The 144,179-nt window shown below is 40.5% G+C and overlaps 3 protein-coding genes across 9 annotated transcripts; 2 read left to right on the top strand and 1 right to left on the bottom strand.

Moving 5' to 3' along the window:
- Positions 1-11,968: 11,968 nt before the first annotated feature.
- Positions 11,969-15,844, bottom strand: HINT1 (histidine triad nucleotide binding protein 1). Its single transcript, XM_051777448.1, has 3 exons — positions 15,676-15,844; positions 13,066-13,170; positions 11,969-12,311 (listed from the first exon to the last, which is right to left on the bottom strand). Exons 1-3 carry the CDS (start codon positions 15,784-15,786, stop codon positions 12,147-12,149), a joined length of 381 nt encoding a protein of 126 aa, XP_051633408.1. The 5' UTR covers positions 15,787-15,844; the 3' UTR covers positions 11,969-12,146.
- Positions 15,845-18,900: 3,056 nt separating this feature from the next.
- On the top strand, positions 18,901-28,280 carry LYRM7 (LYR motif containing 7). 4 transcript variants are annotated; one of them, XM_051777444.1, is made up of 6 exons: positions 19,026-19,058; positions 20,820-20,873; positions 21,946-22,018; positions 22,642-22,712; positions 25,172-25,253; positions 27,651-28,280. In XM_051777444.1, exons 1-6 carry the CDS (start codon positions 19,041-19,043, stop codon positions 27,725-27,727), a joined length of 375 nt encoding a protein of 124 aa, XP_051633404.1. In that variant the 5' UTR covers positions 19,026-19,040; the 3' UTR covers positions 27,728-28,280. The 4 variants fall into 4 exon arrangements, with proteins under 4 accessions (XP_051633407.1, XP_051633404.1, XP_051633403.1 ...); XM_051777443.1 differs by lacking the exons at positions 19,026-19,058; positions 20,820-20,873 and adding exons at positions 19,065-19,269; positions 21,274-21,368; XM_051777447.1 differs by lacking the exon at positions 20,820-20,873 and having other exon boundaries at positions 18,901-19,058.
- A 33,113-nt stretch (positions 28,281-61,393) lies between these two features.
- On the top strand, positions 61,394-143,371 carry CDC42SE2 (CDC42 small effector 2). 4 transcript variants are annotated; one of them, XM_051777449.1, is made up of 7 exons: positions 61,394-61,856; positions 62,813-62,870; positions 75,887-75,959; positions 109,685-110,009; positions 136,300-136,401; positions 140,867-140,984; positions 141,414-143,371. In XM_051777449.1, exons 4-6 carry the CDS (start codon positions 109,956-109,958, stop codon positions 140,963-140,965), a joined length of 255 nt encoding a protein of 84 aa, XP_051633409.1. In that variant the 5' UTR covers positions 61,394-61,856; positions 62,813-62,870; positions 75,887-75,959; positions 109,685-109,955; the 3' UTR covers positions 140,966-140,984; positions 141,414-143,371. The 4 variants fall into 4 exon arrangements, with proteins under 4 accessions (XP_051633409.1, XP_051633411.1, XP_051633410.1 ...); XM_051777450.1 differs by lacking the exon at positions 61,394-61,856 and adding an exon at positions 62,126-62,233; XM_051777451.1 differs by lacking the exon at positions 75,887-75,959.
- The last annotated feature ends 808 nt before the right edge of the window (positions 143,372-144,179 follow it).

Genomic DNA, 144,179 nt, shown 5'->3' with positions numbered 1-144,179 from the left:
TATGAAGAGAGTTTCTGAGAACAAAAGCTGGTCTGTTTTCCCTCATATCAGCTACTCTAATTCTATACTAAAATCTCCCTACAACTCTTCTCATTTTATTAACTATACTACTTTGTAAAGAGACACAGGCTATTTTTCAAGGAGCTGGTTAAAATTAAAAATATAAGATCTTACTTTGAGGTCCATATATACTTAAGATTTCACCTTTACTTTCAACTGCACCAATCATGTACAAGTAGGAAATACAAGTATTTTCAGATGTAATCTTCACCAGCTGCAACCTGTAATGGTTTACAAGGATTACAAAAGCTAAGTGGAAAATATTTTTCCCAAGTAGTTTTCACTTTCACCTATTTCCTAAGTCTTCCCTGCCTGTCACCTACCATTTGTGACATTCTGAAAGCACCTGCACTACAGAGAATGGGAGATCTTGTTCAGTGAATTAATTAGAGTGTTTAAAGGAAACGTATTTTCTTTCAAACTGTTAAGAGCTTTGTTGAGTGCAGGACACAAATACAAAGCAAACAGCAAGCCCTGCAAAACAGGTATCTGAAAAAACTGAAATGAGTCAATAGGTTCAAACAGTGAGGGAAAGAGAAGTCATCCCTGATTTTATGGAGCCAAACTATACCTATCAGTTTTCACTACTTTTTTTTCCCCTTTTTTTTAATAACAAACCCCTTAAAACATTGTACTACTAGAAAGAAGTATTCCTGAAAGATTTGGAATTGTGTGTTAAAATAATCTACATCTTGAAAGTAGCATTCCCAAGGTATTTTGAATTGGATATTAAGATTCAGAAAATATATCCTTCTCTACTTCATCTTTACCTTTTCAAATCACTGGCAGCCTAAAGCCAGACATGAGATATATATTGTGTTAAAAGTCTCAACTGGTTAATGATTCCATGAATAAGTCCTTGTTGTTGGTTTTGCTGTTTTAACAACAGCAGTGTACAGACACACACACATATGCAGCAAGTACAAAAATAAGAAAATGCACAAAGGAAACTGAGTATGTTTTTCTCATAGGCTGAGAAGAATATTTATAGGTGGTGAAGCAGCGTACCTTGAAATAAAAACCTCTCATTAGTTTTCATTACTTATTGTTACTACTTTCTATTTCAGAATTAGAACACACTTACTGTACTTTCTAATCCAACACAGGTCTGCAGCTAATCTAAAGATAGCACCCCTGTATTTTTTTTCCCCCTAATGTGGAATAATTTATTCAGCACCACATATACTTATCATGCTCTTGCTAACAAACAGGCCCCTCTGACTAGAAGAATACTCAAGGACTTCATCTTGTGACCTGTCCCATGAGCTGCAAATCTCAGTGCAAATATAAAACTGAGGGAGAAGAGCAGACTGACAGTTCCAAAACTTCACTGTCCAGCAACAGGCAGGTAAGTAGCAAGTAATAATCACTTACAGTCACAAAAAAGCTCCTATGCCACTGGGTCAGATAGAACCTGACAGTGTTTAGGCAGATGTTTTTCTCATTCATGGAAGTTAAGGTCCAGGCCACACCCCTCAGAGTTCAGCGAACAATTTATTTTATCGTTTACATCCTAGAAAGTTAGTTAGTTGTAGTGTAAATTTAGAAGCCACAGTCCCTGAAGACAGTGGGACTTCTTAGGGGATAAAACAGTCACTGCCTATTTGAGCATTACTAAACCCTAATAATATGGCAAAATAACAGAAATTCCAGTCAAACCTGGCTCTCATCCCATTTTACATTCATGTTGCTAATCCTGCTTTAGACTACAATATTTTTTTTCACTTTCTCAATCAAAATTAAAACTACTTTCATAAAGCAGCTTTCTAAAGATTGCTTTTTTTCTTTTTCAGCCCTTGAAGCCCAAGATCTTTGCATACAATCATCAATGCTTAGGAGATATCAGAAGTAAAACTATTTTTTTCTCTGGGTCAGTTGCAGTTTGTCCATGAAATACGCAGGATTTGTTCCTGTTTCAGTAAGTTTCTCAGGCACGCATGGCACCACCTGTAGTATAAATCAAAACATACGGAAGGAGCTACTGAATCAGACATAAGAAGCCCACTTACAGAGGAAAAATATTGCAAAAAGAACCCAAAAAACCAACACCAAAATAAAAGAGCCAGTGAGATTCAGAATACCCTTGACAACACGCGGCATTCCGTAGCTCATTTTGTACCTTGATGCTCTTAACTGAAATGCAACTCTCCACCTGAAGAGTGATTTGAAAACACTGGTTTTTTTCAGTCAGTGTTGACTGCCAGCATTATTCAGTGGAGGCTTTTATATCATCGTGCATAAATCCAAAGCATTTTTGAAAGAAAGATCGCACTGTTACATAATTAGAGTTAAGTGGTTGTTAAGCTATTTCTGGCTATTACTCAGAGATTTTTGAGGACCATTTCCCACTAAAGGTTCTGATACAGCTCTAGAAATGTAATGATACACTGCAACAATCCAGTGCTTGTCTGAATAACGAGACATCAAAAGCAGGTCTGCTGTTGGAAAGAGTTATGTAACCACCTACGTCCTGTGCGTCTGCAGCGACAATGTGTCAGATGTGCAGGTAAGTTTTTACACATGCCACCTTCAAAACATGGAAATAAGTGTCATCTTCGTAGCACTTGCACTGATAATTCCCGGAAAGGACCCTCCAGAAGACACCAAGTTCATACAAACGTGAGTGTATGCGACAGATCCTCAAGGGCAATCAATGCATGATGCACGAGAGCACCAGCAAGGCTCTTTTTCCCCCTAAACCAACACACTGCAGCTCTTAAGATTGCATCAAGCTAATTAAAAGCTAAAACTCCGAAAAAAGGCTACCTATCCGCACTAACCACGCTGAACTGATGAATGCTGTTCTGCAAACGAGAAATCCTGCGCATCAGAGAAGAAGCCATTTAAAAACCTGTGTCGCTTATTTTTTTTTTTTTTTTTTTTTTTTTTTTTTTACAACTTTTCATATTAACATTCACACGCCGTCACACCCGAGGCCGCCGCCGAACCACCGGAGGCCGAATTTAACAAGTCTTACGCTGCTCCCGCGTGGCCGTGCCTGGGAAGTACATGTAGGGAAATTCGCCGGGGAATTTTTATCCGCCGTTTTTAAGGGGTGAAAAGACGACACGCCGACTCGCAAGAAAGAGACAAGAACACTTCACTCGGACACCTGGGTGTGGCATTTTTCATTGTACCCGCTTACGAAGTACACACTATTTCGATTACAGAATACACACCAGAATTAGGATGTCTTTAACTGGACAACAATGTTTTTCACTGCCACAATAATAGCATATTTTAGTATTTTAATGTGCCCTGGTGTAGCCAGACAGGACATAAAGAGTTTTTAGAAGAAGCTCCAGGAGGGCTGAATGTGGTTCCCACTGAAACCAGGGTAAATTTCAAAGGCAAAAGTTTGTTAAGAGCATTTGAAAAAGACTGCAGTAGAATATACATAAAAATTATATTTACTGCACTACTTGGTATCTGGAATGGAAGTCATGTTCAGTAAGCCATATTTATTTATTCTCTTATCTCTCAGTATCCCATTATCCTGTTATCTGTCTTGAGATTCACCTTCTTCCTTTCTCTACCACTACATAATTATTAAATTTGTGATTGCCCTAGTGTTTCTTACTTTATTTTGTTATGCATTGTTCCATTTACAGTGTACTGAATTTTTTAAAATGTATTCAGTTTTTTAACCTCGTTTAACCTGACTTTGAAACACATCAGATGTGGAGCATTTCATATGCTTTAACGGTCTAAGATAAATAATCAATAAAATATTTCCTTGTGGAAGACTAATTTAGAGTTATTTTGTTTAAATCTCTCCCAGTGTTTTTCAAATGGGAACTGCAAGAAAGTTCAGACTGACCACAATGAGTCAGAAAAATGTAGTGCTAGCCATCAATAACCTATTTAATAAAAGAGGAAGAATTTTAATGGCTTGCCATAAGTGCCTAGATTAGCCAGGGCACTGCTGCAGGACAGTTCTTTCAGAGCAGTGAAGAAGGTTTTAAACATTTGTGCCCACCAAATACTATCATTTTTTAATTACTTACTACTCCTGAATTATAATTTCAAAAGACAGAAAAATCTAGTTGACAGATATACTGCTTTTTCCTTTTTGATTATATCACACTACCAACTAACTAAATTAACTTCATAAATCTTTGCAGCCTGATTCGCAATATTGGCAAGTATGTCACATGCACACCTTTCTTTTCACTTTTTACAAAACTGGAGGTAGCTTTTCTAAGTATTTTACATGTAAGAAGACACGAGAGGACTATGATGCAACCAGAAGTTTGGTAATTGGAGTTTCAGGCTCCAATACCTATAAAACAGGTTTTTGTTTGGCTGTAACCACTCTCAGACAGCTTACTAATACAACATCAAATTAATCTGCTTTTTTTTTTTTTTACAGTCAAGTTAGGCATTTGCACTGGCACTTATTCATGCATATTTTGTAGAAATTTATTATGAAAGTGTTGTGAAACAAAAGTACATAAGAATCTACCCCTTTAACCATTCACTCATAACTTTTTCCAGCAAAGAATTTATTATTTTGGTTAAGTCATAATATTGAAATCTATGCAGCTATATAAAACAACACAGGTTGAAAAAAAAAAAACCAAAACCCAGAGACAAACAACAACAGCAGGCAAAACACAATAAAACTCAAACACATAAATCTGACCAAAAGCTTTTCTTCCAATATCTGCTTCTCTTGTCAGCCAGAAAATATAACCTGACTTGGTAGCAGAAAGGCTGAGGTTCTCTTCAACATGGGCAATCTGTCAGGCAGTGCAGATCTGAGCTCTTCCTATCCAACCAGCAGCCAGCTGGGATTGCTATGAGGAAGTCAAAAGTCCAGATGCAATCTTATAACGGCAAAGATAAAGTTATATTCTGCTCACCTTTTTATGCCAAGTAACTTGCATAACATACACATACATTTTTAACCAAGCAAGCATCCGAGATGGGCACCAGCTCACACAGCTGTACATGACATGTTGCGCCATTTTGGTCTGGTTTTTTGGGTTTTTTCCAGTCATCATCACTAATTACCTGAGCCCAGCAACATTTCAGTGTCAGCATAGTTTCACATATCGAGGTCTATCAGCTGAGAAAATGAGAGATAATTTCCACATAACAAGGCTGAAAACTGCACTATTCTCTGGGTTCACATGGGAATTAACAGCGGCTGACTCGCATCCCAAGACAGTTGCAATCCATCAGGGAATGCAAAGGGGGTAGGGGACATTATCTACTCTTCTCTTACAATTTTTGTGTCCTGTAAAACAAGAAACAATCACGCATTTTTCAGTATAAAAAAAAATCAGTCTGTTCATAACAGCATAACAGCTCTAATTCTCCTTTGTTTCATGTCTTGGGGTTTTTTTCTTTTTTTTTGTCTTTGATAGAAATGTGTTCTGCATTCTGATAAGTTTCCAGACATTGATTTCTGATTAACTGTGGCTAACAATGAGCAGCTTAATATGGTATTTCTCCCAGTCTCAAGACAGAAGGAGTAAGAAAGACACATCATAAACTGTGTACAAACACATACAGTCTCACAGATGCAAATTTATATTTGCATTTAAATTTAAAAATTACAGCATTTCAGATACATCCCTTCTCCCTCACATGCTTTTTATTTCAATTCTGCAACTTTGACTTTTTGAGGGGTTTGCCTTGTGGCTTTCCTGTTGTTTCACTAGTTTCCTCAGCACCACTGGATGCATCCCACTCAGTCCCATGAACTTCTGTGCAAGTCTAGATTGTTTATGAAGTCTTCACCTTCCTTTACCATGGCCCAAACTTGGCCTTTGGGTACACAGAATTAGGAGACATGACAGTAGACCTTGCCAGTAAAGAAAAAAAAACTGTTGCCTTTTCTATTTCCTGTGTGACTAGACCCACCAGCTCATTTTTTCAGCAGGTCTGCATGTTCTTTAGACCGCTCTTGCTGCTTAGGCAACTATAACAGCCCTTCTTGCTGCCCTTCTCATACACAAATTTCACTTCCATCTGAGTTTGACTCTTCTACTCCATTTGAGAAATGTTTCTTTCTTTCATGTAGCCCATGCCCACTTCCACTGATGCACAAGTGACTCGAGTTCAGTCAGAGCTGCCCATTCAGCCACGTGCACCTCCTGCCACATCTCCTCAGTCCGTGAACTTCAAAACACGCTGTTCCTCTTCCTGCAGGAGGCTATTCTTGATAATCAAAAAGCTGTTTTAGACCTCTATGCAGCTGCCTCCCGTGAGATCTAATCCACAAGTGCACTCAAGAAGTCCATACTTCTGAAGACAAAAGATCATTGTTCTGCTACACTTTCTCTTTTTCCAAGTAATATATGAAATAAACTCGGGAAAGTACTTTCTTAACATACTGATGAAGAAGTGCTACCACTAATCATAAATAAAATCTAAACTAAAAACTATTACAAAGGCAAATGTTAAGGTCTGAAAGAATTTCATAAACATTTTTTATTTCTCTGCAACAGAAAGGACATTCTGCTACTTATGCTGGTTTCTGTAATGCACTTGGCCTCTCATTCAAGCCTGAAGATAATGCTACTAAAAATGACAGAGATGTGTAGCTCACCCATGTTCAAAAACCCCAGAGAAAACACCACCCTTGCCCCACAAGTGTTTAAATGCGCGAGGAACCCATTTGTTTTACCTGGTTATCTTCAGAAATCTCTGTGTTCACCCATTTTTTTTCAAAGAGGGCAAGTGTGGCAAGCCCGATTACAGCACAACGTACACAAACACAGTCGGACATCACACAGTGCTGCCCCAGCAAGATCGGGACACACATCACAAAGCCAGAACTTTTCTTTCTTCTTTTAATTGAGAAGCTGTCTGAAGAAAAATACTAGTTATTGCAAAATGTCTACCCCAGCATCCTATGTGTTGAATCTAAAGGAATCAGCATATTCTATCCCATATGCCTTTACTACGGGACAGAGGACTTTAGTTTAAAATACAGGAGTATAATTCTACCCTTGTGTTGTTCCCAGCTGCCTCTGCAAAACAGTCACATTATTCTGATCTTCACATTAGAGTTCAACACATCTTCTGGGACCAGAGTTACAGTGTTTTCCACATTTCTCTAAGCTAAGCTTCACTGAATGTAAATAAGCATTCTAAGCACTGGACTACAGTCATGATGCATCTTGTTTGGCCGTGAAGCTGACATTCCATTCTGTTTGTGCAGAAATAACGGAGGAAGGCCCTAGGCTAGCTTATGATTTGATGATAACTGGAGTCTCCAGGGAGATCGAGATGAAATCCAGAGAGGTGCCTCAGAGTGGAAAGTGAACTGTACCATGACTCCCACTTATTTCACATCTTCTGATTCAAAACCCAAACGCTTTCATGTCACAGCTGGAAAAGCAAATGCATGTTTGCTCCACTACAAATAAAAATAGAAGCAATTTTGTGGATGCCGCTGTGCTGCTAAATGGTAAAACCCCCACAATATTAAGAATTAAATTAGATTTTTCTAACTGCAAAAAAGGCAGTGACGAGTGATTAATTCCATCAAGCATCATCCCAAGTGTTCTAACTAAACTAAGATCCAAACACAATTTGTGGGACAAAGCCTTTGGACTAAAAATTAAATCAAGTTAAATCCCTTTCCAGAAATTATCATCATGAAGAACTAATATTATTAATAAGCAGCAGTGCAACTTGCAACCTAACCACTGAATGCATTCCAACCAACCGACTACAGAAAGGAAGACCTATGTAAGTTCTGTGATGTTATGTTTGTCACCACAGATCATTGGAACCTCATTTCTGTGCAAGAGCACAGAAATTTTATGGACAGGTAGATAAGCCCTGATGCAAATCAAGGCACTGAACCTCCCTCGGCTCGCAATGGGTTATTTCACAAAGGCAGAGTCCTAACAGAGAGCTGAACTGTAGAGGAGCAACCACTCCTGGGAGCTAAACAACTTCACCTCCAGAGTTCTACACCCAAGCACTCAGAAAAAGACCCAGATAGAACAACACTGGAAATATACAATCGTAAGAAAGCAATTTTACTCACCTCTCCTTTTCCTTTTCCCCATAGACATTTCCTTCCTCAAATTAAGCCTCTGGAATTGTTACTCCACTCATGCCACACGCTGTGGTTTAGATCTTACTATGGTGATAAAACTTCAGTCTCTTACAAGGTCATTTACCATTGCTGAGTGGGAAAACTGGTTTTTATCCCTGTGCAGCACTGCAGAAAAGGACCTGGGGGTGCTGGTAGGTGGCAAGTTGAATCTGAGCCAGCAGTGCCCTGGCAGCCAGGAGGGTCAACCCTGTCCTGGGGGCATCAGGCAAAGCATCACCAGCCAGCTGAGGGAGGGGATTGTCCAGCTCTGCTCTGACCTGGGGCAGCCTCACCTCCAATATTGTGTGCAGTTTGGGGCACTGCAATATAGAAAAGATATTAAGCTGTTAGAAAGTGCCCAAAGGAGGGCAACTAAGAGGATGAAGAGTCTGGAGGGGAAGCTGTGTGAGGAGCAGCTTGTTCAGGCTGGAGGAGACTGAGGGGAGAGCTCATTGCAGTTACAACTTCCTTGGGAGGGGAAGTAGAGGGGCAGGCACTGATCTCTTCACTCTTGTGACCAGTGACAGGACTTGAGGAAACAGAAAGAAGCTGAGTCAGGGGAGGTTTAGGTTTTTCACCCAGAGGATGGTTGGGCACTGAACAGGCTCCCAAGGGCAGTGGTCACAGCACCAAGCCAGACAGAGTTCAAGTGTTTGAACAACACTCTCAAGGACATGGTGTGATTCTTGGAGTATTCTGTGCAGGGCCAGGAGTTGGACTCAATGATCTTGATGGGATCCTTCCAGCTCAGCATATTCTATGATTCTGTGATTACATTCTATGAAAACTTGATTGAAGCACAGCTACCACAACAACAAAATAAAACTACCTGATTGGAGTATAGTTAGTTATTCTCAACTGTGAGTCTTCTCTGCTACTAAAGTCTCAGTTATAAAAGGTTGACTGGTCCTTGACCTTCAGCCAAGCCAACATTACAAATCCTTCCTGAAAAAGGGGTCAGAAACTACAGCTCCAGCCTCAGTTTTTGTCCCTTTACCCTTCACATCCTCAAAGTGCTGTCTCCAGTAAGGCTGTGTTTTGAGCAAGTTTAGCAACACCAAGTTAACCACGCTCACATCTACTCAGTCACATCTCAGAATCATAATCATTAAGGCTGGAAAAGACCTCTAAGACCATTCAGTCCAACTGTCTTTATAGGTATTTCTGGCTTTCCAACATCCTATCAGCTAATACTTACATTTTTTACCATTTGCATGCAGGATTGCTGGTCTTCTTTTACCATGAGTTGAGAAGAGGTCGTATCTTTCTTCTGGAATCTCTAGATGCTGTTTCTCTGAAAACCCTTATGTTTCTCAGAAAATGCTGCTCTCTTGAAGCTCAAGGGGCTGGATCCCCAGACATTTCCCAAGTTTCCCATTGCCAAAGAGTCATGATCCTAACCCAAAGCAGTGGCCCCTCCTTAAATCACCTCTCTCTCTTCAACTTCTACACAAAAGACTCCACATTTTACACTTTTTTTCCCCCATCTGGCAGCATTGTAACTACTCCAGGTATGGTGTGTAGGCACATCATAGTCCAATGAAACCCACATTTCCTTTTCAAATCCTTTATGATAGGCACAGGGCACATACCTAGTGGCCAAAACCAGTAAACAGCTCTCCCCAACAGCATTAGCCTAGGTTTTGACTTTCCACTAGTTCTTTCAAGCTCAACTATGAATTGGTTAGAGTATACTATTACAGTTTGTCAAAAGGAAAGAAATTTGTAACTGGGAATAACAATAAAAAAAAGATTAAATTCTGCCTAGCTCATCACAGACGTTTCCTGTCTGTTAAGGAGTAAAAGGAATTGTTGCAATGGCTGTTTTTCCCCCCAATAACTGGAGAAGAAAAAGGATGAAAACAGAACTTTTTATTTAAATCCACAGCAAATACAGGCATAGTCAGATAAAATATTAACACAGTGATCTTGAGAGAAATCCAGTGTGGTCCACAAAAACGAGTTCTAACACACAAGAAAACACCAAACGAAACGGAGAAAATAAGACAACTGTAGCCTCAGTCAGGATGATTTGTCCAAACCTGCAACAGTTACCATCATGGGATTTTCAAGAATGGTATGGGTACATGTGGTCAGCTTGGCTCAACAAGACTGGGCAGCTCAATAACTAAAGTAATGCAAAATTTCACACCTAGGAAGTGTTCAAACTCAGTATCTGACATTTTAGAAACTGACTTAAATGTCACAGTGCAGTTTAGGTCTCTCTCTCGGACACTCATGTTGTCTCTAATCTGGAGCAATGTAACAGTGGCATTACACTTCAGCAATTCAATTTCAGATTATACATTAGCTTGTATTCAGGTCACGTAAATTGTTTCCACCTTCTGCACATGACGATTAAATAGAGGTGAAGTCCTTGGGTTGCTCACAGGCTTTTGTCATCTAAGTACATTTGATTACCTGCAGAACAGCAGAGATCAAGACATCTTCCACTGGGTGTTTCAGATCCATCAGTAATGCAGAGTCAAAGGATGTGTAGGATAATCCTGCTTTCCCATATCCACCTCCTCAGTGCTTACTATGATGAAGTGTGCTGCCTCCCTGTGATGCAGTTAACGCATCTTCCTTAGTTAAGTGGCCTTAGAAATCACAGGACAGAGCAGCTGTACTGGAGTAGTCACCCAGCCACGGAATCAACACTTGTTCTTGTGATGCACACTCAGCTACTTGCCCAGGGATGTTGTACCTCTGGGGATTGGGTGGTTTTCTTCTTCTCTTCTATGCAGGTTACACAGGAGTTATATCATGAGGCTACCACTACAGAACCACCTTTTTATTCTTAATTCAAGTACAGACCAGCCACCTTCAGAAGCACTACCTGATTTTCCAGTTTAAGTCACATCTTGGGGCAAAAATTCTCAAAGGCCAGGACATCCAGAGGTACTTACAGAATACTTACAAGTTGAATGAATTCAAATGGTTTTGCAGAACTTGCAAGTTAGTTATCTGAGCAGAAAACACAAGTCACACCCCTTACCTGTCCACCCTCTACACTACACTCCCACATTTCTTTAACACCTCTGGTGCTCACAAATAACCCAGTTTTTCTCAAGGCATCTGCCTAGAGGCTTTCAAGTATCTTTTGTCATAAAAACTGGTTACTGGTGACTCAATTTTATCAGAAAGTACAGTTGCTTCATAGTTACACTGGCAGACACAGCTGTAACCCTACCTTCAAGAAAATTTATTGCCTTGGAGATCTGATTACATTGTTGCATGAAACACTAATTGTATGCAGCAACACAGAAAGTACTGTTCACTGAAGGACAAAATCTGTTAAAATCTAGAATTCAAAATTCTAGATTGGCTGCTTACATGCCAAGATAAAATGCCTTGAGCATCTTAGAGGAGTTCAGTATTTTCAATCCCTCGATTTGATCCAAATCACGATGTTAGGTACCCAGGCACTATGGATCTATGACAGCTGCCATTGACTATTGTTTTGTCCCTTCTCATTGGAAAAATGGAGCCTTACAATGCCACTGAGAGCGAGCTCCAACAGGAGCTGTATGTTCCCAACACACGGCACTGTACTGACACAAGCCTTGCACAGGATGTTCATATTTCACTTTTTAAAAAAATTTCAGGGGCATCCTACACTGGCTTTATGAATATTGACATACCACACTCAAAAAGCTTTCAAGTTTTCTTCCCAAAAGACATGAAAGCCTGCTAAGCTGTTCAGCTGCACCTCCAGGTTTCAAATGCCACAGCAAATCACTGTCTACAGAAGGTTTGTTAGCAGATCAAAACCTTAAATGCCAGAGAACATCCTTTCAGCTTGCAGAACTCTTCCCGTAAGTAAGGCACACCAGACAGAGACGATTCCCACATGCTTAAATTTTATTGTGCGAATGTTGCTCAGAGCATTTAACACCCTCTGTAGACACACATTAAAAAAAAAAAAACAATACACTAACAGTGGCTAGACTGATGTATAACACATTAAATCTGCTCGGTGGTAACTTGTATGCATGCAGTTAGCTCTTGTGGTGTAAAAATCTTAGCCAGGAGGCCAGCCCAGCTGACGGCCGCCCAGAACATGGAGGTGCACGTGATAGACAGACTGCCCACCCTCAGGCCCTTCATTCACAACCATCCGGAATCCATTCGTCAGGCCCAGGTTAGCAGCACACTTCTTGCCAACAATCATTAAATGCCCAAGAAGCTGGAAGAGAAAGAAAGAGGAAAAAAAAAAAAAGGGGGAAAAAAAAAAAAACAACAACCAGAAAACACATAAAAAGGGGAAAGGGGCAGGGAGGGAAGGAATAAGAGCAGAGAATCAATAATTCTCAGAAATTCAGCCACTGCTCTTCAAACTGTTGTCTGACTGCAACTGACATTTTCCAAGAAAAACTATAAAGACTTACTATGCAAAATATAGGGGGGAAATAAAGCTACAAATTTTTTTCAAGCCAGGCTGTAACAGACTACAAAAGTGTCACAGAAGCCAAATTATGGCTAAAGCCCCCCTTACTGCTTCAGACAACATATATAATTCTGGTGGAAAAGAAACTTTATCTTACCATGTAAAGCTTTGCAAAATCTTTAAGCTTGATGTTTATAGTTACAAATGAAATATTCAGCACCTCTCAGCTAACTTTCCTTTTCTTCACCTCTGACCTGCTAAAAACCTTAAAGTACTACTGCCTGTAAACCATGAAAACAGACATCAAGAGTATAACATAATAAATACCAATTCAGTTTGCATGGCAAATACACACAGAGAAATATTTTTTCTTTCTATGACTAATTTTACTGGAAAACTTTAACTCCATTATCATTCTAAGTTAGAGAACAAGGATTATTGTATCAGAAAACTACTCTGTTTGATATGTCAAGAGAAAAAGGGGGAGAGCCTACTACATTGTGAAGTAATTAGAGGCACGGCTTGGTGTAGAGAAAGCTTCTAGAGTACTTACAGATTCATCAGAGTCTTCTGCTTCAGACAATCTGACAATTGGCTTCTTAGGAATCACTAGGAAATGTGTTGGAGCTTGAGGTGAAATATCATGGAATGCGAGGCACTGGAGGAACAGCAAACAATTAAAATATGATTTGTCTCAGAGAAAGGTAAGAGTTTCAGTAAACCAATATGCCCTCCTAAATAAACACATATGCAGATTATCAGATAACCCAAACATAAGCAGAGATGTTGATTTTTCTTGAGCGTTTTATTATTCTACATAGTCTAATTTCTAAACACAAAACACTACTTACTAAGACATGCTGGCACAAAAAAAAATTGCTATTCCATTTAAAAGCTACAGTCTTCTCAGCAAGGTTAAATGCAATCAGGTACCTGATTTATTATATCAACATATGCATAACATCTAATAGAGCTATTGGCATGCCTACAGAAAGTACATTTACGCTTATTTCAAATTTTTATTAACACCAAATTTAATAAAATGAATGGCAAACAGTTGTTAATCATCTTCCAGTTATGTCTGAATATTGCCTTGGTCAAAAAATAGCAAGGCAATTCCAAAGAACCTCAAGTTACGTGATTTGAGGCCATATTACACTTCTGTTCTCAACAGCACCAAATATTTCAGAAAAAGATTTCGGAGTAATGCATTAAGAATGGCTCTATTTCAGACATTCCCACACTAAGGGACAGGCATCACTTTCGAAATATGAACAACTATCAGCAGTGAATAGTTGACTCTCAACTAAAGTTATGCAAATACCAAAATTACTACCAATCAGAAACTGAAAGCAGCACCTAACAATATCAAATAAATCTCAAATTAGGAATTTGCCAATAGGTAAGAGAAACAAAAGAGAAAGCAAAGAAAGATAAAAGGAAGCTATGTCTCTGTACAAATGGCCAACCACAGAACTGGGTCTTGCTACTGCAACCAGGACAATCTGCAGAGGCGTGGCATGTGCTCTGCCATCATCTGTCCAATGACACCTCTTACTTACCCTTCACACGTAACATTGGTTATGTCACAATAACCAAAACACAGACTCTTCAAAATATTTATTTCCTGGATACTTTCATTTCTATTTAAGAAGATACTACCCAGTTTTGAATCTCTGAGGAACCGCTCCTGTCTCCCAAACAGAGAAGGACAGGAAGCAAATAGTCGATCAACAAAACTAATTTGCACACAATTAAGCAAATCTTACTTCGAGTTGATCACTCTGTAAGCAGCTTTTCTATTATACGTGGCACATGCACAGGCAGAATGCAAATGGTCAAACTGTGTCAAAGAATTTAAAGAGCAGAAGATCGGTAGTAAACACTTTTCTTTGGGACAAAAAGCAGAAGTAGTATTGAGCAAAAAGCACAATCACAGGAAGTCCAGGAGGTCATGGTAAACCAATCTTCAGTTCAGCAAGTTTAGATTCGACTGGAACAACAGTGATAAAGCATAATTTCACAGAGACTTTGTACTTTTTGGTATGCCCTTTTCTCTGCATGTCAATTAATGATTAAAAGACTTCTTTACCCTTCTCCTTTTAACATTTTCAGCCATTGATGGAGTCAAGACAATTAATTAAAAGATCCCCCATTAGCCAACTGAACTCTAAAAGAAATTCTACATTTCAGTTCAGGTTAAGGTAAAAATCAACCAAGGCGCTGAAGGTAAAATATCTCTTCCAGAAAATATTGTGGACTAATGGCTGTCAAGAGTGGGTTATATGCTCTAAGTTACTCAAAGAGTGCTCTGGTTACTCTGCGGTAGCCACTGCAGCTGAAGAAAAACCTCTTTGACCCAGGTAAAGAAAGAATGCACACCCTCACACAAACACAGAGCAGTAACATAAGCGTGATTTTCAGAAGGCAGTGAAGATTTCCAATATTCTTGAGAGAAGAGGGCAACTGCAACGTTTCTTTATCGACTCTCCCAAGCATATGGATCTGACATCCTTAGCGAGCCTGCATTCCACACTGACAACAACCCTTCACTTCAAAAGCAAAAGCAAAAGACCCCGTTCATGATGCCTCCTGCATTTCAATGTGAAGGGGGAAGAAAGGGGCCAGGGGTGCTTATATTGAATACTAGTTAGCTTACAGCTTGGAGACAGCCGCTGCATTGACAGTTTCATTTAGTCTCTAACACGCTGTGATGCACCAGCATCGCTGAATGCTACCAGTCCCACCTCACCGCTGGAACCGACTTTGCTGCCTGCAGGATGACCAGCGCTATTTAATAACAGCTTGAAAGGCTCCAATTCTCTTTAAATTTTCCCTTTAACAACCCCTCCCGGAGGTTCGCAGCCAAGGCCTGGCGGGCGGAGCTGCACGACTTCTGTGAGGCTACGAGGGACAAGTAAAAGCACCCAGTTACGGCGCACTGCTCGGAGCGCGCACGGAGACTGCCTGCGGGTGGTTCAGGTTTCGCGGCTACTGTGCCACGCCAGCCGTGAGAACCCTGGTCCCCTGGCCTGGAGCCCGAGGAGCTGCAGGGACGGTGCGGGAGCGCCCCGCCCGCCCCGCCGCGCTCCCGAGCGCCTCCAGGGCACCCCCGGGCCCCCGCGAGAAGGGGAGGGGGCCGGGAGGGGTGGCGGCCGCGCACCTGCTCGTCCTCGTAGATGATGTTGGCGGGGATCTCCTTGCGGATGATCTTCCCGAAGATGGTGTCCCCGCCGGGCCGCGCCGCCTGCGCTTTGCTGATCTCGTCCGCCATGGCGGCCGCTCGCGCGCGGCTCCCGCCGGCCCTCACCGCGCCCGCCTCCGCGGCCACGCCCCCGCCGCGCTCATTGGGCCTCCGCAGCGCCGCCAGCCGCGCCCGCCCCGCCGATTGGTCGCTTTGCCTGTCTTTCTTCCCGCCCGTCACCGCCCACCGCGCTGGCGCGCCCTCCCACCCCCGCTGACCCGCGGGGCGCGGAGGGATCCGCGGGTGCGGTTGTCGGCGGCTGCCGCGGAGGGATCAGAGCTGTGAAGGGAGGCACGCCTGCCGAATTAGTGCAGAATTAGTGCGCTGGCAGGAGAAGCTGGTGTAGTGAGAAATACTGCTTGTCAAATCCAACCCGAGTGTCTGTGCGACTTCTTGGGACTTCCCCTTGCGGACTGCCTCGGGCAGGGCTGCCGCTAGGCTTTTCCGTACAAGTTGGCGGGTTTCGGGTGCTGCTGGGATGGCTCCCGCAGAGGAGCAGTTTAATGTGCCAGCTCTTCTGCATATGAGTAATTTCCTAACCATGAAACAGGCTAATCAATATGACTAGTAAGGTACAGAGGACGACATAATGTTGCACAGCTATACATCTAGTCGTAAATGCTTTTTTTATAGACATGACAGTAGTCATGAAACAGGAGAAATGAAAGAGCAGTAGGGAAAAAAAAATAAGAGTAAAAACAAAGTTTCCTTTTCATGTGCTTTAACGAGACCAAGTTCACGGTGCTGCCTTCATGGCCTCAAACTGCAAGATTGCAGGTTTAAATTGGATATTAGGAAGAAATTCTTTACTGTGAGGGTGGTGAGGCATCAGAACAGGTTACCCAGAGAAGCTGTGGTTGTCCCATCCCTGTAAGTGTTCAAGGGCAGGTTGGAGAGGGCTCTGAGCAAACTGGTTTAGTGAAAAGTGTCCCTCCTCATGGCAGGGGGGTTGGAACTAGATGATCTTTAAGATCCCTTCCAATCCAGACCATTCCATGGTTCTGTGATATTCTGAACTTCACAGATAAAATAGATTGATTTCCCTCAAGCTTTGTCTGGGAAGGTTTTAATATAGACATTTACATATAGTTGCCTCTTGACACAAATCTCCCAGGAAAGCATTCTGGAGGGAGGCAGGGGATAAACACTGCTAAGTGGATTAAACATAATATGGTTCCACATTTGATTACCTTAACTTGTTACAAAAAGAGCAGAATTTATTGAATATTTCTGGTAATAACTCTGAAATAGTCTGAGATACCCTAAACAAAGCTCTGGTAAAGCACATTAAACCTTGGATGATACTCTGTTCCTCAGCTGGTAGTTTTGGATTAGGATATTTTGACATGTGTCCATCCTACAGATGGTATTGGAGCTTTATGATAACTAAAACAAGGATGGAATTGGTGCTTCCAGGACAAATTGCTTTGATTTATATTGTTGCCTAACCGTGGTTATTCAGTAAATATATTATTAGTTTTTTTCCTTTATTTTCTCAGGAATTAAAGGTATTCTGTGAAAGAACAGAAGATCTGATAGTACTAGCTAGACAGATTAAAGAGTTTAACATATAAATACTTGTTCAGGATCCATTTGCACATGCTAGTGTACTTTAAGTAGTTCCAAGGGCTGTGGTGGAATCAGTCTAGAAAGCATATTTCTGTGCTATGAGAAAACACAAAGAGACAATTTTAGAAGTTTGAAAAAGCAAAAAGCATTTATTTCATATAGTTGACTTCAACATATATTTTTGTCTCACCATGTAAGTGGCAAATTTTATACTATTTGGAATAAAACAAGGTCTTTTCAAAGAGTTTCATTCATTCATTCACAATAATTATTCCTGAAAATAAATCTATGAACAAACATTCTCCTGCTAACAGAATGAGTTTCTTTATGGGGCACATAGTCCAAGATAAGTATTTTATAAATGCTTATGACTAATAATTCATAAATAACTAATAAATATATGAAAATTATTGAGTAATAGTTTAGTGTTACGCTTTTTCAATTATCTGCCAATGTAATTGCAATTAAACAATTAAATAGACTAGGTATTGAAGCCAGAGATCTAGTGAGCAGTAAAGCTGATTACACACAAAATCTCTATGCTGCCTTTAGCTAATGCTGGGTGATGTGTTATTGAAGTATAAGCTTGTCTGTTTTTCTAAAGAATGGCAATTGAGTTTTATACAAGTACTGGACGTGGCCATGGTATGACTGGGCCAAGCCTGGGTTGGTCCCTGAGACAGGGCAAGGCTGTGGGGAGCTTGATGTGAGCAGCCGAGAAACTGACCTGACTAGAAGGGGAAAACGACTGAACAAAAGAAAATGCCTGTTGGAAAACACCAGCAGAGGAAAAAGCCTGCCAGCTGTGATCCTGGGAACCAAAAGTGTCCTTGGAAAGTGCGGCTGGCCCCTTCTAAGTACAGCTGGGTACCTAGGAACCAGAAACATCCTGAGATACCACTGATAGGCACAGAAAACAAGGAGCTGTAGCCACAATTTTCCTTCTGTAAAAGGTGAAAAAAATAGTCTGGGTAAGGAGAAGGCACCCCACCCCACAAGGATGATTGATTTGATTGATTCCAACCCTTAGCCCTGCACAGGAGCTCCCCCAGAGCCACATAAGGTGGTGTCCCGGGTGCATCAGGAAGGGCACTGCCAGCAGGCCACGGGAGGTGACCCTGCCCTTCTACTCAGCCCCGGTGGGGCCACATCTGGAGTGCTGTGTCCAGTTCTGGGCTCCTCAGGACAAGAGGGACATGGAGCTCCTGGGGCGGGTCCAGTGGAGGGCAACGAGGGAGGCTGGGGGGACTGGAGCATCCCTCTTACGAGGAAAGGCTGAGGGAGTTGGGCCTGCTCAGCCTTGAGAATAGACAACTGAGAGGGGACCTCATCAATGTGCATAAACACCTAAAGCGGGGGTGCCAAGAGGATGGAGCCAGGCTCTTCTTGGTGGTGCCACGGAAGAGGACAAGTGGCAACGGGCAGAAACTGATGCGCGGCGAGCTCGACCTGAGGATGAGGAAGAACATCTTCACTGCGCGTGTGACCGAGCACTGGAACAGACGGCCCACAGAGCGGTGCGGAGCCTCCCTCACCGGAGAGAGCCAACAACCGCACGGCCGGCAGCACCGGCAGCACCGGCACGGCATGTCCGGGATCGTCCTTCCCGCATCGTCCCTCCCGGATCGTCACTTCCCAGCTCGTCACTTCCCAGCCCGTCACTTCCCGGTCCCTTCCCGGCGGGGTCCGGCCCGTCCCCCCGGACGGCGGCCGCCATGGGGAGCCGCGGGCAGGCGAGTCACACACACCTTCTGTGCTCACGGGAGTTCTCCGGGCGGGTTGGAGCTCTGTGGCGTGTGTAGGAGTCGAGAGAGATAAGGCTGTCAGGACGAGGAGGACTAGGGGAGAGGAAGGGAGGGGTTTTCACGCCAAGGCCGCTGTGGGAAATGGAATCGAGGCAGAATAAGCGGAGGTTAAAATGCATGGAAAGCGCGACTCGTGAGGGTAAGGTGAAGAAAAGCAAAGAGTGAAGAAATATTTAAGCTTTCCGTGTGTGCGGTGTAGAGCAGTGTCAGGCTCGAGAGCACCTTTTTCGGCAGCGTTCCGAAGCTTGGTTCGGGAGCGCTGATGCACTGAGGTGATGGGGGAGTTCTGTGTTTGGGTGGGGGCCGGTGAGGTCGGAGGGGTCTGCATTAATGTGTCTTGATCACGGTCATCCAGGGCAACTGCTCTGGGGCTGGGGTGGTGAAAACTGCCCAGGAGGGATGTGCAGAAACAGAGTAAGAATATGCCCAGTTGGAAGGGATCCACAGGGATCATCAAGTCCAACCCTTAGCCCTGCACAGGAGCCTCCCTAAGAGTCCCATAATGTGCCTGAGAGTATCATCCAAACGCTTCTTGAACTCTGTCAGCCTTGGTGCTGTGCCCACTGCCCTGTGGGGCCTGTTCAGTGCCCAACCACCCTCTGGGCGAAGAAACTTTTTCTAATATCCAACCTAAACCTCCCCTGACACAGTTTCAGGCCATTCCCTGGGTACCTGTCACTGGTCACCACAGAGCAGAGATCAGTGCCTGCCCCTGCTCTTCCCCTTGTGAGGAAGCTGTAAACTGCTATGAGGGTGGGAAGGTGCCTGAAAATTGCTCATCAGAGAGTTTGAAATAACCATAAAAGACTTCCAAGTTTCACCGTACGTGTCTTCGACACAAAACGACTGGTAATATTTATTCAATATTTACAAAGATGGTGAAAAGATTACGGGGTAGAAATATTTCAGAATGTCCTGAAGGAATTTAGTCGAATCTGTTAAAATACATCTACAAAGCAAAAAAATTTATTTGCTGCTTTCTAATTCTGTGAGTTTACTTTCCACAGATTAACCTATCTAGGGAACGTTGCTATTAAAGGCAACATGGTTCTGTTCAGCTGCTAATTATTAAGCACCCAGAAGCTGAAAAGGAGTTAGCAGGCTCCCTGTTCTTTTTTATGTGTTTCTGCTGAGATTGATTTAACTGATTGTGAAGTTTCATACTAATTCTTGTGAAAGTGACAGAAGGTTTTTTACTTGAACATTCATGAGACTCTTGTGCAACTGACAGTGCACTAATTTGCCCTCTTTCCAGAGAGATCTGTTATGCAGTTGCATATACTTCTCAGCATGCTGGATCACCTTGCAGTAAAAGTTATGATGTGGTCTAATCCACATGGTGAGGTGAGATTTGAAGGTGTCCCTTGATAGCACTAAAGTTGAGAAGGTTGAAGAAGCAGCACTGAACTGGAAAGTTGCGTGTGCTTACCAGTTTATGTCTTTTTCCTCTTCCTTAAAGCTGTCTTTCTGTGTGTGCATACTTCCGAATGAATTCTCTCAAGGTGTGGCCAAATGACAAACTGAGTGAAGGAGGAGAATTTACCTTGAAAATCTAAAAATGCGTTGACATCAGTTGAAAACAGTAGCTTTCAGAGAAGATCACCATTTCTGTCATTGGCAGACTTAAAGCAGAGACAACACTTTTGTCAGGGCCCTGCCAGCATGTTTTTATTTGTGTTTTACTTTTAGGGGACAGTCTTGTTTGCATCTCCAGCTCAGACACAGAACGTGCCAATAAAGAAGGTGGTCATTTCACAGTTACAACCCTGTGTTTCCTCCATATCCTTCTGAGAAATGTTTTGAATACTAATTGTGAGAAAACAATTTAATATTATTATGAAGTACCTGGATTGTGCCTTCTAGAGATGCCAAAACATGCTAGGAAGTACTAGAAAGAGCCTCAAAAGGTATCTTGTTATCAAGATTAGTGGGTTTTTTTGGTGCTTGTCAGAGATTCTTTCCAGTCTCTGAGAAAAAAGTCTCAAAAGGACTTGAGGATTTCTGTAATTCCTTGTAGCCTGTATGAGTGAACAGCCAAAACCACATGCCTGTGAGCTGTGATTCTCAGGGGTTTTGCTTTTCATACATATTGAGGTGTGTCTTCTCTACGTTTAAGTCCTAATTTTTGCGTGTTTACTTTTAGTGAAGTTTTTGTTTGCTGACCTGGCAGTTGTATTTAAGGGAAGGACTTTGCCTTGTGTTGGTTCTGCCACACCACCTGTAGAAAATTATACCCAGGTATTGCACAGAGTCATGGAAAATAACTGTTGAATTAGTTAATACGCAGTTTCAGATCCTTTTGAAAGTCACTTTTCTCAAAAATTGGTTTGTAAGTGTAAGAATACTATAGTTATCTCTGTTTCTGCCTTTTTCAATAATTGGAGAATATCCACTGAGGTACCCTTGATAGTACCTTCAAGTAACTTGACATTTAGCGTTATTCCAGTTCTGTTGGCTTTATTTGACATCAGCACAATAAATATGTTTGTGTCCATGTATATTCAGGATTATATACCCATCGTGCCAAATAATTACTTAGGAATGTAATGCCAGCATTTTAGATTAATTTGAAATGTCCAGAACTTGAAATGTCTGGGATTTTGATTTCGTCACATCTAGTTTGGCTGCAAGTTGTTTTCTTTATGAGGAATTGAAGTAAAATATCTTAGATATTGATTTGATTCTGTTGAATTGTCTATTAAATGGAAATAACATTAATTTTCAACCGAAACATTTTTAGTTGTAACATGTTAATTTTACCTGAGAATCCTGCTCAGCAAATAAGTTAATTCTATTGTTGTTGTTGTTTTGGCAGGTTTTGAAGCTTTTTAAGTTGTTACACCGAACACGGCAAGAAGTTTTTAAAAATGATACCAGAGCCCTTGAAGGTGAGATGCTTGTTTGGTGTGTGCTTAACCATATTTCTGTGGACCTCTCTTCTCCAAGTACACAGAGAATTCCTAACATAATTTTTCCTTACATCATTCTCTTCCATATTTTTAAGTAATCATTGGGAGAACTTGTAATAAGTAACCAGAGATCCTTTAATTTGAAACAAAAAAATGGTTATTAGATTCAAGCGCTCAAGCCATATTTTATAAGGGAAATATCTCTTTTTTTGAACTGTGCTAATCTTCCTGGGAGATTTTTTTTTATTTTATTTTTAAACTTCCTCTTTTCTGTCCAACCAAAGCATGTTTAACTGTACTAAACATTTGAATTAGTCGTCTGTGTATGGTTTCTCCTCAAGGGATAAGTCCTGTTTTTTTTAGTAAACAAGCTTCTGTACATAGTTCAGAATGCTAGATAGGGAATCTTATTTTATTCCTATACCAATCGACTTAAAATATGACATCACATGAATTGCAAGGAAATCTTGCATTGAAATACTTCAAGCAGAGTGTCACAGGAAGGTGGAATAAATGAATTAAAATTGTGAGCTTTGAGGCAATGAAAAGCACAGGATACTATTTTTGTTCACTCTTTGGGTTTTTTTGTTTCCTTTATTTAGCTGCAAGACAAAAGATAAATGAAGAATTCAGAAATAACAAAGACGAGACATCTGAGGAGAAGATAAATGAGGTGCTTGTTTTCTCTTTTTTTTTTTTCCAATTTGTAAAAGAATACTTATAAATGACCTTATTATTTAAAGAATATTTAAATCAGTGGAGGTACACTGAGACATCATGAGAGCCAGCTTAGTTCGAAAAAGCTGCTACCTGGATCTCTGTTTATAAATATGTAAATACCTCCAATGGTATTAATGAGAATTTTTGCACATACAAAAATACATAAGCAGAAAGTGTCTTCTGACAGTTCAACATGATTATTTTGAAGTTTGTAATAAACTTATGGGGAAAATGTTTACAATTGCTATTTTCATGTAAATATTTTGTACTTTGCTCGTAACATCTTTCTGAGCTGTGGTCACTTGAGTTTACCTGGCCATTGTGTAGACAAGCACAGCGGGATACAGAGAAATTAAATAATCTGCTCAGTTACTGGCAGATCACAAATGAATCAGCATCTTCTGAGGGAGGCAAAACCCAGCAAAATTATTATGACTGACTGTAGTATAGTGGTATTAATTATACCACAGGGATTTTTTACTTCTTCATTCCCCATGGTGCATTAAAAGTAGAACATTCTGTTAACTCACTAAGTTAGTTACCTTTGCTCAATTGCCCCCTTTACACTTTTTACTGAGTCATTTTTCTAAAACTTAACTAAGGCCTGATATGAAACTTCTGTATTTTAGGTGATTTTAGTTCTTAACATCTATACAGAGTGACTAACTTAGTCCTTGTCATTCAGCCTTTTTACAGATTGTATTTACATTGTCACTGGGCACTGGTTGGACAAAAGTGCCTCCATTCATCCCTTACAGAAATAAATGTAAACCTTTTCCTCATACCAACCACTGGACAGTAACATAAATAGTCCTGACCATTTAGTTAGGACTTTCTGCATCTCTGCTTGTTGTCAGCTTCCAGTAGTAATACCCTGTGTTTGTGTTCTCAGTATCTGATCAGCTCAGCTATGTGGTTTGGGGGGTTTTTTTAGTAGATATTCAGGAAAAACACTTGTCATAATTTCTAAATCTGTATTTGTTAGGATTGGCAACCTGCAAAATGCACATGTAACTTTTTAAAGTGGGTTGGTTGACTTGATTAAATATGTCAGTGAAAGAAATGCTAGACTTTCATCCCAACTACGCACTCGTAGAACATCACAGAAGCTGTCAGATTTATTATATATGCATACATCTATATATTTTTATACACACACTGAAAAGACTTGGTTGCAGAAGAACTGAATCGAATGATATACAGGACTTGGGAGAGTTTGGGCCCTTGCTTGCATAAACGTGGTGCTGTTAGCATTCTGCTTTGGACAGCAGCTAAAAAATTCAATATTGAAGATCCAAATGTGCATTACTCTGCTGGAATAGGAGTATTATGACATCAAGTACCTACTTATACATATCAAGTGTGCAGTGATCTTAAGGAGATCAAAGTAACTGTGTGCAGTATGAGAATGTGAGACATGGTAGCTGAATCCAGTGCAGTGGTTTTAGTTCAGATCCAGACTGCACTTCTGAAGTTACCTTGGTTGTCTCCACTTCCTGTGATGTGTCTTGCTTTGTAAAGCAGTGCCAGAGCAAATGGCAAAAATTCCTTTGAGGTCAGTCTGAAGGGGAAGGTGTGCTTCAGGAGCATGCAGCCTGGCTGCTGCTGGCCTTTCAGTAGGGAGAACTGAAGGATACCTGCTCCAAACCCTTAAAAGGGAAAGGCATGGGGAGAAGTGCAGTGTAGATGTCAAGTCTTGAGCTCTAACCTTTGCAGGGGTCCTCTTCTGTTGGTTCACACTACTTTCTAGTATAAGCATGTCTCCTAAAGTGTCTCACTTGTGCAATTTCATTTGTTTCTGACACAAGTATCATGCAAACAAGTGTTAGGTTCTCTTAATGGTGCAGCAAAACAACTAGCAAGGGTGCTTCAGCTTATCATCTTAATGAGGGAAGGAATTCCAGGCCTTTTGCCAAATACTAATGCCTCTGCTAATCTTAGGTAGTACCTTGTTCTTGTACTGCTTTTCTGTGAAACCTCAGTATTCTTAATTCTTGTCATGTTTTGCCCTTGTTTTTTTCTCCTTATTTGAAGAGCAGTCATGTTAAAAGAATGAGATTGCTCTTTCACTAGGGCATTCAAAATGTCTTTGATCATTGGAAGCTAGTTAATTGTTTCTGTGGTTGCATTTTACCTTATTTGTTTGCAGTTTTATTATATATTCTGCTGCATGTTATTGAGCTGAAGTTTCCTTCTCTCATCTGTATATCAGAGTAGTTTATATATCAATCTGTAAATTATTCCAGGATCCCCAAGGCAAAAGCTGCATATAGATAGCTAACTGAATAATAGAACTGACTGGCTTTATTATTTGAATAGTTGTCTGGTATGGAAAATATCTTCAGGAATAATCACATATAATTTAAATTGCTCTGTTCTGTTTTCTGTGCCTTTTTTGTTCCTTTTTGCTAGCTTCTGAAAATAGCTTCAGATGTTGAAGTGATTCTCAGAACTTCCGTTATTCAGGCAGTTCATACAGATTCTGACAAAATAGGTAAGTCAGTCTGCATGCTAAAAAGATGTTTAAAAGTGTTGTAGTTGTGTAAATAAATACAGAATGTGAAAATAAGTAAAGGGACAGTGAGACAAATTGTCTGTTATTCTTTGCCCAAAAGCTTAATGTAAGCTGGTGATTAATGTCACCACCTAGGACAGGTGGAGGCTTCAAAGGTGCAAAGTTTCTTACACAAATAGTTTGACATATGGAGGCTGGTGGAAAAGAGGCGGTGACTACTTTTAATGCCCCTAATGAGAGGAAGAAGTTATGGCTATTTAACTAGCTATAACTCTTAGGAGGGACAGCAATTGGGTAGCAGGTCAGCATGCAAGTATAGGGTAGTCAGTGTGTGTGTAAATGTAGTAGCCACAGTATCTGTGTGTGGGTGCTTGCTCTGCCAAGTGGGTGGAAGCTGCCTGAGGAGAATGAGCAAGTGCAGTATGTACACTGTTCATAGAATAGCTTTTTGGGGATTTGAGTGTTTGAATGTTTTTGAGGATTGAGTGTTCTTTCCCAAAACCTTTTCCCAGCAATTTCAGGTTCAGATTGTGCTGTGGAAGACCTGTGACACAACGATGGCCTTGATACAAAGTCTATCCAGTACTGAAATTTTGATTCCTAGTTTAGAAGTTCTTTTATTTTACAGTCGAACACTAGAGAAAGCACACAACTGTGTGGTAGAGAACAGGGAAAATCTTCACCTTAGTACATTGTTTCCTTTCACTTCTGTTTAGTTTTGTCTGTAAAGTTTTGTAACAGTTGTAAGATCTAGGTTTGGTAGAGCATTTAACATTAAAATGACAATCATGATGAAGCCCGAAGATATGACTAGACCAGTGTCAAGTCTTCCACAGAAGAAAAAAAGCTGAAGACTTGTCTTAGTGAGAACAAAAAAGACCAAGGGGGAACATCTTCCCTAGTGCAATTAAATTATTGTGCTGACACAGAATCAGTTCACAGGGCACTGTTATTGTCTAAAAAGAATTTGAGGCACAGTGGTGTACAGTCGTGTTGAGATTCATTAGTAAATCTTGGAGAAAAAAATAGGCTGAGGTTTTCTTACTAAAGGGAAGGCAATTTTAATTAGGAGCTTGTTAGTTATATTAGACAATTTTTCTGGTTTTTTTTTAATGTTTAGTTACATTACTCAACAGTATACAAACGTCTCAGTCTTTTCATTTTGCTTTAATTTCTGATTAAGCTGAGACAAGTAGAGCTTACTTTTTTAGTGTTATATCAGACATGCAATATGTGCTGATTTTGATTTGGTGTGTTGGCAATGTGTGTTCAAAATTTAGCTTTGAAAAGGAAGGTTAAAAATTCTCCTTTAAATTTTTATTTGTTTGTACTTTTGCTTTTCAATACTTTATATCCAGTTCTGGGTTTTTTTAGTATATGTTCTAGGCATGTAGATCAACATGTTTTGTCATACCTGTACTCCCATTGATTTTATCTAAGATAAATGCAATGGGAATTTTACTTAAAGCTCTTAGAAACTTATTAAATGCATCAGTATCAGTACTTAGATGCAAAAAGAGCGTACCCTCAAGAAAATCAGGTTTTTTTCTCGTAAGGTAAGAGATATCAGTGCACTTTGGACAGCATGTTACTCATTGCACACACAAACACACAGTTTTGCAGGTTTACTGCAGCCACCTGGCGTAGTCAAAGTACAGTGTTATGGTTTCAGGTGTTTGTGATTTAGTTTTTGCTGCTGGAGCAAATCTGACATGACACAGCACCTTCACTTCATGAAAAAAAGACAAGCTGATTCTGACAAGTTAGACAGCAAGAGCTAAGGTGTCAGGAAGGGATTAAAATGGTGAATAGTTAGGCAAACCCTAACACAGTGCACTTCTGTGACAGTATAGTCAGTTCTGTGACAATATAGTGGCAATAACTTTCCTTTCCTCTTGGCCTTTAAAACAGGTGTGACAGGATAAATAGTACAGGTCAGATTCCAGGACCTGGGGGAGCAGGCTAAGTCAAATTCAGTATTAATTTTTGAAACTATTGAAGTAAACATGGCTCAGGCATGATAAAATTGCCATTCACTTTCCTGCTAAGAGTTACTGCAAGGCTTTGACATTTTTTTTATGGCTTCTTCGTGCTATTAAAGTTTTCAATGCTCTTAAAAGGAAAAATGGGACGGCATTATTGTGACCAAGTGAAGGTAAAAATCTTAGCATAACTTTTTCCTAGGTAGAAGTCATGATGATGCTTGTACACTTACCAGAATTTCAAATCCTCATTCAGATCCTCACCATAAACCCAAAGTTCAGATCCTCGTGATCCTTATGAGATCCTAATTTTTTGTTTGTTAGTGTAAAAACAACTTCAGAATAGTATTTTCTGTAAGATTATAGTCTTACTGGGTTTTTTTTTCTATTACAGTGCTCATACCCAGGAAAGATCTTCTACAAGACAACACTCCTTACTTAGATAAACCAACAAAAAAGCAAGAATCCTGAGGAAAATATGTCCCTCTCCCCAGAAAGTTAATATCCTGTAATGACATCTCTGAAAACCAACCAACAGTGTATCCTTGTTTTAAAGCTAATTTTAACTGGAAACAGTTAAGTATTTTTACCAGGAAAACAGAGACTGAAGTCAACTCATCGTTTTTATTGAGTGCTGTGATATCATCATTCACTTCTTCTGTGGGATATACTAATATTTCTACAGGACTTAAAAGTACACTGCTGAATTGTGTTACTTCAGCCAGGAAGGTTTCTGATTATGACAGCTGTCAGACAGAGATTGTTTCCCAGCAATCCAGAGTTTGTCAAAGCTAAATAAAAATTAAATGCTGTTCTTAGTCCTGATAGTATTTATTTGTAAGTTTCTTGTTAATCATAGGCTGCTATGAAGTAATGAAAAAACATCTTGTGGCACTTGCCGTAAAATTTATGCTTTGCACCAAAAGCATGGTTTCTGAAGTGGTCATTAATTGTACACTGATATACTGAGATTCCTGAGAGAGTTCTTAAGGGTTATCTGAATAAATTATTTTTATTTTACAGATGGGAGAGCATGTGTAGTGTTTTTCTTCTCCCATGCACCTTGGCATGAGCAGGAATGTTAGGGTTTGAGTTCTCAGATGACAGCACAACAAGAGAAGCGAGCCACAGCCTGGATGTTGGCTTAGATCATATGGTTTATGTATTTATGGTTTGTATTTTAACTTGTGATTACTGAGTGACTTACTGAGGCATTTTCTAAAAAAGGAGCCTTGCTGGTTACTTGCAAGGAGTTTAATTAGTAAGCCCTAATCACTTCCATTTTTTTCCTAGAGACTTACTTGCTTCTTTTGGAATTCATCACAATGAGCTGTTTACTTCCATTTTAATTGGCACCAGGTAAAACTGCATAGAATCTTGTCTGTGTGAAGCCAGTAATAGGCACCATACTAGGATCTAAATACCTCACACAGGAGTGAGGCAGTCCAGTAATACCTCCCAACTCTCTTCCGAGTCCCAGTGATCCTGTTTATTTTTAATAAGCCTCAAAGATGTCAAAATCGTATATCTGTGTGGGTTCTGACTGGCTTCACTGACTGAGTAAACCAGGAAACTGGTGCCTTCATCCAGTCCCTTTTCCTCACACAGCATGCCAGTGTCATAAGTACTCCTTTCTTTGAAACTGTTGCCTCTGGCTGCCGTGGGCAGGGCAGCCAGCAGCGAACACAGCCGCCAGTAACCCTCTTGTAATTGCACTGATGCTCCCTGCGCTGTAGCTAGGAGGCAGTAGGCAAATGATGGGGGATAGAGTGAAATGACTGCAGTTCCTGCTACTTCTTGTGTTCTAGCGGCTCCACTACAGTGTCTCAGTCTGTAGGGCATGTCCTGTTCAAGGCCCCTGGTGTTTTTTACTTCCCTAAGGACAAGGTATTTTCGGTGTCGGGTCTCCCATCCCTCTGCAACCTGACTGCCTTGACTCTTTTTGCTCCACAGGGAGCATAAGAGAGGGGCATGCAAGAGAGAGAAAACAGAAGGTAGCTGCAACTGTAAAGAGAAAACAGAGCATTGCCTCAAGCAAAACTGACTAACTTTTAAGCAGAAATAATTAAACAGGAGTCTGGCAAGACTGGCAAATTATATAACCATTGAGGTGTACATCCCATGGCATGTTGGAAATGGGAGGAATTCACCTCCTGTAAGACCTGCTGCTTTAGGCTGTGGGCATAGCCTCAGTAATTTTCTCCATCAGATAGGTTTCATAGAACTGAGGCCTGGTAAGTCTTCACTCTTCCAGTACTGCTGAAAAACAATGTTGCCCATTACCATTAAAAATACCCACTAAAAGACTTCAGTGATGTTACGGTAGGTGGTGGTCTTTTATATGCTGTTTGAGGAAACCACAAGTGGAGAAACTTTTCACGTGTGGTATTGTGCTGTCGTGTGTTTCAGGGTTTTATTTTTACTCAGAACACGTTAGTAGAAGTGTAGCACGGTGCAGCAAAAATCCCTCACTCAGCACCCTTTGCTGTGAGTGAATCCACGGGAGGCAGACTTTGTCCAGGCAGAACTCTGCTGCAACTTTATTAATCCATTTATATACACAATAAAAGTCTGAGCCATCAAGCCAGGCCAGGTGTTACTTATCTGCAGACATACCACACAGACACTCCCGTGGCCGCCTTCAGCCATGGAGAACAATCATGCTTCAAGCAGCTTTCCAGCTTGACCTTGTGATTCTTTTTACACACACACTAATCTTAGCTCTTGCTAGCTCAGGACCACAATATTTTTGCTTTAATATTTTCTTCTTCTTCTTCTATCATCCAGGTGGCTGGTATTGTCTTGTTTAGCTGCTCCTGCAGTGCAGAAGTGTCAACTTACAGGATCAGGCTTGGGATTCAACAGGCTCTCGTGTGCTTCATCTGGCCCACATCTTGAATACTCACCGTAAAAACACAGAATAAGTCACCTAAACAGTATACACAACTGGTGAAAATATAGTACATGGTAACAAAAGTAGCTGGTAGAATTTAATGGCCTTCAGAACAATTCTTGCGCTCTGTGCAGTATGTTTGGGGTCCGTACGTTAACATTCCATGTTCCTGCTGTCTTTGTGCATTCCTGGGCAGCAAAGACAAACTGAATGTTGCAGTTTTGAGATGAAAAAAACCAACGTGATAAGAAAAAGGCTACTGATGTAAGAGGCTGATAGGCCTATTCATTGCTCTTATTCGATATGGTCTTAAATAGGAACCCAAGGGATATCTAGACCAGGATAGATAGGAATCCAAATATGTAACTGAGCCTAAAAGTATTTCAGAGTTGGCTGCTGTCTGGGCACAGCAGGTGTTTGCTTTCTACAAATTTAACTTCGCAGTCTTAAAAGACTCACAGGCCTGCTTAATGAGCAGCTGCTAATTAAAGGCTTCTTTGTGCTAGTTAGTTGGTGGTAGTGACTATTCCTCTTCCCCTTATTTCAAGCTTACCTGTTGGTTCACATTCCAGAGCCCAGCCACCTTCCCAGTTTCCATTTCCATTTTCATTTCACTCTGGGTGTGAATCTGTTCTTGATACCACCGGCTTTGTGCTTATACACATCTATTTTCTTTCATTAATATCAATAATAAATAAGACAGGAGCTATTGTTGCAATCCCTCTGGAAAGTTTGAAGTTTTAACGGGGAAAACAATTTAACAAAATGGCTTGGGAGAGAAAAGGCTGATTCTTTACAACAGAGAGTGTAATTTAATAGGCTTACAATCACATAATTCAGTCTTATTAAACTTTTTCAGGCTTACTGGAACTGCAGAATTTTTAAAGCAAATATATGTGCCTTTCCTTCTATAGTATGCATTATTAGTCTTGAAAGGTAAGCCTTGCAGGTAATTGTTCTTTGAACTGTACAAGGTTTCTTCAGTTGTTTTGTTTTTTTTCTGCAAGCAGTAGATCAGGGTAGGGACCAAGCATGATATTAGTACATTTGCTATAGACTGATACTCATAAAACACAGGTCATAGATTTAATCTATGAATTGATTTTATTTGCGCGGGTAGGATTTGGGTTGAACTTTATTTATAGTCTTCAGGTGAAACACGGTGGCTTTTCTGATTTAACAAGGCCAAATTATTCCCCTTCTCTGTTCCTGTGCAACTTGGTAAAGGAGACATTTGGTTGCTATTTTTAAAGGGAGTGCCTTTGAACCACAGAGTGACTCCACAAAAAGTTGATCTGGAAGTAGCATTAAAAATTTAATTTGTAATTCTTGGCTTGTACATTCCCAAAGGATCCAAGTTCTCAAGCAGTTTTTCAGGTAATATGAGATCAGCAAACCTGTGACAACTTCAGTAACTAAATTAGCATTAGCATTTTTTCTTTTTCTTAGAAGTCCTGCTGGCTGAAGGAGCTGAAGTAGTCTGAATGCTGCATAACATTATGAGTCCTGTTTGTATCACAGTGGACCTGTAAATACAGCTTCAAGTACTGGCAGTTCTTTAAACTTCCTTTACAGAAGGGGAAAAAAATATTGACAATTGAAAAATAAAAATAAAGGCTGACCAACTTATAGGAAGAGCTGAGTCCTTGTACTTCCCAGCCTTAAATAACTCTTTCCAAACTACTTGCAAAATTTAATGCTAAACTCTGAAGTTTGGTGGTCTATCAAATCTTTGATCTTGAGCTTTAAGATAAAGGAGGTGAGGGTCAGCCTCTTCTGCCACACCTACAGTGTGAAGACTAAAACTGAGACAGAGGAGATTCATGTTAGATATTAGAAAAAAAAAATCACTGTTGGGGTGTCATTGGAGTAGGTTTCCCAGGTAGGTGATGGACTCACCATCTCTGGAGGTGCTTAAGCGACATCTGGATCTGGTGCTGGGTGATTTGTTTTACTGGCTAAGGGGTTACAGTGGTAGTTCTGGGTTGATGGTTGGACTGGATGATCTTAGAGGTCTCTTCCAACTTTGATGACTCTATGATTCTGCAGTTACAAAGGTTTGATGTTTTGATAACTCTGGTAGAAATCTAGTCATCTTTGAGGGTAAAATGTATGTAGCTTTTATAGGGTAATTTAGTGTTTTAGATATCCAAACATCTGATTCCGTTGAGAGACTTCCCCAGTGAAGCTTTTGTGATAGATTTATTACCCATTTTAAAACTCTGCTTTTCTATGTCTTTTGTTTTTCCTACCAGCAAGAGTAAATCTGAGGAGAGAACAAGAGAGGAAGGTCACACCTTTATACTTTGAAAAACAGCAATAGGTATAAATAATTTGCTCTTTTTATAAGCAAATATTTCCCTTTAGTTGGAACTTCAGTAATCTGGTTTGCATCAGGCAGAGGAGGAGGAGTGAAAGCATCTACTTTTCAAATCACGCTTTCATTTTTCTTGCAGTATGTGCTTCAGCTTTCCATCTCATCCAAAAGGCTGTAGATTGAATCCAGGACTGGTCGGGATTAAATAAGCAGCTGGTGGAACTTCAGCCTCTAGAAGCAGGGTGAGAGGGTGGCATGCTTTGAGTTGGGCCACGAAAGTGGGAACAGTTCCGCTGTTACACCTGCTGCTGCAGCAGTAGCAGCCCTGTTCTCTGAGGCTGGTGAGTGAAGGGTTGACTCAGCTGCCCTCAACCACCCCTTCCAGCTGAAAGACATCTCCACAGCTGGCGTGGGGCTTCTGTCACTCCTCTCGCTGTGCACTGGAACTGTAGAAATGAAAACAAGCAGGCAGCGACCCACACAGCACTCTGCACTTTTTCCGGTCAGTTTGTAAAGCAAAAAGCCCAAAAAAGGCTCATTGCCATGTTTTTCCTTCCCTTCCTGAGTGTGTGTTTATTATGTCTGCAGATGAGGCAGCGCTGATGTTGCTGTGTGGATCTTTTTTTCAGTCTATTCATACATTTTCTGTTTGGGAGGGTTGCTGTCCTTTGCTTCAGGTTTTCTCCTGATGCCGGGAGGTACAGTCTGAAGTCAGTTTCTTGGAAGAGTTTTGGAGACTCAACACAAACTGCCCATAAAAAACCAAGCGCTTTTAAGGGGAAGGGACAAGGCAAGATATGTGCATCCGGGCTTGTAATGCTTTTGGATGTGATTCCAAAGGCTACATAATATATAGTAAATTCTTGTAGCAGTTTAGCCTGTTGTACTATAGTGTTATACTGTATCAGCATGGAAGAGATCGCTATTGCACCACAGTACTGAGAAAGGGCAAAGAAGGAATCCCTACCTAACTAGAAATAGTCCCTAAAGGAATCTCCCTTTAATGTTAAGAATATCACAGATTTTAACTTTTTTTTTTTTTCACTGTTATTTATTTATGCATGTGGTTTCCTCAGCAATTTTCATCTGAAAATGCTTTGTGGAAATACAAGCAGACAAGTGGTCTCACTGGGCCCTGCAGCGTTGCCCAATAGTAGCTGAGGTGAGTCTGGCTCCTGTCAAACCAATAAATGAAATCCAAAATGAATGAGCATGTGAATGAGGGTGAGAGCATTAAAATGCATAGAAGGAAGAGTAAATGGAATAAAGGGATATTAAGTACCACTTTTGCACTAGTGAAACAAAAATTTCCATTTTCCTCTATAGATAAATGTCAGATTGTCATTGTTTAATTATAGTCTGTAGTGCAGACTAGAGGTGAAAGGAAGACTGATTGTGTTTGGACTGAAGAGGAACAGAGGATTGAACAGAGAAATAATAAAGGCAAAGAGTTTATTTAATTTGTGCTTGATCTGGCTTCATTGCAGTCATAATTAAGTCTGCAGTCTGTTCAGAAAATAACTTACCTGAACAGAAAGGTTTAGGGTCAATGATCTGTTTTGCAGACATTTTTCTGTCTCTGCTTTATTTCTGTTGCATTCAGTGGGACTTAGGTAAATAAATTCTCGGTTGTGATGACTTGTGGAGATTTCTGGCTGTATTTTTATTCCTTATGGAGAATGGAGGAAGAGAATTTCTCCTGTAAGAGGACTGTAAAACTCTTAAATGTTATAATGAGGAAGAGCACATAAAAACTTCAAATGTACCCATATTGCTTTCTGGTGACATTGTAGATGTGCACACATTAGGTACTAAGCTCTCAGCTTCTCACAATTTCATCAAAATATGGGATCAAATACATTATAAACATGGTAGGTATGAGAAAAAGGAAGGTGGCAACTTAGTGTCAGACTAACAATACAAACTCAAAAAAAAAAAAAGAAGAAAAAAAGGGCTCCAGAAATTGTGAGGTTCATTTTACAACTTGGCACACAGTTGTAAAGGTGCATTACCTGCCTTTGTCAGGTGGGAAGCATCAGTTATGATGCACCAGCTACATCAAATGATGAATCATACTTAAAGCATGTTGTTTGATGTATTTCCCATTCCCCTAACACAGATTTATTTGAAATTCTGTTCTAAGATGCATGTTGGGATGTCTTACACTATTTTTTAAACCACATTTCAATGAATATTTGAAACTATAAACACTTAAAATGGAGAAAAACCATGCAAATGCTGACACATGTTTTTTCCCCATGGCAGGGCAGAAGACCTCAAATATACAAGAGAAAAAGAGTTCAAAAAAAGCCTCCCAAACCAGGGAACAAAGTACACAACACTGTTTCTGAGATCAAGATACCCAGTAAAGCTTGCTGCAGATTTTATCACCTTGTTCTTGTACAGTTCCATTTATTTAAAACTTAATTTTCTAAGAGATGAAGTAGTTACCTAAGTAATTTGTTAAATACACAGTAACTCAAACCACAGAAGTTAAGTCAGATGATCTCTCAGGGATTTCTCTTAAGTACCATTTCCTCTGCTGCATGTCAAAGAAAGAAAATAAACAGGGAAAGCTAAAATTTTAAAGAAACAAAAAAAGCACAAAAGCATTTGAACTGAACTGCCTGTAACATCTGGAATGGTTTTGAAACTAAAATCCCATTTAATCCTATAAAACCCACCTCTGTGGAAGTAATGGGACTTGGTAAGTTTTAGCAAGAAGAAAAAAAATATGAAGAATCTTGCTTTTTATTTTTCTTAGAGGACTGTTTCATAAGTGGAAATTGCTGAGGTCAGGCTGGAACAGTCTGACAGCCTGCAACTGGGGCTAAGAGGAAGTGGGGAAAATGTTGGCTGAATATCAAGAAAACCATGAAGTGCCATTCTGATGTCAGTTAGGCTGTAATCAGTGACTTGCCATAGCAAAGTATTGCCTCCTGGAAAATGAACACCCCTTTGGTGAGGATGTTTGAAGTCTCAGCTCCCATGGTACCAAAGCACACTCAGTAGAAACATTAGAATGAGTAGGAATAAGGATTCAGCTGGGAAAATAATGAGTTGTACCAGTTTTATATATGTTAAAGTAATGTAGCAGCAACGTGCTCAAAGACACTGAAGGCAGCAAAAGCTGAAAGGGAAGGAGATTCTTAACATCACCACAGCTTACAAGAAAATTAGGAGACAAGGAGAGAGAGAGTCCAAAAATGATGCTGTGCTGCACTTGGCTCTGTGGGAGTGTGTCTGTCTGTAACATCCCTCTGCAGTTCCTGGTCTCTACGGTAGAAAGTCGTCCTGCCAAGTGACATAAAATGAAAATTGTGTGAGGTGCTAGTCTTCTTTTTTTTTGTCTTAATAGTTTATGTATGAACATTGCACGTTTGACTTCTGCCTGTGGGGGGCCAGGGGGTTGACATTGGCAAAATGCCAGGTACCCATGGAAACCACTCTATTTATCCCATTCTCATCTGGACAGGGGAGAGAAAATTTAACTAAAGGCTTGTGTGCTGAAATAAGGGCAGGGAGGGATCACTCACCTGTTACCAGGACAGGCAAAACAGGCTCGATTTGGGGAAACAAGTTGAATTTATTACAAATAAAATCTAGAGTAGGATTATGAAAAAATAAAAATCTTGAAACACCTTCTCCCCACCCTTCTCTTCCTTCTCGACTTAACTTTACCCTTGATTTTCTCTCCCTCCTCCCTCTGAGTGGTGCAGGGTAGCGGGGAATGGGTTCTGTTCATCACACATGGTTTGTGCCCCTCCTTCTTCCTTACAGTCTTCCCTTGCACCAGGGTGGGGTCCTTCCCATGGGAGACAATCCTCCACTCACTTCTCCAACATGAGCCCTTCCCACAGGCTGCAGTTCTTCACAAATTGCTCCAGCATAGGTGCCTTCCAGGGGGTACTGTCCTTCAGGAACAGACTGCTCCAATGTGGGTCCCCCGTGGGGTCACAAGTCCTGCCAGGAAACCTGTTCCAACATGGGTTTCCTCTCTTAGTGGGACCACAGGTCCTGCCAGGAGCCTGCTGCAGCGTGGGTTTCCCACAGGGTCACAGTCTCCTTCAGGTGCATCCACCTTCTCCAGCATGGAGTCCTCCATGGGCTGCAGGGGCACAGCTGCCTCACCACGGGCTGCACCGTGGGCTGCAGGAGAACCTCTGCTCCACGACCTTCTTTGCCCTTCCTTCTTCACTAACCCTGATGTCTGCAGGGCTGTTGCTCTCGTGCATCCTCACTCCTCTGGCTGTGATTGCTGCTGCACGGAGTTCTTCTCCCTTTCTTAAGCACATTATCTCAGAGGCAGTGCCAACATCACTGATGGGCTTGACCGTGGCCAGTGATGGGTCTGTCTTGGAGCTGGCTGGCACTGGCTCTGTTGGACACAGCTGAAGCTTCTGCTATCTTTTCACAGAGGCCACCCCTGCAGCCCCTCCTCTACCAAAACCATGCCATGCAAAACCAATACACTGTGCCCCTCAGGAGCTCTGTACAGAGCCAGTTTCCACAGACGTTGTCAAGTACTGGCTGTGCACACCATATTAGCACAGGTTATTTAATCCCAGATGGATTCTGGATGTACTACCCCTGGAAGAATAACAGCTAAGAATCATTTGCAGGGGCTCTGCTGATGCTTCCACCAAGTTAAATGTGAGGAAACTGAATCGCACTTCCATCAGTGGGATTCCCTTGTTTTCACTCCACATGTTTCAGGTTCATTCAACAGCTATTCCAGGAATGGGAAAGGGTTTCTTGCAAGTATGAAGTTCTGGTTCTGCTTTCCTATGTAATTTTGGTCCCCAGCAAACTCTGACTTGGGTACAATAGTCAGAACAGACTTAGACTGTACAGAAAAATGTCTTTTTTCTCTATCTTTCCTGTCCCTTGGCCACTATCTGTCTTGATCTTCTTCCCTCAAGACTTGTTATTTTCTTGCTGTCTGAGAACCAAAATTCTCCTTTCTGTCAGTATACAGGGACCGATGCTAACCATGTACCAAATATCTCAGATTATTCTTTTTGAGCGATTGATGTTTTTTTCCACTCCTACTGAACTCTGAGAAGAGTTAACAGCAGCCTATGCCATGCCAGGGAGCTATATGTGGAACTTGCAGATCACTGTGGATATCCCGAGTCCATTAAAACCAGAAAGGCCAGTGCTTCTTGTTGCCTTATCTTTACCCATCAATCTCACAAGGAAGCAGAAAGGTGCTGTATGGAAACACCATTTTAAAACCCCTGTTTGTGTAGCCCTCACCCACACCATTACTTCTGCAACAGCAGGAGAGGACTTTCAGTAAGGAGTGTCTTACTTAGAGCATGACTTTATGTGAAAATTCCAGCAGTGGCATAGAATTTGAGCTGGGCAGCATTTGAGCAAATACATGCTCTCACTTATATAAACAACCCGACTGAATCCACTGCTTGAAAGCTTGCAGAGCTGGCAGTGTGCTTTATAAGGACAGTTTGCCAAGGAAATAAGGAACTTGGGAGCAAATCTTTCCTGCCTTGTGCACAGAAGCAATATCATGGAATTCATCTCTGCTCATAGAGCAAGAAGAATTTGGCATAATCTTCAAAGTGTGCCAAGCTCCTGTTTGCACTGGGTGCCTTTGGGTACGTAGTTACCTAAAAGCGATACAGAAATCAATAGGAAGAATGTGTAACCACTCATTTAATTTCTGGAGCCATTTGAAATCTTTACCCTGGAAAATATCTGTATAGATCTTCGCCATGGTGACTGATTTCTTTTCAAAGAAAATAGCTCTGTGGCTCATGTCTTGTGTGTTTTGTCTCTACTGACAATGAGGCTGTTATCTAAGAAGTGTACCTAGTGCAGTTAAATATATACATGTGTGTGTGTGTGTGTGTGTGTGTGTGATGGTAACAGTCCAAAAAGATTTAGTCACAGAACCAGCTGTAGAGAGCATCAAACCTTCAGACCTTCAAACCTGGACTTGCACACAACATTTTGGTAAGGAGTAACAAAATTGCCAAAGAAACTTCATAAAGCTTCACATTACTGAATGCTTGCACAACTGTGCAGTTGTGGACATGGTGCTGCAAAAAGCCAAATTAGATGGTGCAGCAAGTGTTTTCACTTCCTTCATTTTTTATGCTCATCTTCATGCCTTTACATATGGTATACTAATGCTTTAACAGGTTCTAAGGGGTAGTTGGAACAATATGTTTGATTTTTTGAACTGCACATTTGACACAATAAAGTGTTCTAGCTTTCTGTCCATCTGTGTACCTGAACATCCTCAGATAACCTTAGATGAACAGAAGCACATCAAACACAAACACCAACACACAGCTGCTTTGTGGCTTTCATCTGTGCTCTTGGCTCCTTTACTGTGTGTAATAATACGTCCTTTCAGGAAAGAGAGGAAGCTAGACATGTGAGTGGAGAATTGATCCTTGGCATCCTAGTCAAAAACCTGACTCCGTATTTTAGAATTGCCTTCTCAGAGCTCCAAATGGCAGACAGTATTCTGCCCTATTTCCAGCTGACCCTAAGGAGCCTAATGAATGAAATCAGGTGAGGGGCAAGCAAGTCAGTCTCTGGGGCCCTGCTTGGAGAGGTGCATGGAATGGGATCAAGGAGGGCTGGTTGTACTCACGCTCACCCACAGCTGCTGTTACTGTCACTTAGGAGTATGTTGTGCAGGACTTGGTAGTGCTGCACTTTTTAGTGTCCTGACCTTCTTGCACAGCGATCCCTGGCCCCCAGACCACTCACAATTTCAACATCCCAAACAGTGCTACTGCCTTGATAGCCTCTCCCATAATCTAGCAGGCAGGACTGGATCCTCCCAGCATCATCAAGCACCCTGGTCAGTAGCTGACCCCTGGCCCTGTTAGACAGGGGTGTTGGCAGTGACCAGCCCCAGGCATGGCCATTCTCAGTGTCTGAGCACCAACAGAGGGAGGAGGTACTGGGGAAGGCATGGCAGGGGACAGGGGGTTTGTGGGAGGCAGACATCGACCCGACATGCAGAGCTGGGTGAGACAAAATTGCAGAGGATTTCTGGAAAGGTCAAAACACTTCTCAACATCTGCCTCCAAAGACCTGGAAATCCACAGGAATTTTGTAATTCCTTTCAGCTTCCTGCTTGGAGTTTCCTCACCAGTTAAGCCAGGTGAGTGGCAGCAAGCTGAGGAACAGCTAGGAAAAGCTGATGTTACTGACCACAGAAACTCTTCCTTATTTTCTCTCCTTTAGCCGAAGAATTTAAAATGATCCATCAGCTATACACCCATACAGCCTTCTCTCATTGAAAATCTGTCAGCAGCAGGTGTTGCCCATAGCTGGACCATTTGCAAGCCACAGTTCAGATTTGTCCCTTTTGTTGCATTAGTTGTAGATAAGTATTAGTTTTACTGTTTTAAGTTGCAAATGCTGTGTAACTGTGCAGATTATGTTTGCATTTTGATTCCAGTATAAAGGCTGAGGACTCAGTGCAATCCTAGAATCCTGAAGATTTCTTCATTATTCCTTCTTGATAGGACCAGTAGTCCAGAATATAAACTTCTCTCTTTTTTTTTTTTAATTTTCAGGATTTGGAGGCAAACTGTCAAAGGGGTTGAATGTGTGATATTTGAATGTCAATACCAATAAATTAAGCAAAAGAAAGAAAGTGTGTTACTCTTCATGTTTGTCACAGTAGCAAAACTAGTTAGATTAGGTACTTCAAAGGAGGATTTTTTTTATCCAAGTCTCAGCTTGATAGGCCAGGTGTTGAGGGTAGAACTATAGTTATTAAATGGACAAAGAAAATAGCAAGAAATTGAGAGTAAGGTATCACAAATGATAGCCTGTTGAATTTCATTACTCAGTGATATTTGGCTGTTTTTTTATAGTCTCCAAAAAGATTAGTTTGGTGTTCCAGGCCAAACCTTGCAAAGCCAAGAGCTGCTGTATAAATGAATAGTAATTACAGCTATTGAGAATTTTAAACAGAAGTAAAAGCAAATGCGGGGGGGAATGCCTTAAAACACAAGGAAGAGATTATAAATTTGTTTCAGATGTAGTGCAGCAAAGGTAGAAACAGTGCTGGATACAACAAAAACTTGACCTATCTGCTCAGCCTAACACCACAGAGTTTTATTTTATGGCATGTATGTATCTATCATATCATAACACAGACAAATAAACTGAGATAGAGGTATGGAATAGGAATGGGAACTAAGGAGACATTTTCACAAAGAAAAAAGCTGTAGACAGTCAGAAAGTGACCAAGGGCACCTTCAAGAGGAGAAAACCATGACGTGATGGTAGCAGCCTAGCAGTGTGGAGGGTGAGATGAAGCAGAGGCTGAATTCCTGGGAGGGAGCTGGCTCCCACTTGACTAGGAGGTCAGAACACCAGCCCTGAGCTACACATAATGAAGAGGATTGACAGGGTCAGGTTTACAGCCAAGTTGCACATTTTTAACATCTGCTTTATGCAATAGCAGTGGGGAGCCAAAGGGAAAGAAGTTTTAGTAATCATGGCAGTAGATTGTGGGAATTTATACTGACAGTTTGGTCACCAGAACAGCAGAAAGAGAGCAGGTCTTAAAATTTTCTGTAGGAAAAAATATTATGTGTGTTGTTGTTTTCCTCGTAGTCTGATTATAGCGATGGGTAGTGTATAGGATAAAATATCCCTGGCCTAGCTAGGATAGAAACACGGCACTGGTTGTGATATAGGACTGTTTTGAATAGAAAACAGGAAATTAATATCTGATTGAGATCTGTTTCTTATCACCCTTGTCCTACTTTGAAGTTCCTATGTACAAAGCATTATCCCCGCAAGCACAAAATTGTTGTCATAGTAATAACTTCCCACCCTTCCTCCCTTCATGAAATTAGCTGTTGATTCCTTTACATAAACCGTCTGCAAAAAACATCTGAGGTCGAGGCAGGAGTGAGGTACCCGCGTCAGGGTCTGGAGGGTCCATCTGTGTGGTAACACAGAGGCACCAGGGAGTGTAATGAAAGCTGCCCACGCTGCCTGGTTCAGAGCAAAGGAGAGGTCAGATGCCACTGAGCTGCCAGATGTCTGGCTAAGTGAGGGGATGAATGTTGGCTGTGTGTCCGCAACGCATTAATGGCCCGTGCACAAGTGGCAGCTGAGGGTAAAAAATAGAAGCTGTCAGCAGAAAGGACTGGAGGAGGTTACAGTTCCCAAAGGCAGAGAAAGCTAGCCAGAGAGCCACGCAGTGTGACACCACAGTTGAATTTCAGAATAACTGCATCTCTCTGTTTTGTCTTCTGCATCTAGCTGCAGGAACAGGGGCACGGTAAAGCTGAGCAGCATCGGGAGCGCGTTTGCATCCACAGCACACAAGCAGCAGAGTGTGCACTTAGTACAGTGGCTGTACAGAGTAACCAGAGATTGCACTGCTATTCACCTGAGTACCCTGCATAAGGTCAGGATAAAGGGGAGGGGTGAGAGCTGGTCCGTGGGACAAGTGAGTAAGAGTGATCATCAGCTATGGACTTGACCACATGAAAGAGGACACTGGACTAGAATGTACAACACGAATAGCCAAAGAAGCAGAACAGCACCTGCTCACAGCTGGCCACAAGCAGACCTGTGAAAGGGGACTAGGAGAAAGGAAAAGGTGTGGTGGCATTGCAGAGTTTCCTTAGGGGGAAGTTTCTCATCCTTAGTGGAATCAAGAGCTTGGCCCTCCGGGGTACAGGGGTAAGTCTGTTTAAAACCCTTCCCTTCAGCATGCCCTCCAGGACCTGCTCATGCACCTGGACAGCCTTCTCTGTGTGGAGACATATCTGCAGAGGCAGTTCTCATTTCTCACCTTTAAACTAATTTGTGCCTGAAGAGGAAGCTGTATAAAATGACATGGGATTTTTTTTGCTAGTTTGGTGAGAAGAAAACACCTCCCTTTTCCTCTTCACCTGGCCTTCCCATGATGTGTCCACAGATCTAAGACCAGGGCAAAAGGCCTGGAGGAAAGGCAAGGGTCTGGGAATTGGAGTAACGTTGTGGAGGTCAAGTCCTTTTTTCACACTGTGTATCTGATATGGATGTAACAATACTGTCAGGGGAGAAAGGTCCTGCTCATACTTCTCATGGGTCTTCAGTCCTTGAGGTCACATCCTTGTTATTCTTGTACAAATAACTATACCTTGTCTTATTCATCTTGTAATGCCCAGTTTTAGAACCCTGCCCCCTTACATGAGGAAGCTGGTACCTTTGTATGTGATTTGCATGTTTGTGTATGCACTCACCAACACATCTCACGCATAAAATGTCTTGATAACAGCAGTATTGTCATCTTGTCATACATTAGGCTTGATAAGGTTACTTCCAAGTGGTTTTTTTGCTGTGAAACAGTAGTATTTTTAGGGCTTTGTATCCGGAATAGGGAATCTGGGAGCTGAAGAATACATCCGCAGGGACCAAAAACTGTTCCAATTTTTCTGCTTCCTGCAGCAGTATTTTTTGTTAGAAATCGCTCATTAAAGTTGACCCCGTGAGATATGGTGCAATGCTGCAATTCCCTGATGAATTGCATACAGCATCACTGTGGTACTACAAAATAAATATTTCACATCGAAAATACTTTCTGAGAAATAATCATTTGGCAGACATGCACTATCCATGACAGAGCCGGGGAGAATTTGCTGGTGCCCACAACAGGATAGCAAAGATTATACAAAAAAATTGCTATAAGTTTATACATCAACTTAATAGTTGTTGTGTGTACTGTTTGATGCTGTATGCTTCTGCAACATAGATAAAAGGAAAAAACACAGCCTGTTTGCCTTCAATTTGTCCTAAAATAAGCTCTGAAAATTATGATTATGTTATTAATAAAATGCTTAGATTATGGTACATGCTCTGTGTGTTCTTGCATATTTATGTATATGTAATTCTTGGATGTCTTGAGCCATCAGGTGAGACTTAGATCAGAGGCTCTGACACTCTGTAGCTGCCCCTGTGAGTGTGGAGCTCAGCTCAGGGTCTGAACTGTGTCTCTGTGGGTTTCTTGCTCCACAGCACAAGCTAGACCTTACCTGAGCTGTGTAGGGCCAGTGCCCTTGTAGGGGTGCAAGGACAGACCCAAAGGCTTCCTGCTGCTACACACAGGTTTCTCAGGTAAGTGTGGTGGCTGTGTTTGAAGTTGGCTCAGCAGGTGCTGACACTGTCAGGCTGTGTTTGGTGAAGCTGCCTTTTGACAAACGTGTAACGCTGATGGAAGTTACACGAGGGAACAGTGAAGACAAACACTGGTGGTTCTGGTGGAGCAGGACGTGTTCAAGACACTTTCTTAGCATAGCATCATTGCTGGGTGAAAACTGCTCTGTGATAGAGTTGCCACTGAGAAGGGTGACTATGCCTTGCTCCCAGGTACGTGTTCTCTTTCACATCAAAATTAGGAATTGCTTGACAAGTCAGGTAAGTTTGTTGATCTGGTTGAAAACGACGCCTTTGAGCCAGCAGTGTGCCCAGGTGGCCAAGAAGGCCAATGGATCCCGGCCTGGCTCAGGAACAGGGTGGCCAACAGGTCCAAGGAAGTGATTCTTGCCCTGTACTCAGCACTGGTGAGGCCACCCCTGGAGTGCTGTGTCCAGTTCTGGGCCCCTCAGTTCAGGAAGGACTTTGAGGGGCTGGAGCAGGTCCAGAGAAGTGCAACGAGGCTGGGGAAGGGACTGGAGCACAAGTGCTGTGAGGAGAGGCTGAGGGAGCTGGGGGGGCTCAGCCTGGAGAAGAGGAGGCTCAGGGGAGACCTCCTCACTCTCTACAGCTCCCTGACAGGAGGGGGTAGCCAGGGGGGGGTTGGTCTCTTCTCCCAGGAACCAGAAGTAAGACAAGAGGGCATGGTCTTAAACTCTGCCAGGGGAGGTTTAGGCTGGACATTAGAAAAAAATTTTTTACAGAGAGACTGATCAGCCCTTGGAATGGGCTGCCCAGGGAGGGAGTCAATTCTCCATCTCTGGACATGTTTAAAATGAGACTGGATGTGGCATCAGTGCCATGGTTTGGGAACCACAGCGGGGTTGGATCAAGCGTTGGACTTGATGATCTCGGAGGTCTTTTCCAACCCAGCTGATTCTGGGATTCTGTGATTCTTCAAGGAAGAAACACTGGCCTTCAGCAAGACAGAGGGTTGATATGTCCCGTGGCTAAAGACCCCTACAAACATGTGAACACACGGCAAGCCTGAGCAGCTGGATGTCACAGAGGACGGCAATTGCTTCTTTTAACAGCAGCAAGGCCTAAAATCAGCTCAGGGTGACACCAAAAATATAACCTCACTCAGGATCAGCACAGTGCTGTTCCTGTCTGTCCGGGGATAACAGAGGGCCTGGAAAAAACAACTGCTGACCTGTTTCATGATGAATCTCTCTTTTGGGTTGTAAACGTCATAAGGAGCCACAGACAATTCACACCTCTGTGTTTCCTTGGTGGATGTGATTCTCATAAATTGAATCTCTCTTTTTTTGGTTTTGGTTTTGGTTTGGGATTTTCTTTTTTTTTGGTTGTGAGGCTTTGGAGGGTTTTTTATTTGCTTGGTTTGGGGGTTTCGGTGTTTTGTTTGTTTGTTTGTTTGTTTGTTTCAGTTGCAAGCTGGCTACAAGTCCAATAAGGCATAAGTAGGAAAAGTTAAATCTTCATTTTTGAGGGAAAATAAATGAACATTAGTTCTGCCCTCTCCAGCAGCCCTTGCAGCCTACACTTCTATTTAAAATTATCTGAGCATATATTTCATGGCTTTCTAAAACCCGTAGTCAGAATAATTGTCAGAAATTAACTGATTTGTAATCAGTGTTGCCAGGAAGGCATCCTTGATGCAAAGTAAGTATGTGGGCAGTGTAATGAAATAAGCCTATTAAAGGAAGCAACAACAGCCTCCATATATAGAAGCTGGTGGTAATAAATGCTAATAAAGTACCTCTTCTTGGCACCATTCTCCACTTTCCCCAAACCCTCCATATGTTTCTCAACTCCAGAAAATATTCAAATTGGGAGCCAAATAGTATATATTCCAAAAATTATGTTCATTTTCAAGATACACCAAAAAAAAAAAAAAAGAGCCTGAGAATTTTAATAGATTAAATCCCCAGGGCTTGGAAAGTATTGCCTTTCTCATTCTACAAGTGAAGAAAGAGATGCAGGGAGGTTAAGTGGTTTATTGAAAGTCTTAGATAAAGTTGGTGGCAGAGCTGAGAGTATACTTCAGGAAGACTAAATCTCATGACCTTGATCTAACTGACTCTAGCTTTGGAAGGCATCTCATTATCCACAGTTGCCTTTTTTTTTTTTTTTTTTGCATAATAGCAATACTGAATTTCAATTACAGGAAAGAAGAGCTATAAAATGTGGTAAGTTATGAAAATAAGGCTAAAATCACTAATAAAACAGAGGAGGATGTTTACTGCTGAGAAAAGTACAATGTTCAGTAAGCTGGGATCATGAACACTACTAGTTCTGACTTCTGCAAACAGACTTTGTTAAATTAACAAGTGGCACAAGGGATCCTCTGCTTCATTTCCAGATATGGGCTTAGTTTCCCCAAGGCTGTCTTCCATGCATTCATGTTTAAATCATGTAAACCATGACTTCCCAAAAATAAAAATAGCTTTGTTAAACTTAGACTCTTAATAAACTACATCAGATTACATGAGGCAGGAAAAGTATTTCTTTGCACAATAAAAGTTTCTGGCTAGTAACAAGACATTGTAAGACTTAAAACATGTACAAAATTCCGAGCCTCCTTTTATGTTCACCAGTTTTACTCTGAATAGAATGAACGCCACTTATTTCCAAACTTAACTTCCTCCTCATGCTGAAGCTTTTAGCGATAATAAAACCCTAAACTCTACATCTGAATTCTTCCATCAGACAGAGAAGTGAAACAACTTAGAGCAGCATCAGCATTTCGTATTTTCTTCTCCATGCATGGCAGGACTTCAATCTACATGCAACTTTGTGAACAGCCTTGCTGAAGGCAAACTTAGCTGTTCTCCTGCAAGGGCATAAAGAGGAAGAACACACCTTTTCAGCTTGCGAGGCAAATTGCCATTCCAGCATTATCCACAGGTCATGTGTTAGGTGAAATTGCAGCTCTGGAAGCAGACTGCCAGGCCGTGTAGGTGGTGTTTGACTGCTGGGCTACTTGCACTCGCCTTCAGAGCAGGCATTTGGTGAATGCAAGCAGCACAAGGCAGAGCACCGTGACAGGCAGTGTCAGACATGAGTAGCTTTGCATTTTCAGACATGCTAAATGAATGAGACAACTTGTCTGTATGAAGTTTGACATGAATGTGTGAAGGACCAAGGCCTTAGTAACGTATTAGACTCATTGCAATAACATTTTCATGTAAAAAATGAAAAGGAAAGCTAAATTCTGTAGAAGTCTCCTGAGATCCAAACAGGCAAAGTACTATACAGTCTTCCTGATTTTGTTTGCAGGTCTGAATCACAGAGAACTGCTTGCAGTGCATTTTGTCTGTTCACCAAAATGTGTGTTTCAAAAAAGGCAGGGAATTTGTGTTTTATTCCCTTTTCGTGGCTAACAGAGCAGAGGACCCTTTGCATCATCAAAGAATGGGTGTTCATTCAGCTTAGCCCAGTCAAAAGCACAAGCCAAGGAGATTATTCCCATGCTGAAGAGGATGCTGAAGAAGGAACCCTTCTTCCATGGGTACTTTCATTCATCCTTGTCAGTAGCTCTCTTTCTTTCACTTCTGTGTGGCTGCAGGAGGTCTATAACTGTTCATGATTGTAAACCCACTTCACCACTGACAGCAGAGCCAAGTGACAACTGGAAAAGATGTAAAGGAGAAGCAGCAGCTAAGAACACAGCTTTCTATAGCACTTGCTGCCAGCCTGACTGGAAATTATAGAGCTATGCACAACATCTTCTGCAGGAGTTATTTTACCTGGGATAGCAGAAGCATGAAATGAGAAAAAGTCGGCTTGCAGGATTAACAGCCTTGCAGTATTAGCATATTGTGACCATATAAAGACAGCAATAGCTGAAATTGCTTCAGTTGTTTTTTCTCCAGATATCAGTATTGGCAATGACTCAAAAATACAGTAAAAATCGCAACAGAACCACTGATGCAAAAGGGAATAAAGAAGAACAATGGGGATGTTTTTTGATGAACCACTTGCTCTGCTACAGGCAGTTTTCAGAGGTTAATTTTATGATTAGTTTACACACTGTTATTTGCAAATCTGCTCTTGCTAGTACACGCCGCTGACTAAGTTTGAAAGGCACTTCTCCATTCTTTATGCCCTCACAGAGTTTATGGTTGTTGGAGCCTCATGGAACTGGTTCCTTCTCTCTGTCAACCATGCATGCATGCACGAGTATTTGATCTCAATATTTATTAATTCTCTGTGGAGAATATAAGTATAACAGTCAAACAGTCCTTGTATGGCCAGGGTCCGACAGTCTCATTTTTGGGGACAATATTGAAGTGAAATATTCTGTGCACAGCTGTTCAATTTACATCTTTTTTTGTACATCAGTGAATTCAGGTGGCCTAAGTTAACTTTTAGGGCCCTTCTATATTTTGAGATCTCTGTGTCACAGTAGGTTTATCTGAAACTTAAAGAAGTGTATATGAATGCGGTTTTCTTTTTTTGTATTGCCAGATGAGGATCCAGCTCTACCTGTCTTTTTCAAATCTGAAAATAGAAAATAGATAAGTATCCTATCTGCAGAATGGGACTGCAGTGATGTCCTGAGTATGGGCTGGGAAGCCAATGGCCCCGAGTTCTGAGCCAAGTTGGAAGTTGCTTTCCAACTCTGATGACAAAGTTACATAGGTAAATCCATACTTCAGCATTATAATAGAGTACACATTGTGTCAGGGCTGTTTAGGAAAGACAAAAAGCCCAGCACACTCCAGCCAAGTTCTGTCTATTGGTTGCTACGGTCTGCTGTGTGATGTGCTTACTTGTAAACCTGGAATAGTTCAGAGAGACAGTTGCTACATGGGTAAGTAACATGATGCAGCAGCAGCAGCGCAGTAAAGCAAGGCACTCAATTCAGAGGACCCAACGTTTACACTACACACATTGTAGAGGTCTTGGAAGACAAACGTAGGTGTGAATTAATTGGAAATTCCTGAATCCACAGTACTTGAAAGGAAAAGTTATTATAAGCAAAAGAGACAATTAGGGGGAAAAAAATCAAAATAAAGCAAAACACCGTGCACACGCGTGCACACACACACACACACAGAAATCCCACTCAACGAAAAGAAAAAACCTGCCAGAAAATATGTCTGTGGCACAATTTTATTCGATTTTTTTTTTCTTTTTTATTACAGTTCTGCATGAATTGAGTACCAGCAAAGGCATTTTTTTCAGCATCAAGTTGGGTTGAAATGAGCCATTTTGATAGAAACCTGGGCAGAAAGATCTGCCTTTTTGTGGGTAGCCTGAAACTGTCAGACTGGTACCAAGGTGTGCTGGCTTTGGCTGGGGTAGAGTTCATTTTCTTCGCAGTGTCTGGTATGGGGCTGTGTTTTGGATTTGTGCTGTAGGCCAAGACCTTTTCTGCCTTACCTACTTGCCCCACTGGTGAGGAATTTGGGAACACATGGGAGGTTGGGAGGAGACACAGACAGGAGATGGGACCCCAAACTGCCCAAAGGGATATTCCAGACCATAGGACATCATGCTCAGTATATAAAGTGGGGGGAAGAAGGAGGAAGAGAGGGGTGTTTGGAGTGATGGTGTTTGTCTTCTCAAGTCACCATTACATGTAATGGGGCCCTGCTCTCCCAGAGATGACTGAACACCCACCTGCCCGTGGGGAGCAGTGAATTCATTCCTTATTTTGCTTTGCTTGTGTGCACAGCTTTTTCTTTCCCTGTTTGACTGCCTTTATCTCAACCCATGAGTTTTCTGTCCCTGTACCCTTCTGATTCTCTTCCCAAGTCATTGGTGGGGGAGTGAGCAAGCAGATGTGTGATGCTTAATTTCCACCCGGGCTTAAACCATGACACAAGGTCGTCTAGCTGGCCATTTAACCATTCTCACCTCTTCCTTCACAATTGTTTCTTAGTTTTGCTTTTTCTGTTTTCTTCTCCATCTTGACTGTGAGCTCCTCTGGGCAGGATTTGTTTATCACTCTCTACAACCTGAAAGGATGTTGTAGCTGGGTAGGGGTCGGTCTCTTCTGCCAGACAACCAGCAACAGGACAAGAGGGCATAGTCTTAAGATGTGCCAGGGGAGGTTTAGGTTAGACATTAGGCAGAATTCCCTAACAGAAAGAGAGATTAGGCATTGGAATGCACTTCCAGGGGGGTGGTGGAATAACCATCCCTGAAAGTGTTTAAGGAAAGATTGGAAGTGTTACTTAATACCATCGTCCTGGTATGGTGGTTGGAGATAGGTCGGACTCCATGATCTCAGAGGTCTTTTCCAGCCTAATTTATTCTGTGATTCTGTGATTTCTACATATGTGAGAACTTCCTTTTTTTGATTTTAAATACGACATAGTGAGGCTTTTGGAAGATGGCCCAAGGTAAACAGTAAACAACAAAAAACTAAAAGTAATCATATTTAATATCCTGAGCTTCCACTACATTTTCAGCCTGTTTCTTCTCCCTGTTTTCAAAGCAGTTGACCACCTTGAGAAATGAATACATAACCATTTCCTACTTCTGTAGATTCAGTTTGTTGTACTTATAAAATGTATATGCATGGGTGAACTCCAAATGGACAGAAAAGCCAGAGAAACTGGTTCGGACAAATACATATCAGTAATTACAAAATTTGAAGTGAAATTTTACACTTGTGAGTTTTTTGTGACATTAATATGGGACAAATAAAAACTGTCTTCACTGTGGGGTAAGCATACTTTTTGGCACATCCCATTTGATACTTTGAAAGTTCCCCCTTTTCTTTTTGTCCAAGGTACACAACTGTTTTCCTATTAAAATTCCTTTAAAACTAAATAGGTTTAATCCAGTTCCCACTGAAGTTAGTGGGAATTGTTAAACTGATTTCACTAGGAAAAGAAACAGGCCTCTAGGATATATCCTTCCATTATTATTTATTTTATTTTATTTGGTCAGATTATGTCATCATCAGTACATCTTCATTCTTGAGGAAGTCACGCAGGAGATAGGTAAAGAATTTCACCTCCCAGGCAATTTTTACAGATCTAGAATTGTTTGGGCAAAAAGACTTGGAAGAACACACTCCAAATCTGTCCTGTGACCCAAATGAGTTAGCACATTTTTTCATTTAAGCACCCCCTAACATATGCCTAGATATTAAACTCAGCTTGCCCCTTCAAACGGGGGCTTACGAAGCGTCCTCAAGTATCCAATCCGTAAACTTTTTCGCTAGAGGCTAAAAAATATTTTGTCAAAAACTTCCAGCATTTCCTGACTGGTGTGAACCTGTCGGTGCAGCATTACAGGGAGAGCCCTGGCAGCTATGTGGAACAGGTCTGAGCAGCGTTCCCTGCCAGCAGCATGTCTTTGCCGTTGTTCCCACTTGTTCTCCACATCGCTGAAGCTGCCCTAGCACCGGCAGCCTGCAGGTTAAAAAGCACCTTTAAACAAAGGCTTAGTGCTTGAGAGGATTTAAGTAGCTTTTAAACATGATCTCACGTTGCATGGGTGAACTGCACTGATTTTTTCCAGCAGCCTTTTGGTTTAGGGCCAGATCTGGCTGTCAGCACTTGAAGTGCCATAGGGACAGGGCCTCAAAATCAAACTACTCTGTATAACCAGATGCTGACAGAACTCTAAAAGCTGGAGGGGAGTCATGAAGCAGAATACAATTTCCAGCCCTCCGCACACAACTCCCCTGCTTTTGGTGTCCTACACACCCTTGTCTACCCAAAAAAGCCCATAACAGCAGCCTGTGTGATACTCTTCCATGTTTTGAGTTCCTTGCTGCCCGGACAGGGCAATGCAATGTCTTAACAAGCAGGATGTCTCAGCTGGTTCTGGTGTAGTCACACAGGTAGGCTTCATGTGGTCTTGGTGCAACAAGTGGTGGTTAACTTGTTTCCAAATGTGCATTTGGACCAATAGGTCTAAAAATACAGAAACTAGAAGGGAAGTAGTCAGATGGTGGATACAAGGCACTTAAGTATATACTGATTTTTCAAAATTATACATCCTTATATCCTCCAGGGCACAGTCCTGCTTGGGTATTGTTGCCAAGTACAGTTCAGCTGTGGGTTGTTTGTGGAAAAGACCCTTTACAGATTCAGTGAGATATTCAGCACAAAAATCCTTGGAATATTTTCCTAAATATATAAACGGATAGATAATTTTATATAGTTGTTCCCTACTGCTATCCTCCACATTTTCACTATAGCTCTTTTTTTAAAACATTTTTATTTGGTTGGTTTTGTTTACTTACACACACTGCAATCCGTCTCTTTGTCATGGATTTTCAAAGTTGAAACTAATTCATCAACAGTTTGTTTGGGCTATTTTTGGGATGTTAGGAAAGTATCAGTTGTATTATTCAGCAAAGGGTAGCCTGTTAAAACTGCTGAACCTGTTCTGGTGGAATACTTGCTTTGCTTATGAATGTTGCCTGCACTGGTGTGCTTTGTTTACAGAACTAACTGTACGGGAATGAATGGCTGAAACCTACTCAGACACAATAAAAGTCCTATTGCTTTTTAACAGGAGATGTTGCTGAAGTTGCTGTAAATTTCAGTGGGGGTTCAATATCTGAGGCACCTCCCAGATCTGGCTCCTGATTTTGAACCCGAATTACACATACTGTCAGTTCGAGGTCTAGAGTGTTTTCAAGTTTGTCCACCCAGTCTTATCATGCAGTGCCTGTTTTTTCTTTGCAATTACTCAGAGTCCACCCAACTCTACTAAGATTGCCAATTAGCAGGATGTGAACACTTCTATTTAAAGGGGAAAATCAGGTATGCATTCCTGCAGGCTTTTTCACTTAGTTGTATGAATGAGTGTGGTTGTTTCATTACTTTTCTTCAAGCAGCTCCATTACAAGATGGAGGTAAGGCTTGGGTAGAAGTGGTGAATTCTGACTGGCCCGAGATTTCTCTGAGTGACTGCGAGGGAAGATGTTTCTCTTCACTGCAATCACCTCCTGCTGTGCTGCTGTTGATGTCTCACCAAAAAAAAAAAAATAAAATAAAAAAAAAAAAAAAAAGGAAGTTCCAGGAATATGTGCAATACAACACAGAGCAATAAACGCCGGTTAAAACTACTTTCAGTGCCATTCAAAGTGTTTGTTACCATATTAAAGAGTACCTAAAGTCTTGTCTCACTGAGTGGAGACCTGATGTAAGTGCCAGCTGCAGTAGGAAGGAAGCTTTGGCCATCACACCCTCGTTACACCAGCACCAGCCCGCTGCACTGCGCTTGCTGCTGCCTGCCAGGTGAAACCCCAAAGACACAGCTGCTTCCACTCAGGGTTCATACTTCTGCATTTCTGAAATCCACTTCTTCTAACACTTCTCAGAAAGCTATAATTGATTATGTTTTAGTTTGCAGCTTTCCAAATCTTCATTGGCGATGCCTAGCCATGAGTTTTCAGCTTACCAATTTGTTCAAATAGGTGAACCTTTCCTTTTTTTTTTAAGCACAATTTCCAAGGCATTAAGTCCCCTTATTTTACAAGTATATTTGTACATGCTTTTGTCTTTTGATATACTAGGATTGTATTCAATTCCGGTTAAATATCCTGATGCTCTGACGTGTTATACAGAAATATTGCTGCAGAGAGCTCGGCAGCTCTGAGGAAAGCTTCCTATGTTTTGCATGGTTTCCTGAGGAAAGGAACTAAATTATCTATAGACTAGAAAAGGGAAACAAAATGGTTGAATAAATGCTGCCTTCTCAATTTTGTGCCATAAGGGAGAAAAGGCAATCACTCAAGACAGTGAGGAAATAGAGTTTCAAAGAATATTTGGATTGCAGTGCGATTTCCTGGCAGATCTTATTGTCACCATATATTGTTAAAGGCATAAAGCTGGAAAAAAAATCTATTCTGGCTGCCTATGGCAGGTATGATTTTCATCATGTCAGTTGGGTAGTTGGGTAGACCCATTTTCTAGGCCAATTTCCCAAATTATATACTTGTGAAAAACAGAGATTTTTTTACAGCTATTTTCCTGTTATTCTATTTGCTCTCTTTCTCAGTTTTGTGGTAGAGCTTTTTGGGGATTTTGTTGTTGTTGTTTTGTTTTGTTGTTTTTTGATTTTTGTTTTGTTTTGTTGTTTTTTTCTTTTTTGTGCCCACAAAAGTAAGGCTCCTCTTATTTCAGTACAAACTGTACATGTTCTACCTGTCTATATGTTTATTATAAAAAGGTAAAGTCCCAGTTTTGTAAGTCCCTACAAGTTTGAGTAAAAGAGTTAACCCAGGAGATAAGAGAAATACTGTCCAGGAGATGGAAAACAACAGAATGTTTATTAATCTGTGGAGAAATCCCACAGTAGAGACTTTGTGAATGTCTCCACTGCAACAAAAACTTCAGTCATCTGACTTTTTTACGAGAAACCAGGGAATCAATCACAGAATAAAAACTTTAAGAAACTAGAATATATGGGTTATAGCATTCATGGAACTTCATATTGTTCTCTTATTGATAGTCCATCTTAGCTCATATTTCAACCTACATGCATACATCTGTCCTTCTCTTTTGTAGTTTTGGCACAGATCAAGATATCTCTTCCCTTTCCCTTGAGATATCTGAGACCAGCCTTCAGAATGGATGCTAACATCCATTTCCATCTCACAAAAACATTCTCCTACACCATCGTCAGTGTTGTTTGCTACATCAGTGGACTTGTTCAGTTCAGCAATAAAAGGGCAGGTGTTTGGGTGCTGGCCTGTGCAGACAACCATGCCCTGTTGTGGCAAATTCTCTCTGTCTGGCAGCACAACTGGACGTGCAGAACTGCACCTTTCCCAAGAATGAATCAGTGAGGCTGATGGTATGGTGATAAAAAACCTCTGTAACCTCACACACACATTTTCTGGGGCGTGAATAGCATCTGAGTTTAGTTTTTGAGGCAACTTCATGTGTATCCTGCCTCTGGATTGACTGGAGAGTTTTCTGAAATAACCCCGACTCTGCTTGCAGTTAGCGGGATTCCCGTTCTAGGAAAAGCTCAGCGTGTTTTTCCTAGCACATCAGCTAGTTCTGCTGTAAGCCCCACCTCTTTTGACCAGTACTATTGGACACGAAATACACCACCTGTACCCAACACTGTCCGAAATCCCAGCTGCAGGTTCGAAGAGCCGATGTTTCAGGGCATAGAGTCACTGCTCAGATGCTTAGGGTGGTTGGTTTTTTCTCATGAATACAAACGTTCAGTTCAAACCAAATGTTGTCAGTCTATGGTGGCCCAGGACTGAAAGCAATTCCAAATTAATCCAGCAGGTTGTCAAGAGATCAAAAGTAGCAACAACATATGAGTTGGTGCAACTTACTGCCAGTTCCAGAAACAAGGAAGGCATCTTAATGGAATGGTTGATGGCCGAGCCAAATACTGCTGCAAACAGGCTTTTAGTACTACCTACTCATCAGCTGTATAAGATTCTGAGCAGAATGAACACTTGCTTAAAATTAAATAATTAAATTTAATTAGCTACAATAAAGAACATAGGATTAAAAACAAAACAAAACAAATCAAAGCAAAAGTTACACTGTATTTCATAAGATGGAGAGGAACATGGAAGCCCCTGGTATAAAAAAAATGAAGACCCAAACGCACACCCAGTGCTGTTTTAGGAAGCTGAATTTTTTTACAAGGTGAAAAACTGGTATCACTGAAGACAATGGCGTGCCTTCCACTAAGTCATTCAAGTTTTAAGGTCACTTCCCTGTGTTTAGGAACTAGAGAACATTTAATGGGTATGACAGAATTCACCTTAGAAGAACAAAATACCCCTGACACTAGATACAGCATCCTACTGTACTTTTTAAAAGTCAGAAATAGAGTTATTCTGAAAGTATTGGGAATGCTGGTTTCTTTTCAGTGTTCCTTTTATTCCAGTGATGGGGCAAAATGGGTTTGAGTGGCTTAAAGTGATGGAGATTACTTTAAAAGAAATGGAGATTTATATTCTTATTAGATGAAGACTTGCCATCTTGTCATTAATCCTCAGCTGCACTGAGCTGGTTCTATTGCAGGGACTGCAGTTAGAATGTGAGTACACCTGGTTTGCAGTTCAGAAAGGGGCTGCTATGGTTGCTTTCAAAGAAACAATAAGTATGAATCTGTCATGGAAATGCTAATTAAAAAAGAAGAAAACGTAATAAGAAAATTAACTCAAAGATCAAAAACAAGGGAGCCATGTCAGCTTGCAAAGTGCTGCCTGTATGCTAGAAGGGATGATGGTAAGGGGTTCAGAGGCCTTGTAAGCCACTTAACCACAGGTCCTGTTGACTCAGGAGGACTTTTTCCCAGACAAATAAAAGCTTCCCGGGAAAACACTTGAACCTAGGTAGCAGCACTAATGAGATAAGTCTGTAAAACTCTCCGTGCCACTAGCAAATCACCTAGCAATATTAACAGCAGTGGTAAGGAAAATTAGATGTCACAAAGGATTCCAAATTGTTTCTTCCCATTCCCAGACCATTCTACCTGTTTTTTTGTAGTAGCATGTTGCAAGGCCTGTAAAATGCAAAGCCAGCTTTTTACCCTGTCTAGTGGAATGTCCCCAGTCTCTGGCACAACCAATAAAACTACATTTTCATAAAAAGGAAAACAAAGTAAAGCCCTAGAGCTTCTGAAATAATAATGAATTTTAAAAGTGTGGCATTATTTACTATTTGTATCACAATAGCAAGCAGAGAAGCCAAACAAATTGGGAGTTGCTTAATACTGGGCAATGTGCAAACATAGCACAAACATCACAGAAATATGCAACCTAAACAGTCCAGACAGCCAGAGGGTGAGAGAGAAAACACAGATGCATGTTAAACAATTACAAATTTCTAAAGCCAGAATAAAAACTAAGGGAACCTACAGAAAATACATTAGAGACCTAATTATCAGCAGGTTTCCTGCCAGTGTAAAAAATGCTACTGTTTGTGGAGTTTCATTTCTGCCAGAGAAAAAGGGCAATGAATGAAGGCATCATGCAGATATTTCATTGCAGGCTCACTGTGAAGCAACTATATCACTGCAGCTACTTAGCAAAGTTCCTTTCTGATAGAAACAGTACTATTATCTGAGAAAATCCCATTGGATTTTCACTTGGTGAGCTTCTCTTGTTTAAGGATCTTCTTTTTATTATGCAGAAAAGCTCTGAGCTACTTTGCTCAGGTCTTTACATGTTGAGTGAGAACTTACTGAGCCAAGAGGGCACACATTCTTTTCCTCTCCCTCCACACTTTCTTGGTGAGAGGTAAATCCGCTTCACACTACTTGGTGAAGCAGCACCTCAGTTTGTGTTTCAGGTCTCTGGTTCCAATTCAGAAAATGACATATGGTACCTACAAGGCCTTCAGGGAGCAGGCATGGTGCATCAGCTTCCACATGGGCAGTTATTGGGCCACATAGAGGGACTTGTATCCAAAATGCACACAGATTCAGAGACTTTGCTGGGACTTCTTGGTGAAACTCCTACTCTTCTGGAAAAAACAGCAAGTTTTTTTCTTACCCTGTCTTGTTAACAGAGAAGAATCAATTAGAGAAACAGCAGAAGGTGAATACCCCTGCCAGCTTCTTCTTTTACCATAAAAGAAGACAAGCAAGAAGTTAGCCCTTCTTCTCTGCCCCCACCACCCCCACTCACTGGGCTGAACTCCTCTTAAAGCTGGTGGCTGTGACTGGACTCACCTTCTGCATTGGCCATGGACAGACCCTTGCAACTGACTGAACGAGCACAGCATAACACGCTGCCTCTTGTTAGCTGAGCCACAAGAACAGGCTATATTCCTGGTTCCTTGCCTGTGGCAACTGCAAAACAAAACATGTTTGCCCAGGCTACCATCGTGAATCACACACTCACAGAGCCATTTAGGGTGGAAAAGACCTCCAATATCATTGAGTCCAACCTTTGACTGGTCACCACTTTGTCAACTAGACCATGGCATTAAGTGCCATGCCCAGTTTTTTCCTGGATGCCTCCAGGGACAGTGACTCCACCACCTCCCTGGGCAGTACATTCCGATGTTTAACAGCCCTTTCCATGAAAAGATTCCCCATGAAGGTATGAAGGTACTCAGTTGCCACAGGTAGGTAATGTAGGTATGGTCAGCTAACGCAACTCAGTGAGTAGCAATTACCACTTGTAATTGCTGGTACACACCTTCACTGACTTGTATGTGGCTACAGTAGAAATAGAGGAATCCCGTGGAGTTTATGAGCGTTATACCCACACACTATTATTTAGTCGCAGCTAACACGTTTGTTGTATTGCTCATTCGAAGGAGGGAACAACATTATGTTAAATTTGGAATTAGAAGGTAATTTTTCCCTTTTATAATTGATCTTTTTTTGGTTTTGGTTTTTTGTTTGTTTGAGGGTTTTTGTGGGAGGGGGGTTGTGGTTTTTGTTTGGTTGGTTTTGTTTGATTTTGGTTTGGGTTTTTTTTTAGTTTTTTTTACAGACACCATCAAAGCCAGCAACGATGGATTTTTCTATTTGTTGTGTTTCTATTTGTTGTGCTAACTGGGAAACACTCTGGCCCACAAGGTGGGAATAATGTTGTTTACCATCAAAGCTTCATATAAATATTGATTTATTTCTGCCTGATCGGTTTTTTTCATGCTTTGGCCTGAGGCCCTGAGAACAGCAGGAGAGGAAGAGGTTTTTGAAAGAAAAAGTTCTTGCCCAACTTTGGATATGGAAGAAGTAATTAGTGAAAATAGACAGTAATATGGGCAAGACTGTCACTGGGCAAAGAAATCAGAAGAATGGTCAGTTTATTTAGACAGAAAGACACAAGAGAGATACTTGGAAAGTGGTAAAAGCACCATGACTGTGCCTTTGAGGAACTAACCGTAATGAAGCAGAACACAAACTGTTGGTCAGAGCATATTTGTCCAACTCAGCTCAGTCTACTGAAGGCTTGACTGAGTTTATTTGTAAGCATGGCTGGCTCTATACACAGTTTGTTCTCACACACAACATGATTAGTACTTCATTAGTGACAATGGCAGAATAGGTACCATTGCTGCCAGAAGCAGCCTGGCACATGACTGTCTTCTGACAAGTGTTTGGCACATGCTTTCACAACGTAGATGAATCTTTTGACTCTGTTGCTGGACCTGGTTTCAAAAGGTTGTCTTCTCAGAGGTTTATGCTACTGGCTACACAACATCCCTTTGGGCACAGTAGTGTGTGTGGAGACACGTGACAGTGGGGATGCCTGAAATTCTGAAGTTGTACTGGAACCATCTAACACAGATGACTGTGGGTGCAGGCACTTTGTTCCTTGAGAGGAATTGTTCAAGCCACGTGTTACCACAGTGCTTGATGAAAATCCCACAACTCTAAAGGAGTATAATGGTATTTGTAAAGTGGATAATCCTTCAGGATATCATTACTGTGTTAGGTGCTTTGGCCGAAGATTTCTGTGATGTTTCTCCAATTTGCCTGCTCCTGCATGAAATTTGACCAATAAAAACCAGAAGTTCTTACATCACATATCTTAAATATACAATATTGAATCAACACATTTCATCGTGCTCGCCTTATTGGTTTGTACGCTTAAAAAACCAAGATGATGTTTCTGCTGACATTTTCTGTGCAAATATGCCTACTCTCAACATTTCAATTCAACTACACATTATTTTTTTGTGCAAGTTCAACAGAACTTCTTGTAGCGTGTCTTCTTCAATATTGCTTTGTTCTTTCTCCCAGTAATTTTTCAGGAGTGGAGTCCCGAGAAACAGAGCTTGAGAAAGAAAATGAACTTGTGGTTTAGACTGACTGATCTTCACTCAAACGCTGGATTAAGTTTCTGGTTTTACCACATCCTATATGTATGACCCGGGGCAAGCTATACTGCCTCTTTGTGCTGCAATTTCTCATCTTGAAGGTGGGGATAATAATACATCACAGGATTCTTGTGAAGTAAAGTCCATTAACAGTAATGAAAATCTTCAGCAGAGTGGAAATAACCGTTGCAGCTGTTCTTTGCAGGTATGAATAAGGTGAAGTGCCAGGTCCTCCACTTGGATTGCAGCAATCCCAAGCGGTGCAACAGGCTTGGAGAGGAGTGGCTTGAGAGCTGTTCTCAAGCAGGGACTTGAGGAAGGGACTTGGGGGTGCTGCTTGACAGCTGGCTCCATATCAGCCAGCAGCGTGCCCAGGTGGCCAAGAAGGCCAATGGCATCTTGGCCTGTAGCAAAAATAGCTGTAGCCAGAAGGACCAGGGCAGCGACCATCCCCCTGTACTTGGCATTGTTGAGGACACACCCCAAGTACTGCATTCATTTCTGGGCCTCTCACTTTAAAAAGGACAATGAGGTGCTAAGACTTGTCTAGCAAAGGGCAACAAGGCTTGATAAGAGTCTGGAAACCACCTCTTAAGAAGAGCTGACAGAGTTAAGGTTTGTTTAGTCTCAGGAAGAGGAGGCTCAGGGACACTTGACTGCCCTACAACTACCTGAAAGGAGGCAGTGAGATGGGGGCCAATCTCTTCTACCTTGCCTGCAGTGAGAGGACTAGAGGAAATGTCCTTAAGCTGAGACAGGGGAAATTCACATTAAATATTAGAAAATTTTTTTCACTGTTAGGGTGGTCAGGAATTGGGATAGGTTGCCCAAGAAGGTTATGGAGTCATCACCCTTGGATGTGTTTAAGAGGCATTTGGGTCTGGTGCTGCATGATATGATTTAGTGGCAAAAGTGGTCGTGCTGAGTCGATGGTTGGACTGGATGATCTTAAAGGTCTCTTTCAACCTCGTTGATTCTGTGATCTAAATAAGGGTGTTCATCATTTAAACATATGGAACAGAAACACCACTGGCAGGGCACTGACCTGAAACTAATTTTTTAGTCTCTGCAAGGTGAGATCAGTGGCAGGGCATGCCTGATGCAGACGCTCCTCACACCGTGTCCTTCTGAAGGCAAATTAGACATAAGCACATCTGGTACCTCAGCAGACACAAAGCCCTCTTATAAAAATGCCCAAGATAGTAAAAAAATAGTCTGGAAAAATAATAAAAACCAAACGTTGTCAGTCAAGAAGCCTATATTGCTAGTTAAGTGTAAATGTCAGTGACGCATACAGGCTGAAAAAAGAGATCAAAATGTTTTTAATTATCTTTTATATGCATGATATCCTTTTCACGCTATTTTATACAAGTTTGTGGATTTAGGTATAGACCAGGAAATTTTCCACTCCACAGCTGGTATCTCCAGTTGCTTTCCCTGTGATATCCAAATTCAGGTTACTGGCAACTCGTTAGCACTGCCACATTTTCCATTCTAACTCATGCCACTGAACCACAGATGATGTGCAAAACTGGGACAAGTAGTGCACAGGTGAGATGGCAACCTGTCTCTGTGTGGAGAGCCACATCTTGACCGGGTCACTGGGTAGAGCTGTACTTCTCTACCCAACAAGGAATATCCGATCTTGTGCATTCATCATATTTCATATTTGGGTAATGGTTGCCAGCTTTAGCATTTTCGCCCTCCTTTCTATTTTTAAAAGACAATACATGAGTTAGTGGAATAGAGTGGTGACAGCTCTCTTCAAGAGTCGCAGTGGCACCTATTTTGAACCAGTAAACCAGTCACAGGTGTGGAGCACCCACGATGAGCCATCACCTCTCTGTCACCGACTGAAGCGACTGCCGGGGGGGGGATGGACACGGGGAAATTTCACTGACGGTCAGAGCGCGTTTGCTGCTGTCAACAGAGGGAGGTCAGAAGCCAGAGACCCGGAGGTCCGGCCACAGCCACACCAGCTTTCGTGACCTGGTACCCGCTGCTCCTGTCCGCCCCGGCAGCGCCGGCACAGCGCGGACGGCCGGCGGGATCGGGGCGGGCGGTGGTTCGAGGGCGCGGCGGCGGCGGGGGAGGAGCGGGGCGGGCGGCACGGCGATAGCGCTGACGGGCAGCGGCAGCCGCTCTTTGTCCCCTCCCCTCCCCGGCGCGCCCGGCCCAGCCCAGCCCAGCCGGCAGCGCGGAGCGGAGCGGGCCGGGCTGGGGATTCCCTCCCCGCGCCGCCGAGGTCGCCATCTTCGCCCCCGAGCTCGCCTCGGACGCCGCCGGCCAGGCCCCCCGGGAGCCACCGGGAGCCTGCGCCGCGCCCGCCCGCTGCATGTGACCGCCGGGCGGCAGCGGCCTCCTCTCCTCCTCCGCCGATCTCGGCTGCGTCCTCCTCCGCCCCCGGCGCGGCGGGGAGGGGGCGCGGGCGCCCGGCAGCGGGACACGGCGGTGCCGGGGCGCGGCGGGCAGACAAAGGAGCGGGCGCCGCCGTGGGCAGCGGTGAGTGGCGGGGCAGGGCGCGGGGACCCCGCGCTCGCCGCCCTTCCCTGTACCTGCCGGCGGGCTGGGCTGCGCCCCGCCGCTCCCTTCCCCCGGGGGCCGAGCGGAGGGATGGGGAGGGGGGGATGCGCTGCCGCCGCCGCCGCCGCCTGGGACAGCCCGGTGTTTCCCGGAGCGCCGACCCCGCGGCCGGAAAGCGGCGAGTGCGGGCCGAGCGGGGTGCCCGGGGGCGGCGGGGGCCGGTGCTGGGCGGGGCGTTGCGGGGGAGGCTCCGGCCGCGCTGCTCGGGCAGTGCCGCGGGCGCGGCGGGGGATGCTCGGCGGTCATCGCTCCCGGCGCTCGGGCAAAGAGAGGAGCGAGCGGCAGCGCATTTTCTGGTGGGCGATTAAAAAAAAAAAAAAGAGAGAGAGAGATGAAGAGGGGTTGTTTTTTCGTGATTTGTGTGTGTGTGTGTGTGTGTGTGTGCTCGGTTTTGGTTTTTTTTTGGGGGGGGGGATGAGGGGCTTGTTTGTTTGTTTGTTTGTTTGCTTTTTTAATGGTCGTGTTTCCCCGCTCCCTCGTCGGAGTGTGCGGCGGTAGGGCAGGTGCTGCTGGGGTGCTGCTGTGGGCAGGTGGACGAGCGGCGGGGCAGCGCGGCCTGGGCTGGGGCCGTGCCGGGGCCGGGCTCGGGCCGTGCCCGGCGCAGGGCGTGGTGCCGTGGCGGGGATGCCGCGGCGCCTCCTCCCCTCCCTCTCGCACCCCCGTCCCCGAGCCCCGCGGCGCTGCCCGAGCGCTCCCCGGGAGGGGAAGGAGGAGCGCTGGGACACAACAGCTATGCATTTCGTGCGCGCCCGGAGAGGTGAATTAGGATTTAACGCGGTGACTTGTCTTCTGGGTGTAAGCGTGCGGTTTTGAGGCAGTTGCTCCGTGTATGTGGCCGTGTGCTCTTACCCGAATTATAACTCTTTCTCTCCTAGGCCACGAGAACGTGAGGCTCTGTGACTTTGAACTCTGAAGCTGGATATGCATTAAACTGTAAGTCTTCTGGTTTTGTTCCTGAACTTGAATTCATGAATGAAAGGAGTAATGATTTCACGTTTGTGAGACAAAAACTGGAGAAGTAATTTAAGTGAAACCCTAAACAGGCTTTTCCCATGCCCATTACAAGTATAAGTCCCTCCTGGACTGTGATAATTGGTCAAAAATAGAAAAGTAAAGAAAATCTATAAAACCTGGGGAAGAGGTTGCCTTAAGCTTGAGTTGTCTTAAGCTCTTTCATTAGGTATTGTTTTGGTGATTGATCTTATTTAATCCTCAAGGGCTGACAGTCACCTTTTAAGGAAACACCTGTAAGCGTAATACTAGTACGTTTCCCTATATTTGACTGAAGTAATTGAGGTTGGATACTACTTTTTCCTCACTCATAAGCAATATTTAGTCAATTATTTTGTTTAGGTAATAGTAGCTCATTGAAGGTACAGATACATTTCTGAGAGTTGTTTTTTATGATTTTGAAACATAGATAGGTTTTTGAAAGATGTAATAAAATACTAGATTTCTACTATAATAATGCATTATCTTTTGACTTAAAGGCTGTTTTGCTGAAAAAATAATTGTTGATTTATTTATGCTGTCGTATAACCAGATGAAATAAATTTGTTGTAAATTTGCTGGTAATTCTGACCTTACAAGGGTGTTAGAAGTTCCACGGTGGCTTGACATGCAGTCTGTGGGAAACCATGTGGGCATGTTGGCTGGTCAGGATAGGGAAAAGACAGTTATAAGTGTTTTGAACGTCCTATCATAGTTTCTGCTGTCCAAAAATCAAACTGAGTTGATTTAGAAACGGGAAAGGGAGATGAGAAATTGAGTGTCTTTCTAAATATTTTGCCGTGCCTTTTTTTGCCTAAATATCAGAGCTTTCATTGCAGTGATAAAACATTAACCCTAGAGTGGTGATCATGTGGTATGGAGGCATTGCAGTAAACAAGAAGTATTAAATGTCTCATTTCATATCTTTCCCCAACAAGAAGTGTAAATGACACTGTCCTGGGTTTCTGGGAGTAATGGTTTGTGGTGGTGAAATAACACTAATCAGGAGTTGTTGCTGTAGTTGATTGTCCACTGGGGAGGAGTCTGTGTAACACCTGTTAACTTGACCAAGATTTTTAGAGCAAGCTTCCACAAGCCCCTAAGATATTTGTGCCAGACCTTCTGACTCCCAGAGGTGGGATGTGAAGGAGTTTCTTTTTTTACCTCTTTAGTTTCTTCTTGCTAGAATTATAGTGCACTGTTAGAAAAATACTTTTTTTTCTGTAGAATTTTTTTCAAACTATCAGGAATATCACTGAGAAATTTGCTTTGCTTAATGTGATTTATAGACCAACCTTTAGGCATGAAGCATAACGTGAAATTAAATTAGTCAATAATGTAAAAAAAGCCCCTAGTGTTGAAGTACTCCTTGGAAATAACTCTCTTGCTGGTATTTTTTTTTTTTTGGGTGGTTGTTGTTACCTTCATTTTCAGTGAACTTAGCTTGATGTGGAGTGACAAATTAGGTGTAAACTTAGCATACCATATTGCTAAAAAAAATCTCATGCCAGTCTGTTTTGCAAACTCTGTCATGCTTCCTGTTAGCTCTGGGCAGAAACCCACACTATCACGGTCGTTTGGATAAAATTCAAATGTAACTAATTTTTACTATTTTTTTTGAGTGATACTTTGACTCTTCGAATTAGTTTTCAGTAACTCAGTTGCAGCTCTTGATTAGGCTTGACAGACTGAGCCCAGGTACTAAGTAGCAGTTTATCGTATAGTTAATTACTGCAACACATGTTTTTATAGATAGGGTTCTAGCTGATGTTACAGAGTGTTGCCTTGCGTAAACATAGGTCTGAATGGCCCCGTTATCTTTGGTCCCTGCCATACCTCTGGGTGTCTGTTTCCCGTTCTACTCCTCTGTGTGCATAGATAGAGAAAATGGATGAAGACTAGTGTGGCCCTTCCTAGGGCCTTGTTGTACCTCTCTGTGTCACATTCATCAAAGCATGTTTGCTGGTAACTGCCCTATGTGTTTAACATCAGTCTTCTTGTGTCTCCTAGTTTTGATACTGACCTTTAAAGGGGATAAAGAGTTTGAAAAGAACTTAAGGTGTTGTGAAAGTGTTAGCCGCTGTTTTGATGCTTCAAAAGTGAGAGAAATGCTTTCTTGTATATGTCGAAGGGCTGTAGAGAAATGGCTGCTGTTTACCCCACAAACATGGCTGAAACATATAAATGCCTTCCAACGCAATTTTACCAGTTCTTAAAGTATATTTAACAGGGTTAACATGAAGGAGTTTTTTTTTTAATATCGTAGCTGTCTTGCTGTGTTACTTTTGCATTAAAAAGTACTGAAGCAAAGTGTACACAACGACTGCACAAATAAATGAATTTTTTTTTTTTTTAAAGAACAGATTTTTGAATAAACTAGACGGAGATTCATTAGAAAAGCATGGACATGGTGTTCCTTCCTGTAGCCAAGCCTGGGAGGAAAATAAAGGGGAGAGGAGGAGGAGGAGAAATGCTGCTCTGAAAGATGCTGATCCTGAGAGAGGTGGATTGGATTTCTTTTTCTTTAAAAAACTTCAGTAGATCTGAAGAGAGGCTTGTGATTATTCACAGTCACTTGAAGGTTTCATGTAATTTTGGTGAAACAAGTCTGTCTTACATGATTGGTATCTCTTGTTTTATTGTGTGACTAGCAATGGTGTTAAGAAATAATGACAAATTCAAGGAAGGAGCAACCTGAAGCAAATGGAAGTGGGTAGGAGAGCAATCAAACAGCTACCCTGAACATGTTGAAGTGAGGGCTTCACATAAAGGGCAGATTGAAGAGGAAGTTCAGCAGCAAGAAAGCTGGCTGTTAGTAACTAACTGAATGTAGGAAAGTTAGGCTGGTGAGTGTCCTACAAGAGAGTCTGTGCTCAATGAGTTACACAGATGGGTAACTGTGCCTGAGCACTCCTTTGGTCTCTTTCAAGTTCAGTGTTTTCTGGGTGATTGTAAGTGGATGTGTGAGAGGAAACTCCCAGTCCAAGGGTAACTATTGTTCTAAGAGGATCAGTGGTTTCTGTTGACCACCTAAACATCCAAGAGGAAGAGGAGCTCTCTTGCTCATATACAAGGCACAGTTAAGGGAGTGCAGACCTACTTCAAAGCAGTCTTACATATTCCTTGTCAGTGTCCCATTAACAGAAGGGCTTGGAAAGGAGGTGTAAGGGGGAAGATGTGAGGTGTCAGTGTGATCATCAGCAGGTTTTGCAGGCTTCTTCTGGAAACATGACTGAATTGTATTGACTTTCTCTTCTGGTTTAGTTAGCTTTTTGTCCAGGCAAATTGGCAGTATTTCTTGTGAGATGTCAGAGGGAGAACTCATACCTTCTCTCTGCATCTGCAGTAGGTGCAGGAGTGGTGCATGAAAGAAAGCAAGCTGCTTACAACTGCACTGCCTGAAGAGCTAGGAGCTGCTGTTCAGCTTGCTTCAAAGTTATGGCTAAGCCATATTCAACAAACTACTGAAACGGGTCTCTGTGGGTTGTGTTCAGTGGATGGCTTACTTATCTGGCTGGTGTTGAAAGTAGGGATCACTTTATAGGCCAGCATCTAGTAATGTCAAGGTTCTGTTGGGTTGCAGTTGCCTGAGCACCTGATCTGATACTGTGGTAATTAGAAAACTGTGAACTCAGTCTTTCACTGAACAGAATTTGAATCCTTTCCCCACCATCTGTAAATTGTAACAGAAGTGTCATGGCCCAGGATGAGGTTTGTCTGCACTATATAAACCAATGCCTCTGTGCTGGGGGAGAGGTGCTGGAAAAGAAATTGCAATTCATCTTCATAGTAAAGGAGGAAGTTTGAGCTAAACAATAAGGGGCTTGTAGGGCTGGGAGAATATCACACGTGGTGATGACCACTGCGATCCAACAATTTTTGACAGCTTAACAGTTACAGTACTTAGAGTTGCACTTTAGGCAAGCAGGGGTAAAATACTGTAAGTATCTCTGGCCATTAAAGCTAAAACAGAGAACAGTTTGTTTTATCAATGTATAAACAGTACAAGGACAAAACAGTGCATGAACCAAGTAGCTGATTACAGACTATTGTTTCCTGGATGTTTTGGTATCTTATGCTTTTTTACAAATTGCTGTACAGCTCAACCTGTTTTTTTTCTCACTGTACGTGCCTTGAACTTTATCAGTTGCTACACAGAGTTCAGAAATGTTTCCTTAAGAAAACTTTCTTTCCATGAAATAGAAAGTGTTTTGTCATCAAAACCTTCGCAGTCAAAATCCCAATTGTCCTCACAGAAAAAATAAGTGTGTCTGCCTTTTCAATGAGGTTTGTAATTTTTTACTTTAATTTAGTGCCTTTTCTATCCCAAAGTACTGGCCTATCATGTATGGGCTTGCTATACCCTTCCTTTTTGGAAGGGGACTTTCTATCATCTTTCTTGTACTCACCCACTGAATTTGGAGGCCAACTGTTTAAGTCTTGTGTAAAAATAGGACTCCTCTAAATTGCATCTGGCTTCCTTGTCAAAACCGTTATATTACTAAATACTGAAATATTATATGCAGAAAGTGCCTTGTTACATTTATTGGTTGCTTTTATCTTACAGCTCGTTTTCACTAATTCTTGTGCTGACTCTTTTAATTGGCCCCACGTGATGCAGCTATTAGCATCGAACACCAGTTACCAAAGGAATTCCACCTACTCCTTTAAAGCTTCCCGAGAACTATTTCTCACTTGAGCTCAACTACCTATTTTCCCTTTTAACTCTTCAAGTCAACGGTATCGTGCCCTGACTTTTTGAACTAAAGTTCTTTTCTAATAAACTGAGTTTTATAAGGTTTGTTCTGCCTTGATATAATTAAAAAAATTGAAATTGATGTAAGAAGATTGTTTTAAGTTAAGAGTAATTCTGTTTATTTGAACTGTGTAAACAGATTTTTGAGATAGAATAGAAGCTGTTTCCTCCAGCCAAAAATATGTGTAAGTGTTTCAGAAGCAGGAGTTTACCCATTCTATTTGGTGTTGATATATCCAAGAAGTCAATGTACAATGGACTGGAAGAAAAGTTTAAAAATATGTGTTTTAAGTAACCTTAAAAGGTGACAGGGAATGGTCACTCCATACATTTTGTTAATGTATTTACTGTTTAGTTGGGGAACAAAGAATCAACAGTTGTCACCTTTGCTCCCAGTCCTTTGCCCTCTATGTTGTCAGGATATGTACATATTCACAGTAAGATGATCCTTATTTCTTAAGATTTTTTTAATTATTATTATGTATTTCAGTTGAAAACTGTGATAAATTAAAGGAAACTGCAGCAAGGGCAATCCCATTTGGGAGAAACAATAGGCACAGATCTGTTATAGTCCAAAGTCCAAGTGTGCCTTTTAGTTAAATAGTACATAGTATATACATGAAGAATTCCTTTGAAAAAAATACATTGTTCTGAAAGTGACACTTCTATAGAGAGCTGCTCAAATATTGACTGAGATAATGAATGATTCTAGATTATGCTTTTTATACTGTATATGTGCTATTTCTTTTTTCAAAATATTAAACTTCATTCCCTATCTTTCAAGCACAGAAAGCATGATGTGAAAGCTTTGTTGCTTTATTTCTCCTGGTTGAGGTCATCCTAAGATGTTTTTGTCAGTGTTCTTCTGCACAGACAACTTTATCAAAACTGTTTGTGACTCGCTGTCTCTTTAATTGTAACTTAATTTGTGTTTGCATCTATTCAAAGATGCTGAGGGCATTTGAAATGCCATACTGTTCCAAAATCCCGGGCAGCAAATTTTGCACATCACCATGGTAATGTGTGTGTGCACATGTGGGAGGAAGGCTAAAGTTGGAATCTGCATTTAACAGAATCTGTTAATATTACATATGCTCAGTGGCACTAGCACTACTTGTTCTTTGACGTAGATATGTTCTTTGCTTAATTAAAAACAAAGTAATATAATGGGCTTAAAACTCCCCATCGTCCGTTTTTTAACTGTTGGGTTTTTTTTCTTTTTTTGCGATTCTGAAACAAATCCACTGAAATAATCAGATATGTGGGTAATTATTGAATCGTCTCTCTGTTCAGAAAATGGCACATGATAATCTTGAAATATAGCAAAGAAATTTCAAAAGTTCTTTGTTCCCTCTCTGAGAACTTATGGACAGGCTTAAGTCACTGTTTTCCAACTAGAGCTACCTAGCAAGGACACTTACTACTGATAGCACGTCCTTGTGATTTCTGCCAACTTACTGTGAATGTTTAAGGTTCTCGATTTTTGGGTAAGCCTGTCTGGATGCTTTTGTACATGCAGTTGTTGCCTCAGTCACAGAATTAGTTCTGAAGTGTCATCAATACTAGTTTGTTTTTTTTTTTTCAAAGAGGAACTGTTTTGTGTTCTGCAGTGCTGAAACTGGTTCTTAATTGCCCTTATTCAGTCAGCACTGATGACAGATAAACTTAAAAATGCCTATGAATTTATAGGAAGAGTGGATAGGAGTGAAGTTAAATCTGACTTTTGTCTCTTTACTACTGTAGTCTAAGTAAACTGGAGATATTAATATATTGGAGGCCTGGATGAAGAGTGATTTGTTTTTTCCATTACTGTATTGATTGTCTGAAACCCCCAAGTAGGAGAGCTATGAAGGTGGTGAAGGGTGTAGAGTGGAAGCTGTATGAGGAGCAGCTGAGACTTGGTTTGTTCAGCCCAGAGAAGAGGTGACTGAGGAGAGACCTCATTGCAGTTACAACTTCCTTGTGAGGAGAAGAGGAGGGGCAGGCACTGATCTCTGCTCTGTGCTGACCAGTGACAGGACTGAAGGGAATGCCCTGAAGTTGTGTCAGGGGAGGTTTAGGCTGGATATTAGAAAAAGGTTCTTCCCCCAGAGGGTGGTTGGGCACTGAGCAGGTTCCCCAGAGCAGTAGTCACAGCATGAAACCTGACAGAGTTCAAGAAATATTTGGATGATACTCTCAGGCACATGGTGTGATTGTGGGGTTGTCTGGTGCAGGGCTGAGGGTTGGACTGTGATGTTCCTGGGGGTCCCTTCCAACTCAGGATGTTTTGTGAATCTATGAAATTTTGATGAGTTGCAGTAACTTACTAGTTTAAAAACACTGACCCCCTGGCATTGAGAATTACAGAGGCACTGATATGGGTTCAAAATGTCAAGTCATGACTTTTGTGTTAGGTGGCCTGAGGGGGTGGGCTTCTTCACGCTGTCACTGCGTAGGTAAACCTAAAACAAAACCACCAAGAAGGATGTGGAGTTAAAATGCTCTTGCTGCATAGGAGTTCAGATGACTCAGAGGAGGCTCATGAGAGCTGCCTGTACCACCAGCAGAACAGAGTCATTAGCCTGGCGTGACATGAACTGTCAGACTGTCCTGAACTTACACGGTCGTCTGTAGATCTGAGCCATCTGTGTGTGCACTCACAATACTTGGAGTATTTTGTTTTTAAAATGCTATTCGCTTGTTGTACACAATCTGTCACAGTAATAACGCTTATTACCGTGGTGTTCTTCCTTCAAAATGCCAGGCCTCCTTTCGAGAGCGCCAGTGTGGGAAGTGATGACTTTGACAGTCTTTGCCTTAAGAAAACAACTTGTGTTTTTTCAAGGTTGTTTTTGTGAAGGCTGAACACTGTAGGCAGGGGAGTCATTTGTATATCTAGTGACTTGCTTGTGGAGGAGAGAGACGTTTAACGTCCGCTGACAGACTGTCGCTCTTCCCAGTTCTTTAAAAGACAAAACTTGAGGGTCAGTAGGACTTCAAACAGTGGGTTGGGTGGGATTTTTTTTTGTTCCATTGGTTCCCTCGGACTTCTATTTCTGTTGTGTGCAGCATTCGTAGTAGCATACAGGTTGATTGCCACCTGGGTGACATAAAACAGACAGTTAAGGGATTATTCACACTAGAATCTGAAGGAAAATTTAAGTAAATTACATCCTTTACCTGATACATCAGTGAACCTGCCATGGCAGGTTATCAAAGTCTGTATTGGCAGCTGTGAAAACACAGTAACTGCTTCTGAAAAATATGCTAAATGCACCTTCCTCCCACCAAAACTCCCGATAGTCTTAGACTCCTTCAACTGTTTCCTTACAAAAAAAAAATGAAAGCCTTTATGGTAATAATCTGAGAAAGAAGCATTAGGGCACAGATACTTTTCCCTTCATTTTAGAAAGGCTTAGCCTTTCAAACACTGTCATACATACTGAGTGTCTCCATACTGAAAATTTAGTTTGTCTAATTAGAGTGAAATATTAAAACATTTAACTCCTTATGTAGCTGAATTTCTGTGCTTCCAGCCTCTGACCAGGGGTATCTTTCAGTCTTCTCCTTAGTGTATTCGTGCAGCATTGTCCATTCATCTTCCAAGTAGACATGTGTGTCACTGATGAGCCAAGGAGTTTCACTGGAATAGAGAAGAAATAGGAAAGCCAGATACCAGCACAGATAAACATGACTTGGAGGTCAGTCGTCTAGGTGTCTGACGCCTACTGGTTTCCAAAAGAATTATTTTATTTTTTTCACTTTTTTTGTCCTCAGGGAGATTTCTGGATGCCAGCTGAAGTAAATGTGAACATTATAAAGGATTGATATGTCTTAGTCTTGCTTTCTTCTAAGGATCTCTTGAAAAAAATGTTTGAGGTGGGAAAAAGTTGTTCAGAGATAAGTGGAAGCAGGCTGCCCTCCCAAGTCCTCTCCTAGGCTAAGTTGGTGAATAGAGTTTCTTCCTCCTAAATACATATCTAACTGTAAATTCTGTCTCTAATTTGTTCTGTAAAGGACTCTAATTTTCAGATTTATATCCCTCTGATAGGAATAGGAGAAAGTAAAATGAACTTTTATGATTTTTTTTTTTGTTTCTCAACTTACCTTTAATGTTATGTGCCTTATGGCTCTTTTGGTGCCAAATATGCACAGCTCTGAACTCACTGACATTTCCTGACTCTGGTACACCAATTCATTTAATAGAGCCATAATGAATGTGAACAGTTATAAGCTTCATAATGAAATAATAAAATGTGCTTTACTGGCTGTCTCTGATTTTCTGTATGTATGTGACTTTGCCATTGGCTGGAATAGGAGGATGGTTGTAAATCTCTGTGTATATACTATTTATGTCTATGGGGGTGAGCATTACTTAGCAGGTGCAAGACTAGTCCTTGGTATTTTTTCCCTTTCTGTTTTTAATAGCTTGCAAAAGGATGAAAAGGTTAGATGTTACAATGAAGACTGTAAAACCCAATATTTAGATTGTCATTTTCTTTTGGATAAACCAGTGAAACTGCTAGAGTTCACTGCTTTTTTTTCTTTCAATGGAAAAGACTGAATGTTCGCAGGCTACTTAACTAGTTGTTCATGTACCTTAAACTTATGGTCTCTTTAGCTTAGAAAATAGTTTTTCTTATGACACAAATGTGTTTTTAAAGCTTACTCTACATGTGTAGTGTTTTCAAGTTCTGTATCAAATTTCAGCCTGTTTTGTGTAATTAGAAAACAACTTAGAAAATGTTGTGGGGCTACACTGATGATTTTCCTCTCTGAATCTGATACTTAGGAACAACAATATTAATTTTCTCAAGTCTGTTAATGTTTATGATGCTTCTGTAGTTGCCCCATTAAAATATACTTTTTTGGCATTTAGGTTCTCTAAAATAATGTGTGTCTCCTCAGTAGAAGCAGTGTAGATATGTTTCACCTTTCTAAGGTAACCTGTGTCTCATTTACCGTATTGATTTGTACCTTGTCATCTTCGTTTTCATACACAGGTTTAATAGTGAACTCCTCAAAAAAAAGTCTAATATGGCTTTTAAGCTGCGATGGACTAAGACAAATAAGAAGTCATCTGACCAGATAATATCAGGGTGACGATAAAATGACCTGCTAGTGTGGTGACGTTAGTGATTTCTTGTTACTGGTTAAATCAGTAATTTAATTATTGCTTAGAAACACAGGCTTGAAAACAGGGCTTCAGACAGGCATAAAGCTTCAAATTCTCATGCAAATGATAACACTTAGACAATTGCTAGTTCTAACTGACTTTTTTAATGAAAGAGTGATGTGGGCAGATCTGCAATAAGCTGTCCAGACTTAACAGAAAGTGGGCACGGCTTGATTAGTAGTGTGCCTTGGCAGTACCTGCAAACAGCCATTCTTTCCACTCTACTGTCATTTAATAGCCTTTCAAGCCAAAAGTCTACCATTTATAGAAATGGTTTTGTTCATTAAATTCTCCATTGGGATGTGGGCTTCATTCACGTGAGACTCCGAACAGCTGTGACATGATAACTTACAACCACTGGTCCACATCACCTCACTTGTGACAGACTTTTCAAAATGTTATGTACAAGGATGGCTTTCATTGTTCTGTCCTGCTGCTCTAACAGCATGGCCCTAGATTTCTAATGCTACAATTTAGGAAAGTCTATAAGTCTAATTTTCTTTAAGGAGAGGGGTGGAGGAAGACATTCATCTTAGAAGTTGTAAATACAGATACTCTTATTTTTACCCTTACCTCATTTGTTACATGTTGAAATTGTTTATACAGAATTGCAGTCTCTACATGTTCAGGATGTTACGTATGCTATCAGTGTGTTCTTGGTGCTAACATCTCATAATGCTGAATTGTCTCAATTTTCTCTTAGTGAAATTTACTAATATGGATCTTTCTCCACTTTGCTTTCAGTTGCATTGCATTTGAGTGAGGAGCTCTTTGCTTAACTGCAGTTAAACTGGTTGTTTCTCACAACTGTATATCAGATATTGTCTACAGAGTCTTGAACTGGAAGGTAGCTAATTTTCAATGACAATTCAGTTACAGAATTGACACCTGCTCTCAAGGTGCATGTTTGTGTTGCTGGCATTAAGGGGTTTGTTTGCTTTCATATTGAGGTTGTTAAGCAACCAGTGTGGTATCATGTGCTATAAGCTGGTTGCTAGGTTGTTTTGTCCAAGGAACAACTTATTATGGTATGGTTGTCTTACCAGAGGAGAGAAAAAAAAAAAGTCATCATATCTCTATTTACAGGTATTCTGAATATTTTACATAGTTTATATAGCTTATGTGGAGCCCAAGTACCATGCTGTTGAAGTGTTTTTCTTGTGTGCTCTGTTGCTTTGCTCCAACTAGATGTCCCATCTTTGGGATCTGTAGTTCTCCAGCCCTCATCCAGCAACTCTGCACCTTTTATGTAGTCTGCTAAGCTTATTGTTCTGTTAATTAAAGTTTGCTTTTGCCTCCACTTCATTACTCCGAGGTAACTAAGAATAAACCAAGAGTAAAAGCCTGTTGTCTCACTCCTTAGCCAAAGGAAGGAGACTGGAATCTCATACTTTCTGAGGAGTCTCCTTGTGTCACTGTCAGGACTGTGCAATAATCAAACATTATTTTCCTGAAGGCAGTTATAACCAATTCTTAATACTGTTTCTTTTAGTAATCCATCCATGTGACATATTTGTTTTTTGAACACCCAGATTTCTATCCTCATAAAAAAGGTTCTCAGAGCTCTTGACATGTAGTGCTGTGCAGACAAGTTTCCCCCTTTCCTCCCCAACATACTTCTTTTGTTTTAGCATTTTTCTGCATTTGTAGTCTATTTTACTTGCTCTCATCTGCCTTAGCTCTTTGTTTCTGGTCCATAATTTTTCTGACAATCTTTTCTGAAAACTATGTAGGTAAAGATAAAAACCCCTTAATTTTACTTTTTAAATCTGTCTTATGTCAGTCTGAGAGAAAATAGAAGACTCGGTTCCCTAGGCTGTGAACAAGGAAGGGCTGAAATATGACAAACAAGACCCCAGTAAATGTCAGCAAGCAAATGCCTTGCCATGTAGCGTGAAAATTAAAACATCAGGTATCTCAAGTGTAGCAGAGAGGTGGGGCTTTTTGTTTGTGGGTTTGTTTTGCTTCTTTTTAAAAATGAAGTCTACAGAAACACTGCCCTGCCTAACACAGGAAATGCATAAAATCTAATTTGCTGCTGCATTTGCCTTATTTTTGCGTGCACATTTGAAGTGTGAACTGGATTGTTTGGGGTTTTCAGCTTTCTGTGCAGCTTCTGTCTGTTTTGAAGCCCACTTCTGATATATGAATGGTGTCGTGACAGTTTGTCATTACAGGTGGATGCTCTCTAAACACAGGCTGTTTTCTGATTTATCGTGTTTGTGTTTTGGGGTTTTTTTTTTTTTTTTTTGGATACAGGTTTAACAGCAGTAAATAATCTGCTACCACTTCAAGTAGCAGTGATTCTTCTTGTCTCTCAGAGCCAGCTCTTATGAATGTGTTTCCTTTCTGTTATTGCCTGCAGTACTTGTAATCCATCCTTCCTTTAACTGAGAACTGCTGAACTTGGTAACAGATGTCGTGGATGATAACTCAATAACAAACTTGTTTGCTAAACCTCACACACATCATGAGATTTAACTGCCAACACATTTTTACTGGGACTTAGTACAAACTAGTTATTCCCTGAACTACCTGGTATTACCAGTAATCTGAAGTCTGATCATTAAGAAAGATTACCTAGCTAATCTTGCAATAACAACAACAAAAAATTGGAATATATGTCTGGTTCAGGGTCTTTCCACATGCTCCTGCCAATATTAAAGTCTGAACCTAGCAAAGAAAGCAGCCAGAGCTAAGTAGTTACTGCTTTTGTACCCTTGCTCCTACCTTGTATTACTGTCATATGTATGTATATATATATATAAATTATTTATGTCAGTGAAAGTTTCTTCCAACACTGCTGTGAACAAGGTAGCCTCTAATCCTTGAATTCATTCATATATGGAAGTAGCTCTGTCATTCTGACGTCTGTGGTGCTCTGCAAAAGAGAACTGTTGGAGAAACTTTTGACTCTTCCCCCTTGGTAGCTGTTTTCTTCCTGGAAACATGAACTTACATTGCTCTTCATTGTGAATAATTTGCATTAGGAGCTGTAATACATGGTCACTTACGTTGTTTTTTTCTCTTTTCCTTGCTCTCTAGTATTGGGGATCTCTTCACTGAATAACTTGCTGCTTAAAGAAAGGACTAGAGTAACTGAAGTTGGGAAAGTCAGGTAGGTAATACTGTCACTTTATATTTCACATTAAATATTGATGTAAACACAGATGACAGATCTACGAATATTCGCTGTGATACTAAAGCCATTAAAGCATGATATGGATTTTAAACTTAAGTAGATTGGACCTGGTTTCATGGCGCTTTTTGTGAATTCTGAGCAACATTTCAAGTGCTTGGTGAGAAGCCCCTGATAAGAAGTCCAGCAGACTTATGATAAGCAAATGTACTTTGTGTTCATAATAAAGACAGATTAATATTCATATCTAATTGACACTAATTTTGACAGGAGCTCCAGGTATAATTAATTTAACAAATTGTTTTTGTCAGCATTGTCTTATTGCCCCAACATACTCTGGTATTCATGGTATGTGCAGCCACATACACTCTATCTAATAATTTCCTTCCCCAATGTTCTTACCAAAGTAATTTCTCAATGGATTTGTTAATTACATCCATTTCTATACCTTTGTTTCAAGTAAGCTTCTAAATAGATCTCCGATATGTAACTCTTAGATAAGATGGCAAAATTCTTTTAGTGATCTTTGTGTAATACCTTTCATGGCTTCAGTAATTTGATTTGTGATGTCATATAATATGCTATTGTTTGTCCTGGTTTGCATTGATTTTAGGACCCATCCAGCTTATTTTCCTTCACTGCTTTCTAATTCCCATCAAGTATGCATGCTTTGGTGTGGTATTAAATAATCTGTATGAATGGTCAGTGTTTTTAATCAGTTGAATTTGGCTCCACCAAAATTCTGAGAGATCTGTTCCTATTTGACTTTAGTAAGTGATTATGATTGCAGTACATTTATGTGGGGGAAATGGCTGTGAATTACGTGAATACTGATGGAACAGTTAAACCCTGAAACTATTGCTGGTTTCTTATATGAGCTCAGTTCTGTATACCAACTTTAATATTAGAGGCTTGTGGATTCTGCTTTGATACTGTTTTCTTGTTTTTGTCTAAAAATCCCAAATGCACTGTGGAAAAGGATTCTGTAGGGTGCCAGTACTTTAGGAAATGTGCATAAAAATCTCTTACACATGCTGTTTCCTCAGAAGGAGGTGTAACTTTTGGAACACACTGCACAATTCTCCACATAGTGTTTTGCAGGCTTTGCTCTCAGCTTCATTTCTCAGGAGCTATGTAACAAGTATCTTTCTATTTTACCTTGCTCTTTGTGCTGCACTGTTCAGGCAGTACATAATTCTCTTTCCCTTCCCCCATGTTTCTTTGACAACTCTGAAGTGTTTTCAGTGCAGCTGAAGATACCAGACATGTTTGGGCTTATCCTTCATGTTGTGCACTTCCTTTCCATTATCACCTGGTCTTTTTAGTTCTGATTTCACAATGACAGCTAGAGAGGCTGGGGAAGAAAGAGTATGCATATGAATTTGCCCTGGAGAAGTATGCGGCAAGGAAGTGGTTGTATTACCAGCATGTGAAACTGAAGTGTTTCCCAAAGTGGGAGCAGGAGCTGCAGCCTCTGTCACTGGCCCTGCAGTTCCTCCTCTGGCTTGCTGCTGTGGCTCAGGAGCATCCCCAGATGTTTACATACCCACCCTGTGAAAAAATGTTCCGTTGCAGAATGAGGATGGGCTGTGCAGATGGGCAATCTCTGTCCTTGAGACTCTGTCAGGACAGGGGAGAGAGAAGAAGGAAATAGTAGCCTAATCATGTAATTTTTAAATAGTTAAATAATTTTAAAAACTACCAACCTTGTAAAAATCCACCACCAACCCTCCCCCCAGCCCCTTGCCCCCAGTAAAGGTGGATGGAAGGGGGAGAAGGGAAGGCAGGCAGTTGGGGTAGCACGTGTAGGGATGATAAGGGCAGGTACAAGATGGTGATGTCTCTTTGAAAAAGAAGACTTAGAGGAAAAGAGGAGCAATATTTAATACCAGAGGGGAGATGGGACTGTATTGCAAACAGCAGAAGGAGACCACAGGCGTGGATGAGGGCTGATGCAGGAAGACCAAGTGGGGAAGAGACAGGACTTCTGGAGCACTGGCTCAGTCAGTGGTGATCCCCACTGGAGTCGGAGCAGGCAGGAAGCAAAGAGAGCTCCACAGGGCAAAAATATGTGTATTTCATTCTTGTGCCAGAAACAAGTGAAGTGCACTGGGTGTTCCCAACCTGTCGGCTGCCCTTTCTGTACGTGCTCCAGGAGTGTCTGCAGGAAGCTTCAATCACAGGTCAGGAAGTACAGCCTTCCTGACTTGCCTTGCTGGCAGCTGTGAAGTTGGTGAGAGTAAAATCTCCATAAACATCTTACATTATGCCCTATTCCAGCCTAAAAAAAAAAAAAATAGTCCTTTTATCCTTAGCCTTAAGTCCTAATAAATTCTCTTCATTTATCTTAAGTTTTTGAGGTTCAAACCAATAGATTGTAAGACAGTGATGCAGGGCAGTGCTCTGCCACTATTTCCTGCTGCCTCTTTACCTAGAACTCTGAAACTTTTCCTTCCTCTGAGCCACTGCAATTGTGTGGTTGGATTTGCATCTTTGTTCACATGCCAATGTTTTTTGTCGCATGACTTTGACCACGTGCTTGGTGGATGTACTTCCAGTCATGTGAAGTAGAAGCATTAAGGCTTGTGGCTCTTCTTCATAGTTAGTATATTCCTCATCTGGTCTTGTGATACTCTGAAACATATACTTTCCAACTGCTTGGAGCAAACCTAGAGAAATATGGGAAAAAAAAAATATAAAAATAGTGTTTTCCTCAACTCTTCCTTTCTAGTATTGCTAATTCACTAAGGTTCTATAATAATGGGGTGGTGAAAAAGATGGAAAAAAATACCTTCTGGAGGTAGTGTCAAAACGGTAATGAATTTTAGATAAATGCTTTTACACCAGGAAATTACTTGAGTTTGTTGAGGAAGCCTTTGTTCCACTCGTGTCTGGCACTAAAAGCTTGTGCAACACTTCTGCAGTGCACTCCTGTAGCCAGAAGAACTACTTAAAATGTTAGTGGATTGTTTGTGGGTTCTGTGCACATCTTGATACCACCGCAGAAAAGACCCCATATCTTCAAAATCTGAATTATGTGTTTTCTCTTATTTTGCTTTTGTAGTATGTGGTTTTCAAATTCGGTTCATGGTCTGGCTTTTCTGAGCAAGATTTTAATGGATTTTAGTTTCTTGTGTAAGGAAATGTTTAGACTTCATCCACTATGCTATCATCAATTCTGTATGATTCCAATTTTCAGTTTAATAATTGATTCATAAATTTGGAGCCATGCCATAAAGAGAAATTTTATTTCATTTATATAATTGAAATTTAGCTCAGTGCTGTTCACTTTTAAGGGCAGAGGAATAAAACTCACATAAGGTGTTGGATTTCAACATTTTGTTTCATGAAGGGCCTTTGTTTTTCAGTTTAGCTTGACTTCTACGTTTAACTCCAGATTTCTGATCGTTGCATTAATTCTGTAGAATAACCCTGAAGTAATACCGGTGTAAAACTGTCCTTTTGTTGCTACATTGCAGATGCCCATTTGTGCAAACACTCACATTTCAGTACTGTTGTCTCTTGTACCATCTGTGTTTGTGTCTGACTGTCCTCCACTTCCTTCATCGTTTAACTTAGGTCAGAGCACTGGGATGCAGCTGGATTATGTGACTGATTCAGCTTCTCACATAGGTCTTCAAAACTGGTTTGTTTTTTTTTTTCCCCCCTGAAGTATCATATTTGCATTTTGAGGTAGAACACAGCTGATCCAATTGACCTACATTAGTGTAGAAGCCCCCAGTGCAATTTTTGCTCTCACTTTTTGCAGTGAGGTGGAACATGAAGCACAAATTCTATGAAGCTTTGTGCCGCTGGAAACCATAAAACAGGGGAAAGTTAGGAATCAAAGACTGTCAGTAAGAGAATTGAAGTCATGGAAGCCAACTTTCATTACACCTGTCTGTATGAAGAGAACAGCAAACAAAAAGTAGGAAAGAAAACTGTGTCAGGAATGTTGGTTGATGTCTGAATTAGATACTTAAACTGGGTTGTCCTCCTCTGTGGTGTAATGGGGAAGAGAAGGAAAGCACAGGGCCCACGAAGAAATTATGCTAGGAAATAGGCCTGCATGATGTTCATTTTCTGTAATTTGAAATATTGAATATCCAACCTGAGAGATCTTTCATTTTTGAGATTTTATATTTAGGCTTCTAACTAGCTATAGAATGTACTTTATGATGATATTTAAGTGTCTCTAACAGATTGGGTAGATCTCTTCTATAAGATTTTTTTTTTTTTCCTTTCTGGAAGCACAGTCATATGCTGTAATCTTTTCCTTAAATTGGCTAATCTTATATACAGTGTGAACTATGGCATCCTGAAAAACCCCATATGTGCTTCCTGCTCTCTAACACACACTGCCCTTTGCAATCAAATTTTTGTTTTTATGTAGGAAAAAAATGTGCCATTTTCTAGTTAAGGCACAAAGCCTAAGAAGCCTAAGAGTATAATTCTGGCTCTTTCCACCATGAATAATCACATCTCCACAGAAAATGCCCCAAGTCCCTGTAATAATCCTTGGGACAAAGTGCTGTCTGCAGAGAGAATGCCAAGGACAGTGTCCTTGGACTACTTGAACGTTGGCATCCTGTTTCCTGGGAGAGCCCAGGCTGAGTGTTAACAGTCCTTGTCACAAATTGTTCAGCACTTACTGTTTGTCTTGTGTACATCAGATTTGTAGTTACCCCCCAGTGCGTGATGCTTATTCATTCAGGAAAGTTACCAGAAGTGTTATGCAGTCAGATTGCTATGGGTATGAAATAATTAAGGAACCCTATTCTGCAGCAAGAAATTACTTGAAATACTTAAAACCTAGTAAGTTAGGTAGCTCAGACGCAGCAAAGAGCTCCTGTAAAGTCTGAGAAGCTGAATCTTTACAGCAGGCTGAAAGCGTACACAAGTGGAGGAGATCTGTTTCCCTTAACATACCTTAATGTTATTTTTGAATTCTGGGTTGGACTTCTAACCATGACAGCTGTCCATTTTCTTCAAAGGAAGGAGAAGGATAATATTCTCTCCTATATGAATGATCTAATATCAAGAAGAAAAGAGCAAGCCATGAACAGACTTGTATTAATGGCAGAATTTAACTACCAGGTTCATCTTTGCCACAGAAAATACTCTCACACTCTGTCTTTTGGACCAAGAGTTGCTACAGCACACTGAAGGACATAGAATAGATTATATTCTCTCTTTGTTTCTTAACATTATGTACAACTTACTGAGTACTCCCTTATTAGGAAAAACACTTTTAAACTGTGTTCCATAAAGGAATGACATGTTCCGATAAGCACTTGTTCAGAATTTTGACACATAGTTCCAAAATACTGTCTTGAAAATCTTATTAAGATTAAATTTTGGACATGCAGATTTCAAAGACTTCTTTCTTCCTTTCTGTCATTTCATAGATGCCTAATTTGTATGGTTTCTCATGTCCAGAATTGTTTCGTTGAGCTGCTCTCGTGCCTGGGAGAGACTGATCTGGTTTATTGGCATATGCTTCATTCAGATCATATTAGGCTTACCACAAGATATCACTCAGTTATGTAATTTTCTTTTTAAAAATATAATCAGTGAAGCAATTCCTCTCTGCTCCTGAGTCCTTAAACATGAGCTACAGCATTTTTCAAGAATCTGATTTCTTCTTTTGACTGAGGCAGTCCAAAAGAAGCACATCTTGCCTTTAAGTCTGTCTTTGTATTGAAATGTATATCAGTGTTTAATCCTTCCAGTCTTTCTTCATTCTCAGTTATTAATCCTACCAGGAATGTTTTCTGTTACTGAGCTTACTGGGGAGGAAAGGTAAATAGGCCAGTATTTCCATTATTCCTGTTGCATAATGGATCCATGCCTCTTTCTGACTATGTTATGCATGGCTGACCTTTCGTTTGGGACTAGTTTGTTAGACTTCATTTCAAGTATCTGTCAAGTTACTTTGTCAGTCACAGACTCACAGAACCATAGAATATGCTGAGTTGGAAGGGACCCACAGGGATCAAGTCCAACCCTTAGCCTTGCACAGGAGCATCCACAAGAGTCACACCATGTGCCTGAGAGTATCATCCAAAGGTTTCTTGAACTCTGTCAGGCTTGATGCTGTGGCCACTGCCCTGGGGAGCCTGTTCAGTGCCCAACCACCCTCTGGGGGAAGAACCTTTTTTCTAATATCCAACCTAAACCTTCCCTGACACAACTTCAGGCCATTCCCTCAGGTTCTGTCACTGGTCACCACAGGCCCCTCTTCTCCTCACCAGGAAGTTGTAACTGCAATGAGCTCTCCCCTCAGTCTCCTCTTCTCCAGCTGAACAGACCAAGTGCCCTCAGCTACTCCTCATACGGCTTCCTCTCGAGACCCTTCACCTTGGGCAGTTGCAGTGGCTTCATTGGGTTTTTGTTTGCTTTTTAGTGGACTTCCCATATAGCTAGGGATAGAGGGAGAAGCTGGTGCTCGGGAACTGTGAGAGAAGCTTTTCAAGCAAGTTACCCCGGAGAGTGACGGGAAGAGAAGACAGAAGCAATCACTGATCAGAACCACTGTTCCCAAACCCCTCATCATTTAACCCCCGGGCGGGGGTTAAATATCCTCCTGATATCCTCCTCGGGGTAACTTCGGAGGGCACGTCACCAGTGCTCCCCAGAGGTGAGGAGAAGCGTCTCGGAAGAAGGAAGAAGTTTTGTGGGGGTTGTGTGCTGAGGAGGAGAAGATGGGCTGGAAGCGCCGCTGCTGCTGGGGAGGTGGAGGCACCGGGGACCTTCTCGTCCTGGTGCCAGGGATCCTGCTTCCCACCTGCAGGACACACCTCTACACCAACCACTGGGCTGTGCGGATAACCGGGGGGCTCCTGGAGGCCAACAGAATAGTAAGCAAATACGGATACATCAATGTAGGACAGGAAGGTTTAAGCAGTACCTTTCAAGTGCCTCTCTGCATTCCTGAACATCTCTAGAAGAAAGTGTCAGTCTGACAAAACTGGAATAGGCCAGCAGATCTTTCTTGATAGTTCTCCAATTATTTTTATCAGACTCCAAGTCTTGTAAAGATTCCAGATATTCCTCAAATGTCTGTGTTTTTCTTGCCATTATCTTTTCCCTTTCTTACTGGCTTGTTACCTACATCCTGAGGATCCAGTTACCTACTGGATGTTGTTACCTAGAACGCTTCCATCAATGCTGTCTCCGTACAATCCTAAACATCCACTGGTCAGATGATGTGACCAATCCATCTGTTCTAGAACAAGCAGCAGTCACAAGCATTGAGGCCATGTTGCTGAGAACACAGCTGTGCTGGGCAGGGCACGTCTCCAGGATGAAGGACCAACCACCCCCTCCCTAAGATCCTGCTTTATGGTGAACTTGCCACCGGCTGCTGCAAGAGAGGAGCCCCAAAGAGGAGATACAAGGACTGCCTGAAACAACATCTCAGCCTTGGCCACATTGATCACCAGAACTGGTCTACTCTGGCCTCCAATCAGGAGGTCTGGAGACACCCCATCTCTAACGCTGCTGATGCCTTTGAGAACGCAGCAGGATCACTCTTGAGGAGCAAAGAAAGATAGAAAGAATCATGTCTTGTTGATGCCACCTGAGGAATCTTTCTGCTGTGCCTTTTGCAACCAGGCTTTTCTATCTCACATTGGTCTCTTTAGCCACCAGTGTGCTTGTAGCAAGTGTGGGTAGAGTCCTTCCCCAATCTTCGTTGGCGAAGCCCGACCGTGATGATGATGATGAGTTAATGTGAGTGAATTAAAAAATCAGAATGGTAATGCCAGCACAGATCCCCTTTTAAGAGTGGTTTATTCAAGTTAATGCCAGTATTGCGGGGAAGGTGCTTTTACTGTGGTAAGGAGGAAATGTGAAATACCTTCTCTTAAAGAAGAGTGTATGGGTCTTATTTGCTGTAGTATTTATAGATAGATAGATACAGATATGAAAACATATTAATTGCCTTATGCAGAGGCACATAGAAGCATTGTAATTAATTATTGGGGGGTAGGAGTGCCAGAGGAATTGTCTGATTTGTAAAACAGCAAACCACATCTGTAGTTGAATAGCACCTTCATCTCAAAAGATCTGTCAGGCTTTGAATGAAAACTGCTGAGTGCTTGGCACTTCTGGAAATCTAGCTACCTAACTTTCCATTTGAGTTTTGAGATGCTTTTAACATAAGGGTCCTAATTGGAATGCCACAAGAAGACTGCTGTATTGAATGTTTTCTGTCTTTTAATGGACTGTGACTTAACACATAAATGAAAAGCCACACATTGACATGAATCTCTAGTCCCAGCTGATTTTAAAGTGCAGATCTAGTTTTTATACAGATGTTATTACTTGATTTATCTGTTGTAGAGCAAACAAACTCATGGAAGATAACTGAAATTTCTTGTTGTTAACAAAGTTACCTTGGAAGAAAAATATGATTTACTGTCAAAATTTCATTATTTATCTTCAGATAACTCAGTCTAGAGAACGATTTTGTTAGCAACTGCTCTCTTATAAATATGATGGTTCCTTTGTTTCTGTACCCTGCTTCTTCTCCTCAATATCTCCTGCAACTATCTTTGCCCCTGGATATTTAGATAGATTTCAGCAAAGCTTCTTAATGTAGTAGGTTATCTGTCATGCTTTTACTTTCCCTCCTTTAATTTCTTTTATTTGTTTAAAAACAAATCTCCCACCCAATTATTTTATACTGTAGGTAGACTTCAGACCTGTTTCATAAGTGTAGTTTCTTTTGCTCTGCTATGCTCTGCCTTGCTTCTCCCCCTCCTCTCTTTCCCCCAGCGTAACACTGGCTTTTCCTGTTACCCCCAATGTAACACTAACCTTTCCTGTTACCTTTGTGCCTCTTCCTGTTCCTTTCTGCTGCTTGGGTCTCAATATAGCTGTAGTGGTTAATACCACTGTGGTGATGCTTATTAACTGGACCAAGAATTTGAAAGCTGATGGATAATGTTACATTATGAAGTCCTTTGTGGGGTGGTACAGGAGACAAATTGTAACTAATTTTGTTTTAAAAGCCTTGGAAAAAGCTGATAGCTCTGCAAAAACTGACTGTGGTGCCATTTAAGGGCAAGGGACTCAATATGTGTTACAAATCACAGAATGGTTTGGGTTGGAAGGGACCTTTAATGTGGTATTGGAGACTCTTGGATTCTCTTTGTTAACCTCTCTATTGGTTTGCTGTGACCAGTAACTCCTTGTAAATAGGCATCAAATCCCAGGTGTAAAGTTTTGTTGCAGAAAAAATTTTTGTTATATATCCCAGAAAGAACCATGTGCTTGTTCTAGTCCTTAGAGGTTGGTGTACTTTCATTTCCATATATGTTTAAAGAAGTCACGTACTGTTAACTTACCAGAAGCTTCTACAACAGAGTAGTACTGCAGCTATTGCTAATTTGGTGGTTGAAGTTGAGCTCAAGTGTAGAAGTGGTTTTTTTGTTTGTTTCACTGCCTTTTTTTTTTTTTCTTTTCGGCTGAGAATCCTCTAGTAGGAAGACTCACACATATCCAGAAGTAATAGCTTGTTTTGCAGAAAGTGATGATCTTCTGAGGGTGTGTTCAATAGCACAGTTACTAATAACATGCAGTTACAAAAAAACCAAAAGCCCGTCACTTGACAAGTTGAGAGAGGTAACTTCTCAGAAAAGCTTCTGGAAAGCTTTTCACTATTTCTTTGTTTTGCTGTAAGTATTTGTACATTTAGAAAGTACTTCTTTTTGAGATACTGCAGTTTCAATATTACAGTAAAATAGGGTATTCACCAAGAAGTGGAAGACAGTATTTTATTGTTTTCAGAACTTTTTCAAAAATCCCAAACACTTTGTCTCGTTCCCCCTTCAAAATACCAGTATGAAATTAATGAGTCAAAGTTGATGACCACTATCTGCTGATTGTTATTACTGGTGTAATACCACCACTGTCTAAATTTTACAGCTGCCTGGGATATCAATATATTATAAAACAAGTTAAATCAGCATTTGTTTTGAGGGTGGTAGCTTTGTGCACGTCTCACTGAAGCAATTGGAATGCTTGAGATATCTATTTAGCAACATAAAAAGATACACACATACTGGTTAATTTCAAATGTTCAAAAATGGATGTACTAGTAACATAAAAAGCAGATTTACTCTCTTTTGACAAATGTCAGCATTATTCACTACATTGCATGTCCAAGAACTGCAGTTGTGTCAGCACCACTTTGTGTTATTCTACTGCTCCTCTAACTTTTATCCCTCTTTATTCTTCTAGTTACTTCTGCCTTGTGTGTTGCTTAATGTGAAATAACATGTGTGGGGTTATTGTTGGTGGTGGAGTTTTCTTCCCTTGGACTCTAGCTGATGTATGGAACATGGAAATTGAAATTCTTTCCACTAGTTGTTCTACCATCCCAATTACAGGGCTATACAATAGGAGATGGGAGAGAGGTATGAGATCAAGCTAGATAGAAGAGCAGATGGAATCAAGTATTAAAATATTATTATATGTAAACATGGTAGCTGTACCTTTTCTTGATCTTATTTTGTTCTTATTTTAAGTATTTGTGAGATGTTCACATGAAGGAAAACCCACAACTGTAGGTTAAGGCATCACAAATTCTGGACTAGAAGAAAAATTAACTTTTTGTGGCACTGGAAGTATTTCAGCCCTGGTTCTTGAATAATACCAGTTGTATTATTCTTCAGGATTAAATGCTTTACACAGAACTGAGGCAGTTAACTGTAAATGTGTTGATTTCGTAAGTTCACAAATTAGAAATTAGGTTTGTTCATCTCTGCTTTTCTTTGTGCCCTTCAGAAATAATCATATGAGGATCAAAGACCTCAGCAGAAGTACCAAGGGGAGACATATTAGGGAAGATCTCTTTCTTAAAAGGTTACCATGAAGTAGAGTAGTCTGTCCTTTGTTAACACAGAGTTAAAACAGCATACTTCTGTCTACGGTCCTTCCAGTGCTAGGTCACCATTGTCAGATCTTGGGACAGATAGCAGCCTTTTAATTTCAGGCTGTGTCTGGAAGTCATCACCTCCTGACTGTTCAGGAGTGCAGCATGCTCTGGTAATCTTATGGGCAGGAAATGCTGCAATTCTTGTTGCCTTCTGTGGACACTTGGCTTCCTCAGAGCTGGCGCAGATCCCACTGTCTGCTGCATAAAGAGACAGACCTTCAGGTACAGGACTGCTGATTTGATGACATTTAGTGAAAAACTAGTTTGACCTTTAGTTAAGGCCTAGAAAAACTGTGATTTCCTTCTCACCTTTTGCTGTGTGATAGTCTGACACCCTAGGTTAGAATGCTTTTGTACCCCATGTAATCTCTGCGTGTGCTATTAATGTAAAACTAAAGATCACTTCAGCTTGCTCACCATGCAGTAAATATTCTGTTTCCATTGTGAACAACTTATTTGCACATAGACTCAAAAAACATGTTTTATGAGTTATGTGTTGGTACTCAGGGTTCTAATGAAGAGTTAATATCTCTCTCTTAATAGTTTTATGCTCTTTAGCAGTGAATTTTTTGCCCTGAGGAGGAAGAGTCCAAAATGAAAAACAATTAATTTTGCTTGTTTTCTTTCTTCTGACATTAGAAATGCTAAACAACTTCTTTACAGAAAATTGCTGACAGCATACTGGCAAGCAAGATGGTACCAAAACCAGTCCATGAAACAATTAGTTTTTAAATAGTTTGATTTAAAAAAAAAAAAAAAAAAAAGACAAAACTATTTATTTGGCTACGTTTTCTGAATGGAAACACTGCCCATACCCCTCTCCTTCACAAGTGGCACAATCATGTGAATGCGTTCATAAATGAATCCAGCTGTTGAAGCCAATAAAGATTTTAGCTGAGCCCTGGGAAGGTGGTTCAGTGTGAATGAACAGTGCTTAAGACCACAGCACAGTAGGCTGATTCAGTCACTGAGTCCTTTTCTGTTTTCTGTCTTTAATCTGTATGTCCCAGAGAAGGCTGGCACTTTTTAAAGCAGAGTTCTTTCTGGAAGATCGGGCACGTTAGGATATTGTTCTTACTGGTTTTAAAAGTACAGATCTCGTCTCAGTAGCTCTCAAAGTGCAGTGAGAGCTTCCCGAGTCATTTAGTCAGGACTGGATCATAAGTGAGCAGCTTCTGAGGAGCATCCCTGGAGGGGAGCAGGCTGTGGGGGTGACAGGCAGCTGAGCCGGGGCACCCGTGCCTTCTGCAGCTCTTCGCATGAGCAAGGTCACGTCTGGCAGCAGCGCTTGCCTGCCTGCTTTCTGCTGGGGGGAGAGGGGGGAGTGCTCTAATCTGGCGGTACTGAGCCCGCTCGGAGGAGCAGATAATGAAACCCTTTGTGTCCCCCTCTAGAGACGTTCTTCAGCAGCAATGGGCCGTGCAGCTGCAGCCCTGGCAACAAGGGCCCGGAGGAAAGAATGAGGGCAGCTTCCCAGAGCTGGATGGCCGCAGGGTTGGGGATGAGCAAATTAAACCGGTGGCATAGTGCTTGGACGAACCTGTGTGCCTGTTATCCTTCCTACGGATGTTTGGGGGGTTTTTTTCCCCTAATTTTGACCCTTAGAGTGAAATCTGTTTATGTGGGTTTTAGTGCATAGATAAATCAATGGCTACAGACTTGCCAGTGTCTTTGTTGCTTTTAGAGTCTTGATAGTGCGTTTTCTGGAGAATTTGCAGTGCTGGTCTGATACAATGCACAATTCACTGCCACCCGTTAAGGAGCATGAAAGAATTCAGTTTGAGCTGATTTTTGTAGCATAGGTGCACGAAATACTTAAGCCACGGTTGGAGAAACCAATTTATTTTTAAAAGTGTATGTGTATGTATACATATTCATGGCGATATTTGCATTGGTGCTTCTGAGGTGGTTACGGTCATTGTGACAGCTGTCTTCTGGAAAAATTAATGTTGAATTTTTCGTTTTTCAGATGCAACAATCTGATCTGTTTGCATGGGAACTTCCACGAATGAGCTGGGGATAAGGCTGCTGTTGATGTGAATTATGATAGGCTCCATTAATTACCTTAGCTGTGGGTAGTGATTCACAAGCCCCAGTTGGGGCTGCATGTCTGGGAGAGAGGGGGCATTTGTTTGAGGGAGAGACAGAATAATGAATATCTTAAACCAAATGGTCTGTGCCTGAGTGGCAGACAAAGAGGGCTTTGGGGCAGTGGCTGATTATTCTGCGTGAAAGGACCACAGCCATATCTGCCTTTTGTGCTGAACCTCTCATGTGAGCCATCGCCCCCTATTTTTGTGGAGGAAAAGGGGAGATGAAATCCACTTAGGAAGCAAGTGCACCTTGCCAGTGAAGGTGCTGTTTCTGACTCCATCATGTGTGTCTGGTTAGTGTAGCGAGGAGTGGAGATGTGGAAATTTTGGTTATTTTATTTCTGTTTTCTAGTCTTTTGACAAATACAGCAGACATTTTTGAGCAAGTTATGTACAGCCCTTTGTTTGGTCTCTCTTCCCCTTCCCTACCTCCTAGATGCAGTCTCTAATGTCTGTGCTACAAGCTGATTGTAAGTCAAGAGCCCAGAGCAAATGGAGCAGCAGATGTGATGTGATTCCTGGACGTTCTCTGAATCAGGCCAGAGTGCTGACCTGAGGCAATCACAAGTCAGGACCACGTTCCCTTCCACTGACTGTGCTACACGGGCACTATTGTCCTGCTCATGAGCTGGGTGAAAAGCTAGTACAACGCCATCTTTAACTTCTTAAGCAAGAGTTAATGAAGCTTGATTGTAGACTGAATGAGTTACTAATTTCTTGGGGTTTCTTTTTTCTTTTCTTTTTTTTTTTTGTTTTGTTTTGCCTTTTCTCTCACTTGTTCTGTGTTCAGCTTGAGCAATGAAAGAGGACTGAAGGTGAAAGCTAGGGAGAACATGTTCTTTCACTAGGTGTATTTGTTGACTTGCTGTAAAGGCAAAATGAAGGGTCTTGCACTTAAATATGTGGAAACACCTTGAGTCTCAAATTGTAGAATTCTCTGTCTTTTTTGAGGGATAGGAAAGATGAGGGAAATGCTTTGGGGCTGGGAGACAACTTGAGGCTGTACTTAAGTGGTAGGTTTAACAATTGTATCTTGTGCTCTTTTCAGAAGTTGCTATTGAAGGCAAAGCTACAGATTTAAATTTCTTTTGTCCTCTTTAACAGTCTTTTTCCTTTATTTGGGAAGGAGCAACCATAACGGAAAAACATGTTCAAGAGCAATTGCAACTTTTATCTATATGCATACTTCTTACACCTTAATCTTAAGTTTCAGATAAAAATTGTTATCCCAGGCAAAGGAGCTGGTGTGTGGTTTTAGGTTTTTTGTTTCCAAACATACACAGAAAATCCTTGTCAGCAGATACAAGGAGAATGTCCCCCACCCCACCCACACACAGAAAAGAAAAAATGAGCAGTTGTGTGACATTGGAGGAGATAGGATCTCGTTCAAAACAGAGAAACTTTGTATGTCAGACTGAATTGTCACCGTGCAGCTGTTTGACAGTTTAGTCAAAGGAGTTGCTGCTTGCCTTTCCTTTGAGTTGATTTTCTTAAGTCGGTTCTACGTGGGGATTGGATTGTACGCTGCAGCAAAACCCTAATGACAAATGAAATATTGTGGTGTTAGCAAATGTTTGAAAACAAACAATACCAAACAGAATTAAGACAAGTGTGAAGGCAGAAAATACCTTTGTTTTCCCCCTCTTGAACAGAGGGGCTTCCACTGAATTTTACAGCTGAAGTTGTCGGTGGTGGTGGAGTTTCACAGCAGTTCTGTGGTGTGCAGAAAGAATGCTCACCACAAAGCTTCTGAATGTCAGTAAGGAGATATTTATCAATTGTATGTACTCCAAATATATTACAATGCCTTCTTCAAAAGTGGTTGCAGACCTTCCTAGGAGTTCAGGGTAATTGGGGGTAGGGGAAAATGTCTCCTTAGGACTAAAGTAAATAGTACATCTTCTCTTAAAGTCAAAAAATCTGCCATTGTAGTTCTTTTGTGAAAGGCAGTGTGCTAGTTTGGGCTATTGTAGTCTTTCCAAAACTTGTCTAATCCCTGTTTCTTGGTCATTTGCCACAGCAGTTCTTGAGAGAAAATGAAGCTGTTGTACTACTTAGTGGTTTGTGTCTCCAAATTACTGCAATGCTGGCATGGGACAAAGTTCTACTGTGTTTAATGAGACTATGCCTGTGTTTTAAAAGGGAAGCATGTGCTGACCATGGCAGTACCAGTAAAGGTAGTGGATTTGTGTGTTAGGAAATTCTAATGGCTTGTCCTGTTTCTCCATAATAACAGTTGGAGCCAGGATGATAATTCTGAATATATATTTACCTTATGGTCTAAGGAACTAAATATTCACCAAGAGAAATAACTCTGATTAACCAACTTTACCTGTCAGAAGAGCAGAATAAGACACCAGATGGTGAGAGTAGAGTAGGTGGTATTGGAAAAGCATTTTTTTTTCCAAGCTTAAACTTGGAAGCATCTGATGTGAAATCCATCAGGAGCTAAGCCTTGTCATTTACTGTGCTGTCTGTGGCTTCTTCAGGTCTTGGAGGAACCTAATAGTCCTTCCTGATATGAAGAGCCTCAATAGTTGCCCCTGCCATTTTCCTCATGGCATTTTCTTTATGGCTTTGTCATGTACGTCACAAAAAAATTGCTGCTTATGCTGCCTGTCTGAAAAACTTCCGTAGCTGATCTTGAGTAAAAGGAACTTTTATTTCCCTGTTTCAAGTGGGCAAATGGTTTTGAGTGATGTGAGAAACACTTGAGTCTTCATGCTGGTGTTTACTGAGAGTCTCACTCTGTGTGGCAGCAGCATTCTTTTCATAGCGAGGCAGCACAAGTATTATACCTCATATCTGTTATTCAGGACTGTTTGAGTTTATCAGCACAAGTGCTCTGTGGCTTATGGTTGTTTTGGCATGAGAAATACCATGGTCAAAACACTGTTTATTTTATACGCTTCCACTAGGGGTTCTCTCGAGGTCAGAAGGTTGGAGAGAAAAGGGCAGTAATTTTTGCTTGTATTTTCTTTGCCTTCCTCACCTGTTGGCAAGCAGGTAACAAACTAAAATACCATAAGAAGATTGTGTGGAGATAGTATGCCTCTGATCCATATCACAATTGCTGATACTGTTTTCAAAGGTGTTTTCTTATAAATAAGCTCACTTATTCCTTTCCCCCCCCCACCCAGACGAATTCTCCAGAGCTAGGTCTTTGTCCCTGAAAGTGTTCACTCAGTGTGGATAAGCAAACATGGACAGATAACATGACAGCACAATTGAAGTACCCACAGTTGGAAAAAGAATGTAACTTCATTGCTGTGCTATCTTACAAGTGATAAGACTTTATTTCACGCTGATAACATCTGCTATAAGTAGGTACTGTTTTGACCAGTACCAAATTCAAGATCTAGTGAATCCTTTTTCCTTGCCATATGTGTTCATGGAGAAGTACAGATATTCTTGAGGAGGAAGAGAAAGCAAGAAATAGGTAGGAGCAATGTCTGAAGACTGTGCTGAGCTAGTGTGAAGACCTGGACAACACAGAACAAGAGCAGGAATTACAGGCTCCTCTTTTAACAAAACTTCTGGAAACATAAGTGTAAAGGACTTTTTAGGAAGAAGGACTCTGTAGCAAGAAGAACCTGTTTCTCTATGAAGGGCAACACCTGTATGGAACATCACTCTAGGGAACAGGTGGTGCAGCACGGAAGGGTTGCTCTGCTTGTTCTTTCTATTTTGTTTTCCAACTTTTGGCTCCTATCCCTTCTGTCCCCAGGATGTAGCATGCCTGCTTCACAGTGCAGAACTGCAGGAAGAACAGAGGCAGCACAAAGAGGAAAAACACTAGAAACTGAGAATTTGGCAGCCTGACACATCTTGAGGGTGATTATTTTGTTTGTTTGAAACACCAGCAGAAAGCTAAAAGTTGCACAGAGTTCTATTATCAGTTTCAGCCTTAGCAGCAGCATAACCATGCAGATATCTTGAGGGGAGAGTCAAGGAATATGCTTAGTAGTTTGGGGTTCACTTTTCCCAAATTCTGCATCTCTTGTCACTCTTGTATCTTTATTTCTTTAAGATTTGAGCTGTATTTGATAGACCATTTTACAGAAGCTAAATAGATAGACAAGACCCAACAGAATATTCATTAATTTAAAAAAACCCAAAACATATGGAATACATCCATGGCAAAAACCTTGAGGTAGATTGTGACGTAGGGAAAATTACTACAAAGCTTTGATTATTTGTTTATAAAGAAAATAATATATGTCTTTACTTGGAATGTCATACATAATGAAAATAATAGTAAAAGGCTAGTGATGTATGATCTCCCCCAACATTCACACCTTCCAGATGCTTATTTGTGCTTCTTCCTGTACCTTCCCTTTTGAAAATTGAGGAGGTAGAGCAAATGTTCTTTGAGAAAGCAGAAAACAAAATTAAGGGGAGAGGGAGGGATGAGGAAGTGTTGTGAATTGGAAGGAAATGGAGGGGTGTATTTCTAAGACTTAGCTGGCTTAATCATTAGAATAACTTTCTAAGGGTTCTAATAGATATGCATCATTTGTTTTCTTCAAATGGCATTTGAATGCCTATTTAAAAATGGGATTTGAACGCCTGTTTAAAAATGTGAATCAGGAAACTAGAGATTCACTAAAGATCTTCAATCATGACATCAATGTCTCTTTGTGTAGGATATTGGGTGGCAGTGTTGTGGAGGCCTTTTCAGATCAGAAGCACATTGGTCTGTTTCTCACTGTTTTTGTTTGTAACTAGAAATTCCAGAGCAGGCCGTCCTTAGTTTATCTAGCATTTGTCTACAGAGTGAACTTTCAAACTCCAGGGAGGTTTTTTCTGCTGCTTAGTTTACAAAAAAAACCAAAAAACAACCAACCAAACCATACTTCCCCCCTCCCCCCCCAAAAAAAAAGAGAGGGGAAAAAAAAAGACTGAACATTTGGCTAAACACAGAGCAGTACAAAGTACAACCGTATTAGTGGCCACAAATCAACCAATGACTTAACTATATATTTATTTGTTGTTTTGACTTGTTAAGAATCTGCTTTCTACTTAATCCTCCTTGGCAAAGAGCAATCACACAAAGAAATGTGGTTCCAGCAAATATGCGCATCAGTAAACAGGATGGTGTTGTTTTCCAGGTAACTTCTATAGGTCAGCATTAGTAAGTAAGCTTTCTTTTCAACCTGTATTTTGTTTCTTTAGCCTGCTTTTTCTTGTGTAACTTGTCTGACTTGCAAGGTTTTTGACTCTTAGTTGTAATCTCAAGCCGTAAGTATAAAGTCTGTGTCTTGAGAAAAAGATTAGGCATTTAGAAATCCTGTTATGTCATATGAAAATCATTTCAAAATGAAAATACAAATTTCTAGTGACAAATCTTCCTTCATATTTTTGAGATTTCTTTGCTTGGCACGTACCTGGCAGGTAAACATTGATAAGTATAACAACTGCATATGTGATATATTAATGTTACAGACTCACTGTGTCCATTAGGGTTTTTTTAGAAGGTTGTGCAATGAGGTTTTGTCAAGGGCTGCTGAGGATACTGCAGAGCCTTTATAAATACACAAGACAAGGTTGACATAAGGGAAATGAAACTACTAAAAGCACATAAAACTTGGTAGGTATCATACCCTTAATTCCCCGTGTGGATACTGTAATATCTCATGTCTAATAGAGAAGTAGTATCCATGGACACTGCAGCCACTGGAATATGTTCATAATATGGCTTTCTACAGTCAGTCTTTCCCACCTAAGGAAGGATTAAGCCTAGTCTTCCCTTAAAATTACGATGTTAGTTGAGAACCAACTGCCAGACATGCAGAAGACTACTTGTTATATTTGCTCTGAGCAGCAAAATCGAATACCTGAAAAGACTCCCTTTAAAAATAATGTTGATTCCATCACAAAATGGTCTGATTATGAATCTTTCCAGTTGTGTTGGTAGAATGCAACAAAAGCAGATACCAAGACAGATGTGTGGTGGTGTTTTCTTTTTTAAAACCATCACAGATGAAAGCAATTCGTGGCAACTGCAGAGTTCTGTGAGCAGAGTCCAGAAAAACTTCTGCCGAGGAACGTTTTTGTTGCTTTCTGTAAAAAGGTAACATTGCTTACTTTTGTTATATCTGTTCAATAAAAAGGTAAAAGATTAACATACAGAATTCTAAAGTAGTAAAAATTTGTTGGCCTTTGCTGAAAGGGTGAAGGGTTGACCTCTGTCTAGCATCTCAGAGCAGTTTCGATGTCCTGCCTCTCTGATAAAACATATGTTTAAATCTGTACAACAGTGCAAATGCATGTGCTTAGAACTAAGTTGACTAAGAATGTCCTTGGCTATCTTGAGTTGTAAAATAGTACTGTTGTATTATTTCTCACAGATGTAAAGTGGAAGAGGTTCAGGAGACTTTCTCAGAGTCAGAACGGTCATGACAGAGGCTCCAGAGCCTGTCAGAAATCTCCTGTTTCTCAGTTTGTTTTTAACAGTTAAATTAACTCCTGTTAAATAGTTAGAAATAGAATTCATGATATTTGATTATACTCAACGATCTTTTTATGTATGCATGGTGTTTCCTTTCAGTAATTACCACGCTTTGCTATGACAATCCTATCTCCAAACTGACTTCACGAATTATATCAAAGAAGTGACTGGGGCCCAAGATGAAGAGTTATGCCTGTGTTAGAATTGTGGGAAATACATTAAGCAAAAAATATTGGTTTACTTACCTGCTTGATACTATTTCTCAAAGTTTTTGCGAAGTCTTTGAATGGTTACTGAATATTTTTTTTGGTTTTTTTTTGGTAATGTAACTTCTTAACATACATTAAGGTCCTTTTGATTTTTTTTTTTTTCCCCAGAATCATGTGCTAAGACTTCACTGTTTGTCTACAGAGACTGTTCTACAATTTAGAAAAAAAATATTGAAAGTTTTTTTTTATACTAGCTTTCCATTTTTTCTCCTTTAGCATTTAACTTGGGTAAATTGTGTTAGAGTAGGAAGGGGACCTGGAGGCTGGGTGTCAGAGTACAGAAGTGCTTGTTTGCAAACCTACCTTCGGAAGTAATTAACCAGTTATATCAACAATGTAATTTTTGTTTTGGGAATAATAATTATTTTTCTAATTAAAGTTGTGTTTTATGATTCCATCTTTCATTTGAAAGCATGGCCATGCAAATAAAAAATTGTTATGTTTGGTAAACAAGCTAGATAATTTGATCTCATGTTTATTCTTTGTAATTTAACTTTGATTTTTCATTTATTGGTGAAAACGCTGCACTGGTCTCTTAATTGCTCTCAGTGATTAAGAATATTGAGTTAACAGGGGGCTTTCTAGCCTGTACCAAGTAAATGAAAAATGCACATCTCTGTTCAGCTTAGGCACCCATCTTTCTCTTCAGAGCAATGGTATCTTTCTGTGAAATTAAAACAAGCATCATACAAAGTGTCTGAGTTGGCAACATGCTCTGAGCTTCTATAGATGCTGTGTAGTAGTTACTGACAGAAGAAGTAAATGTTTGATAAAAGAACTACGGTCATAAATGTATTTGATTGAATGAAACAGATTTATAAGCACAGTGCTATTACAAAACATAAACTTAGAACAAACCCAAGATCTTTTAAATTGAGATATTTTTATTATTATTATTATTAATATTATTGTTATTATTGTTGTTGTTACAATAACCTGGGAATATTTATTTTGGTTTTGATATGATGCAGCTCTGATTTATTTCTTCATGCACCATAGCAATTACACTGGAATTTTCAGGAGGAAAAATACTTGTCTGAATAATTTTTAACTAGGTCCTACTGCATGGCCCTGCTTTGCAAACTTCACATCTTATAAACTGAGGTAGGTCTAGCCCTTGATGCCCAGCTATCAACTGCACACAGATGCCCATGCAGGGGTCGAGGTACTGAGCATGTGAGGGAGCCTGTGAATTATTTTAAGAACAGACTTTCCAAGGCAGAAGTTGTAGTGTAGGAACACAACTAACTGAAAGCTAATAAGATGTAAGCGGCAAATGCTGTCTGGCTTTGAGTTAAAGGAAGAAATATCCTTATTTGGGGGCAGGTAGGACTGCGATGTGGCTGTTTGGGGGATTTTTTTTGGATGGTTAGGATTTTTTGAGAAGGTCTTGTGTTGTTGTGGTAGCTACTTACTAATTCAGAACAGAGCTGTCTGGTCAGTCTAAGGAACCAAACCTGATAAGAAGAGCTGGACATCTTGCTAATTTTTGTTTAATGAATTTGGAGCCTAGTTAAGATTGCAGATAGCTCAAGCACAGGGGTTGAATGCATTCACATCTGTTTCTGAGCACCTGGTAGTAGGATACAAAGCAGTGTTTTTCAAACTGCACTAAATTGAGAAGCAGATAGCTTTGCTGTGAGTTGAGTTTTAGTGTACATAAAACATCTTCTACCAACAAGAAAGTTAACAGTTAAACCAGGGACTGTGAGGGTAAATTGAGCAAAAAAAATGTCATGTTATTTAAATCTTCTTTATTGCCCTGGATCAAAACGCAGAGCAGATTTACAACTGTGTGTGTGCTCCTTGCTTTAGAATGGCTTATTTTTTTATGTTGCAGTGGCCTCACATTTGAACAATGTGCAGTGTAGCAAAGGTAGCACTGAAAGCTGCAGCACTGAGATTTCTGGTAGGAAAGCTCAGTGTGTACCTTCTCTTTCCTGTCTGCTAGTTGGATTGAGGCTGGAACCTGAAAGTAACTCTCCATGTAATTCTTTATGTCTTCTGGTGTACTTACCCCCACCCTTCCTCCAAGCTTGTGCCATTAGGAGCAAAAAATACTGTTCTGATTAATTTTTACCTAGGTTGTGTTGAGTGGCTGAGTCTGGCATGACTCTGCTTTGAAAATGTCATGTTCTGCCTCCAGTGAATAGAATTGCTGTTGTGTGACATGAGCTTAATCTAGAATGTATTAGGAGAAGAATAGGAAGGGTGTTTCTAGTGCAAAATATGTCTAAGAACAAACAAAAAGCATTTTTAAGGAAGAGATCTAGCATCAGATGCATGAGTGCATCAAAGCCAGCTGGCTGAAGCACTTCTGCAGTCGGAATAAATGAGTAAATGTGATGAGGGTGAATCAGACTTTGTTACTGGGGAGAAAAATAATCTAAGTAGTAATCTAAGTATCCGTCTGTTTTCTCCTCCAGCTTTTAAAAAAGTTGTCAGCTGTCTGCACTGAGGGTGATTGCAGATGTGCATGGCATTAGTGAGGCTGTACCTGGGTGTTGGAAAGCTGAGTGAGGGTCCCTGGCCCAGAGCTTGCCTCCTGGGGGTCAGGCTGGTCTGGAGGCAACAACCTGTGTGCCCACTGGCTGCACACACCCACCTTCTTGCACCCTTGGCCAAGAAGCTGCTCTGGATCTTGCCAGTTTACCTGTTCATCTAGTTATCTTCCCCTGCTGTCATATAACCCAAATCTTAGGGAAACCAAATTATTCCATGTCACAGAAAATTTTCAAACTAATGGTGAAATAGACACAACCAAGAGAATTGGTATCTTGAGGGCGGACAAGAGAGACCACCTGCCAAATCCAGATGTATCCTTAAAAAGTATCTCTGGCTGTGTCCTGAGGAACAAAACCTCAGAAAGTGGCCAGGTGTATTGTCTCAGTCCTCGATTGCTTATTAATAAAATACATAGAAAATACTTCCTTTGCATCACAAAGAACAGAATTACGATTACATTTTGAAGTAGCTGTTGTTAATATCATTAGAAGTTCATGGTGGAGTTCAAATAGTGTCATCCTGTGGTTATTTGGTGTCAGAGTACACTTTTCACATTGTCTGCTTGCTTCCTTAGAACGAGACACCGATTAAGAATTGAGGCGCGTTAAGTTTTACTTTCATGTTTAGTAGCCCAAGTATTGCAAGTTGACTAGGATTTTTTCAGCAGCTTTGAGTTTGGGGAGCTGAAATAAACCTATTAACATTTAAAGGAATGAACAAGCTAGCCTAAAGCTTGTTGGAAAAATAACTTGTAGCCTTGGCACACCTTTATTGTAGGTTTTCCCACTCACTGGATACCTAACAGTGCAGGTAAGCCATAACACCTCTGTATATGTGGGTGTTTCCTGTGGAAGCCAAACCATTTGAGGTTTGCAGGGGTTTTACGTTTGCTACAAAGCTCCAAGTGAGTTTTACTCTGCGACCGAGATGTGTCCCTCAGGGAGTTTTCCAAATAGACATTTTTAGCAGTAATGGCATTGAACTTTTTGTGGGTACACAGGGAACACGATTCAGCATTCCTTGGCAGGACAGGCAGGTCACTTCTGAGGAGACAATTTAGCTTCTTTTGTGTTCAGGTCTCAGAACAGCACTAACTGTTCCGCTGAGAATACACACTTTGTCAAAATGTTTCTGGAACATTTTGAAACTCCCTTTTTTTGTACGGCACTTTGTTTCTTAACTAGGTCAATAATTTTGGTATCTTCACTGAAATTGCATTTAAGTGTTGGAAATCTGTCCACCACGTATTTTTATTTTAAGATGACTGTATGTACTTAGCTGTTTTTCTGCACATGTAGGAAAGACAGCATAGTGTCTTTTGGTTTTAAAATTGCACATCTCTACCTTATTTAAATTTTAATAACTTATAATTAAACTTTATTTGATAAAGTTTTCTTGTTGTCTGGTGTATAAAATGACGTGTTGCAGGTGAATTAAAGAAGTCATGGTTATAATGTTAGCTAAAAATGTTTCGTTAGTGATTAAATGATGATCAAATTATAATTAATCAGTGGTTGATTGCAAATTAAATGGTAATCAATTAAGCAGTAATTGAATGGGAACTAAGCAGTGATTTAACCCAGTTTTCAAGAAGGGTGAGAAGGAAGACCCTGATAACTACAGGCCTGTCAGTCTCACTTCAGTATCTGGTGTGGGAGTTACTGGAAAGCACCTGAAGGACAACGGAGTCATCAGTCACAGGCAGCATGAGTTCATGAGGGGAAAGATCTGTTTGACAAACTGGATTTCCTTTTAGAACAAAGTAGCCCACCCCGCTGACCAAGAGAAGCCATTTTGGATTTCAATAAAGTTTTTGTCACCGTCTCACAGGATCCTTCTGGCCAAAATGTCCAGCTCACAGCTGGATAAACACACCCTGTGCTGGGTGAGCAGTTGGCTCACGGGTCAGGCACAGAGGGTAATAGTGACTGGGGTGACAGCAGACTGGAGACCTGTCACTAGTGGGGTCCCACAGAGCTCCATCCTCGGCCCTGTGCTCTTTGATCTTTTTATAAGGGGTCTGGATGCAGGTATTGAGTCAGTTGCATTACATTAAATAAGTTTACCAATTACACCAAATTAGGAGGAGTTGTGGACTCCCTTGAGCGTGGAGGGGCCTTACAGAGAGATTTGGTTAGACTAGAGGGATGGGAAATCACCAGGAGTATGGAGTTTAACAAGAACAAGTGTCAGATTTTGCATCTGGGTCGAGGTATTGCTGCTTGAACATACAAACTGGGGGCCAAGAGTCTGAAAAGCAGCCACTCAGAAAGAGAGTTGGGAAGAGATCTGTCATTTGGGTTGATGGCAAGTCAAACATTGTTTAACAGTGTGTCCTGGCAGCCAGGAGGGCCAGCTGTGTCCTGGGGTGCATGAGGGACAGCAACTGCCAGCTGGGTGAGGGAGGTGATTGTCCTGCTCTGCTGTGCACTGGTGCAGGCTCTGCTCAAGGGACGTGTGCCATTTTGAGCCCCACTGTTTAAGAAGGATATAAAGCTGTTGCAGAGGGAAGAATGACCAAAGCAGTGGAAGGTCTCGAGGGCAATACTTCTGAAGAGAGGCCGAGGTCACTGGGTTTGTTCCGCTTGGAGGAGAGAAGGCTGATGAGTAACCCCATCACAGCCAGCTCAGCGTGGCACAGTTTGGTCCTGGTAAAGGCACAGCCGAGATTCTGTAGTCCTTGTGAAGATAACAGCCTGGGACAGGTTTGCACAGCAGGGCTGACTTCAGTCAGACCTTCTTGTCGGTGATGCCTGAACCAAAGCACTCCTCACTCAGAGTGTGTGCATCCGTCATGGGCTTGCCAAGCAACAGACTCGATCTGCACTTCCAACCAAAAAAAATTAATAAGCAAATATCTGTCACAAAATGAAAGTCAGCAAGGATTTTCGAGACTTTGTTTGCAGTTACATTTTTTTCATGCTCTGATTGTGGGGGTAAACATTTTATCAGTGTACGCAGCAAGAGCTTTCTGTGGTCAAGTACTCATTTCAAAGAGTAAATTAGATACTCAGATTCAGCTGAATATTAAGGATCATTTGCAGTGACTCTCAGCTTGGGAGAGGGACAAGCAAAGAGCAATAATTCCTCTTGATTAATGTGCAGTATCTGAATCAAGCTGCAGTTCAAAGGTTATTTCATCTATGATAAACAAATCTGTATAGGTACTGGTGTTAATGCTACTGATGAGCTATGACTATGTGTGCATGTGTAATGCCTTGGTGCAAGCAACTATGGAGAGAAAAAAAATCTGAAGAGTTTCTTCATTTTTCTCCCCTCTCTGAATTTCATTCTGTTTTGAAAAATGAGTGTTCCTTTCAACAAAAAAGAAAACGTGCTGTTGTCTTGGAAAACTTAATTTCATACTGACTGCAACTCTAACATATGAACTTCTTCTTTACCAACTGACCCTAGTTCTCCTTAATAGAACGTGGTTGTCTGAGGTTTGTAGAGGTAAAAGCTTGTTAGCTTTCTGGTTGTTTACATACTTACATGATAGCCTTGGCCATGGGAATGAAATACTTTATGATTGCTGCAGTTACTAATTACGGGTTGTGTGTGTGTGGCTTCATATGGATATGTGCATGCACATGCAGTCGTGGTGTTTGGTAGGTTTCTTATGTGTAAAAGTGTCTAAGAAGGATTTTCTGTTCTGTGGAAGTCTAAAAGCTCTCTCGTGTGTACTTGTTAGTAGTTGTATTTCAGTTCATTATTTTCTTTGCAATTGTTTAAGTGTTACAGAATCAAGACACTCTTCTATGCTTTATGGCATATTTAAATTATGGTACAGGAACCAAATTTCCTTGTTGCTATGGTTATGTCTAGATTTTCCTTTCTCTTAAGTGACTTAAGAAATGTCTCAAGGCAGGGGAAGAGAACCATTTCTTGCTGTATGCTGCTAGACAAAGATGAAACCTGACCCTCCTGTCCAGGTGTCACTTTGTGCTGCATGTTACACAGTGCTGTGCTGCCAGATCTCAGGCTATTGATGGACGACTAAGAATAAGCCAGGCAATTTATCAGGTTGGTTTTGGGTTGTTTTTTTTTTTTTTTTCTCCACATGGTCTGGTTTGAAAGCACACATAATGCTATAGTAAGCATTTTTACATGTATGCAGATCCCTGACTAGAGCATTCTTTTTGAGACGTGCTTTGTCAGTCTGTCTACTGGTGCAGCTCCCCATGCTCAAGTTTAGAGCAAAATCCAAATAGCCTAGTTATCACTTACCACCTCTCACCAGTTCTAAAATTTCTGTGCTCTCTGGCTCTGCCGTATGCCCCATTAACATCCTGCTTTTCCTGCCTGGCTTGGGTGGTATTGCATGTGTTTCTGCTCCATTTTCTGTCCGAAGATGGACTTCCTGTAAGATAAACCAAACGTTTAATATACTGCTCTGAAGTGTCTAGTCAGGAAAAACTGATACCACTCCAGACCAGTTGTAGCCTAATTTAGACTTATGTATGTGTGGTTCTTGTGTGAGTGCTCTTCAAATGAGCAACCAGTAAGGGCAGTAGAAGTTGAAGCCAACTTCTGTCACCTGTATTAAGCTGCAAAGTGGTCATCTAATGTGATTTCTGAAAGTACAGTCCAGTGGACAGTAACAATAGACTGTACTGCTTCCTGGGAACTGATACTCCTGAGAAAATGGGCTGCATGAACTAATAGGTCTCTGCCTACAGCTTCTGTGACTGCATACTCTAAAAGTCCTGAGTTCCACTTCTTCTCTACATTGATCCAAAGTGTCTTTGAAAATGTGATTTGTCTTAACTTTTAAGTTTCTTTAAGCAATCTCCCATGTGCCTACATGCAGGTGCACATGCAGAGTTCAAATCATCTAAAGCAGCTAATAATAGAGAAATTATAAAAGGGCTAGAGAATAAATATATATAAATAGTAAGGCTATTAAAAAAGCAGATTAAAAAAGTACACAGTTCTGTCGCACTCTGAACAAAAAGCTGTTGCTGTTTTTGTTGCTTGCAAGCTGTGGAACTGAAAGCTAAAGCAGAGACGTGCTGCTTGAGCTGATGCACTCTTCCTATTTGGAACATTGCATTGCCATGTGCCAAGGGCAGCTTGAACAGAGGTGTTTCATCTGGCTTTTCAAACGAGGCGTGTGAACCCTCAGATAGCGGCGCTGGGTGACTGAGTGAAGGTAGTGTCACAAAATGTGATGCTGGTTTTGCTTACTGCAATTGGTCTCATAATTTGAGACCTTGAGTGGGAGGTGACGAAGTGATGTCCAGGTGTTAGATAAATTACTTGTTAGTAGAATTGCCTCGTTAAGGTTTAAGGCCTGACATGGCTCCATGATCTCAGACTTGGGGAGAAGTTAACGAAGACTGGGGAGAGGGATGTGCTACTGATAGTAGACAAAAACAATGCAGAATTCGTAGGCCACAAGGACTTCTGGCAGAGCTCTAAAGATAAGGAAGAAACTAACAAAGCCAACTCAGCAACTGTGCTGAAATCAGCTCCAACTGAATAAAAGGTAATTCTGGCAGAGGGAGATTGTGACCACTGACTCATGACCCACTGACTTAAGAAACCCACTGACTCAAAAGAGGACGACTGAGCATGCAGACTAATTAGCATGAGAAGTGAGAAAATCATTTACGCAGTAGAAGATATAGTACTAATTAATGAGAGAACTATGTAATTTGTAGCTAGTGAATTTATTGCAGCCAGTGAATCACTTGCAGCCAGTGATTTATTTGTTTGTTAAAATGTATAAATAGTATAAGGTTTTGATGACTGGGGAGACAGCCTTTTGCGGGTTACCCATCAGCTCCCTACTTTGTGCAAAATGGAACAAAGAAATAGAAACACCTTGCCTCAGGTGTGTAAATTGGTGCTGCACACCAGCCTGCCTTCAGGACAGCAGAAGTGACAGCAATAATTTGCTGAAGTGCCTTAAAAATGTCTTCAGATGCAATGCCAGACTTGTGTTGCAAGGCTGTTTTACCATAGATGGTTAAAATCTGCAGTAGTGGTGTGCCATGGTGATTGATTTTTTTGACATGAAACACTTACTGTACCGGTGAGAGTTTGCCTCTCTGAATTGCTTGCAGTTTTAATGGCCTTTTCTCCTCTTGTTCACACTTACTCCTTTCCTCTATCCTGAATCTTTGTTGAAAATTGCTTTGATGTGTTTGTTTCCTGTGAAAAAAAAGAATATTATAAAGGCTGTGAATAATGCTTTTTATCTATTGTCATATTAATAAAAGGTAGGAGTCCCTATCTTGTATGATCTGCATGCAGTTTGTCATGAGCATGACTATTCCCTTCCTTTTAATGCTACTCTGTTTTTAAAATTATGGTCTCTCTGGATGAAGATATTGTGGGTTCCCAGTCATTACTTTAGAATAGTAACTGGGGGTTCTTCAGGGAGATTTGAGGTTTGTTTTGGGTTTTTTTCTTTCCATTCTTTATGGAAATGGTACCTTGTTGACAGCCTGCCTTGAACCTTTACTTTGCCCTGGGAATTTTTTCCTCTCTGACTGATGTTACCAGTTAGAATTAGCAAGGAGGCTAGCTGAGAAAAGCATTCTATTGTGTTACCCTCAGTAGGTATTGCCACTTAAGAAGAAAATGTTATTGACCAATTAGAACTTCGACTAACGGGAATTTATTTTTTTTTTTTAAATATAATATGCTATCAGTGACCTGATAGGAAAAGCCTAGTATTTCTCCTTACAAACTTACTGTGGTTTCCTTCCTGTATCTTTTGCTGCACTCCCATGTATTAGCCTAGGTGGGTACATTTTTTTTGCAGGGAAACTTGTGATGGCTTCCTAAAAATTGAAAACACAAAAGCTGGAGGTGTTCTGGTTCCAGTGAAAGATGAGATTGTCTGTAAAGCCAGACTCTGTTCTATTACCAACAACAACATTTAAAAAATAAAAATCAACCCATCTATCTCTTTAAGTATTCTGTAATAGTGCCTGTATCCTATTCCCTCATTTTCATCACTCTTTCAAACTTTTAACTCAGAAGAAAAGTACTGTAGTCGTTTATGTAGTAGTAGTTGTTTATGGCTATTAATTTGTGTTGAGCTTGATTTGAAGTACAACCTTGTTTCTGTGTTGAAAATATACTAATGCAAACCATTTCAGTATAAATAGGGACAAAAAATAAGGACTGATTCCAAATGACCAGTAATCCCAAAATAAAACCCTGTAATAAAATCTTATAAATGGCTTTACTCATAATGTGCAAAACTATATTATAAAGACGTGGATAAAATAACCTCTTCACAGAGTCGGGACCTATATGTTCAGGACTTAAAAACCTACAAGAAAGTCTAACTCAAACGTTGGAGAAGTTTCTTAGATGTCCTTAAACTAAACCCTAAAGCACTTGGCTGGGGGTTGGGACAGAATCGATATGGGAAAATTAAGAGGAAATGAAGAAGGGATTTCAGCCTTATTTGGCCTGTGTTGATGGTGAGTGTTGTCCCTCTTTTGTCTGGCAAGAGTTACTTGCAGCTCAGGTTTCTCAGGACCTGAAAGTGCAAAAGATAATTGGTGCATTAATATGAGTGCCAGAGTCCCCAGAAGTGCCTGTTCTGTTAGCAGTGAAGGGAGGAAGAGTGTTTCTGTAAGTGCAGTGCCCCGGTGAGGAGATAGTTTCTGATACAAAATTCATGCTTGAAGGCAACTTTCCCCATAGGTTGTGTTTGTTTAAGACCTCTTGCTTCTTGTAAGTTGAGACTGGCAAGGGAATAAACACTTCTCACTTCCTTTGAGAGCTGGAGATCATCCTCCAGTTGCTACAGCTGTAAGTGTATGGAAGTGTGCACCACTGCAACCCCTCTGTTGGTTTGGACACACTTTAATCCTCTTTCCTCCTCACTTCTGGCTGTCACTTGACTTTATGTAGTCATCATCAAGAGGAAAATGTGTGGCTACAACAGAGGTTTAGAGTGAAAAACATGAAGTCTTAAAAATACGCTCAGAAATGATAGTTTTTCTACTTACAGCTTGCAGGATTGAAACTAATTATAGCTTTTTAAAACCTTCAGGGCAAAAAAAACCCAGTGGAGAGCAACCATGCATTTTAGTGAATTAATCTCCAATATGAAGAATATTAAGAATAACTGTAAATTTCTTTCTTATAAAGTACTTGAAACTAAAATGCTAGTAGGTCTGATTGTGACTGTGCATACATGTGCACATTGTCATGTGCATGTCATCATGTTGTGTCATGACATGGCATACTTAGTTATGATTTTTTGTTCACAGTTTGGGTTTTTGGGTTTTTGTTTTTTTTGGTTTTTTTACCTTCCACCCCTTCTCCTTAAGCAGTAGTCTGAGCTTTGAAGCAAATCTAGCTAAATTCAGACACTAACACCTGCTGTCATTTTTTTTTCTCTCTTCCTGTGGTTTTATTTGCTTCAAGTATTTGTCAAAGAGTGTTGTTACTGCACTTCCTGTTTGAAGCCACAGTGAACAGTGTGCAGTCAGAGGACATAGAGGGTTCACCCTTAAAAGGAACTATATAGATGGTTTTTTAAAAAAAGCAGCAGCTGTTCTTAAGCTATATAATTAATAAGTAGCTTTATTTTAACTGCCCCTCCACTGCATACAGCATATTCCTGTATGGATCAGGTAAGGTAAATGCTGCCTAACCTGCTTTTTATCAGTAAACATAAAGAGCTTGGGGGGGAAAATTGATTTCTTTGTTTACCTTTCCTGCTCTGTATATTTCCCACAGAGAAGTTAATACTGCTTTAGTAAGAAAAATGGGTGAAACTGTAACAGAATGTGCTCTGCCCCAACTATTCGTTAATGCTGTGTTTGCACTTGCTGCCTTTATGACTGGTACTTTATAATCAGCCATAGTTTTGGGGTTTGCAGTAAACCAGTCACCGTGGAATAAACCTTAGAGTAATGAAAATTACCTTACTGGTTTTCACTCTAAATATTAAACAATGTATTATTTTTTAGTATCTTAATTTCTCCATACTACTTAGAATGTCTGTAAGTGGTATGAGACTGAAATAATAAATAAGGTATAAAAACCTTAAGATGCTGAACAAAGTTGTTCAGCATGATAGTCCTGCGTGTTCTTGCAATGTGAATCACACACTCTAAAATAAATTGCACTCAGAGTTCAGAAGGTTTACGTGGGAAAAGCAAATAGGTGTTTCACCACTCATCACTTGATAAACTTACCGGTTCAGACAGAGTAAGTGCCTTATCTTTTCCACATGAGCTCTACGGTGTTCTGCAGCTCTGAGCACCATAAACTGTGTAAAGAGCAAACACAAAGGGTGGCAGAGCTGTGGTCATGAACTGTGTTCTTCAGCCTCTGATCTTTAAGGTCCCTTCCAGCCCAGACCATTCTGTGGTTCTATGATTCAAATCTTAATCCTATGACAAAGCAGGGAACTAGCTGTAAAATATCTCACAGGTTTTGGGACCTCATAAACTGCAGCCAGGTTTGAGGTGCAGTTCAGGCTCTGGAGGAACACTTTCCCACGAGATTGCTAGTGTGCTGATGCTACGTAATTACCTGACTAGTAGCTGTAGGTCAGTGTGGTGCTTTTTATTTTCTTTCTTTATAACCAATAATTTGGAAAAGAACAGCAGAATTTTCCTGTTTCAACTTGTTCTTTAAACAGGAAACTAGCAGTGTAAGACAAGTTCCTGATATGTCACCATTGACATCTCAGTGCCGATACGCCTTTTTCTTTTCAGATTAATTGGTTTTTCTTTCCTTTTCAGTGCAGCAGATTTATACCTTGTATTTTATATTAATTTTGCCACTGTAAAAAAATCATGTTTAACAGGCCGGGGTGGAGTACGAAATTCTGGAGCTCTAACAAATCCTGCTAAGTATTTGTTTGCCTTTTAAGAGGTGCTTTTAATGTTAGTTTTCTCCAGACTTAGTGATATGTCAACCATGTTTTTTTTTAATTAAAAGACAGTAGATTGAAAAAGTGTTGTTCAAGTGTTGAAATCTTGAAAGAGAACCATGAAACTAAAGGCAAATATAGCACCATACCAGGCAATAGAAGATAAAATATATTTTTAAGAATGAACATGTTATCAGGGACTATTATTCACAATCTCTAGGTTGGCTTTGTTATTCAGCAGCTTTTAATCTAAAGCGAGGAGTCATTCCTGTGTTTCAGAACTTGGAGCCTATCTTCTCAGAAGTAAACCAACCACATTTTAAGAAGGCATAAGCTGAACAGTTACTGAACTAGAATTGTCAAACGTTACACGCTAACAGGAGTTAACCGTGTTTGAATTCTGATTTTGTTACATACTGAATGAAATTTATAAAAAGAAATTTGTGTAGCATGCAAATGCCAGTACTGCAGAGAACAACAGAGGATTTTCTTGTCAAGGTTTCCTTTGTTAGTCCAGGTCTTGCTGTTTAAAGTTCATCATATTTTCAGTCATGTAGAGAGCTGATGAAGGTGGTATCAAAGTGGAACTGCTCTGACACAGAATGTGTGTGTACATTTATATATATGTGTGTGTGTGTAGTTTTATGCATCCCATAAAAGTCTCCAAACCACTTCATACTGTGAGGAATTGCACTGAAGTAATGATACATAGCTATGCAAATGTTTGTACCAGTGAAGACACAGTCGTATATAGAATTATTAAGGATGTGGATGTAAAAACTTCAGAGTACTTGTTATCTTGCTTTCTCTTAAAGTCAAGTTTATGATAAATTTCAAGATAAATGAAATCTCACAGGAATTTTTATTGCGCTCCTGCTGAAAGAAACTGGAATGGAGATTTATCAATAAACAGTATTTTAGCAAAGGAATGGTTGGAATCTGGAGCATCATTTGTTCCACTGGAGGAATTTTAGAGCTTTTAGGAAACAGTTTCAAACTCTACAATGTCCTATTTTGAAGTCAGTTGTACATGAAGCATAGGGTAGAAGAGAGTGGAAAGAGAATACATTGTGTAGACCAAGTCCAGCCATTTTGCAAATTTTTCATGTACATAAATTTTATTTGTTTCCTCAACATTTAGGAAAGCATCCCTTGGACTGACAATTGTGTGACAGGGTTGAGGTTATATACTATTTAAACCTCACACTGTGAATGGACTGAGTAACTTTTCCATTGAGAAATATGATGTCAAGAGGCACATTTCCCTAAGAAGTTTAAAGGGGTGTGTGGGCAAATTATCACTTTCTGAAATGACATCTGAAAGTTAAAAACCAATCAAACCCAGATGACTGCCAAAAGATTGGATGCCAGTTCTTACTATCACTTCATCCAACCAAAGATGGAATGTAGGCCTCATATGGGTTTTATGGTATATGCCATTTTTGGTAGTCACTGCAGAAATAAGCACATGACTTCAGTCTGTGATTCAGGATATTACCAACAAATTGGTGCTGTGGGTGGCTGGGCTGGGAGCTTGAGGTTCTGTATATTCTCTCTTTTTGATGTAATGTACTTCTCTTTTCAGGTTCACATAACGCTAGGGACCAAAGAAGCATACATAACATTTCTGTGGTGCTGGGATCAACCTTCTGAAAGAAGACTAAAATAACCTTTTGCCTTCAAGTTGTTTGTCCTGGGACTGACTTGTCTTTGGAGAAAGAGCTCAACAGAAAAAAAAAGATTTTCACATTGGAGCCATTATAAATAAACCTGTTTGAAGAACTTGCTATCTGCAGACAGGCTTAGGAAGGTTGAGTCCTGCATTTCATCTGCATTCCCACTTCAGACTGTAAACAATGAGTGAGTTTTGGTTGTGTTTCAACTGCTGTATTGCAGAACAACCTCAGCCTGTAAGTATGATATTGGCACTGCTTTGTTTTAATATAATTAACTACATTGTTCACATTTTCTGGTTTTCTTATGGCTTTTTAAATTAGTGTTCTTTGGCCAAGCTTGGTGGGAATTAATTAACACCCTACCTTGTTGGGGACAGAAAAAAGTCTGTTCTAAACTACTGTTGTACTGGTATTTTCCTGTCCTTAAGATCAGATCTATCCTTGAAAAGAGCTTGTATTTGTTTGAATTGAAGAGGAGGAGAAGAGAAGGGTGATGAGGGTGTAAACTGTCATCCTAGAGTAAATAACTTTTTAGTGGAAATCTGTAAATGTCCTGACTTCTATATGGCTGAAGGCCCACCTATGGGTGTGGCTAGATTTATGGTAGGAGAAGGAATCTGTTAAAAAGTTCAAAGTGGAATTCAGTCCTCCACTGCCTTAATTTAATCAAGGATTTCAGCTTTAATAGTTCTTGTTAATTTTTAGAGTGAATCTTTAAAGAGTGAAGGGGTGCACTCGTATTGTAAATACTTTTTCTTTTTAAGTGGAATTTGAAATGGTGGTTGTGTGAAAAACTACATAGCAAACAGTTGGATGAAAGAACATTTCAAAGCACGTGTAAGGAAAACAGAAAAATTCTTGGGAAATGTTCTTGGGTTTCATATACTCTAAGTACCTTTAGAGTATGTTTCTGAGTTCAGTGCTGTTGGGAGAAAGTCTGCCTGCATGAAGGTAAAATTAACCAGGCATATGGTTAGAACTGTGAGAAAAATCCTTGTATGGTGGCATTCAAATCAAGTTAATGAATGTATAGAAATGACAGTGATCTTACCATTATGTGAAAAAAAGCCCAGTTACTACTAAAGGATGTGCTGGTATTACAGTGACCAGGAGAATCCCAGAGTGAGCAAACTCACGTTAATATGCTCAGATGTTAATATTTGGCTTTGGGGAAGCCAAGGGATTGAGGGGGGGGGAAAAAAAATCTCACATTAGGCATTGTCATTGCACAAAGCCTGAATGCCAGACTGAACCCTGGATGGCGTGCAAATATTAAAGTGTGAGCATTACCATTTTGAACTAATAAGTGCAACTTCATCACAATCCTAGTGAAGCAGAGCTGTGGGAGATGAACTGTGAGAGACCAACATGGGAAGCTGTGATCCTCTCCTGTTGCTTGTATACCATACAATCCTTTAAAATGCTGGCTGCATCCACATGTAGCCAAAGTTATTTGCCTTGGTTTCTGAACATATATTTGAATAAGATATGACAGTTCAAAATGTTTCAGGTAGAAAAACTGAATATTCTCTTTGGTTTTGAGAATCTCAAGGCTCAGTTCCTTACAGAATCTTGACTCAAGCTTCATGATACGTTTAAGTTGCTGCCCAAGAAATGCACATACATTAATATAGCACGTGGAGATCTGTGGGTCATGACTCATGGAGCGGGTGGGAAATTTACTTCAAAAGTGGAGAAAAGGGAAGCAACCCATTTTTTTGTTTCTGCTGATATAGTGGTGTGCATTTCCTTGATAAAACCATCCTTGTGTTTAAGATACAAATAGCACATTGCTGAGCATTGACCTAGTTTCTGAAATCTGCCTTTCAAATGCTGTAGGAGACTTGGTTGTTGTGAAGTGCCAAAATTCTTAAGGATGCATCTCAGAAAAAAAATGGAACGTGTGCCCTTCGTGGCATGCTTGACCAAAGGCATTTAATTGTCCTTTCCCCTGTTGTGTTGTACAGCCATTGTTCTGCCATACACTGTTGCACTAAGAGGCGTGTTTAATCAGACAGGTGTACCTCTGAGCAAGTACAGGAATGTTTTCTGTCTCTGACATGTAGCAAAGCAGGTACTGTAAATGTGAGGCAAACTGATAAGCAAGACAAGTGGTGAGGAAGCAGTGTTTCCCCTATCTCTGCAGATGCCGTGTAATTGCACGTTTGGGAGACTTACATGCTGAAAAACCTGCTCATTTTTAGCCCAAAATACTGTTACTTATTGCCCTATTGTATCATAAGCTAAGTGAAACATGCAAACTTGCATAAAAGTTACCTGTTGTTCCCCTGCTCTGCGCTCAGCCTGTCAGTTGAGTCGAGTTGCTAAGGAGAAATGCCTAATCTACCCAGTTTCATCCTTTTCCTGTGCCTTCTTTCATTTTAACTCCTGCATCTCAACTTCTTCGTGGCCTGCCTAACAGTGTCCCAGCTGAACTTTCATGGTCAGCCATTGCATGTTTGAGTGTACTTCTTCTGCAGGTGGACTAATATGGTCTTGTAGCAAGACCAACAACCACCAGCCTCTCAAAATAGACCTTGAAAGCAGGAAGTCAACTTGCTGCTTGTTCTGATCAATGTTCAAAATGTTTCTTCTGTTTTTAAACTTACATTTGTCGTAGAATCATCACAGAATCATAGAGTTAACTGGGTTGGAAGGGACTTCCGAGATCATCAAGTCCAACCCTTGATCCAACCCTGCCGTGGTTCCCAGCCCATGGCACTGATGCCACATCCAGTCTCAGCTTAAAAACCTCCAGGGACAGAGAATCCACCACTTCCCTGGGCAACCCATTCCAATGGCTGATCACCCTTTCTGTAAAGAATTTCTTCTTAATATCCTGAGTCTGAAGTGACCCACAACGATCATCAAGTCCAACTCTTAGCCCTGTACAGGACAGCCCCAAGAATCACACCATGGTGCCTGAGAGCATTGCCCAAATGCCTCTTGAGTTGTGTCAGGCTTGGTGCTGTGACTCTGGGAAGCCTGTTACAGTGCCCAACCACCCTCTGGGTGAAAAACCTTTTCCTAATATCCAGCCCATGCAGCTGCTGACACAGCTTCGTGCTTTTCCCTCAGTTCCTCTCACTGGTCACCAGAGAAAGGTGGATCAGCACCAGAGAAAGGAGGAAAATCTTGTCTACATCATCAGTTGTCTGTCCATCCAGTTCTATGCCTGTTGTATAGGGGCACCTGGGAAGGTGAGGCAGGCTGGGAGGGGACTTGCCTGCCACCACGAACCTGCTTCCATTCTCCCCTGTCTCCTAGGTCATCTCCTTCTGCTTGGTGGCATTCTCTGAAAGACGAGCTTTTTTCTCATTATCTCTGGCAGTTGCTGATGTCTGAGACACCTTTAATGCCATGGATAGTGACATAAATGTTAAGCCTCTTCACTAGAGGGGGAAAAAATGAAACTTCTAATAGTTGCATGTTTCTGTGGTATTTGTAGCATCCATTCAGCATCCATTGAGCATCCAAGGAGTTTCCTCCTCTCTTGAAATCCAGGGTGCAAGAACTGTCTCTACTTTCTTCTGGCAAAATCATAACATATTGTATTAGAAATTGTCAAGTACAACATCTCTGTTTTTTTCAGCTATAGTGCACCTAAAATGAAAACTGCGTACATGCATGAGCCCTTTCAGTCAATTTTATAGAAGAACAATAAGAACGTATTAGTTACTGAATTTCACTGCCATTACTTCTCTAATAGCATACCCTGGAGCAGAACAGCAGCAATGTTGCAGTTATATACTAGTGCACTTTGAGGTTCCTTAATTCAAAGACAGTATTCAAACGTTACCATCATCTTTCGGTGATCTGTATCGCGGCACAGCTTTTTGTCTTTTGTTGGTGCTAAATGGATACACCCTCCAGCTGTGAAACAAAACACAGATGTCTTAGAAAGCAGCGTTCTACTCCCTCTCCTGAAATGATACTTTGGTTGCTAAATATTTCGCTTGGTGTATCCGAAACTGCAGTACTCATGGTCATGGAAGGCACATGTTTGAAACTGGGTCTCTAAGCTTCTCTGAAATAGGGTGATGAATGAGGAAAACAAGGGTAATCAGGGATCCAGTTGAAGGAAGCATGTTCCTGATAGTGTCTTAGGTCTTGCTTTTAAGTAGCCAGAGGTTTTTACCGTGGTAGAATACAAGCAAAAGCCGATGGAAGGTGTTCTTGTGTGAACTTCTTTTTTTTGGATTGATAACATATTTTTACCACAGTGAAGACTTCAGACAACCAGTTGCTTTCACATCTGTTTTCATGATACCAAGGAGGTGTTGTTAATCTCTTAATATCTATGTTCAGGTTTTCTTGGTTGTTTAAGTAGCCTGGATTCAATCACTTATGATCTGACCCAAACCTTTATTTTGAGAAGAGCAGCACTTTCTGTGATTCCACCAGGTTTCTTACACCTCTCACTGATACCCTTTATAGGTTCTGTAAGCTGATTTTGCATTTCCCAGTTCAAGATCATTCTTCCCATGCTTTCTCCTTGTTATCATCTCATCCACTGCTCGTTTCAGTAAACTGCCAAATCCTCACTACCAGATGCATCTCTTGATAACAGAAATTTAGAAAGCCTTTTGTCTTGCAGGTTTTCAGAGGTGTCTGTGCTTTCTTTTGTAGGCTGAGCTTGTCGCCTACAACAGGAATCTGTTATTTTCCTATACTTCTTTTTTCCTGTTCTGTCCATTTTTAACTTGCAAAGTTAATTTTTGGTCTGAGAAGCCTTTGGTCACTTTGGTGCACTCCCACCTGGTTTGGGCCAGAGCTCAGTATATCTGAGCTTTTCAGTTTGCTTTGACCTTGCAGTAAAATTGCTGCTCTTCTACAAAAGAATAAAAAATGGTTTCTTCCTTCTCTAGTTAATTAGTTGCTGTTTTGCTGCCTGTCTTTTGTTTAAATGATTTCCATTTTGTGTTTTGTCGGGAGGCTGTTATGGTTTTGTTGCATGCTATGCCGTAAATGTTTAAAGTGGTTTGGAAAGTGAAGTTTGCTCAGTGTCTCTCTTGATGTATGAAAGAGGATTGAGAGACAGGTGGGGAGAGATAGAGTGGGGAGGCCCATCTTAAAATAGAGGCCAAAAAAACTCTGCACATACTGCTGTATTTATCAACTGAACTGAATGCTGATTGTTACAGAAGACATAAACGATCTTGACCCTGGTTGCTTAAGGAAATTAACCACTGACAGATATTGTCAGCCCTAGCTTGCTTTCTGGAGGAGTCACAGGTAGAGCTAAGGACATATCTACAACTGCAATTTGTGCAACTCTTAAAAACTTGATCACAGTAAAGATAGTGAAGCATTCAGTATGCCAAAGAACTGCAGAATAAATCACCCTCAGTAGGCACACATAGCAGTTTTGGTCTTTGCTACTGGAGGAGTACTGGTCCAGGCTCCCTCTTCAGTACAGCAGTGCTGTGCAAGTGCAGCTTCACACTTAAAAATCTCTAAAACTCAGTCTCTCTTTTTCATTACATTTGACCAGCCCATTGCATTCAGTGAGCCCATGAAGGACTCGTGTAAAAAAAGGTGACAACTTTAGAGAGCCATCATATTTCAGAGTTGTCCTACTGAGTTACATATTAAGCTGTCAGTTCAAATATTTCAAATTCCTTCTTTTTCCTATTCAGTGCTCTTGTTAGAAGTAGCTTGAGGGAACACCTTGTCGAAGGGGACAGAGTTAAATAAGCAGCAAAATGCTTGGCCTTTATTTCTCAAACCTGATCTGCTTGTGCGGCTTTCAGCCTGATAGAGCTGTTTGGGGTTTTTCTTTTACCTTTAAATTAGCCTCCACGTGTCTTAAAATATCTGCTGTGGTGTTCAAGTATTAAAGTGTCCACAAAAAAAAACCCAAAAAAGGTAGCATTTTTTATTTATATATAAATACCTGAATGAAAATTAACTGAATATTTTACGATATTTTATTATGGCTGTGAAATTTTTTAGCTCTCCCTTAGCTTTATTGACGCTGTTTACTTAATATAATGCCAGTTGATGACATGGAAAATAGCTCTTTGGGGGAGGCTGGAAAGGAGAACTATGCCAGCTTTCTGTTGATGAGAATGTGTCTTGCCATTATCAACATGCTTGAAGAAGGACGTAATACGCTTTTAATATCTGCAGGCTCTACAGAGCCCAGGCTTTCCACTTAAACACGGGGAGGAAGTAGATTGTGCTCTTTCTTGACCTGGATACCAGTGTTAGAGCCCTTGAATTGCTTGGTTCTCTTAAACCTTGAAATCTTTCAGTGAGAAGACATCTTCAAGAGCAAACCCACCTCCCCCCCTCTGGTAAGAGTCACTGACAAAAGGAGCAGCTGCAAGAACTAGTTGATACTGCCTAGAAAAAGTTGATAGGTTTTTTTGCAGCCATCCTTGGAGAGTATGCTGAAGCATTTCTGAAATTACCAAACCCAGTGCAATTTTTTGCAACTTTTATTTTTTTTTTTTTAATGGAAGTTGAAGGTACAAAGCCCCGGAATTTTTGGCGTGTCTTGGCTCTAATGCTTGGCAATTCAGCTGGTTTTTCCCCTGTTCTGCTTTTCGTGTTGTAGCAGGGGAGATGGGCAAGCATGAAGGTTTAGGGGCATTTCTAGAGGCAGAGGTATTTTAGGCATAGTCTGGGAGATGTGCACTTTCACTGACACTACATGGAAGTATGCTTTGTGTTTGTGAGTAGAGAAGTCAGTGGCTGCCCTGAGGCTAAGTGTTCAGCCTTTTAGCTTTAACTGTTTTTCATATGAAGGGGTCTATTGAGACTAGAAGCTTCCTCTGCTGCTATCTTACTGTAAAAACACTGCTGTATTTTCATCGTAACTTTTCTGGAATGGATCTCAGATATTCTGTTGGAGGTAATTCCTAAGACTAGCATTCAGGTCACAGAATATGCATTTTTAGATGGCTGTTTTAAAGATCTCTGCCTGTACTTACATTTTCAATTCCCAACATGAGCATTTCACAATGCTGAAAGTTTTCCTTTTTCAGACTGTTCCTCAAACCTTTGGTTCTGCAGTTCCTGTCTTGACACTTGCTTACGCATGAGACATGCATGACAACAAACTTCTCATTTATTTATATTATAGCTATTCTTCAGGTATTCTCAAAGATCCTGAATTTTTAAGGTACACATTAAACCACAGACTTTAATATGTAATCACTTGCAATGATTTTCTTGCCTTCATCTTCAAAGTATCTTATCTGATCACTTTAAAATGCTGACTTCTGTAATTCTGGGCTTATATCCTGCCACAGAGTGAGGAGAATAAAAGAGTGGAACTTGGGCAGAAAAGCTGAAGTTTGAACTGCACTCTGATGCAGATTCTGGGAAGTGATGAATCTGAACCCATTAGGGTTTTTTGGTTTTCAAATAATTTTAGAGAGTTTTTTTAGCTACTTGGGAGTATCCTCAAGAGATCTGTAGTTTACTGTAGCCAGGGAAAGATAGTATCTCTGTGTTCTCTCCCTTAAATAAATGTGTGACACTGAGTGATTTGTTAACTGTCATGCTCTGAGAGTGTCCTCACATCAAAAGGGGTGAGGCTCGCATGGAATTTTTTTTATTAGTTTTACTACATTATCTCTCTTCTTGCAATTGTAACTTCAGCTCATTCAGGCTCAGAAAATAATGTGGGTTTATAATATGCTGTCTTTAGCAGGCACAGAGTCTTCATAATTGTATGTTTCTCTTGCTTGTGATATGACTTTTTCAGTGTGAACCCTTTATGTTCTGCTCGATGGTGTATCAAAAAGGACTACCTGGTTGATAATTTGCGTGTTCTGGGATGCTCTCACATCAGAATGTTTTAATTTTACCATATCTTTGTCAGGACCACGTTACAGTTTGTGTTTCTAACCAAGAAACACGAAGATTGTTTCAAGTTAGTACGTGGCTGTTTTGTCTCCAGATATTGAGAAATTAATTGGGACCAAATTGTGATTTGTCTTCTAAGTTTGCCCAGACCAGCCCTTCTTTGCTGACACTGGGGTGGCTCTTCGTGCTTTACAGCTCAGCCAGCTGGAGCTTTCCACCTGTGGAGCAGAGGTGCAGAGCTCATCATCATCGCAGTGCATAGGGAGAAATACTGTTGCTTATCAGAGTCTGCATTCCCCCTGAGTTTACATTCGTCTCTCTGAGGGGGATGTGGTGCAGCACAGAGCTTTGTGGTTTCACTTTGTTAAAAGACATTGTGACCTTTGAAAGTGTTGTACTTACTTAAAAACACTTCCTGTGAGCATTGTGTCGTGACCACTGAGTGCGCTGGAAGTTTGTAGCGTTCTCTTACTCTGGATTCAGATTGCTTTAAGCACAGGCTCAGGTCTCATCTCTGCTGAAAACCCTCCCAGTTCTGCCACTAATGGCAAGTTCAGGCCTTCTTGCAGTTCAGGCCTGACTCATTCAAAATGTTAACGTTGCTATGTCCTTGTTTTACAGCTGGAAGGAGTTATTTGAGGAGCTATATGGTGGTCCATCAGTGGCTTCAGAGCCTGGGACCTTAAATGAAGAAAGAACAGAAAAATTGGGACATGACTCGAATTTTGATGGAATGGATGGAAATACTTCAGCGGGATTTATGAATAGATGTTAATTGGGGATTACACCAGAATGATGGAATTTTAGAGGTGATGTCACAGTAAGGGTTTTCAAAAAGACAGTTGCATAAACTGTGGTTACCAATCTTTACCTCATCATGTATATTTGCTTAAAACTTGCCTTTTGGGGTGCTTTGTTAGTTTTGTGAACTTTCAGGAATTAAATTATCTAAAGAAAGCACACTTGGCTACCTTCAACTGGTAACTGAAGTTGTGTATCAAGGGAGTATATTATTTAGAGAAGGAAATTACTATTATGACACATCAAGTTCTTCTAAATGTAGGGGGCTTACAAGCTAAAATCCACTTCAGGTAGATTTCTTGCAAGACCACAGTAAAATTTATATAGGGCATGTCCTATTTAACTCCGTTTGGAACAAATATTACTTTAAATACAGCTTGCTGTACTCCGCTTACTGAAAAGACCATTTAATTCCTAGGCTCTAGGATGGTGGTTAAGTAGTGGATTGCTGTTAAAATGGGGGAATGAATGCTGCTAAGCATATATTCCAAGCAAATCTACTAGGATATGTAAACACACACACACACGTGTGTGTGCAGGTATGTGGCAATACCGGGTTGCTTGTGTTCGTGGTAGCAGCTTGGCATTGCTAAGCCTGTAAAGAGAAGAAGAAATGCCAACACAAGAACAGGCATACTGATATACAGATCAGCAGGCAGAAGAGCTCACAGAGCCTTTTATTCTCCGTGGAAGAATACCAAATGCATATTTTCCCTTTTTTAGCATCAGAACAAAGCTTTGAAAAATGAAATTTCTCTGGGGTTTTTAGTGCAAAGAAAGGAAGATTTGAGAGAGAAAGAAAAAAATGTTACAATGTGTGTACTTCAGAGATTAAAGAAACAACACGAGAGAGAGAAGTGGGCCTGGTTAATTATTGCTTTTAAAAACTTTTAAAACCTGTAAAAGATTTCTAAGCCCATTATGCTGTGTGGATATTTACTTTTCTATAAGCTAACCATGAAGACAGTGTAAATCCCTAAAATGCTATGCAACCAATCAATGCTTGGGAGGGAGAAGAGGTTATTCAAGTGGCCGTGGTAAAGCAGTGTGGACTAAACTGCCTGCTGGAAGGCTAGAAATGTAGTTTGTGTGGTCTTGCCCCTAAAGAAGTAAAACATGTGTGTGTCTCAGGTCAGTGAGATTCAGCTGCTCTTTTTAATTGAGGAGTAGAATGCCAACATTTCCATTATTAAAGGAGATTAATGTTCCTACACAGGGAAGATTAAGGAAGAGGAAGTTTACACCTTTTCATACACACACACCTAGATTAAAATCTGGCAAAAACCTGACTGAGCCGTGAAGACAGATGTGTGTTTAGCTGATTTAGTGGTTAAAGAACTGAAGGTTATGGGGTTTTCTGCAGGCTGCAGCACTTAATGGTTTTTTCCATATAGCAAAGACATTTTCTCTGATTTCTAAAAGTATTTGTTGGAATATAAGGTTGGATTTTGGTGTTTAGTTGATTTTTTTTGTCTGTTTTGGTTGGAGTTTCTTGTTTATTTTAGGTTCTTTTGAGTGTGTTTCAGGAATAATATTCTGAACTGCAGCAAAAAACAACTGCCAGAGTATTTTTCTTGGTGCTTGCCTGGGATCCTGCTGATTGCCAAGATACTCTTGGATGTTTAGTAGTAGTTTTTATGGGCAAAAAATTTATTCTAGCTAGGTTTTAAAATGGATGATGCTACTTCTTGGTTACATGTACATTATTTTTTTTTTTTACTTTACTTACTTGATATTCACTGTGAACACCTTTTCTATATCTAACTAGATTATGAAACAAGAGTTCCTGAAGTGATCAATATTCATTGTTATGAATCAATCTGCCATAACATTTTACAAATGTGAGGGCATCTTGATCATCCATTGAAGACAGTAAAATTATTCTCCTTGTGTGCTGCTGGTAACATGTTTCATATCAACAAAATTATGTTCTGCAATATCTTTGTCTCTTTCTCACTGTCTGTGAGCTTGACACCAGTGTAAACACTGTTTACTCTGTTTAGTCAGAGAACACACAAGAGCTTACATCAGCCTGTTGTATCTCTATATAATAGGAAAAGTGACCCAATACCCTACAGTACCTTACATTACATAACAACTTACGTAATTTAGTGTTCAGGAATTAGTCAGCTCACATCATTCTCCAGCAAAAATGAAAGAAAAGATATAAAGGGAATGAGAGGACTTTGTTTTGTTTTGTTGTGCTTGTAATTTTTGTCTAATAAAGGATGCTCTGATACACAACTCAAACCCCTATTTTACCATATGGTTGTTTGCTGATCACTAAAATGTAAATCAAGTGGTTGACTCTTACAAGGACCCACTTTTGAAAATAAGTAAATCTCCCAGTTGCCGGGTCTACAAGCTCCATCTGGGTTCAGAGAGTCAAGCCGAATCTTTTTCCCACACTGGTACAGTAAGTTTTCCATGAACAATCCCTCTGCTTCAGCTCACTGGAATTTAGTAAATAATTTGGTCATGCCCAAGAAGGAATAGAATTCAACTTGGGCTCTTAGCAATGTTGGCTCTGCAGGCATTACAGGGCTGAGTATTACTGACAATTTACTTGTTATGACCAAACATAGCAGACACTTTATGTTTTTAATGCCTAAGACAAGAAATGCTGTCGGATGCACTGTCTGTGGTACGGATCGTGCTGTTACTGTTCCCCAGATAGGCAGCCACATCTAAGTTTTACACTGTGGTTTCTGCAAGTTTATGTGGTTTAGTTTGTTAAGCAAAAATGAACTGTGACTATACAATCTGTGAACACAGAAGGAGTGGTCTGAAAATGAAGCCTGCAGGGAAGGCTGTTGGGAAGGGCGGAAACATTTGGGTTTCTCAGGGTTTTTTTCTTAGCCAAAACAGAATCGACCAGGTTGGAGACCTCTGAGATCAGCAAGTCCAACCTTTGACCTAACACCACCTTGTCACCCAGACCATGGCACTGAGTGCCACATCCAGTCTCTTCTTAAATACTTTCAGTAGTGGGGACTCCACCACGTCCCTGGGCAGCCCATTGTAATTCCCAATCACTCTCTCTGTAAAGAACTTCTTCCTAATGTCTAACCTAAACCTCCCTTGGCACAGCTTAAGACTTTGATGTAGCTCTACAGATAGTTTAGGACAAAGAAAGATTAGGAAATAGCCAAAAGCTTCAAGTGGCAGGATTTCCTAAGAGTACTCTGTTGTCTTCTAGCTGTGCAGCCTTTGTGATCCTTTATCCAGGTGACTTGTAAACTGGTTGTTCTATCCAGTAAGAAAAACCAGCAGCACTTGGGTAAAGTTCCTCAAAATTCTCAAAAATATTTGTAATGTGCTATTTCCAGACGTGTCAGGGGAGAGGTTAAAGAGGTTCTGAGTAGCTCTCTGTAGGTAACCTTACAGGCACCACTGGTGTTTTACCAGTTCCATGGTAGACAACTCAGAATACGCCTGAAAAGTGAGACTTTTCCTGTTGGTGCAATTCTTCTTGCCCTGAAGTATTTTGATGTAGTATACAGCTCTCCACAGTGTAGAGCTTTGCCTCAGTTGAGAAGCAGGTGTCAATGTTTGCTCATGGCAGCAGCTGCAGGTGGCTCCTGTAATGCCTCTGTCTATGGATATTGTCAGAACTTCAGGGGAGCCTGGTGAAATAGTGAACCAAGGCTGAGACACGGAAAACATGCAGGATATCTGAGAAGAAAATTAACTTGTGGCAGATTTTGTGCCTTGATCGTGGAAGCAAGTGTCTGGGTGGTATAGCCTGATGACAGCATGGCATAGGGAACTCTTAAATAATCTCATACAACCAACATTTGGCAGTTATCATGCAGTGGTTCAGAACTAATATTTTTTCTTTTATTGGCATGAGCTGCCATAGTCCACTGAAGACCTGTGTGTTAGTAAAGAGTACCTGACACTTGGATTATGAAACACACAGTGGGGGGTGGTGGTAATATTTTAGCTTAGTTGTTGGTGTTTTTCTTTAATTTAGGAGCAACATATATCCTCCTACAACAATTGCTATTCAATTCTGTGTTCACAGCTCTAGTTGTTGGGAAAATGGAGTTGTGTCCTGTCTTTTTAGGTATCATATGATTCCATTTGCTGAAGAGTAAAAGGAAATGTATTTACTATAAAAAAATCTACACTTATTATTATGCAGCTGGTTTATAAATTCCCAGCCTGTGGCTCTTTAGAAAACCTGATTTTGCTCTGCATGTTTATTCCTCTTTCTGCTCTTCATTCTGACCTTAACTGCCAGTGGCTGTAAATCTGTAGCCAAAAGCTGATGTTGGTTGGCTGTATCTTGGTTTTGGTAGAAGCTGACTGCCCTTGTGGAGCTGGGAAGCAGTTGCCCTGAAGATGCCAGTAATGCATGACCCTGGAGGAGTCTGAGAGATCTCCATGGTGCTCAGTGTTGCAAAGCTAAATCTTCCTGTTTAACTGACAAAGAAACATGCTCTCCTATTCTTCCTGTCATAAGAAGCTCTGGCATATGGCTTTATTCTGGCAAGACCAGTAGATCTGACACACTAAGAAAGCCACTATGTTTCCCAGGTTTCTACAGTGAATCCAACTTCAGAATTGCCAGCAGTAGGCTGAGGGAATAGTATGAAATGGTATTAAAAAGTATGCCAGTAGAAGACATGGTAAGTCAATAATAGAAAATCTGCTTTTTTCAGGAATAAATTTATCATAGATAACTTAGTGCAGAAAACCTGCAAGACAGTGAGGAATAAGTTTGCAACAGCAATGGACTAGTAAGTAGAAAGGTTTCTCTGAAAGGTTCAAGCAGCCAACACTGCCTCTATAAATGAATTTGTGACGTGTTGTTGATCCTACCCATGACTCTAGCAGTAAAGTATGAGTAGTGAATATATCTGAGACTTTGTCCTCTACAAAATTTCTGTGTCTTTATAGTGCAGATAGTGGAACAGTAAGGAGCTGTTGCTGCTACTGCTCCTGAATACTTCTTTTCAACAACACTGGATTTAGAGTAGAAGAATTTGACAAATAAATTAGGAGTATGGAGCACTTTCTGACTTGATGAAATTAAAATAGTTAGTGATGGTTTACGCTCAAGACCTGCGGAATTGTGGCATGCCTCAGCAAGAATATTCAAAAGTGCCTGGACATGTTTGGAACTGGTGTTTTCCTTTCGAGGGGACACTGGACAAGGCAGTAAGGATTCCTTTGTTTTGCCAAGGAAAGCAGAACACTCCTTGAAAGGGCTTCCTTTTTATGTTCCTTGTAATGAAATAGGTAGGCTTACAGTGCTTGACTAGTTTTCCCTCACAATGGCCTTTTTCTTTATTGTCTGTCTTTTGAACCTGCAGATTTGCAATGGCACATCTTGTTGCTCTTCCTTTGCTGCTGTGCTTCCGTTTGAACTTGTTAATTAGCTCCTGATCAACTTCCCTTCTGACTTTGGGGTTTGTTTGCCACACTTCAGGCATAGGCTTTTGTGTTGCTGCTTGGTGTCAGATACTATTCTGAATATGTCAAAAGCTGAGCAGAGAGCTAGTTTAAGTCTAAGTGCAGCTGTTGATGAGAACATTCCTGAAGAGTTGCTGGTGAACTACTCTTCCAGAGATGCTTCTGTCCATTCTAAGTGTGGGCTTGGCATGTAAGCATCCCTAAGCATCTACTTGGCCATCTGTTGCTGAATTGTTCTGGCTGGTTGTTGTGTTGTCTTGTTGTAATTTCATGTGTAGTACCATCATTTCCACGTCCATTAGTGGGATCACCTTTCAGATGTGTGACTTTTTTTCATAGCATGGGAAGAACGTGGGAGGCTGTTCCTGCTTCCCTTGCGTAGGTTCTGACTCCTTTTTGCCTTGATGTTTTAGGAGCAAGCGAAGACAGACTGTCAGATTATGATGTATTTTGGGATGCACTTTTCCCAGTGACTTACCTAAAATGAACCAGATGAACAGATTTCCAACACTAACAGTCAGATCTGGGAGCTTTGCACAAGTCTTCAGAGGAGCAAGACGTGGGATGGCACAGAAGGAAATTTGTGATTCCATGCTTATGAATGCTTCTCCCCTACTGCAGAACAGGGTATCTGAGGCCATGTGACAGCACTCACGTGTGCTGAGGAGGTAACTTGGCCAGGATGCCTTTGGAGCAGAAAGGACAACCCAGAGATAATGCTGAGTTTACTCAGGTGACAAATAACTTCAGCAAGGAAATGCCAGTGGGAAGAGCACCAGAAAGGTCAGCAGTCAGGAGTGTGTCTCACAGACTGACACACAAAACTAATGGGATTTCTTCCCTTAAAAAAGAGAAAATATCTTCATTCAGAGTCATTTTGATAAAACTGCACTGAGAAGTAAATAGTACAGTAGAAAACCAGGCGAGTATTTACTTATTTCATTGCATATGTATATAAACAAACAAGAAACTGCTGCTATCTGGGCAAACTGATGCCAGGTTTCTAGGATGAATACTCACGGAGGTATTTAAAAGCTGACAAATTCACTGTGTGTGTGTGTGTGTGTTTGTTGACTCTTGAGGATATTGCTATTAAATGTTGTGGCTTTGTTTTTGCCTGCAGCGAAAGTACTAGGGATTCCACTAATTTCCTACTGCTGACAAATACCAGTGCCATAACTTGTGAAGATCCACTGTCTCCCACTAAGGGATTACTGTGAGTTGTGTACAGGGGTTTTCTGAAAATCCGAGGTGTGCCCTGATTTATTGTAGGAGTTAAAGGGGAATGGCAGCATTCAGGCACAATTTAGAGCTATTACCTTCAGTGCAGTGGGTGTTTTAACTATCTGGTCCAGAGACAGTGTTAGACTTACTAAGTGATTGGTTTTGTGTGGTGAGTGTGACTGAGGATCCTGTATCCACAGTGGCTGTTACCTCTTCAGAGGAAATATTTCACTATATTTTGTGTTCTTTTACTTCTCTGCAGTGGAGTTTGGTATGTGCATATCCTTCTGGTTTAGAAGATTGTACAGAGTGTACATAGAAGTACAGAAGGCTTGTATGTGATGTACCTTCTGCAACATGTGTGCTTCCACCTAGGTGCAAGTGTGTGCAGACACCTGCATACACAGTACATAACAAACTTGTTTATATTAGTCAGCTAGCTCTAGAAAGTCTTATTAGAGGATTTGCAAGCGTGAAAGGTAATTTCTCAACAAAGCAATTTCAATACACAATATATTCAAGGACACCCAAAGCTTTTGTTTTGTGTTGAGGCTGGGGAGTAAAGAGACATTCATTTGGCTGAGCAGGAGGGGCTACATGCAATCCTGACACTCTGGAGAGCTACAGCTCTCCTCTCTCTGGAGAGCTACAGCTGTCATTGTGCTGGATGATCTTTCATCCAGCATTATTTCTTGTGTTCTTGTTGGGAAAGATCAGTGAGGGAAAGGAAGGAAAACTCAACGTGACGCAATATCGACGCTTGGGGATTTAATTTTTATCAGAAGCTATCAGAAGTTTCCAGACAGTTTGTGTTGTGGTGTGTCTTTACAGCATCTGTTTAACCGCTGCTTTATGTCGTTATGGCTTCGATTACTGGGGAGAATATACAGGAAAGTCAATTCCAGCCCACTCTGCTTTCTTCATCACCATCTGAAGTTTGAGGCTTGGAAAGCAATCTGGGTGACAGGACACCTCTGGGTACCATCTAGTGCAATGCACTTGCTCAAGGCAGAACCAGCTAGACTTGGTTTTTGCAGGGCCATGCCCATTTGTGTTCTGGGGATCTCAAAGAATGGACTTCTCGGTCCAGTGTTGGACCACCTACATAACTATTTATTGTATTTATTTGTTTAATCAGTATTTATCTATGTTGTTGCTTCAGGTTGTGGATTCTCAGGCTGTCACTGCGCAACTTCAAGTCTGTCTGTCTTCTGTACCCTCCTATTAGATAGTGGAAAACTATTAAGACCACAAGCAGATGTCTCTTCTCTTCTTAAGGGGAAATAAACCCACTGTTTCAGTCTCTCTATGCCCTGTACAGCAGAATTCTTGTCCTTTATCTGTGTCACAGGTCTGGTTCACTCCAAAGGAGCAGTGATTAACTTTGTTTCCAGCTGTGTGGGCTGGTAATAAGCACTTGATCCAAGCAACAGCTAACCTATTGGAAGTTATTCAGGTAGGCAACTGTAAGGAAAGAATTAATACATTAATGTTAAAGTCTGATCTTTGCTGAGATACTACAGCCAATATCACAGACAAGGAGACCAACAAAGACCTAAAAAGGCTGGAGAGGGATAGTAGAAAACCAGTATTATTATCTTAGATGTTTTGAGGTTTTTTAATTTATGTTTTATTTTTTAAATTATGTTAGAGACATTAATCATCGAAAGTAATTAAAATAAAATTATTAGAAAGATAAGTAAGAATTATTTTTGTGGGACAAAATGGCAGCCAAGTTGAAAGTTCTAAATGTCATCTTAAAATTGTACTGATGTGTATTTTTAAAAGGAGTACTTAGAAGTTATAACAAGGAGTGAATTCAGATTTACTGTGTTACTTAAAGTTGGTTTAAGCATCTAGAATGGAACAAATTCCCTTTGATGCGTGAGCTAAACACATTTCTTAAAAGACCTATTGTGTTTCAGAGTCATTTGACCTCTCTGGCAATTTTTTCCTGTTTATTTAGAAAACATAGGCTACAATTGCTAGTTTTGTCATATGATGACTAACATCATCATAATACAACAGAATATTGTGTAAACAAATCAAAAAGCTTATACTTCAAAAGATTGAAGAAGGTGCTGAATTTTGTAAAAGCAGAGGAGCTGTTTGAGATAATATGCAACCCAGTTTGATGTATTAATTTATGAAATAGATTAATTTGATGGGAAGTTGAACATAAAATCAGTCTGCAAGATTTGATAAAGTCAGCTTTGCTGCCGTGTTAGTTTCTTTTTCCTTTGTTTTTTTTCTCTATATGAGTGGAACTGCTAATTGTTTTGCCAAGGAGTTCAGAAAGCAATCAGATTTCGTAATTCTTTTTACTTCCACTCCAGTCAGCCAGTTCATTCCAAGTGATTTTCCCACAAAAGCTAAATCCAGCGACCATTTGATAATCAGTTTATTAGATGCTAGTTGTAACAGCTTGCATTATTTAAAAGTTTAGATCTTTTCAGTCCTGGATCTCCATTTCCTAACTCCTTTAGCTAGAGAAGTCATGAGACATCCTGAATTTTTGGAAAGTTGATGAAAGCTCAGTGTGCTGGACGCCTGCTGCTTGTCACTGTTGCTTAAGAGCTGGCGTGAAAACCTGTACTGGTTTCCTCCTGCTTCTGTTCTGAGGAAGCCTCAGTTTGCAAGCTCCTTAATCAGACAGGAGTCTCCAGGCAATCTGCTCGAAACTGCCCGTGTAGGAGACTGAGAAAATGTGATGTTAAGGGCAGCAGCTTTGGTGTTTTGCAGTTGATGAAGATCACAGCCATGGTCAGAACATCATTGTGCCGGGCTTAGATACCACATCTTACTGCTTTAGAACAAATCTGTCACTGAAACGTGGCTGTTTGGAGGGAGTGAGTGGCCAGCATTTCAATTTACCTTGCATATTATCTTAGCCATGCTTTTCTCTGTGCAGTAAACCTTCTGACGTGAAGCATTTGAAACTTACAGGTCTAGTCCTTCATCCTTGCTTATTCAGGGAGGATGTGGGCTCCTGCAGTTCAAATGGTCATTGTCACTTTATGGTTCAAAAAATGGAATTAAATGTTCGAAACTTTAAGCATATGCTAGTGCTTTCTGGAATTTTAACATTGCTCTGTATGGTACCTCTTCAATTTCGTCAGCTTCTCTACAAACTGCAGGCACTATACAAAAGCTGGACTTTGCAGTGTAAGTTCACAGATTTTAAAAAGCTGAAAAAAAATTGAAAATACAGTATTCGGGGAAACGTTTGGGGAGAGTGCAGCCTTTTCTTCTTCAAAAATATCACACTGGCTTTATGCTGATATTACACATCCAGCCATTGGTTTCACAGTGTTAGCTTGCTACCTGATGGTCTAGTTGCTCGAGATGGGAGTGCATTAGCATTCCTGATTTATACACATACATGGTTTTTTGTTTTTAACATGAACCTGTAGGGAGGAAAGTGTGGAGAAATGCATCTTAAATGCACAACGCACAAAAACAAATACAAGGGACACCATTGCTCCTACAGCCCCCTCATGCAGGGTTTGGTGAAAGACCCTACAGCCTTTTTGGGCAATTTTGATGGGTCACTTTTGGGCACCCAGACACATCACTCAGACCACAGCTTGCTATGAGAGACAAACAGCCATCCTGTGCACATGAGACTATTTTGGAAGCAGAACAGCATGTGTGTGGGAGGACAGAAAGCCACCCTCTGCAGGGTGATGTGATACTTCCTATTCTAAGCAAGTCCCTAGCCCTTCCTTTGTGTTAGTCTGTGGAGGATCAGCTGGGTGCCACAGCACAGGGACTCTTTTGCTGCTGGTATTCTTGCAGAGCAGATATAAAAAGTAAGAAAGATCACAGAAGGAAAATAAAGCAAAGGATGTTTTCTCTCTTTCAGTTTCTCCTCTAACCATCCAAATCCCCCATCTTGAAATGATTGACTATCTTGACTTTGATTAAATCCTTTCCTTGGATTTCTGTCTTAGCTTTTTTTTTTTCTGTCTTTGGCTTTCACTGCCTTTGAAGTTTCAGCTGAGTTCTTGAAAACAAAGCTAGCAAACAGCTCCTTTTCAACAGAGACTGGTATCACTGAAACATTTAGTAGATCGCTTTGTCCTCAGGGAAGAGTTATGAAACACCTATCTCGATGGGTGACAAAGAACCTGGAGAGTAAATCTGCACGTTAAAAGAGTTTGCTTTTCCATTGGGTAATGCTGAAATTAACACTAGAATAAAAAGCAGTAGAAATTCTCAAAAAAAAAAGGTTGCTGTTTGAGGTTTTTTTCTGAAAAGTCGAACACAATAGGTGTGAAGCTCCATATAAATCTGATAGTTCCTATTTAATTTTAAAAAATCCATATCATATCCATATTATCTCTGTCTTTCACACCCATATAGTGTGAAAACAAAATATGGTGAAAACAAATGTATCATGCAGATACAGTGGAAAACCAGGAGTATATTCCTTTTTTGCATATTCCCTGTCTACCCTAAGAATGGCAGTTGTGGTGGCTTTACTGGGATTTATTTTCTTTTAGGAGGGCTTGGGATTTGAATTGGTTTAGTATGGAAAGATGTAAAAGTGCTAGATCTCCTAGTGTAACAAAGGATTAGATGATGTTGTTAAATATTTTATTATGTTCAAATTACTATAGTGTTACTTAAAAGTCGAGCTTGTGGAGAAGTATCAGAGAGTGAATTTCTTCTTATTGTATTTGATGCCATTGTAACAACTGAGATAGCAGTGACTGACTGGGCAGACTGAACAACTGACCCTTATGTTGTGGAGATAAGTTTAAAAGCTGCGTAACTTTCTAGTGCTTACGAGTGCACAGTCACCTTTCTGCTTTCAAAAGAGGAAACTTTTTGGAGGCAGTAAATGTTAAGTGATCATCCTCTGACCACAGAAACTCATTCTGCAAAGCAGCTCTTTATAGTGTCCAGATTGAGCGTTCAGTTCTCTGTTCCCAGTGGGGAGTTTGCAAGTAAATTTATTAATTCTTGAATGAGGCTTCAGAGAGAAATTAAATGTTCCTTAGTTATCTTTTGCCAACAGAGATAAACCTGTTTTATGACAGTATTCTTTTAAGAAAAGGGGAAAACTATTTTTTGGCTTAGCTAGGTTACTGGGTCTGCAAGCCAACAGTAAGCATTGCTGATTCCATGAAGGCCATCCTAGCAGGTGATGCTCCTGCCATAACCCACTCTAATGTGGAATATTAAGAATATCTTGCTCTACACAGTCTCCACTCCTTTTAGATTTTTTTTTCTTTTCGATAGTCTGAAATTAGAGAAAAGACTGATACAAGGCTGCAAAATTAATCTTGGGAAGCTGATGCATCTACTCTGCATCAGTTGAGGTGCCAGAGCATGGCACATAATGTTGTTTTTTCTTGTGTATGTATCAAGTCAAAATAGTATGTCATGAAAAATAATAGAAAGTGTCATGCAGAATAAGGAGAAATGATGACAAATTTGGGCCAAAGTTCCTCTTATACAGATAATTAGAATGAGAGACAAGACAAACTTGGTCAAAATAAGGAAGGTACATCACTTGCTGTTTTATATCTGGATCACTTCATGTTGACTTGGATCTGGTTGGAAGCACTTTGAACAAAATTAGACTAAATAGAACATATCAGCATGCTATTTCCTTTCTAATATATTTTACTGTGCCCTTACAGTTTTTGGAACACAGATAAATATGACAGGACTGAAAAAAATGCCTTGAAATGCATTATATACTGATATAATTTATGTAATACATAAATATGTTGCGTAGAATGTATTTTTACTGCATACAAACCGAGACAAAACTACATCTATAAAATGTCATTAAAAATTACACATAAAGTTTGGATAACTGCTACAAAGTTGGCAGTAGGAAAGTTATCCTTTCCTTGTGGTGTGTTGATGATATTAATAAGTAACAGTTAAAGTTCTACTCCATAGAAGCACAGCTGTGTCTGTGTTAGTTTTAGAGAGGAGTGATTAAAACAGAGATTTGCTACTTGTGACTTAAATACCAAATTTTGTCATTCTAAATGTGAGGTGCAAAGATCCAGCCTGCCACCGGTGTGTTGCTCACGTGGATGCTGAGGGCAGCAGGTATTCTGTTGCCTGGTTTCTTACAGTTTACTGAGATCCTAAGGTATAAAAACCCGGGACAACATGCACCTGGATAAAGAGCTGGAAAAAAAGAGTTGGCAGGTTTTCTTGTTTGCAAAGCGGAGATAAATTAAATGGGCAGGTGATAGGAGAAAAATGCCATATGTATGAATTTTAATAAGGAAGTATTGCTTTCAGAAACTCTGTGTTCACAACGTGGTAATAACTTATCATCCCCTCTCAATTTCTTGAGTTTCCCCCATGGATCTCTTTATGCTTGGAGTGCATATTCTTCATCTACACTTGCAATACCACTTTCATGTGAGGGCTGACTGGGGCTGAGATGGAGCCTTCTGCAGGTAAAATGCACTCAGGCTGTTGTGTTGCAGGATCCTTTGCAGTGCTGTGTGTCACACTCGGATTTATAACACGTTTCTACCAGCTATTTTATAAAAAGTCTGGTGTAGATTTAGCAGAACATGCTCTTCTGCCAGCTAAACAGATTTCTTTGCTTTTGACTGCCAATGCCTGTGGGTTGGCACTTGACTTGGAGTACCTTTGTATGATATTCTGTTTGCCTTGATTTGCAACTTCAAGTTTTAACATCTTCCAGAAAAGTAATTATCAGCCTCCTAGGATCTAAGTGACATCACTTAAATAGTTTTTTGATGTGTTTGAGACTGTGATTTTACTCTGCATGTCTTGTCTTTTTCTTTTTTTTTTTCTGAGAGGGCCTCTCATGAAGAGCAGAGAGAGATGCATAGCTGTGCAAAGGGGAAAAAATTCCAAAACTTGTGTTGTTTGTATGTGTATATATACAGGCAGAGAACTTGTGTAGTTCAGAACTGTTGCCATCACCTGTGAAGTGGCTTGAGCTAGAGAAGCACAGCCCAACCACTGGGCAAAATTTGGAGATAATGACAAAAGATCACTTCTTCCCTGAAAGCCAAAAGTAGAGGGGAATAAAAATTAAAAAATTAAATTTTACCTACCTCTGGACCCACCAGTGACAATTGTTTGTTTAAAGAAACAAATTACAGTTTTGAATTTTTTGCCATAAGTAGTCCTTTGAACTACGAAAAACAGTGTTTCAGTAAAATGTTTGTGCCTTTGCTGAAGGGCAGGATCAATACATGGTGTAATTATATTTACTTTTTAGGCAAAGGCTTAAAATGGTTTATAGTTTCAAGACACTTATGGGGTTAAAATAAATTGTGTGATGCAACTGTTGGTGGCTGTCTGAATTCTGATCTGGCACTTTGAAGGAAGTAGTGGGTGCAAAGCATCACTTGCAGGTTAAAAATAGAAATGATCAATTTTTACTTCATTTCTGTGGGAACCTAAATCTGATCCCGTTTCGTTGCATTTAGTATATGTTCAAAGCACAGCTCCTCAGATTGCTTCCATTCCTTTCAGACATTTAACACACAAACCTGCATCTCTTCTTCTGTTTAAAGATTTGTTCTACTTTTCGTGGTGTAAATATTACCTGGTACGTGCTTTGCAATCCAGGTTCTGCAGTTCTTTGTCATTAAACGATAATGACAAACTGAGTAAAGTCATTAAATGATAATAGTTCATATACCCCTTCCAGGATCCTTTTACTGGTCTTTCCATCTTGTCTCTGTTGTGCTCCTTGCCCCCTTTGTAAAGGGGTAAATGCCTTGAGACAAGGCAAAGAGGAAAAAAAAATTCATGTACTTCAATATAAATTTTAAACCTTTCTGCCCATTGATGCTAAATGGTTCAGTAACTTGATCCAAACTGACAAGAAAGATAACAGATAAGTTAGCTAACCATAATATGAACTTCCTTCTATTTCCCCCCTGCTAAGAAAAAAAATCCACAAGGAACACAGATACAGGACACATGGTCTCATTGCAATCAGACTGACAGAGCTGAGGCATACATTTGTTCTGTCAGAAATGTATTGAAAACAAACCTCTACATGATACAAATGTTCAGGGGGGGAGGATGTATGTTAAAGTTCTTTGCACTAGCATCACAAGCACTAGTTTTTTTTATAGATTACCTTTATGGTGAGATCTCATTATTTACTCATTACTGAGTTAGTGGCTAATTATTTATGGTATGATACCAAGTGGAGTTTAGGACGTGGGTGAAGGTTAGCAGGATTAAATTTTGCTAGGCTCTGTCAGTATTTTATTTTTTTGTTTTAACACAGAGTATTTTATAAGTCTTCCCCTCCTGAAAGTTGCCATGATTCTCTCAGCTGGTCAGCCACAGCTGCTGGTGGCTCTGCAGAAGACAGTGGCCAGTTCCCAAAAACAGTATTTTTAACTCCCAGAACACAACCTAAATCAGTCCTCCACCACAACAAATCAATCACACAGGCAGATTCGTGACTTATGGAGAGACACAAACGATAGACAGAGGGCAATGAGCATAATTGTACATTTAATTTCTTCCTAAGTAGGAGACGAACTGCTTCTCAACCTCTTTCAAATTAAATTTGCTACAGAATCCATCTTGTGTGTTAATTCTTACTGTTAATAGAACAGTGGTATTGCATGTATTCCTACAGGTACAGGAACTCAGAAAATACAACTTCACAACAAAATCCTGGCAAAACTTATGTTTATGGTGTCCTCTGTAAAAGCTCTGTAACCTTTCTGGGTACCTTCCCATACTGCTTTCCTCTGTGTTACATTCCTCACAAAGGGATGACTTTTTACAGTGTTTCCCATGTCCCTTTAAGCATCCTAATTGGTCAGTTTGGTTTTGGCTGAGTCTCTAGAAATGGCACACCCTGGTAGGAGAGCAGAACACTTGGTGTTGGGGAACCATGACATGCATTAGATGTCTTTTGTCATCTGCTCCAGACTGGCTCACCTGGTTCACTGGGCTCAATGTCTGTTAGCAATGGGAGGGCATCAGTTAATCTTCTAGGTCGGCTTCATCAAAAAAAAAAGTCTAATTTGTACACCCCAAGATTAGTATGAAATTAAAATTGAATTGTGGCAAGTGGGGACTGGTAAAGTTGTTTCAAAAGCATTCTCATGATCCAAGCTAAAACAGTAATGTAAATGCAAACTGGGTGCTCAAAAAGGATTAAAAAAAAAAAAAAAAAAACAACCAAAACCAACCCCCAAACTACTTTTTTTTGCTTTCAGAGTGAACTACTTTGTGGTTTAAATACAGCAGAGCACTTAAATACTGTTCTATTGCTTCATGGGGCTCGCATCAGTGGGCACATGCTGGGGTGTAACAGACTGATGGCCTCTGATAAGGAACTCACTTGAAATAAGAAACATGGTTTTATGACAGTGCAGTTTAACTAGTGGTTACTGGTTGACTAGTTGATAATTAGTGGAGAATCATTTACAGTGATTCACAAGATCCAGCACTCTGAGCCTGTTACTGGTATGCCAGTGACCTTAACAACAAGGAGGAAAACAGGTCAAGTTGCCCGAAGAAAGAGTTTGATTGTTTGCAAAACGCAAAAACAAGAAAAAGAAATTGAAGATCCTTGGGTTTGTCTGCATTTTCTCTGCATCAAGACCCTGCATTTCAAAACTTTACTAAAACGAAGAAATCATGGATGTATTGTTTAGATATATAAATTTCACTGTTAATTTTTTGAAAAGGAGAGGGACGTCTACCACAGACCTGAAACTATTTTAAGTGTTTCTGTTGCAACTCTCTAGATCTTCTTTCTGTGTCAGTGGCACAGCATATGACAGTAGGAGATTGTGTAAATACAGCAGTGTGAGCTCCAAATAGTCTCATACCTGGTAGAGATGCTCCTGAACATGTCAGATGAGCAGTCATTGCAGTTAGCTATTTCTGTGGGAGAATTTTATGTGTTCCTCCTCATCCCAGCTTATATATATGATGCAATAAGGTGCTGAAACCTACTGAAATCTGGTTTTGTAATAGAGAAAAGGTGCAGGACAGGACTAAATGTGTTTTGTACTTGCTGGCTAAACCCCATGATGTATTCTCATAGTTGTGGGCTCTGATTCATAAAGATTTAATCTGTAGCTATGTTTCAATAGCAGCTAGCCCACTCATGAGACATGTACCTTCGAGTCTTGTGTCTGTGTGGTCTTACAGTCTCACTGCAGATTAGAAATGGAGATCTGTAAAAATGAGACTGAATGGACTTTAAGATGATGGGAAGATTTTACCTGAGCTCAAGTAGTTTCTTAGATGTTACACTCTATTTTGTACAAGACGCCTAAAACTCGAGATATTGATACTGTGCTTCATGGATATTTTATTTTTTCCAAGCACAGGCATTTTTCAGGTTATGGTCACGTGGTGATTACACACTGCATGGATTGTTCTGTGTCAACTCCCTGGCTCTGGCCTAAGAAAGGAGGATAGGGTTTTCTTGTTCCTTTAGGTGCAATGCTTAGCTGGAGGCAGGTAACCAAAGCAGGTTTAATTAGAGGAAGCCTTTGCTGCCTCTAATAAAAAACAAAACTGTGACTCTGAGAAATCAGAAGCAGAGGTTAAGCAATTCTTGCCTTCTGTCTCACAGTACAGGAGTCTGAAGAGTCCCTTGATCTGACATTTTGCCCTACTACCCTAGTGTACCCCTTCAGGTCACACTCTAAATTGCAGACTGAAAGTTGTCTTGTGTATAGGGGTTTCAGAGTTCAGTAAAGATATGCAACTAACCCTTATCAAAATCAAGGAACTATTCTGAACATCACTATGAAGTATATTACAAATAGTGGCATAAGTGCCCATGGCATGCAAATCAGAAATTCTGTAAGTTAGTGGTTTCATGGGCTATTCTAATGCTCTTTGTTCTTTGATTGTTGTTTTGAATGACTAAACCTCAAATTCGATCTGTCCTACCATGACTTAGATACAAATACAGGCAGAAGTTATTGCATGAAACATCACAAATACTGGTTAATAAACTGCAGAATTTAGTAAGGTTATTTGAAAATGTTTTGTTGGCCTAAATGTTAGGAGTGCTATCAGTGCTTGTCTAACATCTGCTTTACATCCTCCAAGTAAGAACAAAGGACAGCGTTACAGCAGTGTAATTGGTTAACGTCAGAATTTGGTCCCTGCTTTTTGACTCTATGGAAGTATGTTACAGTATATGCAATATCCTATAGAGGGTTAACTTCTGCATTTATTGACACACACTGGTTTTGCCTTTGCAATGAATCTCAGCTGGATACTTTCCTTACCTTCCTTTCAGAAAAGGCGACGACGGATTGATCGGAGCATGATTGGGGAGCCAACAAACTTCGTTCACACAGCTCACGTAGGATCAGGAGATCTATTCAGTGGGATGAATTCAGTAAGTGTGAGCAGATGAACATAATTTGATATTAAGCAGAACATAGGAGCAGTATATGTATATTGTTGCTGAAGCAATGAGTCTTTCCGCTATAATGTGTGTGAAACAACCTGCTAGCGTTTTAATTCCAAGTCCCAAACAGTTGCATTCAAGAATATGGAATATAATTTTTTTAATTCCTGTATTTATTGACAGTGCATTTTAGATGCTGTATAAATTGTGCAGAATACTCTCTAAATTAAAAATTTATTCTGACGTCATGCGTGAACCAAAATAGAGGTGCATTTGAAAATATGCTGGAGTATTACATGGGAAACTTTGTGTCTTACAGCTGACCACATTTACTACCTTAAATGCTTTAAGCTGTTTTAAATATAGTTCATGTAAAACTCTAGCTTACATTGGTTTGTAGTGCAAACACATTTTTTGTGTGTGTGTGTTCTTGTTGAGGTTTTTCTACATTCTGTAGCCTTCTTTGCAGTGTGAATTATTTCCAGAGGAAGCAATGTCACAGGTGAGGTTTTGTGGCTTCCTGTAGGTGATAGGAACAAGAAATATTTTCTTCCTCTCTGAAAGTGAAAATCAGAGGCTAAGATGATGATTATGGAAATAGAGTTATCTTGCACAGCTTCAAATTTCTGTTCAATGTCAATCTGTTTTTAAGGTCAAATATATATAGAAAAGGGTTGTATGTAGATAATGGTGACAAACATGTCTTGACTTTAATAATCCTTTTTAAAGGAAAACATGTTTGGAGATGAAAAATACTTGTTGACAAAAGAGAAGAAAAATCTCTGTCAGAAGTATCAGAATAGAGAGCAGAGCTGTAAAGAGAAGGGTGTTATTGCAGGCAAGTGAGGTAATTTGTAGTTTCAACTAGTTTAAATTGATCTTACTGAGATTGGACAAAAACTTTTGTAACTCAGCATGTAATGGGGAAGGGCAAAGCTAGAAAATTTGACATAACAAACAATACACTACATTTTCCCTGAAACAACATAGTGGACTGAAAGTGACTTGTCCTAAACATCTGTGAGCAAGTTAAATGCCAAACAGCTTCAACTTGATAGAATTTAGGTACAGCTAATTACTTATTTATTCCAATGTATTACATTAACATTTAAAGCATTTCAAAATGAAATAATAAAGTGATAATAAACTGAGCAGTTTTCTTTTTTTTTCTTAAGCATGGCTTTTGCTTTTAAAATATTTGTTGTCTTTCCTGGGGGAACCTTCTTCACTCTCACAGCTGAGCTGCCTGGTGAGGTTTGTGCCACTTGCCCGAAGCTTTTTTTTTTCACCTCACACTTTCCCCCTGCTTGCCCTCACCTTTGCCTGACATTTCAATTTATCTCCAGATAGTACGTAATTATTGTTGTCTCTCTGCATAGACTTTTTCATTTTGAATGCTCATAACTTGCTCTTTCTCTCACTTTTTTTTTCATTTGGATAACGTGGTGCATCAGTGGACAGAGGGATTTTTCTGATCCCAGATAGAAAGCATCTGTATGAAAAAATTAACCGTTTTTTCCCCCCTCTCTTGCTCCAGAAACTCAAATCTCTACTTTTTCACACTGCCTATTTTCTGCCTCTGCTGTGGTGGTCTCCATGTTCATCCTTTGCAGTGTAATTTCCAAGACTGCAGTGTTAACCTCCACATATTTTTCTACTGCATAGTTTTCACTTGTAGCATAGAGATTATGCTCCTTCGGGAGTCTCTCTTCTAAATACCCTAGGAAAATACCTGCAATTTAATTACAATTTCCCATATAAGTTCACTTCTTCATCCACTTTCTGTCTGCTCTGTGGCTTTTTTCATCAGCGTTATTCTTCATTACATATCCTTATGATTTTGCATGAGTAGTTTTCTGACTACTGAGTTATTTGGCTGTTCTGTTTGCTCTCTCTGTAGAGTGCCTCATTCCTTTGTCAAAGGTACACTTAAACAGCAGGAGCCCCCTGTGCACTGGTTCTTTTTCATTCCCATCCCTTTCTTCCCTGTTTTAGTTTCATACTCTGTGGTGAAATCTCCTGCTTTCTTCTTCTGCTTCATGTTCTTCAGTCTAGTCTTTGATTTAATGTATTTTTGTGTAGTTTTCAATTGTTTTCTTTCTCAAGGTCCTTCTGTGCTATTTCCTACTTCTAAAAGGGTGGGAAAGAAAAGGAAAGAAGGAAATTAATGACACACATAAGCAACACAACAGTTTGTATGATCTTTAATTGGTGCAATTCTCTTTCCCTTCCAAATCCTTATCCCATCTAAATTAAACATAAGAGAAAAGAGCCTTGCTGTTATGTATCATCAAAGAAAGGCAATGACATCTTTGGGAAAGAATAAAAAATTAGTTTGATTTCAGCTCAAATTGCCTCAAAAGGAGGGTTCTTGAGGAAGAATACCACCCTATATGCCTGCTTCTGCAGTTAGACCTGCTTTTTGTTCAGAGTTTTTAACGCTGTATGTCTCCTGCAAAGATTTTCATATACAAAATAGCCACGGAACTGTTAATGCAGTCAAATTTAATTTCTTGCATTCTCTGCTTCAAGTGCAACAACCTCTGCATTTTAGACTGATAGTTCCTTACCCACTAACACAAGCATTTATGTGTGTGACTCAGGAACCAGGGAAATTATTCTAACCTTTGGAAGAAGTACTCATAAAAATTTACGCTTTAGCCTTGCAATTTGTGTTGATTTGCTGCTCTCAGAAATTTTAAAGTCCTGTAGGCAAGTTGTCAGGTTGAAAGGTGATGTGGCCTGGAGGCTTTCCTGGTTCTTTTTCACTGGAGGCAGGGTTCATTGAGATGAAATTAACAAGTCCTGAAGTCACTCTTTTGAATGCATTTACATGTAGATTAACCATTTTCTGAGCTAAAAAAGAAACTATTAAAGTCAAACTCCTTTGTTTCAATGGACAGCAGAGGATGCTTGGTGAAGAAGAGCAGCTTGGTGAAATGTGAAAGTTATTAAACACATCCCCATCCCTGAGTGTGATTGCAGTTCTCCACACTTCCTTACGGAATTTGTGGTCTCTGATGTCAGATGCACTAGAGTATTGGCTCTGGGTATTAGCTTTTCCCTGAAGAAAATTGGGATGGTAATATTGCTTTGCTGCAGATGTATCGCTTATTTTAGCAAAAGGCCAAGGTAGAAGATGGTTTTGCATTGCACTGCTTAAATACGTAAAAACACAACCTTTTGCATAGCATTGCAATATGCCATGCTGTTGAAGATAAAGATCAAAAAAAACAGGCTCTTTCATCACACAGGTTTGAAAAACTGTGTGGAAGAGAGTTCTGCAGATTCATTTTATGTCTGCTTGTGTTTTGCTGTGCTGTGGGAAAAAAAAAAAAAAAAGATGTACTTCTTTTGTCTTTGTAGACAGGGAAAATATTGTGCAAGCTACTTGGAAATATTTCTCCTGTGCTGTTTTAATACAGCTTTCCAGTGATGATTTTAGGCCTCTGCTAAGGAGCATACATGAAATAATTGCAAGTGGTGCCCTGCAGGCGTGGCCTTGCATGAATGCTGTGTTCTGCTCATTGTGTGGTTGTTATGTGTGCTCTGGGGTGCAGAGAGAAAAAGGCCAAACCTTTAAGGTTCTAGTTGTCTTCCTGCAGGCACTTGGACATGATTGTTTTGTCTCATGCAACACAAGCAGGAAAGAACTATGGATTCCCTTTTTTTTTTGTTGACAGAGGCAGTGCAAGTCATAGTGGGATATGCATGTCCTGGGGTCATGAAGGGCATGTCTTTATGTATTTATTTGCACCCGGCAAAAATACTCTCAAATAAGCTATTTTCAGGGAAGTTCAGATTGACTATGATTTGAATAATAAATGCCCTTCCATTTAAAGGAACAGTAGCAATCAATGAAAGCATTGTGTGCTGTTACATAAATAGATAAATCAAAAACATTCCACAAACAAAAAGGTCCTTTTTGATTTAGAAAGTCCTGGTTTTATCCCTATTTCAATAATCTGAAATTAACTGTACAGTGAAGATACTATCCAGATATTTGAAAGTTGTCTATTATATTTTTAACATAATGGTGTTAACTTCTCTGGTTTATCATACTTGCCAAAGAACATTTTCCATATAACAAGATGAATTATAGTTTGTGAGGTGGAGTCAGTGCCAGTAAGATATTTGAATTTTTTTATATTTATTTTTTTTGATTCATCAAGTGGGACAGTGAAAGCCTGAATCAGCCACTTTTCTTTGGGAGAGAGGAAAAACTTCTGCCTCAGCCCCAGTTCTTCCATCTCTCCTGCTGACCTATGTGCAGATGTTAGAATTCCAGCAAGCCTTTGCTGCACATACCTTCATGCAAAAGTAATGTAACTGTACTGTTAAAGGAGCACTTGAAAACTAAACCTACAAGAAGAAACAAAATTGGAAGCAAGAGGATGCCACAGCTCACTGTCTTTCTTCTTTCCTCTGCTCCCCTTTTCCATTCTGTCTCCAGGTCAGCTCAATTCAGAACCAAATGCAATCCAAGGGAGGCTATGGAGGTGGCATGTCTGCAAATGTTCAGATGCAGCTTGTAGATACGAAGGCAGGATAACCTTGGGGATACTTTTCCAGTAAGTATTGCACTCTGGTTTTTAGGCACTGATAGAGTAGTAGGAAAAACAATCATGCGACTCCATAATTAGCTGCCTATAAAAAGCTGTGTCTTTATGATGACCAATTTTAAAATCCATTTCTGAGTAAAAAATTTAATAGTGTGTAAATGTGCTAATTTCTTTACACAATGAACAAGAGATTGTTCTGACTCTATCAGTCTGTCCTTAAGCCTGTTTTAACCAAAAATGATATTGCAGACTAATCTTTGCAAGTGAAGTTGGTTGTAAAACAAATCATCTCAGAAGTATGCTAGTATATGATTAGGGATTTTGCAATGGTTCCATAAAATGTGTGGTGCTAAATCAATGAATAGCAGAGTTACAGTTGGAAAATTGTTACTCAGGATGCTCAAAACTCGGTTTAATAACGTGTTTTCTGTCTTTCAGGTTTATGTGAATTCCTGTGTCTTCTTTCCTGTGTCCTCTCTTTTGCCTTGGTGACTGCTTTCTGTGCTCATGACAAGAGAAGTGATGGCTCATTGTTCACCCTTTGTGATTAGTCCAGTGAAAAGTTGCTGTTTTGCTCTGATGATGCCATTTATCAGATTGGTCCAACTGTGCCTTTCAGTGGCATGCGCGCATTGGCCTCTACCAGTATCATGGATGTAGAGCTGTTTAGGATTGGTTTTCACTTTTTTGTTTGTTTTAAGGCAAATTAAAGCACCAACCTTAGCTTTCCTCATTCCTCACAGATACTAATGCACAACGTCGTGTTGCTTTATAGTGTTTTAATCTTTTTCCCTCCACTCGAGTAATTTAGAAAAGAATGAGTTTCCATTAATGTCTTCAATCATCTGATGTTCACACCCATTTTTGAAAGGTCTGGGACCTTGCAAGCACAAGTAATTATTTCGTACAAAATCAGCAGAGTAGATGACCGCATGCTTTGTGAGGTTGCTTTGTATGGTGGCCTGCTTGGTGCTAAAAGAGAAAAAAAAAAATTGCTTACTGCAGATGTGAAAAATTTTGCTGTGGCACCAAGCCATGCCTGTTTCTGAAAAAGGACTTGTAACTTAGCTGCTTCAGAGTTATGTCTTTATTTTAGTTTTCACACAACTGGCCTTGAAATAATAAAGAGAGAACTTGCATTCATGAGGCATTTGTTGTAAATGTTCGGTATATTTATTTTGAAAGAGCTGACCTTGAGACTGTAAACCAGTGTAGTACCGTATCTAAGTGTTGTGGGATTGCTTTAGTCTATTTAAAAAGAAGAGCAACATGTTTGGCTGCTTCTTTTTCTTTCTTACAGTTCTTCTTAATTTTAAGCTGTACGGTCATTTCCAGTAGCAGCATGTCAGACTGCCTGCAATATTAGCTGAAAAGTTTAGTGGACCTTTCTAAGTAGTTGGCAGTTTCTGTGTACTGAATATTTAGGGGGCATGGAAGTTGCTAAGAGCAACATACTAATCTGGCAGAACAGGTGCCAATGAAAACAACACACAGGGTGACTTTTTATTAAGTCAGTAAATTGCCTTTTGCTCAGGTTCCGAAGCATGTTTCTTTTATATGTTGTGAAACTGCATTTTAATACTGCACTGTTTTCGGATTATCTCTGTGAATGGTCCCTTTTTTTGCTCCTTGTTGGTGGTTTGAGAGGCATCAAAGATTTGAGTCCTGGTTACATGAAATTTTTATGTTAAAAAAAACCCCAAAACATCCCATCAAATAAGGTATTACTGAGCTCAATCAGATCCATTTTTATATGCAAACATGCATGTAGATTGTTGTCATAAATGATTTTTTTATTCTATTTCCATCATTTCCCTGATTTCACGTTGCAACAGCTGTCTGGTTGATTTAAACATTTCTGAACCTACCTAATCTCCTCTCTCTGTTCATAAACAACACGTAAAATACGTGGGCCATGGAGGTAGTTTGCCTTCCCTAAGTTGTATTTCAGTGGTAGATGTCACTTATCTGGTTGAATAGTTCAAATTAGGTTGGATAGTGTTCACTGATAAAGGTACTGACTCCTGATGACAGAAGATCGAGATGTTCAGTTGTCTGGCTGCATAAACACATGGCAGTGCAGTGATGTATTTTTTTTTAGGGGTTAATATTTCCAATGTCACTTTATCAATGACTCTTAATTATACTACAAAATTATTACAAAATTATTTGATCTTTGTTACTGGTAATAGCAGCTTAAATTTGCTTGCCAAACCTATCTTGCACTTGCCAAAATGTTTTCAGCTCAAAAAGCCAGGAAAAAGAATTGACATATTTTTATAACAGACATACTTTTTTTGTACATTGTGTTCATTCTTGAATAAAGTCAGTTCAGTGTTGGCTTGTAGATATTAAAAGGAAAGTATTGACTTTGATTCAATAAATGTTTTCTTTCAGTTGGTGGACTACCTTTTTTCTTTTACATAAAGTACATTTCCTTTAGAAAAACACTTGCATCTTACAGATAAATTAATGTTAAAAATTCTCTGAGGAGTAGGGTATTATTGTCAATAATTTCCAGGCTTGAGTCTTTTTCATGTCACTTGACCATTTTGCTGCCAAGTGGATTAAGCCATAATTTTATCAGCAGTATTGTTGGATTGATTTAGCATGTATCCCGAGGAAGGAGAAGTTTTTTAAAAAATACATTGGAAATCTTTCCTTTTGAGTGGAACTCATGTGTGTGTCACTTTCCTGATTGTGATGCAGATTACTGTGGTGATCAGTAGAAGACTTCATTGTCACCATAATATGCTCATCTGCATTAAAAATACCTACAAGGCACAGTATTGTCTACTCTGTATTTGGCTCAATTGATTTTTATATTTGACACTCTCAAAGTCAATTCCTGAAGCGATAATTTACTGCATGAAATTTCATTCTAAATTGTTTTAAAAACAGATAATGAATTCTTCAGCTCATGCCAAGTTCATTAAATTGCCAGTTGAAATAAAAAGCCTAAATGGGAAGCAGGTTCCTAAAGGGAAATAGAGATAAAGCCATGAGATATCGATCATCTAGAGAGTTCTTTCCTTTAGCTGTTGAGGTTATAGAAACTTAGGACTGTCTACAAAGATGTGTCTGAACTGGGTACTAACCTACAGTAAATGTTGGGAGTTCATGGCCAAATTGGTTAGTTCTGACCTGAATCAGTTTCTTAATGCTTGTCCAGAGTAAGCATGGGAGCGAGTGTCATAGGATCAG

Source organism: Manacus candei, unplaced genomic scaffold (genome assembly GCF_025592945.1).
Source record: "Manacus candei isolate 608988 ecotype Guabito, Panama unplaced genomic scaffold, ASM2559294v1 h1tg000010l, whole genome shotgun sequence".
Taxonomy (NCBI): domain Eukaryota; kingdom Metazoa; phylum Chordata; class Aves; order Passeriformes; family Pipridae; genus Manacus; species Manacus candei.
Note: the sequence above shows the minus strand (reverse complement) of the source record. Positions and strands in the feature narration are given on the sequence as shown.

What these genes read in the sequence shown, in the direction of transcription:
- HINT1 (XM_051777448.1), bottom strand. Translation starts at nt 15,786, where the DNA reads ATGGCGGACGAGATCAGCAAAGCGCAGGCGGCGCGGCCCGGCGGGGAC. An exon ending in TCATCTACGAGGACGAGCAG is followed by an intron (nt 13,171 to 15,675) that starts GTGCGCGGCCGC and finishes CTGTTCCTCCAG; the next exon opens with TGCCTCGCATTCCATGATAT. An exon ending in CAGAAGACTCTGATGAATCT is followed by an intron (nt 12,312 to 13,065) that starts GTAAGTACTCTA and finishes TTTCTCTTCCAG; the next exon opens with CTTCTTGGGCATTTAATGAT.
- CDC42SE2 (XM_051777451.1), top strand. Translation starts at nt 109,956, where the DNA reads ATGAGTGAGTTTTGGTTGTGTTTCAACTGCTGTATTGCAGAACAACCT. An exon ending in TTGCAGAACAACCTCAGCCT is followed by an intron (nt 110,010 to 136,299) that starts GTAAGTATGATA and finishes CCTTCCTTTCAG; the next exon opens with AAAAGGCGACGACGGATTGA. An exon ending in TATTCAGTGGGATGAATTCA is followed by an intron (nt 136,402 to 140,866) that starts GTAAGTGTGAGC and finishes TTCTGTCTCCAG; the next exon opens with GTCAGCTCAATTCAGAACCA.
- LYRM7 (XM_051777443.1), top strand. Translation starts at nt 19,212, where the DNA reads ATGGAATCGAGGCAGAATAAGCGGAGGTTAAAATGCATGGAAAGCGCG. An exon ending in CTGTAGAAAATTATACCCAG is followed by an intron (nt 21,369 to 21,945) that starts GTATTGCACAGA and finishes TTGTTTTGGCAG; the next exon opens with GTTTTGAAGCTTTTTAAGTT. An exon ending in CTGAGGAGAAGATAAATGAG is followed by an intron (nt 22,713 to 25,171) that starts GTGCTTGTTTTC and finishes CCTTTTTGCTAG; the next exon opens with CTTCTGAAAATAGCTTCAGA.